This window comes from Pinus tabuliformis, chromosome 6 (genome assembly GCF_031772625.1).
Source record: "Pinus tabuliformis cultivar Carrire ecotype Pingquan chromosome 6, CPIR1, whole genome shotgun sequence".
Taxonomy (NCBI): Eukaryota; Viridiplantae; Streptophyta; class Pinopsida; order Pinales; family Pinaceae; genus Pinus; species Pinus tabuliformis.
In genome coordinates this window covers 1,566,568,201-1,566,712,379 of record NC_142292.1, presented here as the reverse complement: position 1 = coordinate 1,566,712,379, position 144,179 = coordinate 1,566,568,201, and the positions used below count along the sequence as shown (strand labels likewise).

Sequence of the window (144,179 nt, the reverse complement as noted above, 5' to 3'; positions counted from 1 at the left end):
CCGCAAGGCATTGTTGAGCATTCTCTTTTTTATCTAGTGACAAGACACCATGGTTGAGAATTCACTGTTTAGTTTCAAGTCTAGGACACATAGTTGGAAGACTCATATATTTGCATAAAATACAAAGAAGTGATCTGTTATCCAGTGATCATAGAATACTCTAGCATGCCACAGGAAGATTTACCGTTTTGGGATCCTTCGACATTGATTCGACATTGATTTGCCCTGCCCTTCTCAGAAGCAGCTTTAGGAGCTTGCCTTCGTCTTTGTGTGCCATTGCCATGTATAGCTTCGATCTCAACACCTTTGTGTTCATTACAAAGGAAGGGTGGTCTATAGCTTATGCAGTATATATGTAGTATTTGACGTATATCTCAGTAGCATGTGTCTCAGCCTTATAAGCTTATGAATGATCTCAGTACTTAGATATGTATGGCATCACAATTCTAGTGATATGTATTTTGACATGATAAGCTCAGTTACTCTCTATGACTGATCATGTCTTGACAATCAAATTCTCAATCTGTACAAATCAAGGAAATCTTGACATACGAATTTGTTCTAGCATATAAAGTTTGTAGTTTTTTATGGTATGACTCTCACCATAGAAAGTCTGTCAGGAAGTCTCTCTGTTTTGATCTTCATTTCTCAACGGACCTTGCTATTGCTTTCGGTGTATATCTCTTATAGACTGCACAATGTTTATCCATTCATCAGTGATCACGTTGACATACAGACATTGTTCCTCTGCGACCTAGTAGGATTCTCTGTACATATGTGTTTCGTTGTCTGTTGTACATATATAGATGCATCTCTGGCTCTACACAGTTTGTATGGCTCACGATGTATAAGATTTTCTTCCTCTGCATTATGTATAAGCTCAGTTACTCTCTATGACTGATCATGTCTTGACAATCAAATTCTCAATATGTAAAAATCAAGGAAATCTTGACATACGAATTTGTTCTAGCATATAAAGTTTGTAGTTTTTTATGGTATGACTCTCACCATAGAAAGTTTGTTCATGGAAATCTCATGTTACATTGATGTTGTCCTTTGTTTTGTAGTTTGCATGTCCTTCGCTGAGATCTCGTGTTACATTGATACTGTCCTTCCCCTATCATTATTGATAGTACTGGTATCCACTTTACAGGTGTTTTTGTGGGAGCTGGGTTTTTTCTGTTTGTATTTGGTTACTGTAATGGTGGCAAATCCACAAATCGTTGGGGTGTGGTATTGTCCTTGATGCTTCTTCCCTATTTGGAGTTGGTTGGGAAATGTTTGATGCTTCTTTCCTATTTGGAGTTGGTTGGGAAATGTTGAGATGCCCAAGGTGGTATTCTCTTTGCTGCTTCTTTCCTGTTTGGAGTTGGTTGGAAACGTCTGGTAGAAGAAAAGTTCCCCATTCCTCTGCTTTGAGGGTAAATGTTACCCCGTGCTCTTACCACGTATGCTGTGAAGGTCCCGGATACATTCCCTCCCTTGCTTTCGGTGTATATCTCTTATAGACTGCACAATGTTTATCCATTCATCAGTGATCACGTTGACATACAGACATTGTTCCTCTGCGACCTAGTAGGATTCTCTGTACATATGTGTTTCGTTGTCTGTTGTACATATATAGATGCATCTCTGGCTCTACACAGTTTGTATGGCTCACGATGTATAAGATTTTCTTCCTCTGCATTATGTATAACATTAACACAGGTCGACTGACATGTTCCTCTACAACCATGTCAGTTACCATGAAAATAAATCCTAATGAAGACTGTAATGTTACAGAGACCAGCATAAATAAACTTGTCGAATTTAAGATCCGCAAGGCATTGTTGAGCATTCTCTTTTTTATCTAGTGACAAGACACCATGGTTGAGAATTCACTGTTTAGTTTCAAGTCTAGGACACATAGTTGGTGTAGTAAAACTTTTTGTTCAGGTTTATTTCCTTTGAACTTTTTTGTAAAAGACTTTGGTCGAGGTTGCAGAGAATTATTCTCTTTATTAGCTTGATAATCTGTACAAATCAAGGAAATCTTGGCATACGAATTTGTTCTAGCATATAAAGTTTGTAGTTTTTTATGGTAAGAAGACCATATAACTCTGTTTAAGATGCAGAAATATGGTGTGCTTGCAGTTTTTGCTTAGAGATACCAAGATTCAGTTCAGAGAATAACACCAAACTGGAATGACCAAAATAATTGCATAACAGTTTCTGATTATGTCACTGCAAGCATTACAGCTCTTGACCATTGTCTAAGATTGTATGGTGATATTCACATCCCCAATGGCAAGCATCTTACCAATGGTGTAACATTGTATGTAATTCTAGTGTTCTTCTATATCATTTAATATAAAGTTTGTTTGAGGCAAATACCCAGCTTCTTTCATCTGCCCATCTAACTTTTGCAACATGGCATAGATCTCTTGTATTTGTGGGTGTGATCTATCTCCTACAAGGAAAACGTGTACCCTGCTCTTTACCTCAATCCAACTGCATCCAAGTTCCTTCTTTATACCTCTGTCTTTCATTGCTTTCCTCAACTTTAACATGTCCCCCCACTTACCAGCTGTAGCATAAATATTTGACAACATGACATAATTTCCAGCATTTTGTGGATCTAACTCAAAAAGGTGTTCTGCTGCAACTTTTCCTAGCTCCATATTGCCATGGGCTTGGCAGGCACCAAGTAAGGCTCCCCAAACAGTAACATTAGGTTTAAATGGCATTTTTTTTATAAAATCATATGCCTCATCCAAACAACCAGCACGGCCAAGGAGATCAACCATACAGGCGTAATGCCCTGCTCTTGGTGGGATACACTGATCTCGAGTCATGGTATTGAAATAATGCCAACCTTCATTCACTAGACCTGAATGGCTGCAAGCAGTCAGAACAACCAAGAAGGTGACATCGTCAGGCTTCAAGCCCGATTGCTTCATTTCTTCAAAGAGTTGGAGAAACCACATCCGTTTCGCTCATTATCTTGTATACAAGGAGCGCATTGTCGAGGCTTCCACACTTAGAATACATGTCAGTGAGGCCATTCCCTAAAACTAAATGCAACTTAAACCCATTTATAACCATATGGGCATGGATCTGCTTGCCTTGCTCTATGTCCCCTACGCCAGCACATGCCTTTAAGGCAGTACGAAATGTGACCTTGTTGGGCTTGATGCCAAACCAAGGCATTCTACAAAAGAGTTCCATGGCTTTCTTACAATTCCCTTGCTCCACATAACCTGCAATAATGGCAGTCCAGGACACTAAATCTCTAAGAGACATTTCATCAAATACTCGACGTGCATCCTTGATACATTTGCATTTTGCATACATGTCAACAAGAGCAGTCATGAGAACAACATTAAACCCAAACCCACTTCTGATAGTATAGGCATGGACTTGCTTCCCAAGTTCTAGTGCTACTAAGCTAGCACACACCTTGAGGACACTTCCAAGAGAAAACTCATCCGGTGTCATGTTTGTCTCTCCCATTTGCCCAAAAAGACTTATAACCTCCTCATCCATGCCATGACGAGAGTATTCTGCAAGCAGAACATTCCATGAGACGAAATTTCGTTTGGGCATTTTGTCAAACACTTGGCGTGCATCCTCCAGATTGCCAGACTTCGCATAAAAAATGATAAGTTTTGTGCTCAGAAAAACGTCTGGTTCAAATGCATCTTGGATCATGCGAGCATGCAATCCCTTTCCCTATGCAACCTTTTTCTCATAAATGCAGTCCTGCAATAGGCAACAATAGTTATAGGAATCTATCCAAATCCCTCTTTGATTACCAGTAGACAAAACATTCAAAGTTTCATTCATTGGCAGTTCTTCAAGTAGTGTGTTATCATATTCCTGAATGCCACTTTCATCATGGCCACCTCCCAGTTCTTTGCTAAAAAATTTCAATGTCTTGGGTTGTAATTTAAAGCCATTATTGTCAGTTGTGCTTGCAGAGGGATTACTTTGCTGATGCAGTAGCTTAGCGAAATAAGTCATTTTCTTTTGTCTTAAATGCCAGCATAAGAAAGAGAAACAATATACCTGTAACAATTTGGTGTGGCTTGCTCCATTGCATCAAAAGCTTCCAACCAGTGTCAAATTTGATGGTACTACTGACATTACATTGCTTTTAGTTTGTTTGATTTGCCTTTCCAAGTTATGTGACATTGCATTTACTTGCATAATTAGCAAAAACAAGGTCATTGGGTAACAATTGAACTGAGGATCTGTTCTCATTCTGATTATAAACATTTTTTATAAGAAACTGATTATGCAATATTTATAAGAAGCTTAAATTGATTGCAAAAATTTTGATCCTGCAACAATGTATACATTCAGGTTCATGGAATTTAGTCAACATTACTCATCATTAATTTGTGAGGACAGAGCCTGAGATTTCTCTCCAAGCCTGAGATTTCTTTGGCTTGTTATTCTTATAACGACATAAACATAATTAATAGAGGGATCCAGGGCAGAAGAGGTAGGATCTAGCACTTAGTCTCCATTACTCAAATGATTTCGTGAGAGAAGACAGAGACTGATTGCTCTGCGTGACTTCGCTTTCTTTGGCTCGTTATTCTAATCACAACCAAAAAACAATTGAACTGAGGATCTGTTCTCATTCTGATTATAAACATTTTTTATAAGAAACTGATTATGCAATATTTATAACGATCTAAAGCCATATTTTATGGGCAGCTTCATACTGCTTCATTTAGGGAAGCTCGTTCATAATTTTTCCTTGTATTGGAAGGTTCCTTCGTTTCTAAAGTAATCTTTAGTAGATCTGTTCTCCATGTTTATCACATCAACAATGATGAGTTGTCTCATTTCCGTGACTAACCACTATGGTACCATTAAGATTCTATGAATCCAAGGTAATGAAGCTAACTAAGCTTAACCTATGTAATCAGCTAAGCTTATGTAATTTATATCTATGCCTATTACAGTAAGTGTGTTTAGTCATTTACACCTGTTTAAGGCACCGATTTACCTTTATATGCACCACTTTCACAGGCAACAGTTTGGGCACACACTTGATTTTACCTCTTTGGGCTTATGTTTTATACCACAAGTTGAGGCCCATGTTAATGAAAATGTTGAGTCTGATCTTTCAACAAGTTGGTAAAACTTCTGCTTGCGTATAATAATGGTTAAACAATTTAATGACATGTCTCCTTCACCCCCCGCTTAGACAGGAAGAATTTAAGTGGTTTTCAAGCAGTTGTTACAACAGGCAGCAAATTTACAACAATTATAAGCTCTGAATTACAGCAGATTTACAGGAGATTTCACTCGGATAGATTTTTTTTTGCTGACAATGGCCTTCTATATGTATGAGGCCTTCTGTAAGTAGATGTATGAGGCCTTTATGTATTATTAGTTTTTTTCTGAGAATAGCTTTATATAAAACCTAAGATCAATAAATAGATGTACGAGGCAGTCAAGAAATCATTTACGTGACCAGATAAATCTATTGAAATTAATTTTGAATCAAATCTACGGCAGAAACTATTTGCAATGTAACTAGTGTACAATTGTGCCTTTGTCAGACTTGTATGACAAAATTGACTAGTGCACATTGTAACTCAAATATACCCCATAGTCATTGTGCAAAAGCATATGCAGAATAAGGAAAAGAATTGAACCCAGTTTAGGCTCAAGAATGGCCTCAGGATAGGCTTAAGAAACTTTCAACCTTCTTCTATAGATATTCTTAACGACTACCATATATATACACATTTGTAGGGGGCCGTAATATTGGTCAAGCCGAGCAAAAAAAACTTCTGCTTGCCTATTTGAGTTTGAAGAAAAATCCTGGCTAAAGGATCTTATATGACTCTTTGATTCTGACAGAGGAGGATCTGATGTAACTACATCTTGTAATAACCCTGGACAGTGTTATGACCTTCTAAGCTTAAGTCTGAAACTCTTTTACTAATGATTTGAATTGGCCATGATAAATGGCTGGAACTCTTCCCAAGTGCTAGCTTTTGAGTTTGAAGAAAAATCCTGGCTAAAGGATCTTATATGACTCTTTGATTCTGACAGAGGAGGATTTGATGTAACTACATCTTGTAATAACCCTGGACAGTGTTATGACCTTCTAAGCTTAAGTCTGAAACTCTTTTACTAATGATTTGAATTGGCCATGATAAAAAAAACTTGTTTGAAACCTCCTGTATGTACATATATCATTAGTTTTTCTTGCTTTTTTTTCTAATAATGAGGGGGCACCCATGCTTACGGCCCTGCACATTTGCAGTTATGTACAATTGTGCCTTTGTCAGACTTGTATGACAAAATTGACTAGTGCACATACTACTACAGGAGTAGTTTCCAAAGCTTCATCTAACATAGAAAGCAAGTTGCCTTGTAGAGTCTCACAACAAGTGCTGCAAGATGATTCATATTGACCCTCTGTTGCAGTGACCGTGGACTTTGAGGGTTCATCTTGTTTGCCTCTTGACTGCAACTCTTCCCAAGTGCTAGCTTTTGAGTTTGAAGAAAAATTCTGACTAAAGGATCTTATATGACTATTGGCCATGATAAAAAAACTTGTTTGAAACCTCCTGTATCTACATTAGTGCTCTTTTACTAATGATTTGAATTGGCCATGATAAAAAAAACTTGTTTGAAACCTCCTGTATGTACATATATCATTAGTTTTTCTTTCTTTTTTTTCTGATAATGAGGGGGCACCCATGCTTACGGCCCTGCACATTTGCAGTTATGTACAATTGTGCCTTTGTCAGACTTGTATGACAAAATTGACTAGTGCACATACCACTACAGGAGTAGTTTCCAAAGCTTCATCTAACATAGAAAGCAAGTTGCCTTGTAGAGTCTCACAACAAGTGCTAGCTTTTGAGTTTGAAGAAAAATCCTGACTAAAGGATCTTATATGACTCTTGGCCATGATAAAAAAACTTGTTTGAAACCTCCTGTATCTACATTAGTGCTCCATCTCAAAATCAAGTCTCAAGATATATGTGTAGTGATTCCAGTTCTGATACTGATGCTTTTATATATAGATATACCATCTTCTGGCAGATTTTTCGCTTGCACTTCCTTCTCTAACCTTTCCACTTTGTGTCAGCAATTATACAAGAAAATCATGACCCAACATTGCGTTTAGGCTTATGTTTCTGAGTCTAAAAGATATCCGTGAGCAGCCCATAGCTTCTTCGGTAAAAGCAGGTTGTTATGGGAACAAGTTTAATATCTACCCGTGGGCAGTAGGTAAAATAGCAGATGGTGAAACTTTGGTAACTCGTGAACATGTTTATTCGATAACTGAGTCCATTTGGGAAGTAAATAGGCTTGACCTTCTGTATACAAGCCAATGTGATAGCACATGTTAGTGCTCTTACTCACGCTTATGTGGAGCACATATCAATCTGTCTCTTAGCTTGCCACTGCTCAGACAGCTACCTGCATAAGTAAGTAGTCCAGTCATCTGTCTCTTTAGCCAATTATTTATTAGAATAGCTTGGCCCCAACCTACCACCAAGATTTCATTTGAGATCTGCCCCTGATGTCAGATACATCACCTAATTTTGCATTTACTTCTGCCGTCACATACATCATTTCATATGCCATTTGTCCCCATGTCAAATCGATCACTTAATTGCACCGATTGCTCACTTAACGTAAGCTTTCTGCTTTATGCCGACCATTAAATACTGGCCTGCTCCAATAAATGCTCCTCATATTGGATTATATCCCCTCCAATCTGATTTTCAAGTATTCCAGCTCCATTCCAAATCAATCCGCATATGTACTTACTTCTGCACATGTCAGGAATCTACCCCGCATTCAACTCTCGCGATCTAGCACGCCTATCCTTATTTGGTTGTACAGTAAAATATTATCAAAAACCCGGTTCCATTCACACTTAAAACCAGCTTGCAAACACGTTGAACTCTTTTATAAATTCGCAAAAGCAATGCCTAATTTCTCGCTTACAAAACAAAACCACCTTCTGCACCTAGATATTGACATACATCTCCCTGCTTCACATAACATGGAATCCATTAGCATAAGCCAACTTACTCAACTCGCGGCATTGTTTCTCTTAGCACTTGTTCTCATGGCTCTTCTGATTATTGACATCGTAAAAGTCGAAACACAAAGAAAAAAGAAACCGAAAAAACAATAACATCTCGAACGAAGACCTATTTTTGCATTATTTTACGCGTTGTCTTAATTCCCCGCTTCCTTCTCTGTTACAGGTCTACGACGGATGCCTCCAATATGCATTTGGATCTGCCATGGTGGTGCAACTCACATTTTTTATGCTTCTATCGTTTCTCCTGGGATGCCGCTCTAATGTCCTAATTGTTAGCATTCGTGCTTGTCTTGTATTCTTCACATGTTACCGTCTGTCAGAAGAAATGCTTATTTTCAAGGTTAAATGTAAGCTTCAAGGCAGTTTTCATGTTACTAGTGTCTTGAATTGATAATATGCTAGCATTAAGCATCGATTACGCTTTATGTAAACACAAATTATTTGCCCCAATATAGTCATCAGTTCTCTGGTGTACCATTTATGCCTACCTACCTGAAGCATGGACTACAGGGGTACTTCTTAAATTTTCCATGGTCTCGTGGATTCCTTTCATCAGTGTGATCATGCAATAATGGGCATTTGGAGAAGCTGCATCCTTCTTTTACTAAGAAACACATAAGTGATGGGTGCTTGAAGCTGGCTTATTGAAGTTGTAATATGTGCATTGTACTTCTTAAATTTTCCATGGTCTCATGCATTCCTTTCATCAGTGTTAGAATAACGAGCCAAAGAAAGCGAAGTCACGCACAGCAATCAGTCTCTGTCTTCTCTCACAAAATCATTTGAGTAATGGAGACTAAGTGCTAGATCCTACCTCTTCTGCCCTGGATCCCTCTATTAATTATGTTTATGTCGTTATAAGAATAATGTTCACTAAAGCTAGCTAGTACTGTAGATGACAAGCCAAAGAAATCTCACGCTTGGAGAGAAATCTCAGGCTCTGTCCTCACAAATTAATGATGAGTAATGTTGACTAAATGCTATCGCGGCTGTGGCAAGCAGTTGAAATTGCTCAGGGAAATTAGTCTGGCCAAGATGTACCATTTGTCAATATTTATTTTCTCATGTATGAAAGTTGCAAATTACTAGATGTTCACTAATCTATTTACTGAAATTCATTTAAATGCAAACTTGGTATTAGCTGTGTTCTCTGTTTTGCAAATATGACAGGAATATGCTGTCATTTAGTCATAAAGTTTCTAAGCTCATATTTTCAGGAGATGACATCATGTATCGCAAAGATATTTCTCTCTTTATTGAGCAGGGTCTATTTATCTTTATGGTACTGTTGATCGATCTGCCATGCACCATAACAAAACTGCCTTTCCTCCACCGGCAGGGGATTTGAATGGCAACGACTGTCTAAGTTTACTGGACTTGTTCCTATCTCTGGAAATCTCTTGGCCTAGGTTTGCTTACTAAGCACGGCAGGGACTTGTTGCTTGCAACTCCCCTTGTTTAATATTGCAATAAATTTTACAAGGCAATTCCCAAACGCAAAGGTGCATGGGATTAGTTTTAGATGTGATTTTGTTTTAATGCGATAAGTGTTTTTCCTCAAAATTGTAATTTTTGTTGTATGTGCTTTGAAATTATAATGTGTATTTAAATTGAAAAATGTGTAAATCTACGTACACAAGAAATGTAATTCCCTTTTATTAAGGGTCACTGTAAAGTATTTATTTTAAATAATTTTAATGTAATTTTAAAACATTTAGATTAATCTAAAATTTAAAAGAAAAAAAATAATGAATAAATACAAATTTCCCTAATAATAAAACTCATAGGATTTTTCTACTAACTCCTCTTCAAAGAAAAACACCATATGAAATATGTGGTATTGATAACCGTTAAGTAAGGTTGAACATTGACACGGGTTGTTCCTCTCGCAGACCATGCCCTGCCATGAGATGAAATAGAAAACTGGGGAATGACTACTAAGTTGCAAAAGGCACTATGACAAAAGTGTGCAAAGGGTCGGAGGTCGCTCCTCATCTTAGAGCACAATGAAACTCAAAGCCCTTACCATTCTCTTCTTAGAGCATGATGACACATGACATTTTCTCTCGGTTTCATCTTTACTTTGTTCTATGAATCCCTTGCTGCCTGGACTTCATGAGCAACTCATGCCAGGATTATGATTATTTGTTTCGTGAGCAACTCATGCCAAGGATTATGATTACTTGTTTCGTGAGCAACTCATGCCATACTTATGGTTGTTTGTTCATACTTTTCAAATGATTGAAGATATTATAGGCATAATAAGGCCTATAGACTGCTTTACATCATATAGAAATTAAAAATTGAAACTAGGACAACTTTATGAGACTATTGATATTATCAAACGAAAGAAACATAAGCCACATGAAAACTTTTCATTTTTTTAGACTTTGCTATCTGGCAATGGTATTCTTTTATAGTAATTGATTGGCGATGCTAAATTGATTAATTTGTGTGTTTGTTAGTCTTCCCAATCACATATATGTACAGTTTTTAGATACATATGGTTTGACCATCTTATTTGGCCTCTTCCCGAGGTGGGGAGGCAAAACTATATATTATATTTAGTCATTTACTTCGTATTTAAAACATTTTGAAACGGTTTGAAACTAATGTTAGCATTAAAGAAAGCAATAAATGTTAATCTCTTCCCGAGGCGGGGAGGCAAAACTAAACTATATATTATATTTAGTCATTTACTTTCATATTTGAAACAGTTTGAAACTAATATTAGCATTAAATAAACCAATAAATGTTAATTTCAAGAAGGGTAAATGTTTTCATTTGATAACAAAACTTATGCTTTATTTCAAAAATCACCTCAGCCTGCCAGCTATATAGCCATGCATAAGCCATGCTTGACAGCTTGCCACCTATTTCAAAAGTCACCTACCCACTATACAATCTTCGGTTTCGACATCCCTAATCCCACCGGCGGTGAGTGCTATCTAATCTCCTGCGGCTGCCCTTGCTCCTGAGTGCTATCTAATCTCCTGCAGCTGCCCCTGCTCCTGTATTTATCTGTATTGCCCTTGCTCCTGAGTGCTATCTAATCTCCTGCAGCTGCCCCTGCTCCTGTATTTATCTGTATTTATCAGATATCAGGGGTTATTATCAGCGGATGAGCTTCTCAAACATCGGCAGGGGTGTCGAGCTATCTGGAAGTAAAGAATTTTTTTGTTACATATCCTGCATATCCTCCGGAAAACAGCCAAAGAAGTCATTACAGAGAACAGAGGCGGGTATATAGAGGAGTCATCACAGAGAACAGAGGCGGGTATATAGAGGAGTCATCACAGAGAACAGAGGCGGGTATATAGAGGCAGATATTAAAAGGGAACTCAAACACTCAACCTTTCAGCAAAAGAAAAAGTAAGGTGTTTTAAGCATCCTTCAACTCTACCTAACGTATCAATGTTCAAATGGTATCAATTTTGAATCTGAAGTATATAATTAGATTCACTGTAAAAAAGCATACCTGTGCAAACAAAAGAATGTAGGGTGACCCTCGAACCAAGCCTATTTTATGGCTCTACCCTTCTGTCTGAATAAACAAGCAATTTATCACTATTAAATAAGGTAAAAAAGCATTCATTCAATGATTAACGCAATGCTTTTGGAAGTTCTTACATGCAGAATATTACCAGATTATTAATGATTATGGTTTTGGAAGTTCTTACATGCAGAATATTACCAGATTATTACCTTTCAGCAATGGTAATGAGCATTGGCGATGATTGACTATCAACTGCCCTTCCGGCACTAACCAGCCCGAGCTGGGCTAGAAGTTGCAAGTTTGACTGCCCCTATATTGAAGTTAAGTTATTCTCAAGCACCATCCCTCAATCGCCCAGCTTGACCAAGAATAGTTTTTCAGGTCTATGTATGTCTTATAAAAAGCAGCAAGTGGGTTCCCTACCGGGTTGGCATTCTGTTCTTTCAACATAATAAGTTCGCCATTGTCTACATTATGTATGCCGCACCTCATGCCAAGCCATTGCCACTATCTTGGCCAGCCACCTTACTTACGAGCATGCTAGGCTCAGTCAAATAGCCATCGAGCTATGAGAGTTGAATAGGCTTGCTTGTATGATGCATTCTCGCCACTCTAAACCAAGTGAAATGATCTTTAGCCATTGTTGTTTCAGTCACAAACCAAGAGCATCCAATATCATGTTCGACGATGACCAAAAAACCCCATTGCCATTCCAACATCCCACTGTTAGGACTCCACTATGTACCATTTTTGCTATATATTTTGACATCACTTTACTCTTAAAACCATGAACCTCAATGTCTTTTTCATTCACTTTATTCCAAGGTATATAGAAACCTCTTCTTTATTATATGGTTAATCTGTCTTACATTTAATTCCACAATACTCTTATATTTTATCATTTATTGAAGTGCATTGTTGCTAACACAAGTCAAAGATCGCAGATAAGTTATATGCCTTGTTGGGAACGAGCGGCCGTTGCTGAAACAGCTGACTCCGTTGCTGAAACAGCCGACTCCGTTGCTGAAACAGCTGGTCCCGTTGCTGAAACAGCTAACTCAGTTGCTGAAACAGCCGTCAAGCACGCAAATCCCGTTATGCGTAATTTGCGATTCTGGAAGAACTTTTTGTGGATAATAGCAGCAGCCCGAAGATACGGTTACCTGGATTATCTTGAAGATAGCACTTCTGTTGTCTCGGTTGTAACAGTATCTCTTTTTAAAAGAACAGAATAGTCTTGTTTTGAACAGAATCGAGATATTTTCTCTCATGTAAATTGTAAATGATGTCTCCTCTTTAAAAAGAGGAGACATCATCATTAGAGGGGGATCGAACTGTAATTCACAGAACATCATTGTGTGAGACAGGAGCTAGTCTCCTTTTTGTAATGTATCAGTTTCTTGACAGATGAATAAAGACTTGTTTTGAGCGTTCCAGTTTAATTCTTTCTCCTGGGGAATCTTGTGAGAAGGAAAGGGCCCGCCTTCCTCACAAGATTCACCCCTTTTGTTCCTGTAGTTGTTTATTTCTTTATGTGTTTGCACTTTCTTTAATTCTGTTGCTGAAACACTAGTTACATGGTTTGTGATACTCTGTTTCTTAGTGCTACACGTATTGAATGCACAAGTGGATGATGTTGAGAGCATGTGCTGAAGATCCCTGCATAAAGTGATAGGGTCTTGCTCCCATTGATTGCTTTCTTTTGCCTGCAGTGTGATTAGAAACAAGAGGACAAGTGCTGAAGGTTCCTGTTCCTGGGAATAGGGTCTTGATCTCTTGAAGTTACTTTTCCTACAGTGTGATTAGTGCCAGGCAGCAGGTGCTGAAGTTCCTCACCAAGGAATAGGGTCTTGTTCCTGCTATGGTTGAATGATTTCTCTTCTTGTAGATTGATTTTCCTTTGCTGTAACAGAGAATTCGTTTCTGCTATAATTTAATTAACTTCGGCTTTAATTAAGTAGAGTGTGAATTGATAGATTGATGAATTTAACAGATGTGTGTCTTTCTTTTACTACAACATTGATCTTGCTTTTGAAATTGAGCATATCCAGTGCGCTATTACCTTTGGAATAAAAAGACCTTCTCGGGTTGACAATTTATGTGGAGCTCGAATTGTGAAAACAATTAGAGCGGCCAACATTTTGGCGCCGTTGCCGGGGAAGGTAATTATAGATTTCAAAAAGCATTCATTTGTTTTCTTTTAATGTGCATATTGCATGAGAGGACGAGGAAACCAGAAGAAAAATAACCGCGTAGGTGGCAAAGGCTGGGGAGGACGAAAAACGTTTATTGACGAGATTGTATCAAAGGTTGAATCATCACAAAGGTTAAGTTCTCGGAAATCAAAATTTCAGCGCTCCCCTCAGTCAGATTACAGAACAGAGGAAGTTGTGGGTCCTGAAAATACAGAGGAACCAGCAGTCAGCGCTGAAGAGTCAGAAGGAAGTATTAGCAGATCAGTAGAACACATTGAGGAAATAGTAGAAAGTGCTGGACGACCGGTAGAAAACATTGAAGAACCAATAGCGGATTCTGACGATCGAGAAAGTGCAGTAGGAGGGCCAACAATGGAAGATAATAATGATGCATTCCTCTTTGGAGGAGGACGTGTAGGTCCTGAAGAAGAAAGAAGGGATGAAAATTCCCTTTCTACCTTGGGATTTCCCATCAGTGATCTTCCTGCAGGAACAATGAAAAATATCCCATTGTCTGCCCTACCTAACTTTCACGGTTTATCTACTGAGGATCCTGACGAATTTCTTTTTGAATTTGATATTTTATGCAGAAGTTATGATTATGTTACTAATGCTCAAAAGTTGAAACTGTTTCCAGCCACCTTAAAAGGGAATGCCTTGAGATGGTTCATGAGCCTTGGAAGTCAGGTAATCACAACTTGGGAGCAAATGAAACAAAAATTTCTGCTTAAATATCAAGACTACTGCCGGACGAGAGAGAAGAAGGATGAACTATTCAATATGGCACAAAAATCGGATGAAAGTCTGGAGGATTACATAGAAAGGCTGCAATACAACATACAGAGATCCGATCACCCGGATATAAGTAAGGAAATTCGTAAAACAATATTACTTAGAGGGTTAAGGGATGATTGTTTAAATATGTTAAATATGCTTGCTAAGGGAGATATATCTAAAGAATCATATGATGAGATTTGTGAACTTGCTAAAAGGTGCTCTAGGGGAGCTGCAAGAAACAGAGTAAGAGATTCCACCTATTCAAGGGTACAGAAATCAGCCAATGGAGGAGCAACAAGAGCAGAAATAGGTAATTTACTTGAAGAATTTAAAACCGAAATGCTAAGTTCCTTTGCTTCGCAGACTGACACTTTGCAGGTTAAGAAGAAGCAGGCTGAAGCAGAAGCAACTCTGGCTGTCTATTGCCCGAAATGTAGAGACAAACATCCACTAAGGGAGTGTCCAAGAGATAAAGTACCAGTTTGCACCCTTTGTGAGAAAGATCATGAGACAGAACAGTGTCCATCTCTACCAGGAATAAAAGCAGCGATGCAGCCAACGGAGGAAGAAGCTGAAGCAGTCTACCTGCTAACTCAAAGAAGACAATGGCAACCTAAAGGGCAAGGTACGAACTCTGGTATGCCATTTAATCGTTGGAACAATTATTCTACTTTTGGCCAAACAAGCTACCCCCCCTTCAACCAAATGCAATATCGACTTTTCAATCAAATGAATTTCCCACCCATGCAAATGCAAAACCCTCCCTTTGTTGACCCTTCAATGTGGACTCCTTGGCCTCCACAGCAACCACCTCCTTTCAATCCTTGGAACCCAAGTTGGAATAGTCAATCACTCCCGTACCCAAATCAAATGCCTCAATTCCAACAATCACTCTCTCTGCCATCAAATGCTCCACCAAACAACCAAATGAGACCCCAACTACCTGCGCAACCAAATCCTAACCCCAATAATAAAGCTGTGCAAGTCATTGATATTCAGAATCAGTCTATATTTCCTACTATACAATGTAATGATATTCATCTGAGATCTGGAAGAGTAGTAGAGCCTATTATAGATGACATAACTGATTCAGATAAAAATGAAACTGAGAAACAAAAAGAAGCTCAACCACCTCCTAACAAAAATGTTGAATTAACAGAACCTCCATTCCCCGAGCGTTTGGTTTTAACCAAAACAGCTGAAACACCTGCTTTTAATTTTATGGGGGAATTGCAAAATTTGTATATTAAAATTCCACTTTTACAAGCATTAAGAGATGTACCAATTTATGCCAAAACATTAAGGGATATCTGTGTTAAGAAACCTGGTAGGAAAACCAAGGATCCCCTTACAGTACATGTGATGGGAGACTTGTCTGCATTAATGTCCGGAAAAGCACCTCCTGTAAAATATGGTGATCCTGGCCATCCTACTGTCACAGTTCAGATTGGTAAAGCAATGATTCCCCGAGTTTTGGTAGACTTAGGTGCAGCAATTAATATAATGACTCTGGAAACTTCACAACTGTTACAGCTGAATAACACAATCAGAGATACACCCACCATTTTAGAGTTAGCTGACCGTTCCACAATTAAACCAGAAGGGGTTGTTGAAGACCTGCTCATTTCAGTTGAATCCTGGAAATATCCAGCTGATTTTGTTGTATTGCAAACTAAAACAAAGCTGGGGGGACACCCCTTAATTCTAGGAAGGCCATGGTTGGCCACAGCTGATGCATTTATTAGTTGCAGATCTGGTTCAATGACAATTTCTAATGGTTATGAAACAAAACAATTAACTCTTTATCCTCACGCTACGCCAGTAGTTAATAATGAAGATTCTATATGGACGGATTATGATGATAATGCTATTCAGCCGATTCTAACTATAGGACAAGCTTTAACTCTTAAAGACAATACAGAGGATGAGATAATCAATAATTTTATTTGTGAACCTTCTTCTGTCATTGCTAAAACACATAATCAATTAACTGCAATTTTTGAAACTGATGTGCAAGAAAAGATTGAACCTGAAGATTCATCTCAAACTTTAACCACGACCTCATCTAAAAGCATAACAGTTGAAATTGAACCCGGTAAGACATTAAACATAAATCCTGATCTAACAGATGCTGAAACACAGCAGCTAATGAAGTTATTACACGAATATAAGGAGGCATTTGCCTGGGATTACACGGACATGAAAGGTATTTCTTCTGAATTATGTACTCACAGAATTTACATTAAAGAGGGATGCCGACCTGTTTGTCAACCCCAAAGACGAATGAATCCTAATTTACGAGAAATTGTTAAAGAAGAACTTCAAAAATTGCTTAACGCAGGATTTATATACCCCATATCTGATAGTGAATGGGTTTCCCCGTTAGTAATTGTTCCTAAGAAAAACGGGAAATGGAGGGTATGTGTTGACTATAGAGCTTTAAACAAAGCTACTCAAAAGGATCACTTCCCCTTACCTTTCATTGATCAGGTGTTGGACAGTCTTGCAGGGAAGAAATTCTTTTCTTTTCTAGATGGATTTAGTGGGTATAATCAGATAAAAATTGCACCCCAGGATCAAGACAAGACCACTTTCACCAGCCCCTGGGGAACTTTCGCCTATAGAGTTCTTCCATTTGGATTGTGCAATGCACCAGCAACTTTTCAAAGAGCTGTTATAGGAATATTTTCCGATATGCTGAATGATTGTATGGAAATATTTATGGATGATTTTACCCCCTATGGTGTGTCTTTTGAAGAGGCATTACAAAACCTTGAGAAAGTACTTAAAAGATGTATTCAAGCTCACCTCTCCTTAAGTACCGAAAAATGCCATATCATGATGAGTGAGGGAATAGTGCTTGGACATTTCATTTCATCTCAAGGTATTCAGGTAGATCCATCTAAAATATTAGTCATTCAGAATCTTTCTGTTCCTAAAACTCAAACTGATGTGAGAAGTTTTCTAGGACTTGCTGGTTATTATAGGAGATTTATTAAAGATTTCTCTAAAATAGCTTCTCCATTATTTGTATTGCTTATGAAAAATGCTGAATTCAAGTGGACTAATTCTTGTCAGAAATCTTTTGAAGAGCTGAAGCATCAGCTGTCTACTGCTCCTATTTTGAGGGGGCCTGACTGGAATCTTCCGTTTCACATATCTTCTGATGCTTCAGACATTGCTATTGGAGCAGTTTTGGGACAAGAGGAAAATCATCTTCCTTATGCTATATACTTTATCAGTAAGAATATGACCTCTGCTGAGCTTAACTATACAGTTACCGAGAAAGAGTTCCTTGCAGTAATCTATGCCATTAATAAATTCCGACACTATATTACTGGTTATCCTACTTTTGTGCACACTGACCATTCAGCTATTAAATACTTAATGAACAAATCTGTCACAAATGCTAGAGTTACCAGATGGCTATTACTATTGCAGGAATTTGATATTACAATTGTAGATCGGCCTGGTAAAGAAAATGTGGTGGCTGATTTTCTTTCACGGTTAAAAACTGACAATGATATTCCAGTAGATGATAGTTTTCCTGACGAATATTTGTTTGCAGTCTCTGCTCATTCTCCATGGTATGCAGATATTGCTAATTACTTGGTTGCAGGAAAACTACCAGCACACCTGTCATATAGAGAAAAGAGAAGAATTGTTCAACAAAGTGCCAGGTACAGCTGGATAAGCGGGTGTCTCTTCTATACTGGGCTTGATCAGGAGATCCGAAGATGCATTAGAGAAGATGAAGTGTATGACATATTGAAAGCTTGTCATGATGGCCCTTGTGGAGGCCATTTTGCTGATAAAAGAATAGCACATAAAATTATGAGGATGGGTTACTATTGGCCCTCATTATTTAAGGATGCAAAGAAGTATGTAAGGGCTTGTGACAGCTGCCAGAGAATGGGTCATCCCAATCATAGACACCAAATGCCATTAAACCCCCAGGTAGTTTCTGAACCATTTGAAAGATGGGCCTTGGATTTCATAGGACCCATTAACCCTCCATCCAATCAAAGAACCTATATATTAGTCTGTACAAACTATATGACTAAGTGGGTGGAGGCCAAAGCACTTATTAGAGCCAATGAAGAGGCTGTTCTAGCCTTCTTGTTTGAAGACATTTTCACTAGATTTGGAATTCCCAGAGAGCTAGTTACTGATGGAGGACCTCCATTCAATTCTCATGGTTTTAAATCTACCCTTCACAAATATCATATTCAACATAGAATGACTACACCATACCACCCCCAGGCCAATGGGCAGGTGGAAAGCACAAACAAAGTTTTAGAGGCCATTCTAACTAAAACAGTGAAGGACAACCGAAAGGATTGGTCCCAAAGGCTCCCTGAGGCATTATGGGCTTACAGGACTACTTGGAGAAACACTACAGGTTTTTCTCCCTATGAATTGGTTTATGGTAAAAATGCTATTTTTCCTGTGGAATTTGAAATTAAAACTTTAAAGACTGCTTTAGCTGTTAATCTTGATTTGAATGATGTGCAGACAGCTAGATTGCAGCAGCTTTTGGAGTTGGATGAAAAGAGATTAGATGCCATTCATCAAACAAACATGATTCAGCAACAAAGGATGAAGTGGCATGACAAAATTATCAAACACAAGCAGTTCCAAAAAGGTAATTGGGCCTTGTTGTATGACTCTCGGTTTGAAAATTTTCAGGGAAAGCTACGTACACGTTGGCTTGGACCATATGAAGTAGATGATGTCTTTCCAAACGGAACGGTAAGGCTTGTAACAATTGATGATGCTAAAACACCTCTACTAGTCAATGGCCATAGGCTCCGTTTATATAAGCGCCATGTTTCTAAAGAGGATTTTAAGACTGCTTGCATGACTGATATTCATTATCTTTTTCTAGGGGAGTCTTCTGCTCCTCACAGCACTTAATTTTCTGCACTATATTTTTAGTACTAGATTAGATTTAGCACTAATAATCCCTGTCAAGGATTGGCATATTACAATTGAATTTTGCAGATTCTGGAAAAGCAATAAGGAGGACAGATTCATCATGAGAAGATCTGAAGCTTTAAATCAAGAAGCTTCTTCCCATCATTTTACCCTCTTTCCTAAAGCAATATCCCTCCATACCCACATTACTTCTATCATTCCCACCACTCCTGAAATATCCTCCTTCAGTCAGTATTTCCCACCCCTTACTACTGAAATAATCCCTTATCATTCACGGACCTAACTCACTTATCCCATTTCTCTGATTTTTCCCGTTGCTGAAACACCTGTTTCAGCAACGTATCATTAACTTTTCCCGTTGCTGAAACACCTGTTTCAGCAACGTATCATTGATTTCTCCCGTTGCTGAAACACCTGTTTCAGCAACGTATCGTTCATTTTTCAGTTGCTTAAACACCAGTCTCAGCAACTGGTTATCATCAAAACAGTATCCCTCTTTGCTCTCACATAAGCTTTCTGGTTCTTCACGATATTACTTCAGATCCTTTTGGTGAAAACTATTCAGCATGTACCAGATTCAATTACACTCTGTTCTAAAAATCAACAAATTCTTCCATGTATATTAGAGCTATTTTGAAGCAACCGACACTTCGAATTATTAAATCAAAGGTAAAATGTAAGGTATAAGGTTTTAATGTAATTCGGTTAAATCATATTAAAGAGAGGATTTCATTTCATAATGATTGCATATCTTTACACGTCCAATCATTATTACACCATACGTAGGGGGGGGAATTCCGAAAATGGAATAATTATTTCGCATGAACCAACCTGCCGCCTGTTATCATATCCATTTCTGCCGTCATTGAGACTACGCAGCCTTTGTTGCAACAACTAGTCCGATCAGGGTCTGAGAATACTGTATTGGTGCCTCTGCGGAAAACTCAAAGCTTCAGCCATGGGAGGGACGGCCATTAGAAATGAGCCTGGCTCCATAAGTCTTCTTCAGTTGTTCCCTGAAGTGTATCAGATCTTCCAACAAGCGGGATGGACAGCATATTTTGAAAGGTTGGGAGAATTTAACGCAGAAGAAGTATTAGAGTTTGCACAAAACCTTGAAGACAATTTCGCAGTGGTCCGAGGGGTTCGCATTTCAGTGACAGAGGATGACATAGTTCAGGTATCAGGGTTGCCAGCTGAGGGCATTCGCTGGTTTAGCAGGAAGCAGGTCGTTCTTAACGCGCAGCAAGAATTCCTGCGCCCGGACGAGCAAGTGGAACCCAGAGGCCGCGGGGTCAGTCTGCACTCACTTCCTCAACCATGGCCATCAGTGGCAGAATTCATCAAACACTACCTAACATGTGAGGGGCGTTATCAGGTAGTGTACAATCATGATTTTGTTTTGCTGAATCACTTGAGGAATGGACGACTGATTAATATCCCTTATTATCTGCTTGGTTGTATTAAAAACATGTCTTATTATTGTAAACGAGCCAAATCTCCAATGTCATCCCTTACCCATCACCGTTTATGCCAGTTGCTGATACAGAGGGGTTTTGCGCAGCAAAATCCCCCTCTGCAAGCCCCACCAGAAATTCCCCAACTACCCGAAGTCCCTCTGCAAGCCCCACCAGAAATTCCCCAATCACCGGAAATCCCTCTGCAAACACCGGAAATTCCCCAGCCGGCCGAAATTCCTCTACAACCACCCGAAAATCCCCAGGATATTCCGGAAATTCCTCAGCAGGACCAAACGCCCCAACCATCTGAAAGTCCTCATGACATTCTAGAGATTCCTCATGAAGAACAACAGGAGGAAACCCCGCATTCCCCAGTCAACCCAACCCCGAGCTCGCCTCGGTTAGCAGAGCCATTGGCCTCTACTATTCCTGTCCCTAGTGACGATTCTCTAACACCCCCTTCTTCACCCGTTAAGAAAAAGAGGAAAACCTCAGCAGTCACAGGCTCCAGACCACGGACAAGGTCCACATCCCAAATTCTTACCCCTCCGGAAAACCCTGTCCCCAGGAAAAAGCCCTCCCTTTTAAAGAAAAGGAAGGGCAGCGATTTTGCTGCCTTCCTATCAAAAAGAAAGAGGACAAAGACTGTTGAGACAAAATCCACTTCCATTTTCCCTAACCCTGCCACTATTCTACTAAAATCTTTATTCCCATCCCAAACTTCCCAACCTGTCTCGTCCGAAGGCACTGTCACACAAGAACCAGTGCCTCGGGATAATATGACATTGTTTATGGGTCAAGAAGTGACTGCTCCACAAGAACCAGTCACTTGCCCAGTGACTGAAACACAAGAACCAGTCACTGAGGCACAGGAATACACCAAGCAGGATGATAGTGGGAAATGCCCAGTGACTGAAATACCAGAACTGGAGACTGAGACACAGGAATCCGTTCCTAACCCGGTGGATGAAACACAAGAACCACCCACTGTGGTACCAGAACCGGAGACTGAGACACAGGAATCCATTCCTAACCCGGTGGATGAAACACAAGAACCACCCACTGTGGTACCAGAACTAGTCACTGAGGCACAAGAGTCCATGTCTGGCCCGGTGGATGAAACACAAGGACCACCCGCTGTGGTATCAGAACTAGTTACTGAGGAACAAGAATTCATTCCTGATGAAACACAAGGACCACTCACTATGGTATCAGAACTAGTCACTGGAGAACAAGAATCCATTCCTGGCCCGGTGGATGAAACACAAGAACCACCCATTGTGGTGCAACAACTAGCTACCACTGTGCATCAACAAAATATTCCAACAGAAACAATCAGCATACAAGGTCCACATACGATGACATCTCTACTGCAGGAAAATGAGTTCCTGAAGTCTCAATTAGAAGCTTACAGAGCTGAATTAGCCATGGCCCGAGAGGCTTTTGAAAAAGAACTCAATCTCCATACATTAGCACATGTAGCCTCAATGCAAAACAGGGAGCCATGTATGGAATATATGTGCAAGGAGTGTGGCACCATTTATCAAAATGCAGGCTATAAAGTAGTTGAAATTCCACTCCCTGAAACAATTATGACAGATGGAACACAAGAGGAATGCCCTACTGCTCCACAAGAACCAGTAGGACCCCCTATGATGCAAGAAGAAGAAGAAATCAAACCAGAGATATATCATCCTTTGTGGACTGATGCAGCTATCCTGACAGAAGAAACACTGCCCCAGCACACTACTACTAATGCAGCTATTCCAACAGAAGAAACACTGCCCCAGCACACTACTACTGATGCAGCTATTCCGACAGAAGAAACACTGCCCCAGCACACTACTACTGATGCAGCTATCCCGACAGAAGAAACAATGCCCCAACGCATTACCTCTGAGGCAGCCATACAGACAGAGGAAATAGTGTCCCAACCCACTACTTCTGTTAAAAAGACACAGACTCCGCCATGGGACCCATTGGAACAACTGAACAGATGGAAGAAGCAATATGCTGAAGAACAGGATATAGTATTACGACAGCATAAGTTGCAATGGCAGAGCTATGTATATACTAACTGGGATAGCTGGGAACATATACTGCAAGAGCACAGGGAATATAAGAAGGAAGCCAGACAGTCTAAGGAACGGATAGCCTTGATGTTTTCATTGGTGCGGAAGTTGATGGTTACACGTAAACCCTCTGTAAATTACTCTCTCTTTCTTACTGAACGACTAGTTTATTTTCAAATAAAATCAATAGCACATGGCAGACCACATGAATTACTGACTTCAGAGAAATTTGTTGAGACCTTTAAGGAGGCCCCTGAAAGTGACCAGCATCTGCTGTGCGAACTCTACCTTCATAATGAGGCCATTCCTGAAGAAAGGAGAGTTAATCTTATTCCAATTGCAGGCGATATACAAATTAGGGCATTTGCTTCATTTTTGTCTAATCAGCTCACTTGGCAGACTGCGTTCAATGCAAGCAGTCATAATGAGGAGAATAAACTCCTGTGGATTAGACCAGAGCCTGTAGGTCCAGCCATGTTTATAGCACAGTATTATGAATTCTTGCAGAAGCCAGGAATGAACGAGCACATACAGCAATTACAGGATTCAATCCTTTTTAAGTGTCAAGAGCACATTAGAATGAAGGGTCCTGCTGCATTGAAGGCCAATGATATCTTTTGGCAGCAGTCATGTAAGGAAAGACAGGATTATCATCCTTTTAACCCTCTCAATCTTCAAGCTGCATTATCCAGGGTTCCTAAGTATATTGATTGCATTCAACATTGTGGAGTAAACTGGATTGGGTATCATTTCCGTTTTCCAATCTTATGGCTGCCTTCAGAAAAATATCAATGTCATTATCAGTTGACTGACAGAGAGGAAGCCTCGGCATGGCAACAGTTGCAGACCAACAGCGGATTCCGAGCTCCTACAGACGCCACCTTCTCCAGCTACTGCTTGAGTAATTTGCATTGCCAGTCCCAGTACTCAGACTCTGATTCGGACGAAGGGGTTGCCTAAGGACATGCAACATTTTTAGCTGGGGGGGATGTTAGGACTCCACTATGTACCATTTTTGCTATATATTTTGACATCACTTTACTCTTAAAACCATGAACCTCAATGTCTTTTTCATTCACTTTATTCCAAGGTATATAGAAACCTCTTCTTTATTATATGGTTAATCTGTCTTACATTTAATTCCACAATACTCTTATATTTTATCATTTATTGAAGTGCATTGTTGCTAACACAAGTCAAAGATCGCAGATAAGTTATATGCCTTGTTGGGAACGAGCGGCCGTTGCTGAAACAGCTGACTCCGTTGCTGAAACAGCCGACTCCGTTGCTGAAACAGCCGACTCCGTTGCTGAAACAGCTGGTCCCGTTGCTGAAACAGCCGTCAAGCACGCAAATCCCGTTATGCGTAATTTGCGATTCTGGAAGAACTTTTTGTGGATAATAGCAGCAGCCCGAAGATACGGTTACCTGGATTATCTTGAAGATAGCACTTCTGTTGTCTCGGTTGTAACAGTATCTCTTTTTAAAAGAACAGAATAGTCTTGTTTTGAACAGAATCGAGATATTCGCTCTCATGTAAATTGTAAATGATGTCTCCTCTTTAAAAAGAGGAGACATCATCATTAGAGGGGGATCGAACTGTAATTCACAGAACAGCATTGTGTGAGACAGGAGCTAGTCTCCTTTTTGTAATGTATCAGTTTCTTGACAGATGAATAAAGACTTGTTTTGAGCATTCCAGTTTAATTCTTTCTCCTGGGGAATCTTGTGAGAAGGAAAGGGCCCGCCTTCCTCACAAGATTCACCCCTTTTGTTCCTGTAGTTGTTTATTTCTTTATGTGTTTGCACTTTCTTTAATTCTGTTGCTGAAACACTAGTTACATGGTTTGTGATACTCTGTTTCTTAGCGCTACACGTATTGAATGCACGAGTGGATGATGTTGAGAGCATGTGCTGAAGATCCCTGCATAAAGGGATAGGGTCTTGCTCCCATTGATTGCTTTCTTTTGCCTGCAGTGTGATTAGAAACAAGAGGACAAGTGCTGAAGGTTCCTGTTCCTGGGAATAGGGTCTTGATCTCTTGAAGTTACTTTTCCTACAGTGTGATTAGTGCCAGGCAGCAGGTGCTGAAGTTCCTCACCAAGGAATAGGGTCCTGTTCCTGCTATGGTTGAATGATTTCTCTTCTTGTAGATTGATTTTCCTTTGCTGTAACAGAGAATTCGTTTCTGCTATAATTTAATTAACTGCAGCTTTAATTAAGTAGAGTGTGAATTGATGAATTTAACAGATGTGTGTCTTTCTTTTACTACAACATTGATCTTGCTTTTGAAATTGAGCATATCCAGTGCGCTATTACCTTTGGAATAAAAAGACCTTCTCGGGTTGACAATTTATGTGGAGCTCGAATTGTGAAAACAATTAGAGCGGCCAACACCCACTATCCATGCTGAGAAAACCTTCTCTAAATCCCTCTGTCTAGGAAATCAATTCACTCAGAATAAGAAATAAAAATCAATTTCAACGTCATCTCATTGTCGGTAATTTCTTGAATTGTGAAATCTTCAAATTTGAGAGCCAGATTGTTTACACCTTGGAAGTGCCAGCTTCAAATGTTGGAAAAGTTTGATCTTTAGACTCTATTGTAGAAGATAAGGCTATAGTCCCCGCAAAGATGATTGCTCGCTGAATCTGAAATAGGCACCAGGGATGGAGTGGTCAATGCCAAAAAATTTCTTAAACACAATTTGAACTATATAAAACCTGTAAAACCTGGAAGGGATGTTGCTAATTCATCCACGTATTGCATGCTATTCATACATGTATTGCATGTTGTTTTCTGGAAATAGGGTCATGAGGCAAGTGGCCCTTGTGTTTTGGAAAATAAGGTCGTGCCCTCGTGAGGAGCCCACATGGTTCTCAACATGTTTCATTATTTAAATATTTGGTTACACATGGCTCAATCCTGGGAATGAGACATTGAAACCTGCCAAGCTAGAGGGACAAGCATCATCAACATATTTATATTGATATTTATTACGATGCATGCCAAAAAAATGCTCATTATTATGGTTTGTTCCGGCCTCTTTTGTATCTGTATAAAGAAAAACCAACGTTTTATTCCCGCCTACCATGTTTCCGCTGCAGGTTCTAGATTCACGGTTTTTACCAAACATCTGCCACATTTAGAGGTGAATTTTATGGAAAAATCAAACCAGGCCCACTCGCATCACTGCTAACCATTTCCAGATCGAGGAAGCATTACCAACTTCATTATATTACGAGTTGCTGTCGGAGCGGAACTTCTTTTGGAAAACCAACTTTAAGAACTCTGTTTTGCCATCATTTTTTACCCAATTATTCGTAGTCCCTAGGTTCCAATCTTGATCCGTTGTTCTTATTTCTATCATCTATTCCTCCATCACTTTGTAGCTTTTTAGCTTTCCCTATGAAGGCAAGGACTAGCTGCTTGCAGCCCATCTTGTTTAATAGAGAAGAGGGGCATATCTATTGCGAATATATATTGAATTGATGGGGAAGAGAAAATGTTAGTTATGTGTTATTTAATTGTTAAATATTTTACATTATTAAGTTGGTTGGAGTGTATGTTGGTGGAGGAGAAGCCATGAGTAAGAGTAGGCATGCCTTCTTAAAGAGTTTCGATGCCCTCCCCTCTATGTTAGACACGTTTTTTTCTCATTAAAGATGAGGCCAATCTCCCATAAAATAATACCTATCTTAGATCAAAGACCTTTGTTAATAAACATTCAACCAACTTAGTTCATAAACATTCAAAGTAATTTAAAACCATTTAAAAGCTAATTAAGATGTTGAACCGATTTATTTATCGTTAATATTGTGGTCATTAAACTATGGATGGTTAATTTTTATTTTTTTTTAAATGTATAAGGCAACGTCATTATATATATATAGATATTGGAATAATTTCAACTTATTATTGTTGGAGTGGGTTAACAATGAAAAGTCATCTAAGGTTATCGAATATATCACCATTCCACAATTTTGTTGTGATCCAAAGTTCATTTATAAAATCTTTGGATATGGATTTTTTGTTAGAAAGGAAAAGAAGACAAAGCATAAATAATTTAAACATAAAGCACGAGTTGTGGCTCTTTTTTTGATCACACAAAATATGATTTTTACAATGAACCCGGTGAAGGGTATTTATCCTTTTCCAACTAGCTACTTGCCTAAAATATCTTGACATGCAATCACACACTCAAAGTTGTTTATCACTTAACTTGACTTGACTCAAACACTCAAACACTCAATCACTCAGTTAACTGACTCTCTATGTTTAGCTAACTCCACATGCGGGAGTAATTACAATTTCTAACACTCCTCCTTAATTACAACATTATGAATCAACATAACTTAACTTGACTCGATTATCACTCAAACATGTCTGCTGGTCTATGTCTCAGCGAAGCTTACAATGACTCAAGACTTTCACAATTTTGCATTTTATTTTTCTCTTCTTACAAATTCTATATCCTCGAAATTGCTTCATTCTCTGTTGAACTTTCTTGCTCTACAGTTTTTTTTTTTTTTTTTATCTGAATCAGACTACTTCTATTATTGATACAAAAATTTTACAAAGAGGCGGCAGCCTCTTGAGGTCTAGCCAGGATATTGGCTGTCTCGCATGAAGGATTTGAAAAACTAAAAACCAGACTGCCTGAGACTAAACCCGAACTGTCATAACAAAACGCATACTGATTGAGGTTCCAAAACTGCTGAACATAAGTAAAACTATTGACGCGAACTGTTGACATAGACAGTAAACCATTAAACAAAGACAGAAAACCACTGAGCATATTCTTTGACCAGACACTATGATTCCAAAAGATGACGACATCCAGATCAGGTATCGTGAGCATAGGAGGGCGATTCTTCCACAATTCGGCAACCATAACTGGAGAGGTCATCCTCGTCAGAGGAAAGGCCCTTATCATATGGCTGACGCCCATCATCCGGAGGATTTGAGTGCGCCATAGCCGGCTGAGCCAGGAGAGAAGAATTTTTAGGTACCTGAGACTGCTGGCGATGATTCTGAGATGTGCTTGGCAGATCATTCGTCTTCTGCTCTGAAGTATCATGCAGAGTTGCAGCAGCCACATCTGCGACGCCTTCACTGAGCTGAATCGTGACAGTAGCGACGAAGGAGTGGTTGCTTAGCCTGCAAGGGATTTGAAAGCGGGCCGAGTGCTCATGAGAATGATGAGGATTCGAAATTGCAGCCCGTTGTCCCCTGCCACAGCCACGACCACGACCACGACCACGAACAGGCTGACTTTTAGTTGTGGTGTCCTCGGAGGAGGAAGAGGCATGGCGCAGGGGCCGACCACGAACTCCTCCTCTGCGGCAACCCATTCTCTGTCTCAGGATGGTCATTATGCCCAGAGAATGGAGAATAGTGCAGACAGCAGAACTAGGCTGAACAGGATCAACGAGAAGGGGGAGAATTGACTTGATTATCAGAGAATTAGGAGAGCTGGAGAGCTTACAGGGGAGGAGAATGCTGAATGGGCAGAGGCGTTCCAGTAAAATCTTAACAGAAGGAGCATCACGAGCCTGAATACCTTGGATACCTGAAACCTCCACCGGACACCCACATCCGGGAGGGATAGATCTTGTTGCACCAGTAGAGTGCATTCTTGTTTGAGTTGCTCATCATTAGATCGATTGAGAGGCCCAGAGAAGAATGGGAGCTGCTGATCAGCCCCCTGGTTAGCCAGTCTGTCAGCTACTTTGTTGGCAGATCTCCGGACATGCTGGAAGGTGACACTGCGGGGAGACCTGAGCCAATCTTCAATTTGCTCTAGTCTGCTTAGGAGACGCCAACTAGAGGCGATTTTTCCAGCAGAGGTGCCTAATTGGATCCGAGAAACCATTTCAATTAGGATCTGTGAATCCCCTTCTATCACCAGCGGGAAGAAATTTTTAGTTGCAGCTATGCAGATACCCTTCCATAATCCTTCCAACTCAGCTGCATTGTTGGTATCTCTACCTATCGAACCATGATAGATGTGGAGAGCCGAGCCCTCAGCTATTCTGAAGATGCCTCCATATCCAGCCGGCCCTGGATTACCCTTGGCAGCACCATCGAAATTTAATTTTATTGTCTGGGAGACAGGAGGAGACCAGTGATGGGGGGATTCAGCATGAATGGAGGGAGTACGGGTGGAATGAGCAGAGAAGGTGAGATTCAGATTCCAATTATCCCAAACTTGGCATTCCTGAGGAGTGGATGGCATGTCCGAGTTATGCCAGAGTTTCAGCGCCAGAGTTTCTTGAATGTTCTGTTTAAGAAGAAGCCAAAGGGAGTCCAGGGGAGAATAGAGATTTTTAAAGATCCTATTGTTCCGCTCCTTCCAAAGGATCCAATAGACAAAGCCTGGGATGAGGATCCATAGGGAGTTGAGGACCGGGCTCTGGAAGGGTTGCTGAGGCCAATTTCTGATAGTATTAGTAATGTTGCCTACTTGTCTTCCTGATCTTCTGTTGCATAGGGCGATCCTCTCCCAAAGATCAGCAGCTAGCAGACAGGTATCCAAAAGATGCACAATGGTTTCTGGATGGAGGTTACAATTGGGGCATCTGGAAGGCCCAATGAAACCTCGCTTTTGAAGATTATCCCAGGTGAGGACTCGCTGTTTGCTCAAAAGCCATAGAAATATGGAGACTTTTGGCCATATACTTGGATGCCAGATCCTGTCCCAAAGCTGATCTTTTGCTAGCTGTGCTGGATGATAGAGAATTTGGTATGCCTCCTTGGTGGTGAAAGTTCCTTTTGTTGTGTATCCCCAATAGATTTTGTCCCTTTGATTCGAGAGTTTGATTTTCCTTAGTGCAAGCTCTTGATCAATCTCTTCATAGGTTTCCTGTTGCCAGTTGGCTTGCCATGTATCTGCTGATCTCCATTGTTGATAGCCTTGAAGGGAGTGCTGCTGCCAGAATTGATACACCTGGTTTTGGTCACTGTGTTGCATGGTAGCTTGCCAATTGGGTTTGTGGAAGAGAGCTGCAAGTTTGGGGAGCTGCTGCCAGGAGTCCTCCCAAAATCTTGCTGTGGTACCAGAGTGTATTTCCCAAAAGCTGTGCGCCTGAATGAAACCACTATGTTTTCTAGCAGCGTTCCAGATTAACGAGCCCGGGTTGGTGATGCTTATACGAATTAGCTCTTCCAGGGGCCTTCCTGGAGTATACTTGGCATGCCAGATGCGAGCCCAGGGAGAGTGCGGATTGGAAACCCATTTCCACCAGATTCTGGCGCCCATGGTGTTGTTGCTGTGGAGGGGGTCCCTTAGACCAATTCCGCCAGCTGACTTTGGTAAGCAAGCCTCCGTCCATTTGACAAGCGCCCATTTTCTATTGAGACCTGTGGAACCCCATAAAAAATTCCTCTGAAGATTGCGGATTTTCTTCAGAACCCATTTGGGAGCTGCCAATGTGGAGAATAAATACAAGGGCATGGCTTGAAGAACTGATTTGACAAGAATAAGCCTGCTGACGATGTTGAGAGAGTGAAAGGTACAGGAGGAAAGTCTGGATTCTATCTTGTCAAGGAGAGTTCTCCAGGAGGCATGTTTGTTAGTTGAGATTATAAGGGGAGCACCAAGGTATTTCGAGGGGAGCGTGGCTAGAGGGAATCCCAAGATTCTAGAGATATTATTTTGAGTGAGACTGGGAGTATTGAAGAAGAAGAGCTGAGATTTGGTAGCATTGATGGAGGTGCCTGAGGCTTCAGAGAAAAGATTAAGCAGGTCAAGGAGAGCAGAAGCTCCCTGAACAGATGGATGGCCAAAGAGCATGGTGTCATCAACGAACTGTTGGTGCGAGAGGGGGGAAAGTCCATGGATAGAAATGCCCTTGAGAGAGTGATTAGAAATAGCAGAGTGGAGGAGACGGCTGAGACCTTCTGCCATGAGCACGAAGAGGAATGGAGAAAGAGGATCGCCTTGGCGAATGCCCCTAGAAGGCCGGAAAGGCGAGGAGGGGGAGCCATTCAAAAGGATGGAATAACTGGGGGAGGTGATCAGATTCATGAGCCAACGCGTCCAGGTAGCGCTGAAGCCAAAAGCTAAAAGCATTTGATTAATGTAGGCCCAACTAAGTTTATCGAATGCTTTGGAAAGATCTAACTTGAGAATCATACCTGGCTTTTTTAGCACCTTGAGCGAGTGAATAACTTCATGGGAAAGAATGATGCCGTCCAGTATCTGGCGCCCTTCAACATACCCTGTCTGCTCAGGAGAGATGAGAAGAGGGAGGAGAGGTTTGAGCCTGTTTGCCAATATTTTGGAGATAAGTTTGTAGATTACGTTACAGAGAGCGATGGGCCTGAATTTATCAGGAGTGTTGGAATCTTCCCCCTTAGGCACAAGCACTATGAATGTGGAGTTGAGAGAGGGGAGGATCCAGTGCATCACTCTTGCTTCTTCCACAAGTTCCCATACCTCTGTTTTGATGTGCTCCCAAAAAGCGTGGAAAAAATTTGCTGTAAAGCCATCTGGTCCTGGCGCTTTGCCGTCTTTTAATTGAGATAATGCCTCCTCCATTTCCTGCATTGATATTGGCAGGAGCAGCGTTTGGTTGTGGTCCTCCGTGATGATCTTGGGTATGTGCTGCATAATGGCTTGTATTGCCTGTGTTCTGCTTCCTGGGGGTTCTTTCAAAATGTCCTGAAAGTGCTCTTTGAATGCCTGTTCTATTTCTTCATGCTTTTCCAGATGTTCTCCGTGTTTGTTATTGATAAAGGCAATGTGGTTATGCATTCTCCTTTGAACTGTGGATCTATGAAAGAACTTGGTGTTTTTCTCTCCATCCTTGAGCCATCTGACCCTTGATTTTTGGCGCCATAGCGTCTCTTCTTGCTTCCTACAAGTTTCAATCTTGTTAAGGAGCGATTTCTCCTGTTGCGCATTGTCTTCAGTTCTTCCCTCATAGATGATGCGCTGTTGCAGGGTGTTCATTTTCTCCTCCAGCATCTTCTGATGATTAAAAATATTTCCAAACTGGGTACGATTCCAGGATTTGATCACCTGTTTGAGAAATTTGAGCTTTTGCTGGAACTGGTACATTTTGGCTCCTTCTGGGGGATTGTAAGATTTCCAGGCATCGATTACCACATCTTTGAAGTTGGGATGTGAAAACCAAAATTCTTCGAAGCGAAAGGGTCTATTGCTCCTGACACCCGGACGCAGCCATTGTAACATTATGGGCCAGTGATCGGAACCGGCTTGAGGCAAGATGGAGGCGTGAAAGTCTCCCCCCATGTGAATGGCATTATCCGTCATGAGAAATCGGTCCAATCTGGAAGCGATTTGCTGTGAACCTCTTCTTTTATTGGACCATGTGAAAGTGCCATTGGATGTCTGAAGATCCATCAATTGATTCCGGTGAATGAAGTCTTTGAGGCTATAGCTGTCTTCATCCAGCCTCTGACATCCCCCTGTCTTTTCCTCCAGAGAGGTAATGATATTAAAATCACCCCCGCATATCTAGAAGGGAAAGCATCTGTTTGCATTGAGTTCCGAAAGAGTTTCAAGCAGATCCATTTTTCTCTGAAGATCTTGCGGAAAATACACGTTGGAAAGATGACCATGGCTATTAGTTCCAATAAGGTGGAAGGTGGATTGTATGAAGAAATGGGAGGCATGAAAGTCCTGAAGGTATAGTTCTTGAGGATTCCATAAAATTTCGATCCCTCCAGAAGCACCAGAGGTGTCCACTGAGACTGACCTGCACCCTGGCCATGCTTTATTGAGAATTTTTTCTATAACTGTACTGCTACATTTTGTTTCTTGAAGGAAAATTATAGATGGTCTATCCTGCTGAATCATTTTTTTGATCATCCTGTGTTTTGCAGGGCTGTTGAGCCCTCGCACATTCCATGAGACGAGCTTCATGGGGAACAGTGGGGAAGAGTTTTGTAGAACTTGGTCAGCTTGGGGAATCTACCAGAGTCCACCAGCATTTCTCCGAGGATGATAGTCCGCTGCAAATCTGTTTTTCGCCCACGTTTCTTTGTCTCCTTCAAGATTTTCCTTCCATCCCAAGGACTGCCTGCTTGAATGCCTAAATATTTGTGATGTTGAGCTCTGGTTAACACTTCTTCTAATCTTTCTATCTCCCGAGTATGTATTTTACTGTATTCCTTCTGTCTACATGCTGCTTCCAGCTTCAGTATGTCCAGACCTGCCAGGTCCACACTCTCTGGTTCCTCCTCCATATGGCTCGGTGTACTTTGATCTTCCTCTTTTGAAGGCTGTTGCATGCTCAGTGCCAGAGCTATGTCTAACTCCATGTTGGATGAAGGTGGAGCTGAGTCTTTGTCTGGAGAAGCATAGGATGTGGAGGCGGGGGCGATGGTGGCTTTGGAGGACTGAGGTATATCTGAAGATTTGGGCGAATGAGATGGCGATGAGGGAGAAGGATCTGAGAGGGGAAGCGAGGGGTTGTCATCTATGTTATCCGTTGTATTCAAGATTTCAAAACTGTTTCTGGTTATGGGTTTCTTAAGATTCTCAGGATCCATTGGGGTTTTCTTAGCATGCCTTCTTCTATTTGGGACTTTTGTGAAACCCTCAACATCTTTGCTTGCTTCCGTAATAGGAGTTTTGGACTGCAGATTCAGAGGACAGTCTCTGAAGAGATGGCCATGTTCATGGCACTTCCTACAACGAAAGGGAATATGCTCGTAATCTATGGTTTGAACCCATTCATAATCATCATGAAATAAGCTTACCGAGTCAGTCAGAGCTTTGGCTAGATGCATGTGGACGCAGATCCTGGCGTATGAGGTGTACTTCCGGCTTTTTGTTTCCTCTGCGACTTTGATGAAGGCCCCCAGGCTATTACCTATGTTCTTCAGGATTTCCTCCTTCCAGTATTCCAATGGGAGAGAGTACATTCTGATCCATACTGGAGCCCAGTTAAAGTCTTCTTTGTCTGGATTGAACCTCTCAACCCAATCACGCAGGTACAAGCCAGCAACATTGAAGAAGTATGGGCCACCCTCGAAGATGCGCGTTTTGTCCTCCAGGCAGTTGAAGGTAGCGGTGAAGAAGCCCTTTGGTCCAAGGTGCAAGGTAACTTGACCTTTTGGCTTCCATTTGGAGGCAATCCAGCCTTGCAGTGCTTTTTCAGTAGGCCAGAAACCTAGAAACTTGCCTATGAGGGTGTGATCCCTCATGTATTGAATCTCACTGTTGATGAGCTGACTGGGGAGATCTATTTTGATTCTTTCTGCCATTTTGGGGATGCATGTTGTAGAGGATGCTTTGGGTCTTGCCGCGAAGTTGTTCTGGTCAGTACCTTTGTCATTAGCTGTCGATGGGTTGGTTACGAAGTCGCCTTCAGCATTGGTACCTGGATCAGTGTCTTGCTCTGTCAAAGGATCAGAACCGGATCTATCGTTTTGCTCTACGTTGTTGGACTTGTCAGGATTTTTATTGGGGGGGGAGAGGGGGACGAGCCCAACCCTCCGGAATGCGGCTTCATGGTGGCGTCAGTGGTAGCGACAACGTCTGTGAATCAAGGGCAGCTTGGGGAGAGGCTAGGCGGCATAAAACCCTAGCAGTGCCTATCCGCCATGAACCAGCATCACCGTGAATTTTAATGTCTCTTGCTGTACGGTTTATTCACTTGATGCTACTGCAATTTTTCTTTGACTTGTTTTGAACTTGTTCTGAAAAATAGTTGTATCTTGTCTTCTACACCTTCCTCTTCAAACATTCGTTCAACCATGAACTGCTGCCAAAACGTTGCATCTTCAAAATTATTCTATTGGTTTATGAGTCCATTCTTCAATGAACTTCAAATTTGCATCAAAATTATTAACAAACTTGCTTTCAACTTCTTTTCCCATGCTATTCTGAACACCTGCATATTAAAAAACAATGTTAAGAACATCTTTATTATGATTCTCTTCAGTGAGAGCTTCCTCCTCTACATCTGGCTTCTTTTCAATTGCATGGAGTTTGTCTTCCACTGTTACGTTGTTAGTGGATATTCTCATCAAAAACTCTTCAATCACTTTATCCCGTTCTTGATCATCAACTGCTGCTAGATGACATACTACTTCATCAACAATTCCAACTGCTTCATATCTTGCTGCTATAGTGGCAGCTTCATCCTTCAACGTTTCATCAAACATTGCAGTTACCATATTTCCACAATCAATTCCTGTTTCAAAAAAGAAACCACACATATCAACATGATGTTCATCCACACTATGGTGAGATATCCGAGCATGCATGTGATCATTGTCAATTTCATTAACAATTTCAACTTCAATAAATACATCAGTTGCGGCTGGATTCACCAATTCACATACAACTTTGCAGTCATCATCCACATGTGTCTCATCACAGTGGGATTCACCATCATCTGTGTCATCCACATTACAGTGGATTTCTTGAGCATTTATATGCTCTTGCTCTGTTTCACATACAGAAGCTCCTGCTTCTCTCTCTGCAACCTTTGTTGCATATTCTTTATCCATATGCATGCTTGCATAATGTGTTTCAATTTTATGGTCTTGACAACCATCATCCACTTTTGAGTGGGGTTCTCCAAGCTCTGTTTTCCTCTTAGAGTCTTGCTTATCTACTCTCAGGTCTGCAGCTGACTTCTTTGCTTGTGACATAACCTTATGTTGCATGTCACTCTCCCTTGCACCAAACTCTACTTCCAGGAATTTCCATGCTTCCTTGGAAGTTGTAGCTTTTGCTACCCTGCACAAACACTTCTCATCCAATGCTTGTTTTATAAAATTCAATGCTAAAACATCACATACTGCATCATATGGGTTATTAGATTTGTACTCAATTAACTCTCTAGCTTGAAGAAAATTTAACATCTTGATAACCCAATGATCAAAATATTCACCTGTAAACATAAGAGGTGGTAGCAAATCAAAACTACACTAATCACCCTGGATTTCTTATTTGTCTTCTTCCTGACTTCCTAATTCCTCAGCCATGGCCTGAATCTCTCTAACCATGGCAATGATCATTGCCTCTTCTTTTCGATTTATTTTATTAATATTCTTCAGTCGCTCTTTGTGACCCATGACTGCAATCTTCCCTCTGTCTTAGAGTTTCTTTCCTGATTGCATGACACTGTCTTCCATATCACCCCCGGAAAAAATTATAATTTTCAATATGCAACCCCCTAAGACACAATCTTCACCCAAAAACTATTATGCTTGACAAAAAACAAAATAATTTTGTAGACAAAAAGACTTTACAAAACCCTAAATTCTCTTGCCAAAAAACCCTTAAAAAAAAATCTTTATACCATATATCTTTGTTTTTTTTATATAAATAAAAAATATTAAAAAAATTATCTTTTTCCACACAAAACCCTCTTGCTACAATTAACTCTTTCCGATAATTCAAACCTTCAAACAAGCAAAAAACTTTTAACGACCAGCCATTTCATTTCAAGGCAAATTTTAAATCATCCCTTTCGAATCAACCAATCTCCATAACACCCTTTTTAATTGTCAAGTATTAAAAATAAATTTAATGAAACAAAATTCAGCATGACTTTCAGGCAAAAAAAATTAACCTTTAAATTTAATCGCTGAGTTGACTTTAACACGTGTTCTCATGCTCCTTTTTAAAATTTTTAAACCTTCGGCCATGTCATACCAGGAAATCTTTTGAATTTTTGTGGGCTATCTGCAACAGCGTTGGCTGTGGCTTATGGCGACTCTCCCTTCGCATGCTCTCTTCGGCGGTGTAAACAGTTTGTAGACTGCGATCCAACTGTGGCTCATGGTGGTGGCTACAACACCTTGTCAGTTCACGGGCGATTCTGCATAGTGATCATTCACTTACGCAACACAGAAAATAAAAACTTCGATTATCTTCCTTATTTATCGCTCACCCGATATGACTGTACATGCTGCGGCCGCGGGTTTTCTATATGTGGCTTTTAGATTTTTTTAGCTCAGCTCTGTAACTTTAGCTCTGGCTTTTAGATTTTTTTTTAGCTCAGTTCTCTAACTTTAGTTCTGGTATTAATTTGTTGGGAAGGTTGAGGAGACAAAGCATAAATAATTCACACATAAAATATGAGCTGTGATTCTTATTTTGATCACACAAAACATGATTCTTACAATGAACCCGGTGAAAGGTATTTATCTTTTTATAACTAACTACTTACCTAAAATATCTTAACTCAATCACACATTCAAAATCATCTATCAATTAACTCGACTTAACTCAACACTCAACAACTCAATTAACTAACTCTTTATGTTTAAATAACTCCATATACTAAAGTAATTACAATTTCTAACATTTTCAATAGCGACAAAACAACCTTAAACAACCTTAAACGTTTATAAATTATATTTGCAGGTGTTATTTCCCTGAACAACAGAAATAACGAATGGCCCTTTCCACAGAAAATCAAATTTGGCCTGTTTGCCCTTGTCTTCTCTTCGTGAATCCCACCTTAGAACTTTGTCTCCAATGTAGAAATCCTCAGCCTTAACTCTCTTATCAAACATCTTTTTGAGCTTCTCTTGCAGAATTTGAGCTCTGTCATAAACTTGCTCTCTGGTTTGCTGAAGATGAATGGTCTGATTAATCCTTCTTTGAATGTCATTTGGTTCAACCTGAATTTCCTGTAACAGTCTGATAGTAGGGATGCCCAAGGATGAAGGAAATATGGCCTCCATGCCATATACTAGCTCATAAGGGCTCATCCCAATGGATCTCTTTGTTGAAAGTCTGTCTGCCCATAGGGATGAAATGAAGGATGAAATGAAGCAATGTTTAAGGTTTAAAGGATGAAATGAATGCTAAGGAATGAGAGGCAATTAAGAATCTCTCGTTCAGCTTAACAGAGGGAGGTGAAAGAGCTCTATCTAGGGGCAGTAAAGAATCCCTAGATAACTGTCAAACACAGGTGAATTAGGGTAAATATGAGCCACAGGGAATTCATATTCATTTCCAATTCAGTTCAGATGAAAACATAAAGAAACAGCAGAAATTGAGCATAGAGTGCAGTTAAACAAGTTCTAAGCTAATCTTCCTTTCTGCTATTTAGATGGTGATACATGTATAATATGAGCACATAACAATGAAAACAGAGGTAAGAGGCACTTATTGATTCATGTTGCAGCACAAGAATTCCATCATTCAGTCTCCAGAAACCATTAACAACACATCAAACAGTCCATTCTCCAAGCTTTCAGCAGTCTTTGATTAAAGAAAATATGTCAGGTATACAGTGCGAGTCTCTAATGAAAATTATCAACCAACCAACCCTTAAAACAATACAGAGGGTGGTATAAATAGGAAAAATTATCCAAAACTGTCTATTACAGCTAACCTAAACAGGTCTGAGAGAAAATGAGATGTTTAAAACCTAATCTTATCCTGAAATAAATGCATAAATGATTTTATTTGGTGCCCTTGGTGGCTCGATGCAGTGCTTCTGCAATAAATGTGCTTTGGGCTTTGATCCATTGCTGTTCGGCGGCATTAAAAGCCTTAACTGAGATTTGAGAGCTTTAAATGGCCGGCACCGCTTTCTTTGACTTTGCTAGGCGGCTCATCAATGTTCACCTGCTTTGAGCCGCTGAGAAGATCTTCACTGATACACTTTGCTGCATCCTGATACTCTTTGACATGACATTCAGTCTTTTCCTGATTCTCTGGTACTCAAAACTGTAAATCGCTCCTTTTCAGCTTTTCTCGGGCAAAAGGCTTCTGCAAATGCTTTCTATGTTCATCTAAAATGATATTTACGCTAACCGTTTCTGAATATAAGTAAAAATGAAGAAAAACATGCGCCAACTACGAATTTTCGAGCATCAAAAACTGCCTCCGAAACTGATTACGGGCTTCCTAAGTCGCGATTTTCGCCTTTCGCGCCAAAATTTGGCGATGACGTCAGCATGACGTTAGCGGGTGGGACCCAGTACGGCGGATTACGTCAGCATGATGACGTCAGCAGGGTGACATCAGCATGTACGGCGGGTGATGTGGCAGTGACACGGTCGCAGTGACGTGGCAGGTTGAGTTGGCAAGAGGCCGACGCAGGCAGATGACGCAGCAGGATGACGTCACTGGGCGGAGGCGGTTTTCGGTTTCAGGCGCACCGCCTATGTGCAGAAGGCGATTTGGGAGGAGGGGGCTCCGTCACAGCCGAGAGGGCGACGCGTGGCGGGAGTACGACGGGAAAACCGCCAATCTCCCAGACGCTAACCATCTGCGGCTTGGGATATGAGGAGGCCCGCCCACCGTAGATCTTGGGCGCGAACGATCGGATGGCCGGCGGCATGGATGAGGCGGCGGAGGGATAAGGGACGGGGCCTGCGGAATATTCAGATCTTTATACCATGCGGCGGGGGGGTTAAACTTTAGGAAAATGGGTTTTTGTGGGTTAGTTTAAGCGGGGGAAAAGACAACTTAATGTTTAATGAAACAATTTAAACATTAACTTTGGGATAATGACTGCGGAGGGGTGAGAAAATGAGGTTTTAAGGGTAAAGGGGTGGGTAAAGGCTATTAACTTAACCAGATGTCGAGTTAATCCCAGGGTTAGGACACGGGAGGCTAATGCTAAGCTCCAAATGAACTCAGCATTTCCCAAACTTTGATATTATATGGCTATAGTGCCAAGGGATGGGGAATATGTACATAGGGGAATCTTATACATAGTTTTAGTAGGGGAAGGGGAAACAAATAGGGAGCTACATAGTAAATTTAGCAGTTAATATGACAAGTGATAAGAAAGCGCTAAGGTAAGGGACCTTAGGCTATTTGAAGGGGAGAATGATTTGTTTAGAGAATATGAGAATATTCCTTAAGTAAAGCAGATTTTTACCAAGGCAAATGATATGGAAAATGATGAAACTAAGAGGTAACAAGCAGATCTTGACCTCTTCAGGGAAGTTAGTAAGTGATTTGGGGAATAAAAAGAAGGGGGAGTTAGTGATGTCCAGCTTGAGCTCCACCAAATGGAAAACTGCCTCCAACCTGTGATCTGAATAAATATGACACTTAACAACATGAAATGGATCACAAGCCATGACTCTACAACCACACAGCTACCTACCCAGCCTATTTACCTAACATTTTTTCTTCTTTTTTGCCTGGGTGCACTTGGACTTGCAGACCCTGATTATCCTTTTTTCCTTTTCATTGTGCTCCTATCTAATTCTACACTTATTTCTGCCAAGGGCCCAGATTAAGTAGTTGGGCTCCTTTGATTCTCTACCTATCTACAAATCTGCCAAGGTTAAGCTGTTTGGACAGATATCATTCTCTATATTCTAAAACAAGAAATTGAAACCTAGGGAGGCCAAGATTAAGCTGTTTGGCCTTCCCTTAACAGAAAACTTTTCAAAAATGGAACGACTCATCAAAATTGGAATACAGCAGTGGCATTTGGACTAGCACACTTTCATGGCCTCTTCTTTGGCCTCTTCTGGAAATATGGAACATTGCAACATGCAAAGTATGACATATTTGGCATGTAAAAATGTCAATCATGAAATATGAACACCTGTTGCAACAGGAGGCTAACAGTGGCTCCACTTGGGGATGGATTTTCCTTGTGAAAAGCCAAGAACAGGAGGTCAGACTGCCTTGATCTTTTATTGTTGCTGTAGACTGAAACTTCTCTGTTGGCTGCCTAAAAGTGTGAAACTGTGAAATATGAACAACTCTCTCTTCAACTGGATTACTGTGAACTGTATAGGATCGCCTGCTTTCTTCTGCGTTCTTGATAATTTTGTACAATGTTGCTTGAGCATTGCTTTTGAAACAGTCTCAGAATATGGATCAAAACTAATGTGTTTCCTCTAGCTCTAGCCTAGAAAAAGGGTGCTGATGTAAACTGAAAATCCTCCTTTCTTTTGATACTGTTTGACTGAAGACTGCAAGCTGCAGCCTTTTGCTGAGATTAATGCAATGACAGAGATCTGAAATGGAGGGCTTGCTTTGTCTATATCTTCAAAATTTTGCTGCTGCTCCTCTAATATTCGGACTGCTTATACAAAAATAAAAACAAAGTGCTGATATATACAAATATCACTGTACAAAAAGATATATACAGTACTGCATTGTATCCCTTAAAAGGGATCATGGTAATGTTTCAGCATACGACCATTAACAAGGCCTTCTTCAGCAGTGCTGCCCTCTATAGATTTGAGAAAATATGTGTTATTTCCCTGAACAGCAGAAATAACGAATGGCCCTTTCCACAGAAAATCAAATTTGGCATGTTTGCCCTTGTCTTCTCTTCGTGAATCCCACCTTAGAACTTTGTCGCCAATGTAGAAATCCCCAGCCTTAACTCTCTTATCAAACATCTTTTTTAGCTTCTGTTGTAGAATTTGAGCTCTGTCATAAACTTTCTCTCTAGTTTGCTGAAGATGAATGGTCTGATTAATCCTTCTTTGAATGTCATTTGGTTCAGCCTGAATTTCCTGTAACAGACTGATAGTAGGGATGCCCAAGGATGAAGGAAATCTGGCCTCCATGCCATATACTAGCTCATAAGGGCTCATCCCAATGGATCTCTTTGTTGAATGTCTGTCTGCCCATAGGGCATTTACCAGCTTTTTGTGCCAGTTCTTCTTGTTTTCCTCTAGCACTTTCTTTATGATGTTGATAAGGCTTTTGTTGGATGATTCGGCCAAGCCATTACCCTGAGGGTAATAGGCTGTAGAATGGCCCAAGGTAATATGAAATTGGTGGCAAAAATTGATCATCTTTTTGTATTTGAAAGCAGCGGCGTTGTCAGTAATGATTTTCTCAGGGCAGCCAAATCTAGAAAGGATATTGCACTGAAGGAATTGGATAATGATGGTGTCATTGGCTTGCCTACAGGGGATGGCTTCAACCCACTTGGTGAAATAGTCGATGGCTGTTAGAATCCACTTGTGCTGGCCTGAGGAAGAGGGATGGATTTCTCCAATGAAGTCAAGACCCCATTGTTGAAAAGGTTTTTCGGTTGAGATGGGTTTAAGTGGCAGGGGAAACAGCTTTCTTTTGCCCTCAAAGATTTGGCATTTGTGACATGACATGGCAAACTTCTTTACATCTGCAAAAAGAGAGGGCCAATAGAAACCAGCCCTTAAAATTTTATCAGCAGTGGACTTCCAATATAGATGTCCTCCACAGTCACCTGCATGGAATTCTTTCATGACATTGTTAGTTTCATTCATGGTTAAACAGTTAAGCAATATGCCTTCATGATTTCTCCAAAATAATGCACCATCTATAACACAAAACTTTAAAGCCTTCATTTTCAAAAATCTTTTCTTGGTTCTGGACAATCCTGGGGGAGCAAACAGGTTTAACAATACAAAACATATATCAGCATACCATGGAGATTGCAAAACGGTTTCACTAATCTGTGGAGTCGCTTTCAACAAAGAGATCCATTGGGATGAGCCCTTATGAGCTAGTATATGGCATGGAGGCCAGATTTCCTTCATCCTTGGGCATCCCTACTATCAGACTGTTACAGGAAATTCAGGCTGAACCAAATGACATTCAAAGAAGGATTAATCAAACCATTCATCTTCAGCGAACCAGAGAGCAAGTTTATGACAGAGCTCAAATTCTGCAAGAGAAGCTCAAAAAGATGTTTGATAAGAGAGTTAAGGCTGAGGATTTCTACATTGGCAACAAAGTTCTAAGGTGGGATTCACGAAGAGAAGACAAGGGAAAACATGCCAAATTTGATTTTCTGTGGAAAGGGCCATTCGTTATTTCTGTTGTTCAGGGAAATAACACATATTTTCTCAAATCTATAGAGGGCAGCACTGCTGAAGAAGGCCCTGTTAATGGCCGTATGCTGAAACATTACCATGATCCCTTTTAAGGGATACAATGCAGTTCTGTATATATCTTTTTGTACAGTGATATTTGTATATATCAGCACTTTGTTTTTATTTTTGTATAAGTAGTCCGAATATTAGAGGAGCAGCAGCAAAATTTTGAAGATACAGAAAAAGCAAGCCCTCCATTTCAGATCTCTGTCATTGCATTAATCTCAGCAAAAGGCTGCAGCTTGCAGTCTTCAGTCAAACAATATCAAAAGAAAGGAGGATTTTCAGTTTACATCAGCACCCTTTTTCTAGGCTAGAGCTAGAGGAAACACATCAGTTTTGATCCATATTCTGAGACTGTTTCAAAAGCAATGCTCAAGCAACATTGTACAAAATTATCAAGCACGCAGAAGAAAGCAGGCGATCCTATACAGTTCACAGTAATCCAGTTGAGGGGAGAGTTGTTCATATTTCACAGTTTCACACTTTTAGGCAGCCAACAGAGAAGTTTCAGTCTACAGCAACAATAAAAGATCAAGGCAGTCTGACCTGTTGTTCTTGGCTTTTCACAAGGAAAAGCCATCCCCAAGTGGAGCCACTGTTAGCCTCCTGTTGCAACAGGTGTTCATATTTCATGATTGACATTTTTACATGCCAAATATGTCATACTTTGCATGCTGCAGTGTTCCATATTTCCAGAAGAGGCCAAAGAAGAGGCCATGAAAGTGTGCTAGTCCAAATGCCACTGCTGTATTCCAATTTTGATGAGTCATTCCATTTTTGAAAAGTTTTCTGTTAAGGGAAGGCCAAACAGCTTAATCTTGGCCTCCCTAGGTTTCAATTTCTTATTTTAGAATATAGAGAATGATATCTGTCCAAACAGCTTAATCTTGGCAGATTTGTAGATAGGTAGAGAATCAAAGGAGCCCAACTGCTTAATCTGGGCCCTTGGCAGAAATAAGTGTAGAATTATATAGGAGCACATCAAAAAGGAAAAAAGGATAATCAGGGTCTGCAAGTCCAAGTGCACCCAGGCAAAAAAGAAGAAAAAAGGTTAGGTAAATAGGCTGGGTAGGTAGCTGTGTGGTTGTAGAGTCATGGCTTGTGATCCATTTCATGTTGTCAAGTGTCATATTTATTCAGATCACAGGTTGGAGGCAGTTTTCCATTTGGAGGAGCTCAAGCTGGACATCACTAACTCCCCCTTCTTTTTATTCCCCAAATCACTTACTAACTTCCCTGAAGAGGTCAAGATCTGCTTGTTACCTCTTAGTTTCATCATTTTCCATATCATTTGCCTTGGTAAAGATCTGCTTTACTTAAGGAATATTCTCATATTCTCTAAACAGATCATTCTCCCCTTCAAATAGCCTAAGGTCCCTTACCTTAGCGCTTTCTTATCACTTGTCATATTAACTGCTAAATTTACTATGTAGCTCCCTATCCGTTTCCCCTTCCCCTACTAAAACTGTGTATAAGATTCCCCTATGTACATATTCCCCATCCCTTGGCATTATAGCCATATAATATCAAAGTTTGGGAAATGCTGAGTTCATTTGGAGCTTAGCATTAGCCTCCCGTGTCCTAACCCTGGGATTAACTCGAAATCTGGTTAAGTTAATAGCCTTTACCCACCCCTTTACCCTTAAAACCTCATTTTCTCACCCCTCCGCAGTCATTATCCCAAAGTTAATGTTTAAATTGTTTAATTAAACATTAAGCTGTCTTTTCCCCCGCTTAAACTAACCCACAAAAACCCATTTTCCTAAAGTTTAACCCCCCCGCCGCATGGTATAAAGATCCGAATATTCCGTGGGCCCCGTCCCTTATCCCTCCGCCGCCTCATCCATGCCGCCAGTCGTCCGATCGTTCGCGCCCAAGATCTACGGTGGGCGGGCCTCCTCATATCCCAAGCCGCAGATGGTTAGCATCCGAGAGATCAGAGGTTTTCCCGTCGTACTCCCGCCACGCGTCGCCCTCTCGGCTATGGCAAAGCCCCCTCCTCCCAAACCGCCTTCTGCACATAGGCGGTGCACCTAAAACCGAAAACTGCCTCCGCCCAGTGACGTCATCCTGCTGTGTCATCTGCCTGCGTCGGCCTCCTGCCAACTCACCCTGCCACATCACTGCCACCGTGTCACTGCCACGTCACTCGCCGTACATGCTGACGTCATCATGCTGACGTAATCCGCCGTACTGGGTCCCACCCGCTAACGTCATGCTGACGTCATCGCCAAATTTTGGCGTCAAAGGCGAAAATCGCGACTTAGGAAGCCCGGAATCAGTTTCTGAGGCAGTTTTTGATGCCCGAAAATTCGTAGTTGGCACAGGTTTTTCTTCATTTTTACTTATATTCAGAAACGGTTAGCGTAAATATCATTTCAGATGAACACAGAAAGCATTTGCAGAAGCCTTTTGCCCGAGAAAAGCCGGAAAGGAGCGATTTACAGTTTTGAGTACCAGAGAATCAGGAAAAGGCCGAATGTCATGTCAAAGAGTATCAGGATGCGGCAAAGTGTATCAGTGAAGATCTTCTCAGCGGCTCGAAGCAGGTGAACATTGATGAGCCGCCCAGCAAAGTCAAAGAAAGCGGTGCCGGCCATTTAAAGCTCTCAAATCTCAGTTAAGGCTTTTAATGCCGCCGAACAGCAATGGATCAAAACCTAAAGCACATTTATTGCAGAAGCACTGCATCGAGCCACCAAGGGCACCAAATTAAATCATTTTTGAAGACAGCTGCCCTCAGCGCAGCTCTTAGATATTTTTATGCATTTATTTCAGGATAAGATTAGGTTTTAAACATCTCATTTTCTCTCAGACCTGTTTAGGTCAGCTGTAATAGACAGTTTTGGATAATTTTCCCTATTTATACCACCCTCTGTATTGTTTTAAGGGTTGGTTGGTTGATAATTTTCATTAGAGACTCGCACTGTATACCTGACATATTTTCTTTAATCAAAGACTGCTGAAAGCTTGGAAAATGGATTGCTTGATGTGTTGTTAATGGTTTCTGGAGACTGAATGATGGAATTCTTGTGCTTCAACATGAATCAATAAGTGCCTCTTACCTCTGTTTTCATTGTTATGTGCTCATATTATACATGTATCACCATCTAAATAGCAGAAAGGAAGATTAGTTTAGAACTTGTTCAACTACACTCTATGCTCAATTTCTGTTGTTTCTTTATGTTTTCATCTGAACTGAATTGGAAATGAATATGAATTCCCTGTGGCTCATGTTTACCCTAATTCACCTGTGTTTGGTAGTTATCTAGGGATTCTTTACTGCCCCTGGATAGAGCTCTTTCACCTCCCTCTGTTAAGCTGAACGAAAGATTCTTAATTGCCTCTCATTCCTTAGCAATCATTTCATCCTTTTAACCTGAAACATTGCTTCATGTGCAGCTAGCTTGCTCCATATTTGTCTATTGTGACCAAGAAAATGCACCAGCAGTCCAACTCCTTGACTCCATGCCCAATGGTTTGAAACTCTCATACTATACCTGCCTCTTTACTTGAAAACATCAATCATCCCACCAAAATCAAAACAAAAACCCCCTGAACTCAAAAACTAGCCTAAAATCATCTTCAACAAAGCTAAATCAGAAAGAGAGAGCCCTCTCTGATTGCAGGTGGGCTAGAACCTGCAGTCCAAAGATTGGTCTGTGGTTACCTCGGCCGTATCCTTTTTGAGCTAACCAAAAGGACAACCTGAGTGATAACAGCAGGTTTAACTACGTCATGAATGCTTTTATGCTTTTACCTATAAGCAAGGGTTATTATGACCTCATGTTAAATCCAATTTTGTGAGCCATAGATCACACCGAAGCATGTCAACAGGTCCCACCGGAGCAGGTCGGGGTCGGCCCAGACTAGAAGTCGGCAATTCGTCATCGACGCTGGCTCTTCCGAACCCAACTATGCTGCTAGAGGTCGGCCCCAACTCGTTGATTCAAACATTGGATGACAGTGTCCATTCTGGATCGGGTCGGGTTTCATATTGAAATTATTTAGTTTTGCTGAAGTATCACTAAGACTTAAGCCGATAGCCGATAGGATCTAATATTTTTATGAGTCGATATTATTTAAATATTTTGTATTATTTAGTTGATATGAAGAACATTTTAGCTTTAATGATAATGACATCATTACATTACGCTATAAAAGGAGCCTCAAGGCTTAATAAAATCTAAATCATTTAAATTTACTAAATTTTATTGTTCACTGTTTTGGGTTGTCGTCAATCTCATAACGAATTTCATTAGAACAATATAACGAATTTCATTAGAACAATGTTCTCAGTAGGTTTTAATTTCTTTTCTTTTTATTTCTTATTTTGCTATGTTCTTTGCGTTCACTATTGAAATGCGTAATTCGCTCATGTACATAACTAATGAAAAGGACCGACGTGTGGGTAGAAGTTAATAATCTAGTGTGGTCATGTAAGACATATTGGAGTGTTTAGGCAAATATCGAAAGAAAATTACCTACGTGGTGGTAGGCAGTAATATTTTAGTGTGGTTGACTCACGTTAAAATGAATAGGAACTGGATAGACGTTAATGTTTTAATATAATAGAATGTAATACATTATTAATTCTATTATTTGTTTACAATTTTCATGGTTTGTTATATGCAATTGTTTTATATACATTTTGTTACTATTGCTTTGTATGATTTTATGATGTTATTACATATTTTTACAATTACTAAAATTACAATTTATTTATTAAAGTAATATATTACATTACTAATATATAACATTTATTATGTGCTAAATAAATTTTAATATATATATATATATATATATATATATATATATATATATTTTAACAGAAACGGTTAGAGAGATGTATTACTTTCTCGTCGAAATGCCATAATTCTGGTTACAATATGCATAGCAATATTCAGAGAGCTCTTTGTTCAGGTTTGAGGTCTCTTTTCCTATGCTACACCAGAAACTTTTACAATATGGTTTCCGGGCAACTGCCTCTATTTTTCCCAAATTAAAGATGCAAGCAAACTGCTTCAGCAAGAGACAGTAAAACATAATCTCCAGGAGTTTGAGGGATGGGGTCCTGGCTTTCTTCTCCATCTCTGAGGATGATTCCGAGGGGGAGAAGGGCTGCTTTATTAGCTTCAACGTCGGCCTCTTTGTTATTTTCTCTCTTGACATGGTAGAATTTCAAACTCTGAAAGGAGTTTGATAGGATTCTTGCTCTGGTGATCAACCTGGACAATCTTAGATCTGATGGGGTAGAGCTGTCTATGAAAATTTTTATAATAGTCTGCGAGTCTCCCATCACTATTGCATCACTGATTCCGAGGGATATAAGTTGCTTCAGTCCTTGGTAGAGGGCCAGAGCTTCAGCTTGCATGCTGGTGTTTAAGCCCACTCCCCAGGCAAATCTGAGAGCAATTTTGCCATCCGCTCTCTTGACAACTCCACCTGCACCGGATCTGCCCGGGTTGCCTTTGGCAGCCCCATCAAAGAAGAGGGTAGCATGAGCCTGCTTTGAACAAAAAACCAAGAAATCAGAGGCATTAAGACGGATTTTCCAGTCTTTAGGGAGAACAGAGGGCCTGGCAATTTCGTTGAAACGGAGGTCCAGGGAGTCACTCCAAACTATATCGAGGTCGCTCAGACCTGCCCCATCCAACTGCTCCCCAACGCATTCCTTGAGCTGAGTTTTAATTTTAATCCAGACAGTATTGTGGTCTCTCTTCCTATCCCTGAAGATCCTCTGGTTTCTTTCTAACCAGGTGAACCAACAGATTAATTTGGGGAGGATACACCAGGCGGTTTTGAGATGACCATTTTGGGGAGAGCCTCCAGGGTACGACGTCCTCTAGTTCGAGAACAACTCTGGAATGTTGTTTGGGAGAGTGATGCCCGCCTGCCAAGAGCCTAAGGCCACGTTCCAAAGTTTGGCCACGAAATTGCAGTGCAGCATCAAATGCACGACGGATTCTGACTGTTCACAACACAAGGAACAGCGAGAGGGGCCATGGTAGCCTCTTTTGAGGAGTCTATCATCCGTCAAAATGCGCTGGTGGCAGAGAAGCCAACAAAAATAATCAATTTTTGGAAGCGAGCTTTGTTGCCAGACTCCTTTCCATGGATTCGGGTCTGAGGGAACATGAGGATGCGATAGCAGCTGCCTGTATCCCTGGGACACCGAATAGCACCCAGTCGACGATCCCCAACCACGGGTGTCTTGCTTTCTGCTGCACGTAGGGGCCTTACCATTGAGGAAGTCTAAGAAAATAGGCAGATCTTTGGTTAGGGACTGAGGAGTCTCAAAATTTATCCAGCTGAGCCAGCATCCATTTTCCCATTTAGATATGTCCCACAGAGTATTGAACCCCGAATTATGCATCCAGTCTTTCAGCGCAGACAGGGATCTATTATCAGCCAGAGGGTCGCAGCCCATAATACAATCCTCCAAAATTCTGATTTGCTTGCCATTGCCAGGGATCCAGTGAGCGTGATCATTGATTAGGGAGAAGGATTTTGCACAAAGCTTTTGGATAGGCGAGCCAGTGTTTGCTCTTGGTTGATCAAGACACCTTTTCCTCTGCCCATGGAAGTACTTTTTCCACAAGGCGATCTGAGCCCACCCCGGCTTTGGGGCTATAATCCTCCAGATCAATTTTGCACCCAACGCCAAGTTTTGCATTCTAATGTTCTTAAAGTTCAGTCCGCCTTCCAATCTGGGCATGGAGATTTTAATCCAGCTTAATAGAGGGATTTTCTTTTCATTGGCTTTCCCGCCTTTCCAAAAGAATTTTCTGATATGGTCCTCCATTTTCTTCATAATACTAGCAGGGGCCAGCATCACTGCAAATTGATATATGGGGAGGCTGTTGAGGACAAATTTTATTAGAACTGACTTACCTGCCAGATTAAGCCAGTTAAAGCCCCAGGAATGTATCTTAGATTCGAACTTTTCAAGCAGGGGCAACCAATCTCTGTTGACAGCGCGATGTAAAAAGATAGGGAGACCTAGATACTTGAAGGAGGACCAAGACGAGGAAGCCGCAAAACCAAAGCAACTGGAAATGGCCTGCAATGTGGAGGCAGGGGTATTCCAGCAGTAGATATGGCATTTGCCTTTGTTCAGCTTACTTCCTGATTCTTCGCAGTAATCTTCGACCACTTCTTTGAAACTTTTAGCTGAGGACACAGAAGCAGCGCCCAGCAAGAGGGAGTCATCCGCGAATAACGTGTGATTTATGTTGTTGACACCTCTCGCAATGTTCAGTCCCATTAGTTCTTGATCCTGTTGCTTTTTGTTCAGAAGAAAGCTGAGGATGGAAGCTTGAAGGACAAAGAGAAGGGGGGATAATGGGCACCCTTGCCTCAAACCACGGGAGGCTTTGAAGAAATCTGAGGCCCTCCCATTCACCAGAGGGGCTATCCAGGGCTCACTGATACAGGCCTTAACCCAATTGACGAATTTGGAACCAAACCCGAATTTGTGCAGGACCTCGAAAAGAAAGCTGTGTCTCACTCTGTCAAAGGCACTTTCTAGATCTAGCTTGACAGCCATGCCTTTCTCTTTACGGACCATACTGGAGTGGATCGCCTCTTGGACCAGGACAAAGTTGTCCACAATCTGTCTTCCCTTGATAAATCCTCCTTGATTCGCAGGTATGATATTCGGCAGAATGGTTTTTAATCTGTTGGCAATAACTTTCGTGATCAGCTTGTAACCTATATTGCATAGAGATATAGGGCGGAACCGGCTGAATGAGTTGGCTCCTTTCTCCTTGGGAATGAGGGCCAGGAAGGCCGAATTGGTGCTTCCCCCAATTTTCTGGCACTCTTTGGATTTCCTTATCATTCTGCAAAGATCTTTCTCCACTATCTGCCAACAGGTTTGGATGAAGCCAGCAGTGAAACCATCAGGGCCCAGGGCCTTGTCCGGTTCCATAGCGAAGAGAGAGGTCTGAATTTCATTATTAGTGATCTCAGCATCCAAGAACTGATTATTTCTTTCGGTTATCAAGGAGGGCACCTCATTCACAATGGAAGGAGGGAGATCGGCAACTTCTTCTTCACTGTAGAGATTTTTGAAATGGGTGAGGGCAGCGTTTTTTATGCTTCTGATGTCTCTATGTATGGTGGTCTCCACTTTGATTTCTAAGATAGAGTTGAAACATTTTTGGGCCTGAGCTTGCTTATGGAAGAAAGAAGAGTTTCTATCTCCCGCCTTGAGCCAAAGACTGCGAGATTTTTGTCTCCAAAACTCTTCCTCTGCCAAGCTGGCCTTAAAAAACATGTGCTAAAGATTAGCCTCCCTATCGATCAGTTCTTTAGAGATCTCAGCGTTTTCCGATGCCAAGTGATGCGAATCAAGGCACTCCTGGATCATTTTCCTTTCCACAGCAGGGTTTGGTAAAGATTTTACCCAGGACTTTAGATTAGTTTTAACTCTCCTGAGTTTCTCTTTCCAGACAAAGAATGCAGAGCCTTTGACAGGGAGTTTCCAGAGTTCTTTTATCAGAGGCAAGAAGGACGGCTCCTTGACCCAGTGAATGTTGAATTTGAAAGGAATGGGACCTTGGTCCAGATGAGCCAACAGTGCGAGTTTAATGGGGCGGTGATCCGGAAACACTGCAAGGGAGTATATGCATTCTAGATTCTAGACCAAGAAGAAGAAAAGAGCTTTGGACGAGAAATCGATCTAACCTTGCAGCGATGTGGCCAGGTCCGATTCTTTTGTTAGTCCATGTGTACTTCCCAGCCGAAGGCTTGATGTCGATCATATCCCAGTCGAGCAGCAAGTCCTCAACCCATTCCCGCGCCGGGTCCCTGACGATGCTTCCTCCGCGTTTTTCAGCTGCTGATAGTGTTAGATTAAGGTCGCCTGCGATGATAATATTGGCTAAGTCTTCAGAATCTGCCAGATTCCTAATGGAATCCCAACAATGCTTTTTCTCTGCTGAGCTGACGGGAGCATACACATTGAAGAGGGAGTATGTCATATCTGAATCTATATGATGGATTTTTGTGAACAACCAATGGATATTTTTAACTTCTCTGAGCTTTGTGAATTTATTTGCATTCCAGATAGAACCTAGTCCACCGGAAGCACCTCGAGCTGATACTGCTAGACCTTCGCTTTGTTTCCACAGCTTCTTGTCGATCTGAAGGAAGGAGCAGTCCTCCATTTTAGTCTCCTAGATGAGGAGTAGGTCGGGAAGTTCTGTTCTTATTAGACTTCTTATAGCTTCTTCTTTTTTCCTGCTCCCCATACCCCTACAGTTCCAGGAGATGATCTTCATCACTTGCATTTTGAAGGATGAGCTCCCCTAGACCTCGAAGGCTGATTTCTATTCTTCTTCAGAGTATTTACCAAAAGCTTCTCAAGGGTTGGTTGACCGCCCTGGAGCTTGTATTTGTAGGTCTCTTGTTCTCTTTTTTCCCGCGCAGTTTTTCATCCTCTCAATGATCTTCTGGCTGAGGTTTGCGAAGTTTCTATTTCGCCTTCTTCTTCTTATTCCTCCGAGCTTTGCACCTCCTCTGTCTCTAGAATGGGAGTCTCTTTTGGTCTATCTTCATTACTTTCCACCTGTATTGATTCCATGGGGGGTTCTTTGGGGATCGATCCTTCTTTCTGCAGCTCTGGTTCTAGGGGACCTTCCATAGCTGGGCTTAACAGAATATATTTGTTTCGTTGTTCTTCGATGGCAGGGGTTTGGTTGCTTCATGTTGCCTAGTCGATTGGCTTTGTGGGCATTTTTGGATCTTTTAACCTGGGTCCAGCCTTCATCCTTGCCTTTCTCCATTTCAGTATTCTTTGGATAGTTCCGAGCGAAGTGGCCATAGACCTGACATTTCCTGCACTTGAACGGGAGCTGCTCATAGTCCAGCTTCTGGACATGGGACCAGCTTCCAACCCTGATCTTTACTGCCTCGGGCAAGCCAACCTCCAGGTCAACTTCAACGCAGATTCTTGCACAGTCGAATTGATCTTTGTGATTTGCACGATCGATGAATTTGCCCAAGGTGTTGCCAATGTGCTTTAGGGATTCCCAGTTCCAGCAATGCACAGGCAGGTTGGGCAGCCTAACCCACACAGGAACGGCTGTGGGAACGTCAACTGAAGGGTCAAAATCAGGCGTCCACTTGTTGAGATACAACCCTTGAGGACCCATGAAGTAAGGCCCGTTGCGGAATATCAGATCCTTGTCCTCTTTGTCAGTAAATTCAAACATGAAGAATCCCTTCCCCAGGAAATACGAGGTGACACCATTCTTAATCAGGGGAGCCCAGTTTCTAGCAATCCAGTTCTCCGTGGATTTGGGGGAGGGCCAGAGGCCCGTGAACTGGCCAACTAGAGCTCTCTCAGCCAGCGAAAGGGCGACCTTGATCGGACCCTCAGGGGGGAGCGAGATCTCTGGAATGTCATCCAAGCGTTTAACGAATTTTGCGGCCTCTAAAGCTTTCTTCTTTGGCAGGGATTCCAGGAGCTTAAGGAAGGCTTCTGCATCGGAAGAGGGAGGCAGAGGGGGCGGATCCATTGAGGCGGCAACCCAGCAACCTTGGTCAAACCCCACAAGCCATCTCTGTTACAACAAGCCTCCAAAAGAACCTCAGCGCGCAGGACACCGTAAAGGGGAGTGCCTCGCAAATGGAAGGGCCTGCAGGGGATCAGCGGTGCAAGCAGCCCGAGGGCCGAGCCAGGCAGGGGCGCAGAAGAGAAGCGACTAGGTCACAGAGCAGCCGGGTCTGCAGTTCATATGTTATTATCTATACATAATGTAATTATTTACACACACACACACACACACACACACACACACATATATATATATTAAATATTTTTATTTACAATATGGTTAATTAATGATCTATCGTTCAGGTGTGAATTTAAGTATAAATAAATAATCGATCCAACCAAAAGAGTAAGGGGAGGTGATGTGGCAATTCACTTTCTTGTGACTATTAAGAAGTGTGGTCATAAATGTAAGAGGCAAGAAAAATAACAATCACGACGGCCATAACATGATCAAAGTTCCAAAGCCAAGTGCTAAAGGCTAAAGGGATCGTAACTCACCCAAAAGTTGATAAAGAAGGGAGTTATCCAAAAGATGGGGTAAAAGGACAACAAAAAATAAAAAAACCTAATGCAAAGAAGGAGTAACATCAACCAAAATCAATAAAGGCCTCCATATATTTTTCAAAAATCTATGGGGGGAGTTGTGGCCACAATATGTTGAACCCTAGGTTAACACCGTAAAAATTTTCTGCCAGCAATGGACAATCCCTTGAATAGTGGAAGGCATGACACGAGGGATACCAGGCAACCTAGACTAAAGAACACCGGAAAGAGTAAGATGGAAGGATGCAGAGACATCGTGGTATCAAGGAAAAACTCACAAGATGGTAGGGCTCAAAGAGAAGTTGAGATATGAAAAAGGGTGAATATGTTGGACGACTGCCATGTTTAAGGGATATATAGTATATGGCTGCCATAAAATTTCAAACTCATATAGATAACAATGTCTATTCTTTTTTCCAATATTTTTCCCATTCCATTTAAGTTTTACAAGTCCAGAAAGGGTAAAATTGGTGGTCTTTTCACTTATAGAGAGTCTAAAAAGAGCTTAAAGAAGATTCCAGGAGGGATTTTTATCATGGTTGATGACTGGGTGTGACGAAGATATAATAGTATGCCTAGCATAATTCATTTTCTATAGTTAGTCCATTGAGCCTGGATACATAGATAAACCTATGATCAACAGATGGTATCCTCATTTTGTTACGACCATGAAAAATGACAAAGTAAACTCGAAATTCATCGTAAAATTTTGTATGATTCAGATGAAGAAAAATCAGGGCATCTTTTTCAAATTGGAGAGTGAGAAAAAGATAGAAAAATAATTTCTCGACCTTCTATGTGGGAGTTTTACAAGCTTGAAGAAGTAAGCTTAAGGTTTTTTAAGTTTTACGACTGAGAAAAATACCATAAAAAGAATGTTTGTTTTGGGCACAAAGCGGTCAAATCTGTTTAGAAAAGCACTCAATGATCACATCAGCAGATTAAAACATGTTGCAAATCACTTATCTGAAATGGAGGGTGAGAAAAAATTTAAAGACTGCATTAAAATGACAAAGCCAGGTGCTTAGGCATACCTCTAAAGCTACAAATAGGAGTCTAAGCTCCTCATTTGCACCATTTGTGGTCGGAGAGCTATTTGGAGGTGAAAATGTAGTAAAATTTTGAGCCAATCTACTGACGATCTAGGCGGCCATTTCCGGTTTTGTCAGTCCCAAGTAAGAGACATGACCCTACACTCTTCATTATTTCCATTTATTTCAGTTTCCACTATAAATTTTGGATTTTTAGGCATCCCCTAGATGTTTGGGCTAAGTAATGCAATCACCTAGGGAAAAGAGTATGTTATAATGCATTTCCTAAAAGGGGAACCCACGTTATAAAGCATTGATAGTCGATATGAACCCACGTTACCATGATAGACATGGTAAAAAACATGTTTTACATATTTTTAAGCTTACTTGATGGCATGGAAACTGATTCAAAGAGGTTTTAAAGTAGGTTAACTCTAGTAAAATGATGGCATAGAGGGAAAGAGTCAATGAACAAGAATAAATGAAAATGCTTAATGATCCAGCATGCTTGACAACATTGAGAAGATGTGGGATTTTGAAATATGTATAAAAGATATGTGGGATTTTGAAATATGAGGGTGTAAGAGGATATTTTGGAAACAATAATCCAGATGTGGGATGAACACCAGAGAATCTATTTTGTAGATTCCGACTTGGAATGTCTAGCTAGCTTGTCCCAGCAGAGTTTGACTTGGGAGTAACTTGGAGATATTATCAACTATGATCTTAATTAACCTAGTCTATTTTTTTAAGGATGATTAAGATAAAGATGATGTATTTTGAATTAAATGCAATGAAAATAGCATTGCAGGATTGGCCTCCAAACACAAAGAGGAAAAGAGAAGTGATATATTCCAAAAAAAAATTCCTTAAGTCCCTAGCAGAGCCCTTTCTTGAAAATTTTCTTTGCCAACCAAACCCACCTTAGGATTCGAGACTGTTGCTGGTCCAAATAAATTAACAATTTTTTTTACAAATGCTCTTATCTTCAAAACCACAAACACACATCATTCATTGCTTCTGCCGCAAGAGAAAGGGCGAGGAAGGAAAGTTAGACATACCTGAACACCGTGATATTAACCCAAATCTGGAGAAGCCTTTACTAAGAGAAATGCTTACTTCTTCCCTAATTGTTGAAGTGCTTGTATTTTTCTTTATTATTGTATGAAACTTTGTACCAGGGATATTGTAAAATTCCCAAAGCTTTTAGGTAATTTCAAGGGACAAGTGATAGAGAATTGAGAATGGTAGACGCGACTCTCAAACCCACTTTTCTTGCAATAGTCATTTTCCTGCCTTCTCTGTGAGCTTTGATGTAATTTCTGAGTCGAAGAACTTCCTCTAGTATCTATAAACTTTTGTTCAATACCATAATCAGAAATCAATATTTTGTTCAATTGATTCAAAGCAAAAGGTTTTGGTTTCTCTGAGCTACACCCAAAGTGAGATAGAATAATAGAATCACCTCACATCAAATCTGATAGACATCAAATAGCAGAAGTCCAGAGATGGAGTGCGCCAGCTTGAAGTAAATAAAGATATAAATAAAATATGTATATATAATTGAAACTTCTGATTTTCTTAGTTGCCAGTGATTTTGACACTTTTATAAATAATTAGCCAGTTAATAATGACGAGTTTATTTTGCAATAAACTATATTTTACAGTTAAAATAGCCTAAAACGGGTAAACTAGCGTCAATTTTAACCCCTGGTGGGGTCCATGGTTACGAAATTTAATTATTCTACTCATCGTTGACTGATTATTGGGATTATAAAAGACACCACCATTGTTGATGTATGAGAGTGGGGTTCATGGTTACGGAATGTGGTGATAAAATTTTCAGTGAGATTGTGAATTTTTTAGGTTCAAAATGTGTTGTTAATGTATAATTAATTTTTGTGTTTTTTGAAAATTTCTTGGACATTCCAATTATGTAAATTAAAACTGCGTTGTGGCCACAATTTTGACACTACTCTCATTATAAAACAAATGCAAATTAAAACTACGTTGTGGCCAAAATTTTGACACTACTATCATTATAAAACACAAACTTAACCTTACTACTGCATCCGAACAAAAATTGACCGAGAAAAAAGATTAAAATACATAATAGAAATTGTGTTATATTGGTTTGCGTTCAAAGGAAAAATTATGTGGCTCACATCATACATAAGAAAGCAGCGGGAGCTAGAAGGGCCCTCATTATTAATTACTGCACAAGCTATGACAAATATCAGATGGTTACAGAATGTAATTATGTTGTTTTTTTATTTTTATTGATTGTTGGGATTATATAAGATGTCATATTGATGGTTGTTACTTGGTATTATATAAGATGTTATTTTGTTGGAAACTAATATTGACTGTGTTATTGATTCATTAATGTTTGGGGTTGTATATGTTATTGTTAGATTTAAGCAAGTATATGCTATTGTTAGATTTAAGAAAGTACATTATTTAACATGGACATATACAACCCCGCACATTAATGACTCAATATCACCGTAAATTTAGATTTTTGTTGCTAACTTCATTGACGTATGAGTTGAGTAGCGAAAGCATAACCTGCAAATAAATTGAAGTTTGCAGAAAATAATGGAAAATAAACAAGATAACAGAATAATCAAACACAAATATTGACATAGTGTTTTACGTGGTAAAACCCTCCTTGTGAGGGAAACATCCACGAGAAAATGATAATCGGTATTCTTATTATTCAAGGGAGATTTGGATAGGGATATATGTGGAACAACCAGAAGGGTTTGTTCAAAATCACAACAAGAGGTTTGTTTGCAAACTCAAGAATTCATTGTATGGCATGAAGCAGTCTCCCAGGAAATGGTACAAGAAGTTTGATTCCTTCATGATGAGCTACAATTTTACCAGAAGTGAGTATGATCATTGTGTTTACTTTCAAAAGTTGGAAAATGGCATATTCATTATTTTGGTGTTATATGTTGATGATATGCTTGTAGAAAACAAAAGCATGGTTGAGATCAACAAGTTAAAGGCTCAGTTGGCTAGGACTTTCGAAATGAAGGATCTTGGAGTAGCAAAACAAATCTTGGGCATGGAGATACACAGAGACAAGAAAAATGGTAAGTTGTGGTTATCACAACAGAAGTATGTGGAGAAAATACTTAGATTTGGTATGAATAATGTGAAACCTGTTCAAATCCCTTTAGCTTCTCGTTTCAAGTTTTCTTCAAGTTTGTTTCATAGTAATGACAAAGAAAATGAGTATATGTCTCGTGTACCATATGCTAATATAGTAGTATGCTTAATGTATGCGATGGTTAGTACAAGGCTAGATATTTCACGTGCAATTGGTGTTGTCAATAGATACATGGAAAATCTAGGTAAAGAGCATTGGGCAACAGTGAAATGGGTCCTTCGATATCTTAGGGGCATGAGTAATTCTTGTATCGCCTATAATGGTACTAGTGATTCAGTATGTGGTTATGTTGATTCAAATTTTGCAGGTGACTTGGACAAGAGGAGATCCACTTCTGGATATGTTTTTACTCTTGCAGGTGGAGCTGTTAGTTGGATGTCAAAGCTTCATAACGTAGTTGTATCGCATGCTTGCAAAGAGGCAATTTGGTTAAAAGGTTTGCTAGGTGAGTTTGGAAGGGTGCAGGACAAGGTGAAAGTATTTTGTGATAGACAAAGTGTTATACACTTGGCGAGGAATCTAACTTATCATAGTAAGACAAAACATATACATGTTAAATATCATTTTGTAAGACAAGTTATTGATGAAAGTGGAGTGGTGGCTCTAGAAAAGGTCCATACAAAACAAAATTGTGCTGACATGTTCACAAAGCCAGTCTTGTCAGAGAAGCTAAAATGGTGCCTCACTTCTCTCGGCTTGCAAAGAAGGTGATGAATGTTTTTGGGCATGATATATTAGGTAAATTGTTGTCAAGGTGGAGATTGTTAAAAGTTGCCAACTATTTCGCTATATTTTTGGGATAATAGCTAAGATTGGCTCCTTTGGCTTAGTTTGTTTTTCCTAATCTAAATTTTTGGAAAAAACATATAAAAGGAACTTATTTTTTTTTATGTAAAAAATTTCTTATGTAATAGGATGGATTTTGAAAAAATCTGACGGGTTTCTATTTATCCATGTAAGCCTATAGAGGCAATATGAAAAACATAAAAAAAAATGGAGAGTGGGTTGAATGGTTGTTTAAAGTATGCATGTGATTTGGTTGTTGTAATTCTTCCTTGAATAATAAGAATACTAATTATCATTGCCTCGTGGATGTTTCCCTGACAAGGAGGGTTTTACCACGTAAAACACTGTGTCAATACTTGTGTTTGATAATTCTATTATCTTGTTTAGTTACCATTATTTTCTGCAACTTCAATTTATTTATAGATTATGCTTTCACTGCTCAACTCAACAATGCTTCTCTTATTTCATTGATTGTTGGGATTATAAACGATCCCATCGTTGTTGATGTATGAGAGTGGGGTTGATGGTTATAAAATTTAGTTCTGGCATGCCATCGCCATTGATGTATGAGACTGCGTAGTCTAACGAGGTGAAGGAGTTTCCCGGAAAGTTATGGAAATTCCGGTCATATTTAGAGAAAATTTGGCCAAGATTTTTGTAAATCCAAGTTATAGTTGTTAAACTTTAAACTTTTAGGTATCCTAGAAGTTTTTGATGGTGCTGAATCCATTTCCACCATCAAAAACACGATTCAAAGACTACCTCTACAAGATTTTTTGAATTTTTTTTGCACGGATTCCGGCCACTTTTAGCCGTCCAGGCAATTCCTCCACCTCGTTAGACGACTCCGTATGAGATTGGGGTCAATGGTTACATAATGTAATTATGCTGCTCTTTGTGGATTGATTATTGGGATTATAAAATATGCTATCGTTGTTGATGTATGAGAGTGGGGTCCACAATTACAAAATTTATTTATGGCGCTGGTTCTTGACTGATTGTTGGGATTATGAAAGATGCCATCGTCGTTGATTTATGAGAGTGGGTCCATGGTTACAGAATTTAATGATGCTGCTCTGATTTAACTGATTATTGGGATTATAAACGATTCCATCGTCGTTGATGTATGAGAGTGGGGTCGATGGTTATGGAATTTAATAATGGGATGCCATCATCATTGATGTATGAGACTGGGTCCATGGTTACAGAATGTAATTACGCTGCTCTTCATGCACTGATTGTTGGGATTATAAAAGATGCCATCATCATTGATGTACGAGAGTGGGGTCCACAGTTACGGAATTTATTTATGCCGTTGGTCCTTGACTGATTGTTCGGATTATAAAAGATGTCATCGTCATTGATGTATGAGAGTGGTTCCATGGTTATGAAATTTAATTGTGTTGTTGGTCTTTCATTGATGGTTGGTATTGGTCGGTATAAAAGGAGTAGTTTTTAAGTGTGATATTTTGGATTTTATGGTTGGGATTGTAAAAGGGAGTAGTCTTTAAATGTGATATTTTGGATTTTTCAGTGGATTTGTAATTGAATATGGTGAAAAAATTTGTGGTCAAATCTTGATTTGTGTTGTTTAAATTGGTTTTTTGATTACATATATAAATTCAACATCTTAAAAAATCTTTAGGGCACTTCTATTGTGAAGAGTTTACTTATCAATTTTGTGATTCCAATAAATCCTTGTCAAATATTAGAAAAATTAAATGAAAAAATGAATAGGAAAACTTTTCAAAAAAATATCACATACAAATAAATTCATTGCGCTAAAAAATCTTTAAGGCACTTCTATTGTGAAGAGTTTATTGATAATTTTGTGATTTCAATAAATCATTGTCAAATTTTAGACAAATTAAATGAAAAAATAATAGGAAAACTTTTCAAAAAAATCTCACATACAAACAATTGCTTATAAGAAATGTCGTAGTCTAACCAGACTGCTTTTTTGCCTTGAAAATCATAGAAATTTCGGTCATATTTTGATAAAATCTGGTAGGAATTTTCTAAATCCTAGTTATAGTTGTCAATCTTCAATATTTTGGGTGCCCTAGAGGTTTTTGATGGCGCTGAATCCATTTCCACCATCAAAAACATGATTCAAACACTGCTACTACATGATTTTTTGAAATATTTTTGCCCAGATTCCAACCACTTTTGACCGTTGAGCCTCTACTTCTGCAACGCCCACCCAACCTGATGCTTCAAGAGGTTTCTTCATCAACGAACCCCTCATCGTGGGGCAACACAATTCTTTTGCAGCGTTAGAGAAGTCGGTGATGGAGGTAGAGGCAGAGGGTGAGTCTTCCTTTTCGTGCATTAGCATGCTTGGCAAGGGTGGTTTTGGTAAAACCCTCCTCCTAAAGTCCATCTTCAATAGCGAAAAGGTGAGGGATTTATTTTCCAATGGATTATTGCTTTGGCTGACTATTTTGCAGTCTCCAACTTTCACAAATCTTAGGAATCAACTCTCTTCCCAAATAGGCATGCAAGCAAACATAAATCCAGATCAAAATATGAATGAAGAAGCTATAAAAATATGGTTGCATGAGAGTATGCAGGGGAAAAGGTTTGCATTGTTCCTGGATGATGTATGGGAGGAGGGTCGCAGATTGCCAGAGGAATTGGGTCTACTCCACCTAACAGAGCATTCCACCTCCAAAATTATTGTGAGTTCAAGGAACCAGAAAACGTTGTTGGAGATGGGAGTTAATGTAGATAAGTCCACATTGATTAAATTAGGTAATTTGATGGAGGATGATAGTTGGCGGCTATTTGTTTATCATGCTTTTCCACATAATAGTGGAAATTTGATAGGAAACATCGACGAAGGAAAGGTGAGGTTTGTGTGTACAAAGTGTGGAGGGCTTCCCTTGGCAATCAAAGCTCAGACCTGCAAACCAGAGCTCAGACCTGCAATAGAACAGCACGAAGACCGGCAACTGGATCAGCCGAACACACTTCTCTGTCAACGTTTTGGCTTGGATCTGAATCAGGAAATGACTCCTATGAGGCGGATCGACACATACACAGACCAGGGGTGCGTCCTTTCTTCTTGTCTCAGGGCGGTTCATACTGGGAGGAGCAGGGATCTACACTACCAGGACAAGGAATGATAGTTACACCCCAGCAACGACCAGACCCTACCATCGATCGAGTTGTCATTCACAAGCAAAACGAAGAAGGAGAGGCCGTCAGACAAGATAGGGTAGCGCGTATAGGGTTGAGGACTGCGCGGCTTGCTGAACCCCCATCCTCCTTTGGACTGGCGTGTGTTAACCGATCTGCTATTCTCAGGCAAAACAACAAAGGAGAGGCTGACAGGCAAGTCAGGAATGTGCATGATGGGTCGAGGGTCGTGAGACTTGATGCGCCCCTGTTCTCCTTTGGACAAGCATGGGTTAATGACAACAAAGGGAAGGTGAGGTTCATGGCCAGGACTCTCCTTGCCAAAACCGTCATGAAAATCAATCTCGGCCAGCCTGAACAGGAGAAAACAGGGTATAGACTTCCCAAACTTTGCGGTGCTCTTAGGTAGACAAAGAAGGCATATCCAATAGATCGAGGCCTAGACAATGTGGATCCACCAGGTATGGAGGAAGATCTAATGCAAATTTTTATCAGATCGATAGGAGGCAGACATTATTACATACAAATCAACAAGAGGTTGAGCATAAAGGATTTAAAAAAAGAGATCCAAATAAATCTGGGAATCCCAACAACATACCAAAATCTGATATATTCAGGCTACAGTCTGTAGGATAATCACACACTTCATGACTATGGAGTTACCAAAGATTCAACCATCATACTAAATCTGAGACTGAGAGGTAGATGCAAGGGAGCCAGCTCCAAAACTTTAGGCTCTTTCCATGATGCAGTCAAAGGAAAGGAACACATGAATAACAAACCAGCACCAACATCCAATCTACCAGGCCCCTACATTATGGAACAGAAGCTGGAATCTCCAATGCTTACAATATCTCTGCCGAAGGTAACTGATCTATACATAGATTTAGCCCAAAAGTCTGTTATTTATAGATTTAATGGTTTCTGGCCAAAGTCTGATGCATTGCATCAATGGATCTTCTCCACATGGTCAACAAACTGTGAAATTTATTTATGCCCAAAAGGGTTCTTCATAGTCAGATTCAACACCAAACAAGATTGAGATAACATCATCAATCAGGGGCCTTGGTTTTGGGGCAATGCTGGTCTCTTCATCACCCCCTGGTTTCCGAGATTTTGATGCTAATACCATGGTAGTTTCAACAATGCCAGTTTGGGTAAGACTTCATAACCTCCCTCTACATTTTTAGCATCACAAAGTTCTAATAGCCATTGGGAACTCCTTGGGGAAGTTCCTAATATCAGATGATGATAGGATTACCCGGGGAATCTTCACATATGCCAGAATATGTGTAGAAGTGGACCTGAGTCAAGGACTACCAGATCACATCACATTGAATTTTAATAATTCACTGTGGACACAACCGCTTGATTATGAGAACACAACATTCAGATGCCGCGGATGTTTCCAAACAGGGCACCTCCACTACGCTTGTCCACTAGCTAGGAAGGAGCCTAAAGGAAATAAAAAACATCAGAAAAAACCCAAAGGTTGGCAGCATACTGAACCGCTAGAAGAAGAGGAATTGAAGACAGAACCTACAGGCGAGAAAATGGGATAGGAAAACTTACAGGAAGAAAAGACCCAGGAGACTGACTTGGGGCATGAACAACAACAAGAATCTCAACTGGAAATAAGTGGAATCAAACAAGCTCATGGCTCAAAAGGATCGGAATCAGATAAAGAACAACCAACGAATACAATGGAAAACCAGCTTGCCATTATTGATACCACTCCCAACACTGGAGGTTGGCGAAGAGTGGAGAAGAAGAAGGGAAGGAAAGCATAGGCCATCTGGATCATTTTTTTCTTTTCTTGTTGTTTTCCTGATTTCAGGAACAACTCTTTTCACGTTTTCTTTGATAGGATAGTATATCCTACATCCCGTGGGCTCTATGATCTGCGCATCATATAGCAAAATGAATGCTTAATGCATATACTATGTAACTTTTTATTTCAGTTAATAAAAAGTTCAATTTTTTCTTTGGATTTTTTTTTTTAAAGTACCATATATTATAATACCAAATTTTAATGATTGTATAAATGTTAAAGTATGATATAATGGTATTATTATTTAGATTTAGAAAAAAAATCAATAAATAATTAAAAAATATTAATATAATGAATTTATTTCATGTATTTTAATTATACATTATATTTATTTTAATTAGAATTTTTATTTTTCTTTTATAAAAATAAAATATTTATATTTAGATTAATTATATAATATTTTTAATATATATAAAAGAATAGAAGAAAATGACTTGAGTAATGTTGTTTTTTTGGTATTTTTCAAAAAGAAAAGTGAAATACAAATAAATTTTGATAATTGAAATTTGAATTTCCCAAAAAGAATCTTGAGACATGCTATATAAGTAAAATTATTGTTTTATGCCAGTGATATTGCTTTTTAATTAAAATTTTGGATTTTTAAAAATGAGATTAATAGTATAAGTTATGAGAGCATGGAAATGAAGGTAAAAAAGCTAGGACTACCTGCATTGATACATATCTTGCTTTCTTTGTTTCTCATAATGGTGATTATGTTTATGTACACTTTTCAATAAGATAATGCAAAATTTTCACTATTTAATTAAAAAAAATTAATTGAAAATGGGTTATGAAAATGTTGCACAACCATAAATTTGAAGTTGTTTAGTTATATGGAGGTGTAATGCTCACAAATTTGGGTTGATTTTAGTTACGAATATTTTGGTTATTCGCTTTTGTCAGGTGAAGAGGTAACTCATCAAATAAAATTGCGTCTTTGCATTAAGATGGATCATAGATATATACATGGAGAGACTCTTTGTTTCATCTCCCAGTGTCTCTTTGTCTTCTAATTCTCTTTATTTTCTATTTACAATATTTACATGGATTTACCTAATCCCAAAGATTAGGTGTCAACATTCACCCACTTAATATGAAGGGATGTTGGTGAGTCCAAGCATCATTCTGAATCTTTCAAACTTTTCTCTTCCAAGTGCTTTGGTGAAGATGTCTGCAATATGCTCGTTTGTGGAAAAATGGCATAGGTGGACTGTCTTGGCCTCAACATGATGTCAAATCAAATGGTATTTTGTATTGATGCGCTTCGTTTGATCATGGAACTTTGGGTTCTTGGCCAACTTTATTGCAGAAGTGTTGTCAATCATGAGAGGAGTTGAATGCACTTGTTTTTCCTGCAAATCTTCTAGAATTTTCCTTAGCCACACAATTTCCTTTGTTGCTTCAGTTGTTGCCATATATTTTTCCTCATTTGTGAAATTTGGTGGAACTGATTGTTTGTGTGATCTCTGAGAGACGACTCTTGATCAAAGACTCATAACATAACCTAATGTAGATACACTAGTTTCTTTATCTCCATCAAATTCTGAATCAAAGTATCTAATCAAGTTGAAGTCTCCCACTTGTGTATACTTAAGTTCAAAGTCTTGAGTTCCCTTCAAATACCTTAGAACTCTTTTTGCAGTAGACCAATGACCCTCACAAGGATTTTGTATAAACCTGGAGAGGATTCCAACAAAAAATGAAATATCTGGTTTGGTAGTAGTTAGGTAGTTGAGACTTCCTATGAGTTGTCTATACTTCATTGCATCCTCAAATTATTTTCCTTCAATAGATGTGAGATTTAAGTTTTGTTCCATTGGAGTAGTCAAATGATTGCACTCAACCATGTCAAACCTATTCAACATATCTCTAATGTACTTTTTCTGAGAGAGGAATATCAACTTTGGATATTGAGTTACTTCAATTCCAAGATAGTAGTGAACATAGCCCAAGTATTTCATTTCATAACCTTTCCTCAATTCGTTCTTTATGGATGAAATGTAGCTCTCATTGTTCCTTGTCATCAAAATATCACCTACATACAACAAAAGATATACAACTTTCTTGACAAACAAAGTTGCATCATCAAGATCATTATGTTTGAAGTTGAGTTTCAAAAGATGCTCAATTAACTTCTCGTACCAAGCTTAGGGAGCTTGCTTGAGGCCATACAAGGATTTTACAAGATTGCATATTTTATGCTCCTGACCCTTCACAACAAATCCTTCTAGTTGGGACATAAAAACATTCTCTTTCAGATATCCATTTAAGAAAGTAGTTTTTACATCCATTTGATGCACTTCCAATCACTATGTGTTGCCAAGGAAAAGAGTGTCTGGATGGTAGCCCATTTTTTTGTGGGGGGGGAATTATCCTCATAGTCGACCCCTTCCTTCTGTGCAAAACCTTTTTCCACAAACCTGACTTTATGCTTGTCAAGTGAGCCATCTTCTTTATACTTGTTTTTGAAGACCCACTTGCAGCCAATTGATTTGGTTCCTAATGGAAGATCAAATAGCTTCCAGGTGCCATTATTTATCAAAGCATCATATTCTTTCTGCATCGCTTCTTTCCATTCATCATGAGAAGCAACTTCTTTGAAGGAATTTGGTTCGAAATCTGTAGACAAGTTCAGTTCACAATCATAAGAAACATCCATATCAACAAGTGAATCGGAATCATCTACATCAACTCCATTTTTTCTAGTTGAGCTTCTTGTTCTTGTATTTTTGACCTCATCAGGATGAACACTTTCAAGTGTCTTTGTCAACCATTTAGGAGGACCTTTCTGAGATGGCCTAGGTTGCTCAGTTGATTGAGATGGGGCTAAATTAAGATTTAGTCTCCCAATTCTGTCACTCACATAACTCAAAGTGTCATTAGTGGTTGAAGCTTCATATGGGGGAGAGAGTGTTTCAGAAGAAGATTCCACATATTTATCCAGTATAGGAATCCCCCTTATCAGATTATCAAACCCTTGAAAATATTTTACATGTCTGAATGTATCCAAGCGATCAAGTTGTCACTCAACAATATTGTTAGCCTTGGAAGATTCAAGAAATATCACATCTCTAGATATTATAAACTTCTTATTGGCTTCATCATAGAGACAGTATGATTTGGATGTATTTGAGTACCCTAATAAGATACACTTATGACTCCTTGCACTGAGTTTGTTTCTCTATTCCAAAGTTATTAAGGCATAATAGGTGGAACCAAAAACCCTGAGATGCCTCACCAAAGGAATGTGGCCATACCACATTTCATAGGGAGGCTTGTTTTTTATAGCATTAGATGGACACATATTCTTTATATACACATCACATAAAACTGCATCAACCCAAAAGATCAATTTAACATTCTTGAAAAACATCACGGAATGTACCATATTTAAGATTTCCCTATTCATTCTTTCAACTACTCCGTTCTGTTGGGGATTATAAGGCATAATTGTTTGATGTTTGATCCCATGCTAGCGAAGATATTTTTCAAATTAATTTGAAGTGTATTCTTTTCCATTATCAATGAGAATAGAGCCAATATGAGATTGTGTATCATTTTCAATCCATGCATGAAAGTTATTGAATGTTTCAAAAGCTTAAGTTTTGTTCTCAATAAATAAATGCAACACATTCTGGTATAGCCATCAATAAATGTCATCATATATTTATTTACCATTTGCAGAAGGAATAGGCATTGTGCCACATAAATTTGAATGAATGGGTTCAAGTTTTCTATGTGCTCTGGAATGAGAATCATGAAAATACTGTTTGTTGTGCTTTCCTAAGATACAAGCATCACATTGCTTAAGTTTCCAAGGAATTATAGGCAAACCAGTAACACCATTTTTCTTCAACAAATGAAGGTTGTCATAGTTCAAGTGTCCTAATATAGCATGCCATAAAAGACTTGATGGAAATTTACCTTCATTATAGTGAGAATTGTATGAGAAGTTTTGTCAATGAACAAAGGTTCCTTGCAACTTTAGAAGTCTTTCTTCTTCTATCCCCATAATGACAAGTGAGTGCTATGATGCTTTTCTAACCTCAACCTTGCCATCAAATATATGAATGGATTGTCCTTTTTGGAGGATGTGGACCAAAGATAGTAAGTTTCTCCTCGACTCCAAGAGGTATAAAACATCATGCAGAAGAAACTGGAATACCAGGCAATTTGAGCCTGATGGCTTGAGTTTTGACTTGTGTGCAAAGTATATTACTCCATCAAAATTGTGAGTGAATTCTTCAAAGAAATCTCTCCTGAAATTCATGTGGAAATTTTCTCCTAAATCAAGAAACCAATCATCTTTCCATGAAGCAAGTGAAGCATTGAACAAGTCTTTAGTTACTCCATTGTTACATTGTGCCACAACATATTAAGAGGATTTAGGTACTTTACTTTTCCCTTTGTCATTAGTTTTACCTTTCCCTTCATTCCTTTCCTGCTCAATTTTATCCTATGGAAACTTACACGTGGATGCATCATTCCCATCTCTAGTGCATCATATTCAATGAAGATCAGACTTTTCTCCTTGGTTATGTCTGCCCCCTGCCTCTAAAATTCCTCCTTCCTCTTCCTGTTTGTCCACCTCTTCCTATAGAAGAATCTTGTGCATGATTCTTCTCCTTTTGTGCAAGGCATACAACTTCGTAAGTAGACTGAGGAGTTGAATTCTTCCCAAAAGCCTTCTCTCTCTCAACAAAATGATTTTCAATGGAGTCAAAGGTAATCTCAAGGTTTCCACTTGCTTGCAATACTCAAGATAATGTGAATAGGTAGGATATCATGCCCTAACATAAGCTATGAGAGGAATATCTACCTCAACACTAGTTCCCTTTATATCATGCATAATGGATCTTACTTCTGATGCTAAGGCAATAGGGTCATCATTTTTCAACTCAAGAATGAACAACTTAATCATCAATTTAATAAATTCAAGTTCAGAGTGTGGGTCATACAATTCCTTCAATTTCATTAAAGATCCAAAGGCATTTGAAAATGGTGAAATATGGTGACTCACTTCTTCATTTACTGACGCTGCAATCAAGGCATAGGCCTCGTTGTTCTTGTTTTCCCAAATGGGCAAGTCCTTATCTGAAGTGGGATTTGTAGGTGCATTGTCTCCTTCTCCTTCACAAATCCATTTCCACAACTGATTGAAAATGAGGGTGTGTTTTATCTTTCGAGACCACTCAGGATAGTTCTCTTTGTGAGTGAGAACTACTCCCACTATGGAGATGAGTGAATGCATCATAAAATTTGATGTGGCCTCAAAATAATTGCAAAAAAAAATGGATATGGCTTCAAAAGCCTTCAATTAAAAATATAATCTCTCAATATACCTTCATGACATATTACATAATGCTCACATATCTCATTACATACCACATATGGTCCACATAACATATATTATAATAATGTTCCACATAACATATATTATAATACACCCCTCAAAATAGGATCTCGAGGTATTTTCCATCCATATGCTCCATTTAATATATGTGCCATGTAAAGGATTATGGTATTAAAAAATAACTCCAAATACGGTCTTCAAAAAGGCTAACACGTATAAAAAATTGATACACACACCATTCAAATAATGATTCACCCACCATTCAAATGTATATAGATAATTCCAATGCACCATTCAACACTTCATTCACTACACGGTCATTCATCTGGATATAATGTATCGTTTCCTATTTATAATAGCTTGAACACAAAATAATGCATCATATACAGCTTGAGACACAATATTATAACCAGAGATATGACATTCATATAAAACTTCAATGCACTCCAACAAATGGACTTCAAGAGTTACACATTTAATTAACGAATTGCTCAAATGTCAAGAATGGATTAAGACGTAGAGAACGATTGCAAAAGAAGGTCTCTCGGTTTTGAACTTCATATATGGTAAGTCAGCCTAGCGATCTACATCTTCTAGAGAGAATAGGTCGCATTCAACATCTGCAGGAACAAAGAGGATCTATGTTACTTGGAGCAGAACTTTAAGGAATCAAGCCCAAAATGCAAGGTAGTTACTGAGTAGGAAAATACTAGAATGGGACCTATGCTCCAACAATTTCACACTACTCGAACTCAAAGCTTCTATGAGAGTTATCCATTCAATAACAATCCATGGGATTATGCAGGGATTTGACAGAAATGTTAGTATGCAAAATATGTAGAATAGAAGCAGTGGGAGTTACAAGGGCAGAAAGGAAGCTAAAAATGGGACTGCCTCTAATACCATGTCAGGCCAGGAGGTAACTCCTCAAATCAAATTGTGTCTTTGCATTAAGATGGATTATCGATATATACATTGAGAGACAGACTCTTGGGTTTCATCTCCCAGTGTCTCTTTGTCTTTGAATTATCCTTATTTTCTTTTCACAATATTTACATTGATTTACCTAATCCCAAAGATTAGGTGTCAACAAATTTAAGGCATTAACAATTTGAGAGAAATGAACCAATTAAACCTTGGAGACTATGATGACTTGCAATGTATACTTCATACCATGTCATTGTTCATTCTCACACTGCTCTATGTTGTTTCAATTACTTTTAGCCCAATTCAATTCTTCAATTAGAAATATTTTCAATAATAATTCATCTTTCCAATCATCAACAGTAATTGAAGATAGAACAGTAAATGCAATGACAAAGGAGACAATCAACAAGAGACACCAGATTTGGTCAAAGACCAGGGAAAAACCCCACAAGGGGGAAATCCCTTTGAAAATTCTTCTTCTATTAGATTGTCATAAAATGTTTAGCAGAGAGTACAATGAGCCTAATACAAAATCATCCAGCAAAATTAAACCAACAACATTCAAAAATATGTTCATATCATCAATATATATCAAAGAAAACTTTTCCTATCTGTGGTCAACTACGGTCAGATGTCAAAATTTAGCCCTAGAGCCCAACTACACGGAGCAAGAGTTGTGCATGTGGTTGAGACCTTCCAACTGCACCCTTGAGCCTAATAGCCTACAATTATGGCCAAATATTTCCTTTGACGAGCCTGTGGTCGGAAACCAAAAACCTTGAATATGTGCGAGCTTCAAAACCTGCATTTTTGAACCTGTGTTAACCTCTTTCCTCAACCCAGCCTCAAACTTGTGCGAAAAAATCAATGAATAAGAGAAGAAGGTGATGCTTGGTGATGTCCAAATAGGCTTCCAAGGGTGACCATTTCTTGTTAGAGCCAACTTGTCCAAATGTGCATATGTGGGCTTTTGTTCATAAGTACACTTTCGCTTGTCCAAATTGAGCACTGCAATATTCCGAATTGGTTCTTTCGAAAAGAGGAATCTAATCCCATGGTTTGAATTTGTCATTCAGCTACCAAATTAACACTCCCTCTCAGCTATGGAGAAATTACAATTACATCATGTCATGTGTATCCTATCGTCATGTCATGTCCCATCTCTGCTTAACTCTATCTGCTGAAACATTCTCGAATCTGAAGAAGAAGAATTGGGGAGCATTAACTACCACCCTCTATAATGTCGAAGAGCACATCTCAATCTAAAGATAATATCAGGGAGCACATCCCAACATGAATCTACATCGAGGATCACATCTCAACCTAGAATCACATGGGGGAGCAAAACATCTTCAACCCCATATCGAGCAATAGGTGATATAGGGGATCACATCTCAACCCATCCTATTGCCCACTGATCTTCCCAACACTGAACCTCTAGAGTCATGTAGTAGAAAAATTGCATCATAATCAACTTGGGTTGTACACCCCTAAGTACACTCTCAACCCGTTGGCCAAACAAGGAGCGGCAATCCCAACAATCCAAGCTCATGGGTATGATTCCAACTGAGGTATACTCTACAAATATCAAAATAGGGGAGTAACATCTCCAACCCTATGGGTAAAATATAGAGGAGCAACATCTACGATCCTATTAACATAGTTACCGATCAAACGGGAATTATTACCTCAAAATGGGTACCCGAGCCCAAAAATCCCAAAAAAACATGAAAAAACAACCCAAAAATAAAAGGTATTGATTCTGCATCACCATTTTTTTTTCAGACTATATCTTCAATATTTTTTAAAACAGTAAAAAACAACAAAAACCATTTTGTTTGGTGCAAAAGACACCTTGAATTCGAAAAGTGTTGATGTCGGAATAACGCATTTTTTTCAAGGTACATTTTCAACATTTTTTAATAATGACGTTAAAAACAAAATATTGTGACTCTGAAAAACTTTAAATTTTCAATGATTTTCAACTGTGACATTAATGATAAAATATCACGTCTTTGAAAAGCCTTAAAATTCCAACGATTTTTAAGCGTGACATTAAATTTAAAATATCACTTCTTTGAAAAACCTTAAAATTCCAACAATTTTCAAGCATAGTGCTAAGAAAAAATATTTATAATCGTATTCAACCATAACATTAAAGATAAAATATTACAACTTAGAAAAACATTAAAATCTTGACAATTTTTCAACCATGGAATTAAAAACGAAAGATTATGACTACAAAACAATCTTGAATTTTCAAAAATATTTCAAGCATGACATTATGGAAAAATTTTATGACCTAAAAAACTTTAAAAATGAACACCTTAATGAAAGAGTTATTATACCAAGAGAAATTTTTTGAAATGCTAAATGTATTGCAATTTTGAAATCTTAGCCTAAGACAACTTGATACATTGCAAAAAAAAATTAAAAATCAACTATCAAATTGCACATAATGGGATCGGGTTGCTAGACAAGCATCAACACGAACCCTACAAAAAGTAATATATATATATATATATATATATATATATATATATATATATATATATATATAAGAAAACAAAAATTCAAATATTGAAAAAAAAAAATTAAAAAATAATAACAAGTAATAAAACATAAAAAACATGACAAAAAAATCAAATATAAAAAATATATAGTAATGACATAAAAAAACTATAAAATGTAAAAAAAATTAACCATACCATCTAAAATTTAAAAAAAACAAATAAATAAATAAAAATTTAGTAAAATAAAATAAAAACCAAATAAAAAATTAAAAAGTTAAAAAAAAAAAAAAAGGTTACAAAAATAAAATACAACGTTAAAAAATATTAAAAAATAAAAAAAAACCAGAATTTCCCCGGCGACCGTGAGGCCCAACCGGCTACGAGTGGCAAGGGGACAATTCATGACAAAAAACAGATTAAATTTCATAAAATATAAAAAAAAAAATTTTAAAAAACAAAATAAAAAGCATAAAAATGTAAAAAAAAAATCAGAATTAACTTGAAAAAATGAAAAATGAAAAATAAATAAACAAATAAAACAAAAAAAAAAAAAAATTATATATATAGTAAAAAAAAAAAAAAAAAAACCATTTTTTAAGTTAAAAATAAAAAATAAAAACTAAAAACATCATTTAAAAAAATGTTAAATAATTACCAAAAAATAAAATACAATAGATAAAAATTAAAATTAAAAGAAAAAAAATGAAAACAATTAAAAATAATAACTTAAAAATTAAAATTCAAAAAAATAAAAATATTTAAATTAGAAAAAATTAATTTAAAAAAAATTATATTATAAAATTTAAATTATAAGAAAAGAAATTAAAATAAAAAGTATTTAAATTTAAAAATTATAAATAAATTAAATTATAAGAATAAATTAATTAATTAATTAATTAAAATTAAATTAAAATTAAAAAAAATTAAATTAAAATTAAAAAAAAATAAATTTAAAAACTAAAAAAACAATTAAAAAAATAAAAAATAAAAAACAATTTGAAAATAAATAAAAAAAAAAAAACAATTAAAAAAAGCAGTTTAAAATAAAAAACAATTAAAAAAAGAAGAAGTAACAATAAACCCTACTACGTCTGCCACTCTCCCTCACCCACCTCCCCTCCCTAGCCTCAGCCTCCTCTCTCCCCTCCCCCACCCGACCCCAATGCCCCTCTCCCCCGTCCCTCGCGCACCCCTCTCCCCTCCCCACCCGAGCTCCCAGCTAGCAGCCAAGAGGCCGCAAACTGATTCCAGAAATCAGCCTGCGATCTCTTGACCGCTGGCTGGGGGCCCAGGTGGGTAGGGGAGGGGGGTCCACGGGGGTCGAGGAAGGGGGAGGAGAGAGGGGAGGGCTGAAGGTAGGGAGGGGAAGGGAGGGTTGAGGGTGGAGAGGGGAGAGGTTGGGAGGGGAGGCGGGAAGGAAGAAGGGAGGCCCGAGGGGAGGAGGAGGGGACAGGAGGGGAGAAGAGAGGGCCGAGGGTAGGGGGCTGAGGGAGGGGTTGGGGGTAGGGCCGGAAGGGGAGAGGTCGGGGTGGAGGGAGGTGAAGGGGAGAGGGGGGGGGCTGAGGGTGAGGAGGGAAGGATGGGGTGCCGGTTAATTTTTTTTAATTTTTTTTTTTTTTTTAATATGTTTTGAATTTTTTTTTTTTTATTTTATAATTATTATTATTATTATTATTATTATTTAATTTTTTTTTAATTGTTTTGTTTTTTTTTAATGTTTTTTTTTCTTAAATTTTGTTTTTAAATTTTTATAATTTTATTTTTATTTTTTATTTATTTTTTTATGTTATTTCTTTATTTTTATAATTTTAATTTAAAAAAATCATTCTCAAATTTATATTTTATTTTATTTTATTTTGTTTATTAAATTATTAAATTTAAATATTTTTTTATTTTTTATTTTCATTAATTTTTTTTTTTTACTTTTTTTTTGTAATTATTTTAATTTTTTTTATTTTTTTTTTTGTAATGACGTTTTTCTTTTTTAATTGTTTTTTTAACTTTAAAAAAATGTTTTTAGATTTTTTTTGTGGTTCAATTTGGTTTTCTTTAAATTATATATATAGAAAAAAAATCAATCTATATATATATATATATATATATATATATATATATATATATATATATATATATATATATATATATATATATATATATATATATATATACATTCTCGTTAATTTTTTATTCATCTTTATTTTTTATTTTTTTTACGAGTTAATTTTGGTTTTTTTTTTACATTTTTACAATTTTTTTGCTTTTTTCCCCCTTTTTTTTATATTTTTTTGTATTTGATTTTTTTTTTTTTTTTACTAACATGTTTTATGTTTTTTTATTTTTTTTGTCATGTTTTTTTATTTTTATTTTTATGTTTTATGTTTTTGTTATGTTTTTTATTTTTATTTTTTTATATATTTATATGTTTTATTACTAACATGTTTTTATTATTTTGTTTCTGTCATGTTTTATGTTTTCTTTTACATTTTTATAGGTTTTTTTTATTTTTGTTTTTGTTTTTTTCTATATATTTTTTGTATTTCAATTTTTTTGTCATGTTTTTATTTTTATTTTTATTTTTTATTACTAACATGACAATCACCAACATTTAAAAAAAAATTATCCACACTTAATTGATTAGAAAATTTAAAGTGTAAAAGCCAAGCCCTTTAAACAAAAAGGGTTGATGCTCATCAACACTTTTCAAAATCAAGATGAAAATCACTAACGAAAAAAAAAATGTTCACACTTGATACATTAAAAAAAATTAAAGTGTCAAAAATAAGCCCTCTAAAAAAATGTGTTGATGCTGCATCAACACTTTTCAAAATCAACATGAAAATCACTAACATTTAAAAAAAATGTTCATACTTGATACATAAAAAAATTTAAAGTGGCAAAAATATGCTAAAAAAAAAGGTGTATTCTAAATCACCATTTTTCAAAATCAAGTGATTTTTTGCTACCTCAAAAAAATGGGTACTAGGTCATTTTCTCGTTTGATCGGTAACTATGTTTATTTTCTAGAGATCCCTCAACCCTAGGAGCCATCCATCTCAATTCGTCATTGTGGGAGCTCAAACAGGGGGGAAGAGTTGACTCAATGTTATTGATTAGTGATGCCCCTTATTAGAAGGGCTTACATCCATTAGTCCAAGCTGCTCTCATAAGACTAAGAAGATTCATTTTGGAAAATCCTTGGTGAGAATATCTACAATCTACTCATCTATCGAAATATGATGGATTATAACAGCTCCTCTCTGCACGATGTCTTGAATGTAGTGATATCAAATCTCTATGTGCTTGGAATTGTCATGAAGTACAAGATTCTATGCTAGATAGATCCCACTCTTGTTGTCACAATATATCGATGTAGTTTCTAGGACTTGCTCAAATAGCCCTCCAAAGAGCTTTCTCAACCAAAATGCATCGTAGCTAGCCATGCTAACAGTAATGTACTCTTCCTTAACGGTACTCAATGCTATGGACTTCTGCTTCCTGCTCATCCAAGATATAACAGTAGATCCAATACAAAAAAACATCCATACATACTCTTATCCTATCGACAAAATTCCCTGCCCACTCAACATTCGTATATCCATGAAGTCGAACATCTCTGGCAGTATGTCTCAGACCAAGGATGATCATCCCATGCAAATATCTCAAAAAGTGTTTAGTAGCAATCTAATGAGCATGGATAGGCTTGGTCATGAATTGAATCAACATGTTCACCACATAACATATGTTTGGATGGGTGTTCACTAAGAACACCAAAGCCCCAATCATAACTCTCTATACTCAGATGGATTCGCTAATTTGGGTCATGCAGCTTCTCGACATAACTTCTTGAAATCCATTTCCATCAGTGTGGGAATGTACTTGCATTCTGTCATTCCAAATTTATCAAATAGCTTCATGACATATTTTCCCTGTGAAAGGAAAATCTCACTGGGCCTTCGCCACACCTCAAGGCCTAGAAAGTACTTCATGAGTCCAAGATCCTTCATCTCGAATTTAGAGGCTAACTCCCTCTTACACTTGATCATCAGGGGCTCACTACCTATCAAGAATAGATCGTCAACATATAAAACCAAAATCAATGGCATACCTTGGACTAACTTCAAGTAGAGGCTAGGATCAACATTGCTTCTTGTGAATCCTAGCTTCACCAAATAACTATCTATGCGGGCGTACCATGCTCTCGATCTTGCTTCAAACCATACAATGCCTTCTTTAACCTACAAACATGTGATTTTTTATCCTTTACTTCAAAACCCTATAAATGCTCAATGTACACTTCTTCCTGTAACATGCAATGGAGGAATGTTGTCTTTACATCCATATGATGCAGTCCATCCATTACTTGTGGCAAGGGAAACTATCGAGCGAATGGTTGTATATTGAGCCATAGGTCAAAATATGTCATCATAATCTTCTCCCTCTTTTTTCGAGAATCCTCGAGCCATGAACCTTCCTTTATATTTCTCAATACTACCGCCAACTCAATGTTTCATCTTGAATAACCAATTTGAAGTCAGCACATACTTCCCCTTCGGTCTCGACACAACATCCCATACATCATTTTTCATAATAGACTCATATTCTTAAGCCATAACATCCTTCTAAACTTGTTCTTTCACAGCTTGTTCAAAGGTGGGAGGATTGGCTTGAATCATAGTGTTCATGGGTACAACATATCCTTAGTAACTGCATGACTTATTGCTATATATAAATGATATTTGAACGAGAAATCATCTCTCATCATCTTGTAATGTGTCACAAAGCCAAAGTGGTCTCTTCCTGGCCGGATGGTCACATGGATGAGGGTCTAAGGGATCCATGGGCTCCATGCGATCATCAACAATGTATGTATCAGATCCAAGCATGGAAGGACCATCTAAAATATTCATATCATCATTCTTCTTCTCAAGAGGAGGAGGTAGAGAAAGGTCCCTTGATTTCTCAAGGGAAACATCTTCATAGAACATTACATCCATGTTAATTTCAACCTTCCTTTGACTAGGAATTATACTCTAAAAGCTTTAGAATTTTCACAATATCCAACAAACGTACCTTTTCTTCCAGTGGCTTCCAATTTGTTTCTTTTGTCCTTCGGCACATGGAAATATACAGGACAACCAAAGATACAGAGATGGCCAACATCAGGCTTAGAACCTGTGAACAATTCTTCGGAGGTCTTGTTGTCCAATGCTTGATGAGGCACCTTGTTTTGAACATATACGACAACATTTGTTGTTCTCCCAAAAGGAACTTCGACAACTTTTGATCATGGAGCATGGCACAAGAAACTTCTACAATAGACCTATTCTTTCTTTCAGCTACTCCATTTTTCTTGGCAGTATAGGGCCCAATCATCTCTTTCTTCATACCTTCATTCTTGTAAAAATCAATGAACTCTTTTGAAATGTACTCGCCACCATTGTCGGACCTAAAGATTTAATTTTCTTCCTTGTTTGATTTTTGACCAAAGGTTTGAACTCCTTGAACGTTTTGAAAGCTTCATGCTTGTGCTTCAAATAATATATGCATGTATTTTTTGAAAAGTAATCAATTAAGGTGATGTAGTAGAGATGGCCACCAATAGAATGTACAGGCATCAAACCACATAAGTCAAAATGAATGAGATGGATGATGTCATTTGTCTTGTTCTCGCTAGAGGGGAATAGTCCCCTTATCTTCTTTCCACTAGCACAACCTGAACATGCTCCATCATGTTGGGCTTAAACATCAAGAATACTAGACTCCTAATTTCTTCAATTTTGGAAGAGTGTCATAATGTAAAAGGACCAATATTTAGTGCCATAGCTTGCTTAGTTTATTAGTATTATGGACGAATGCTAGAAGAGGTATTTCGTAACCCTGTGGAGACTTTCGAATCTCGATCCCAATGTGAATGCATCTCTCATGGGTGATCCAACAGGGCAAGTATAAAATTTTCCCTTGCTGAAGGAAACCCTCATCCCTTTGTCTTCAAAATCATATATTGATACCAGATTCATCTTCAATCCCGACACATGCATCACATCATGCAACAAAAATGATTCCCAAACTCCAAATGGAATTTTACATACTCAAATCCTTTAACAGGATGAGTGGAGTTGTCTCCAAGAATAATTTTCAAATTTGACTCCCTCTCCACCAAATTACAAAGAAATTCCTTATACCTAGAGAAATGATGAGTGGCCCCACTATCAACCAACCAACTATCCCACTAATTCGGAGGAGAGAAACTAGTAGGGGCAAAAATAGGAATTTATTTAAAATGATTGCCAACATTACTTTCATACCTGGAGTACCTTGACTTCTTTTTAGGACGACGATATTATTCATCGTCACTTGGAGCATCTCTTCTTCTTCTTTCATCTCTTCCATTGTGATCATTCCTTTGGTTATCTCCTCTTCTTTAATAATAAAACATATTGTTGTTGCTTCTAGTGTTGTGGAGTGGACCATTGTTCTTCTTGGGGCAATATCGAACATAATAACCCTTCTTGTAACAATTGTAGCATTCAATGTGAGATGATGTTCTATCATGCCTTTTGTTTTGTGTTTCGAGGTGAAGGTTTTCTTGAATTTAATGGAATTCCTTTCCCTTTATTCTTCCTATTTTGAGTGATGAATGCAACAGGCTCTCCTTCTTCATGCTTTTGAATCCCTCATCTTGATATCATCCATGATTCTTCATGAGTGATATTTCCAACAATCTCATCAAATGACGAGAAGGTATTGTTGTTGCTTATAGTAGTAATAAATGTTTCCCAAATGGGAGGGAGACCTCTAAGGGTTACAATCACCAATTCCCTGTTAGGAACAATTTATCCAACTATTTCCAATTGATATCTAAGATGAGATATCCTCATAATTTAGGATTGCACAAACTCCCCTTTGTTCATCTTCATGTCTTTGAGTTGATCTTTCAAGGAGATGATTTCATTGAAATTTTTGACTTCATACATGATAACTATATTATCATACATGTTCATAAACTTTCTCAAATTTCCAACATATGCAAGTAGACTATCTTGTAAACTGTCAACTATAATTTTCTCTGCTTTTAACTCACCTCTTGTTTGCTTTTTCTTGGCAGAAACATAAGCATTCTCTGGAGGCTCAGGTACTTTTCCTTGAATGTATTCCAAAACATCATTGTTATCAACTATGATCTGCAACCCGATCTTCCATGTAGCAAATTTATATGAGTCACCCAAATTCTCATGTTCCTTGAAGAAAAAGGAAGACATATTGACTTGATTAAATATGCTCCTTCAACTTTCCAAAGATGATTGCTTCAATGCTTGTCTCCTTTTAGGATTTTCCTTCACCTTAGCTCTGATACCATGTTTATTTTCACACTGCTTTATGTTGTTTCAATTACTTTTAGCCCAATTCAATTCTTCAATCAACAATATTTCAAATAAAAATTAAACTTTCCAACCATCAATAGTAATTAAACATAGACCAATAAATGCAATGACAAAGGAGACAATCAGAAAGAGACATTAGATTTTGTCAAAGACCAAAGAAAAACCCCACAAGGGGGAAAACCCTTTGAAAATTCTCCTTCTACTGGATTGTCATAAAATGTTTAGAAGAGAATACAATGAGCCCAATACAAAATTATCTAGAAAAACTAACCCAAAAACATTTAGAAATATGTTCTCAACATCAATATATATTAGAGACAACTTTTTTGGTTTGTGGTCAACTGCGTTCATATGTAAAAATTTATCCATAGAGCCAAACTGCACAGAGGAAGAGTTGTGCATGCGGTTGAGACCTTCCAATTGTACCCTTGATCTTGCTAGCTTGCGGTTATAGACGAAATTTTCCTTTGACGATCATGCGGCCATAAAACAAAACCCTAGAACACGTGCGAGAATCAGACCCTATATTTTTGGAAATGTGTGAAACTCTTTCCTCGACCTAGCCTCAAACTTGTGCAAACCAATCAATGAAGAAGAGAAGAAGATGATGCTTGGTGATGTCCAAATGAGGTTGAGGTTGAGGTCGCTTGTATTTATAAGCTTCCAATGGTGACCAACTTCCTATTAAGGCTGACCTGTCCAGATGTGTATATGTGGTATTTTCTTCATAAATACACTTTCTCTTGTCTAAATTGACCCTTTCAATAGTCAAAATTGGTCCCCTCGAAAAGAGGAATCTAGTCCCATGGTTGGAATTTGTCATTGAGTTGCCAAATTAATAGGCATATCTAGCTTATTTTAAATACATGATGTTATTAGTCCCTGCCTTGGCAAGGACTATAACAATTCCCTCACAATCAAATCGCATTGATTGTGCATTATTTTGATTTTTTTGCAATTTTAACTAAAGTTTCGGGAAAATGTTGAATTTTTCTATTTTTCCATGAATTCAAAAATATTTTTCTAATTTCTGATTGACCTATCAACTTCTGATGGGACCTAATTCCCCTGGTGGAGAACATTTTACTTTTATTATTTGTCAGTGCATGAAATTTGATTTTAAAATTAAAAAAGACTAATTTTCAGAGTGGCCATTTCGTCACTTGAGTTCTCTGACATCTACACTAACACTAACAATATTATGGTACTTCTCTTCCCCATGACGACAAAACTGGCACGGTTGCAGGTCCTTTGCGTAGGCGGGGGCCGGGGGGGGGCTACACAAGTCGTTTTGTGAAGTTACTTTTACAATTTTCTGGATCATTTATTGTATGAATGTTTATGGAGGATGGGGTATGTGAAGGAAAAATGAGAATGTTATTATGTTTGGTTATGCAAACCTTTTACTATGAAATGTACGAAGTATGTGCGGGGGAGAAATTACGTAGAGATTTTATTTTAGAACTATGAATCTTTAAGGAGGACAAGATATGTGCAAGAGAACATAATGATTAAAATTGTTAATTTTCAATGTGCGAGGTTTTTATTGTGGGTTTATGTGAGAGAACGAGTGCTACATACGGAAATTAATGTTAAACTATTAATGTTAGTAAGTGATATTTTTGCGCAGAATGGATTTGCTGTGAAATGCGACACATATACATTTGTGTTATATTGGAAGCATATGTGTTTTCTATTGGTGATAAAAAAAAATTATGAAAAACGAGTTATGTGCGGGAGAATGGGGGTTTTTGTGGGTGCTCTAACAATGTGTTATTTCTCTGAATATGGTATGTGTGGTACATTTCATTTTATGGAGCTTTTAGTGTGTTGAGCTTTTATATTGGAAACTTTATTCGACAGGAACAAAATTAGGACAACGTATTTTAAGGAGAACAGGGGTTGCATAGAGAAATTAATGTTAATCTATTATTATTATTATTATTATTATTATTTTCATTGTGTGGAGCTTTGAGTGTGTGCAATATGGGATATCTATGTCAATTTATAGAAATATAGATAAATGTGATGCATGGAAATTAATTTTTATTTTCAAATCCTTTCACAATTCCTTGTTCTATTGTTCAAAACTTCGAACAAAGATTGACTTGAGGCTATTGTAAACCGATTTTCTTTATTAACGAAAATATATATATATATATATATATATATATACATGTAAATTACTACATATCCTCAATATCAAAAGTGGCATGGGCTTCATTAACTTATGGCTCAAGCTAAAAAAGTGGGGAACCATGGTCAATGGCCATAATATCATCATTTCTTTCATTAGCATCTTCTTCAACGTCCCAGGACAAATTATCCAAGTGAAAACTCAACGCTTCGCTTGCTAATTGTATTCGCTCCATCTTCCATAACAGTATTTCCATTATATGATTTAAAAGTTCAAAATGGACTTGAGTTTCAGATTTAATAATTTTGGTATGCTTTAAAAAATCAATGATAAAAACTATAGCACAAACTATTCTAGATAAAGAAGCACTGAGCTCTTGCTCAACAACTCTAGAATCATGTTCCATAATCTATGTTACAGTTGGCAATAAACTTGTCGAATTGCGGTTCTAATCCCTGACTCTATGTTTGCAAAGTCAAACTAATAATTTAATTATACCATCGATGTAATTTTTTTAATATTTTTAGCCTCTATCTTTTCCATTAATTCCGACTTTGAGTCCATATAGTGTAAATGTTTAATGTTTGAAGGACGTGTGGAAAATGGTGTATGGGCAATAAAACAACGATGCATAAGGAAATTTATGCATTCGACACATAATTAATTTAACTATGAAAAAAATTAGAATTGGTATTATTATTTTTCCTCTTGTGAAGCTTTCCTTGTGCGAAACTTTCGCTGTGTGGAGTGTTGTAGCTTTTTCTATCACTTATCACACAAGTGCTTCAGGAGATATAGAATCCTCCTAGAGACAGCCTCTGGGTTGATTGGAGACCAGTTCCTAGGACATCTTAATAGAGGAGGGCTTTTGAATATTATCTGAGGGATTTCTGCTGCACTCCACATGTCACGTAATTGGAAAAGAGATGATTCAAGGGGCTTCTTTCAATAGTCCTTCATCAAGGTAAACTCAAGCAGATACATAGATCTAAATACTCAGGGGGTAAATATGGCTAATATTAAAGATAAATGTCTTGGTTCTGGAGGCCGACACACAACAATAGGCAGCTTAATATTGGCATTGTAGTAAAAATGAAAAGGAGGAAAGAAAGGAGCGAATTAGATGCAAAGGGCTAGATACAACATAGAATCCTAGGCAACAAGTTCCAGCAGAAGTATGGAAGAGTGAGGACGTGAGAACAAAAAAGTAGTGGAGTGTTAATTAAGGTCCCAAGCTCTATGCATCATGAATACATTTGTCACCAAATAACATTAAGTAGATATGTGCACATTACAGGTACTGTAGGCTATTCAATAACATAATTAAATCTGTAGTTAACACAGTAACTGTTACTACTTAGCAGCAAATATACAACCATTATTTTGTTAATTCTTTTTGGCCCTCCCTGGTGGTTTTTAACGTTATTAGAACTTTTATGATATTGCACCTTTTAAAAGGTTCTCCCCTATTCAGAAGTTTCAATCCTCCGATCGCCAACCTTCCGATGTGTCGATATTTCAACGTGCAATCTCTGATATGCAATCTTCGATATATCAGACCTATGATATGTGATGCGATGATATGCCATGATGACCTGATGTGCGATCACCGATATTTGATGTCGTTGGACCTCCGATATGCAATATCCGATATCGAACCTCTGATATTTCTTCTTTCCTAAGGCTTGAACCTTTGAAACTTCAGAAGACCATATCTTTTGATCCAGGAGTCCATTTTTGGACTTCTACATATCATTGAAAAGCTCATTAATCATAGCAATTTCCAATGGATAGGGACTGATGTAGGCTTTGAGTCATTCTATGGCTTCGAAGATGACTGGAAACGTTTATGCTCTTTTTCACTCTTTTGACAGCTGAAAACACATTTTGCAATAGGTGACAACATTGGCTCCAACTGGGGATAGTTCCTTGCTGGCAAGGGGCTGAGAACCTGTTGACTAGTAGCCTTCACCATTGGGCATAGAGTCAAAAATATATTGAACCTATGAAACCAAAAAATCTCCATGGAACTTTATCTACTGGGAGTCCTTTCCTCATGATACTAAAATGAAAAAGTACAAAAACTAAAAACTGGAAATTAAAACTCACATAGTGAGCTCATTTATATACAACTCCTATTTAGGCATAGGGCTCAATTCACCCAAGTGAGGTCAATCTTCCAATGATACCAGCCTAGCATCAGATTACTAGACCTTATGCCATCATTCTTTAGAAATTCAACAATTAAAATAGGCATGTACCACATAAAATATTTGGACAACGATTTTGATATGTTCCCCCAACCTGATAGTTGATTCTCATCTTTGTTAATCTCCTCCATGAACCTTCTAATTGGGATGTGTTCTTGAAAATCAATTACTAAAATAGGCATGCACCATTTGAAATATTGAGGGAAAACATTTAATACATACCCCATGATTGAGATCGGTTGCTGACCAAAGAAGGATGCCATATAGTCAGCCACTAGATCATGGAACCGATGAGAAAAATTTATGGTTTTCTCCCTTTCTTAAACAGTTTCCAAGGAGGAATATTTTTGTGATAGGCAGCCACTAACATTGCTGAGATCTTCAAATTTGGGCTCCTCTTGAGGGAGTTGTTGTTGGTAATCTTATCCCCACTCGTTTGCAAGTATATCCCTTTGACAGTCTGCAACAATATCATCCTACTCTGAATCATAGATTGGAGAATATTTATCAGCTTTAATATCATCTTATTGAACTTGTTCTCCATTTGAAGGATGTGGATTCTAAACTTGAGCCACTTTATTAACCTCCTGGTGGGCCTCCTCTTTTTGTGCAGCTTCCCATGATTGGGATTATTTTATTTATACATTTCTCAACATCCCATCAGATTTATATGAATCACAAGAAGGAGAATCATCAAATTTGGCAAAATGAGATTTTTAAGTGTCTATTTGCAGTTTGATAATGTCTCCTTCTTCCCTTTCTTGATCATTGGGTGATGCTTCTTGATGAAAGTATATTTTTTCTTGGAGTTGAGACCCACAAACATATCCAATAGGATCATTAACCTCAAAAATATTTTCAACATTAAAATGTGCACAAAAATATTCAAACAGAGTATCCGATAGATAAAATATTTGCAATGATGATTAAATGCTATGTGAAAGATCTTTAAAGAAGATATGTTTCCATGAGGTATTTTTCTATACCAAATTCTAAAATATTCTTCTAAAGAATACATGTACAATTTAATTTTCGCATCTTCAAAAACAATGCCCTGTTGTTCCATGCATTCATGAAAATCCTTGAGGCACTGCTTTGGCCTTCTATCTGTGTTTCCACTGAATATAGGAAAATAGGTATTCCATTCATGAAATGGAGGGACATGATTTGGATAACCAGTAATAGAAGAAAAATCCAGTGGGGAAAATATGTTGGCCAAGAATGCAGGAAGGGCCATTTTCAAAATCCCTTTAGGTGAGTGATCTCAAGTTCAAAGGTAGGGAAATTTTTAGTTGTTTTAGCATCAAAGCGAGTATGAGGCTGCTTGAAATCTAGAATGAACAAATAAATATACAAACAGTGAAATCTCCAGGGTGTTTAGAATAATATTGAAATAGTGGAGTCACAAAGGTGAGAGATTTTCAACCCACACTTACCTTTGTCACCCAACATAGGGAATGTAAAAATTTTCGTATCGAGGGAAAAGTGTTTCAAATTCGTTCCCCGACAACGACGCTAGAAATAATTTGTAGATTTTTGTATCACGTGTCGCACAAGTGCTTCAGGAGATATATAAGCCTCCTAGAGACAGCCTCTGGGTTGACTGGAGATCGATTCCTAGGACATCATAAGAGATGAGTGCTTTTGAGAATTATCTGAGGGATTTCTGCTACAATCCATATGTCACATAATTGGAAAAGAGATGATTTAGGGGGCTTCGTTCAATATTCCTTCATCAAGGAAAACTCAAGCAGATACATATATCTAAATACCCAGGGGGTAAATATGGCTAATATTAAAGAGAAATGTCTTGGTTCTGGTGGCCGACACAAAACAATAGGAACCTTAATATTGGTGTTGTAGCAAAAATGAAAAGGAGGAAAGAAAGGAGGGAATTAGATGTAGAGGGATGGATACAACACAGAATCCTATTCAACAAGTTCCAGTAGAAGTATGGAAGAGTGAGGAGGTGAAAAAATAGAAGTAATGGAGCACTAATTAAGGTCCCAAGCTCTATGCATCATGAATACATTTGTCACCAAATAACATTAAGTAAATTTGTGCAAATTATAGGTAATGTAGGTTATTCAATAACATAAGTATATATGTAGTTAACGTTATTACTACTTAGCAGTAAATATACAACCATGAATGAGAGCGATACCAACAACTTCATTACACTATTTCAGAGGAAGAAATACATACATGAAGTGATAAATAAAGGGGAAACATACTCTACATTTATTTGATTTGAATCACCAAAAAGTTTCATTAATCTTTCAAGATAGAGTCTAAATCACGAGTCTATTACATTTAGCAATATATAGCTCAATCCCCTCATGAACAAGAAAATAGAACCAATGTGGAACCACTTTCTCTGCAAACAGAGGGCCTCTATAATGTAGAATTTGGGAACCTTAGTTGAGCATTTCTTCCCTCTATTTATAAGGAGAGGGGATGCTTTGAAAAACAGTCACAAAATATCTTAGCCGAGCTCCAGCTGTCCGATCGACTAGTTGTCTCGATGTGCGATGGTTTTGCTACCCAAAATCATTACAATCAAATTTGATTCCATTCTTGAAAATGTAAAAGTTACAAAATAATAGACAAAAATGAAATTTGAATGATGGTTGAGGAAAGTATCCCCACGCCATTCCTAAGATTGTCTCTGATCAGGCCATGTCTTTTCCATGATGTTCCTCTGTTGCTACTTGGTCAATTCACCTGTCACTTTCACCTTAATTTCCCGACTTCCCCACTCTCTGGAGCCAGGAGTGATCAATTGTGGTTGCTTGTTACAGAGAGGAAGTAGGAATTGACCTAGAATTCGTTCATTGTATCACTGTGGGGGAGCTCCATGTTGAGAAATTAAGGCTTCTTGAGTCCCATGCCTCCATTTACTCACTAAAGACAGGTGCAGGAAACAGTTGAATTCATCTATGCTGCCCATGTAGTCCTTAGCTTCTTGTTACATAGTCTTCCCAAGGATGGGCCCTTTTCAATTTCCAACTGTTCCGTGCCTTCATTCAATACCTTAGCTGCTAACCCATACGCCTTCAAAGCTCTATATTTCACTATCTAAGCTTTTACTCATCGGGACTTTTACTCTTAAAAACATTACGAAAACAAAGTTTCAATGTTCCTTGGCCACTTTTGTTTAGCTCTTCCTACATTTCTCACCATAGGACCGTGGGTCGTGACTGGAGGCTTAACCTTAAGGCACTAGGGAATTTTGTTCCTTCTCGGGGGCCATTTTCCCTTTGTAAAGTTCTTTGCACCCCTGGTTCTTTAATTTCCTCTTGATCATGTGCTAGGAAAACATCGGAACCCCTCTCATTGACAATTTCAAATCAGGGTTTTAACTTGGGAGTTGGGATATTTCAATTCCCTGAACATCAACAGCCCTTGGTGCTCAACCCTCATCCTTCATGCCTTGGTTCTTTGAATTCTTCTTGCAACTGTGTGCCATCCCTATATCAGAGCCCCCTTATCGACACTTTTTCAATTGTCCACTATTATAAAGTGTCGATAATCCTCAACCTCTAATATGCGACCTCCGATATGATGTCATCATTTCATGTGGCACCTCCTGAGTGGTGACATGTGTCACCTAGATATGCCCCCATAAGCCCCCTCAAATGCCAAAATTTCTTGCCGCATGTCCTTTGGTACCGCCACATCAGATGCCATTGTAGCTTTATCAAAACCAATCATATGCCGCCATGTGTCCTGCTAGAGGAGAGAGAAAAGGGCCCATCCACCTTTGGTTTTGCATTGAAATCCTTTGTTAGTTATTTTCGGAACTCCCTAATGGTTTTTAACATTATTGAAACTTTTACGATATCGACAATTTTAAAATGTTATCACTTGTTTAGAAATTCTAATCCTCTAATCACTGACCTTCCGATGTGTCGATATTCCGACGTGTGATATCCGATTTGTTATCTCTGGTATATCGTACCTCTGATATGCAATGTGTTGATATGCCATGATACTTTGATGTGCGATTTCGGATCTCCGATATTGTTGGACCTCCGATATGCGATCTCTAATATCGAACCTCCGATATTCCTTCTTTCCTAATTCCTGAATCCTTGAGAATTCAGAAGACCATATCTTTTGATCCATGAGTCCATTTTTGGACTTCTACATATTGTTGGAAATATTTTTCAGAGAAATTTCCAATGGAGAGGGTCTAATGTAGGCTTTGAGTAATTATGTGGATTAGAAGATGAATTCAAAATTTTTAGTTCTTTTGCACTCTTTTGACAACTGAAAACACATTTGCAGTAGGTGACAACATGGAGGATGGGTAATGTATGCGAGAATGGGGGCATAGAGGGAAAATTATTTTTAAACTATTTTTCATTTAAAAAAAAAATGATTTAGCTATGCAGAATCAATGGTGTGCGAAGAATGAGATATGTGCGAGAGAATGCAGGTGAAGAGCAAAATTTATAACTTTAATTTGTAATGTATTGTTATTTCACATTTTCTTATTACATATATACAAATTTTCTTAAGTATGGATTTTCCAGTTTGTGTTTTCTGTGATAAAAGATTCAAACATATTTCATTTTGCAGAGATTTTTCCCATATCTGGTATAATGGTTAGTAAATTATTTAGCAATGTTTAGAATTAAAATATTACCAATAATAATAATAATAATTCCAAATAATTGTGCAAAAAGAAATAATTTACATAAGTGGAGAGAATTGATTATGATAACACAACCTCTAATCAGTTAATTAGAAAATTCTTTAGCACAAAAGAAGTCAATTATGCGTGGGTGTTGGCATGAACAAAAACATAAGTATTTTTTGTAATTTTTGTGATTAAAAAACTTGTTTATGAGTGCAAGTGTCCATGAATTATGCGGAAGGTTTTTTGACTTCGGGCACCTTCGTATAACTACTTCTGTAGTTGTGAAAAAAGTTCCTAAATAATAATTAAAAAATACAAAGCCTTCCAGACATTTGTTTTACCACACAACACTTTTTCTTCACACGAATTGAAAACACAATGTATTTAGCACCCTAGTCTATGCAAAAGACCCTGGTTCTCCTGCACATACTCTATCCTCTATACAAGGAAACAAAATAATATTAATTCAACATTTGTTCAGCTCCCCACCCCTCCACTCCAATAAAATCAACTTCTTCTGCATTAAAGGTTGTGCTCTGCGCAAAATGAAAGCTTTGTTAATGGTATCTTTGTGTAAATAGGAATATCTACAAAACTACAAAGGAATTCCATTCTGCGGAGGAAACCTTCAAACTTTCACTCCTCGTAGTCACAGACCTTACACATAATTCGTGCACACTTGTCCTCATAAACAAGTGTTTTAATCACAAAATTTACAATAAATACCTTTGTTTTTTTTCATTCCGACACGTATAAACAATATCTTTGTGTAAATAGGCATATCTATGGAGTTGTAGAGGAAATCCATTGTGCGAAGAGGTCTAATTTGGGATACATAAAGTATAATAAACATTAAATAAGAAACATTACTATTTTCTTTTAAATAACCAACATTAACTTATTGCAATAAGGACTTTTATAATAAACATTAAATAAGAAACATTATTATGTTATTCTAAATAACATATAAACTATTCATCATTAACAACGTTCGGTTTTGTAAAGGTTACTTTCATTCAATCAATGTGATGGATCACTAGCCAAAATTTTCATTTTTCTAGTGGATCATTGATCACATTGTTCATTTTTTCGATTATATGTTATGTGTTGAGGATATGGGAATATGATATCAGCATTAATAAGAAGTGGATCAAAGTGTTCATTTTTTTTCCAACAAGATTTTTGGTGCATTGACAGTGCATCATTTCGCATATTTCTAGCACTGAATACTATGATTGAGTAGGGAATTCTGGTAATCATAGTGCTTCTCTTCATGGCATGTTGGTGCGATGGGACAACATAAGCTCTTCTTAGTTGTAACCATTCCTTTAAATTTTCTGTGAAATAATAGTGTGGCTTTATCTATTCTTGGTGTGAATGTTGCACTACTTTCCTTGTTTCAATTATGGACTATTTTATTCTACTGATCTATTGATTCTTTTGCAGAGTCACATGATTTTCCATTTTTTGATAGACAATTATTACATTAGATTTATGAGTAGTATTTGTAGATCCATATCGCTACACTTATGTGTGGGAAGTGCGTAAGGTATTTTTTAATCCAGCTCAAAAATGATAACATACATGTGGCACCTTTGGAATTTATAACAATTCTTGCCAGCAATTATAATTATTCTTTCGTACTCAGATACAAGTTGCATCATATTGCTCAGTGTCACTTTTGGTGGTTGTATGCCATCAATATTTCATCGAAGGCATTGGGACGATTAAAAATCTATAATAGATAACATTGTATCTAGATAGCGATGACGATGATTAAACTGTGATTCGGGAATAACATTCATTGTATTGACATTATTATAGAAATTATGGTAATATCTTTGTATTCAGAGGTATATTGCGTAAAATTTATTTCTATCACTTCCCATGGATGTACACCATCAATATTGAATCGAAGACATTCAAATGATTAAAAATCTAGATATCAATCTATCTAAATAAAAATCACGTCGATTAAAAATGTAGTTGTAAATCTATCATTTTGTTGCTTTTCCTACTAATGTATCAGTTTGTCATTTTGCATTTTCGACACTCTGCTTATCCTTTTTTTTCTTATGCTAGACTGTGCAAATGAAAAAATGCACACTTCCATTTTTTTCTGGACATACTCCATGTTTGGCATGTTCTTCATTGTGGATATTAAAAAAAAAATCGTCAGCTTCAACAATTGTTCTTGGATATAGATATATATTCAAATGTTCTAAATGAGAAAGAGCTAAAAATTTATCCAAAGAAATACCTTTTCCTAGTGTGTAAAGGAGTTGCATTTCGATACAACTATTGGAAAATTCTTGTGCGGACAAGTTTCTATTTGCAAGGAGAAAAATTCATGGTCAATCAAACGTTGGTTGTTTTCTAGATTTATGATATATTACAAAATACATTTTCGATTTCCAATTGGCCCTGAACAACATCTCCAATCTATGTTTTTGTGCAAGAGAACTATGTGGGGGTGAAAGTGAATGTGGAAGTACGAAACTTTGCCATAGAAAAATTGTGTTTCTTAAATTCCACATACTCATTCCTTGGTGTAAATCATAAATTGAAGGGTCTAAATTTTATGAAGTTTTTGTGACATAATTTTAATAGTAATAATAATACTAATAATAGCAAGAAGTAATATGTCACTTCATTTTTCTCATTATCCTAAGAATCATAAATCAAATTTTCTAAGTTTTATAAAGCTCTTGTGGCATATTTTTGACATGTAACATTGTGGTAGTTGCATTGGCAAGGTGTTGATCATGCATTCCTTTTTTTTTGGGATGCATGTTGCCAACACATATTGGTATATTTCATAGTTCTAGATGAATGGGGGCTCGTTGCGATTTGTTTTACTCTAGTTGTCATAATTTATACTCTATTTTGAGAATTGTGTGTTTTACTTATTAGCCTAAGAATTGTACACAATATCTGTTTTCGAAAATAGATACAGATTTTACGATATTCGTATTAGCTACATTGTGATTCATTTATTTTGTGACTCTATATCTCGTTCATAAACAATAGTTGTATGCAAATTGGTTTTATCTATATTGTTTTACTTCTTTTCCTCTACATTGTTTATTTTTGTGCTTGTCATTGAGCAATAGTTAATAGTGATCTTTTTTTAATGTAATTGTTAAAGCATCAATGAACATATATGTTTGAAGTGTGATTGATAAAGCATCAAGGGAGACGATTTTTTTTACTATAAAAAGTAATGGTATGGATGAAATATTAACGCATCATAATCTATTTCGTTTGGACAATTTTGAATATGGTTTGGGAGATTCCCTATTTGGTAGTATGTGAACTCTATTTCATTTTAGATACATGTCAACAAAATTTCATGAAGGAACAATAGAACATTTCAGTAATTGTTTATATGACAGAAAGACCAAAGCCATACTATCTTACAAACGTGAATTGAATATAGATGCATTAATACATATGCATGGTGTAGATAGGTTGGATGTTTACTCGGAAAGGATGACAAAATCAGCTTCACATACTATCCCTGGAGAGGAACGAGGACTGAGGACTTTTGGGGGACATATTTTGTATAGAATAGTTATCAAACTGGCTAAAAATTCCATAAGACCTTGATTAAAGATAATAATGAAAAAGTATTTGCATTTTAATTCAGATTTGTGTGAAGAAACTTATGACATATTGTTCCATGGCAAGAATTCAAATGTCAGGCATTTCGAACCACTCCTATGCAAGAAGGAAAATTCAATAGGAATTTATCATGAACCTATAATAAATATAAAAACATACGAAGAAAAAAAACGTGGATGGATGCAGATAGAGAAAAGCGTGGGTAGACATATGGTTTAAAAAAAATTGAATTTTGGAGTATTTACAGTGAAAGTTGTTTTGAAACAATATTCCAATTAATGGAGAACCAATATGATGTTCCTTTTTTACAGCACATAATTACATACATTTTCTGTAGCATAATGATGCATAATGATTAATTTCCATTAAAATGTATGAAAAAAATACATGAACAAATATGCAATTAAGAAATTTCCTAGAATACAAAATTGGAAAGGATACATTATACAGTTAGCAATTCATATGAAAAAGGGAAGATGGAAGGTAGTCTTTTTATTTATTACTAGATACAGTATATCTTGAACATAATTGTATGTATATAGTTTGCCGACAGTCTAGCTATTGTGTCTGAATTCTGTGCATTAAATAAAGATGGAAGGATATTCCATATTATGCAATTTGGTATGACTACATGCCATTTTCATTACGAACCTCTCAAAGAAATATTACAAAAAACAAACATTTCACGTCCTATTGAAAAAATTAACGAAAATAAATTTATAGAATAATTCAATAAAAAGCATAGTGGCATTAATACGTTTGACTTCGAAAACATGAACGTGAATGAAAATGCAATAGAAATTGATACAAAAATTTTCAATGCAAACAACAGATCACGATTATCAATACATCAAGTAAAAAAAGATATAAGAAACAAGGAATTTTTCAAAACAAATGTTCTTAGAAAACTATGCAAGCCATTAAATTCTAGCTCTAAGAACATGGACATTTATGAAAATATTATGGAACTTAATACAAAGTCTCTCAATGTAAGAAAAATACCACATTCTTCATTGCATGAACACAAAAAATACATAAGGAATAATAATGTCATTGAAAAAGGTTATATTACAAGATGATTGAAATGGCGAAAGTCAATACAAGATAACATATTTGGTAATGAACATAAATAATCATTATTGATGTTGATGTTCTTGTTCTTGTTTATGACTGTGCAATTTGCAATCAAACTTGGCTTAAAATAGATGTCATAGAAAAACAAATTATCAACGTGCCAAAAATTAAGTGCCTATGAAAAAATGCAGAAAGACACTAGACAATGACAAAGTAATCAAATTTGTAGTTCCAAAACAAAGTAGCCATAATAGACAAATTTCCATAGTAAAAGAACTTTATGAATTGAAGGAATGATTGATATCATTAGGATTTCCATTTTTGAAAATACGAGAACTTCGAAAACATTTTAGATAACCGCAACAGGCATTGATTGGTGGACTAATCAAAGTACCTATTAACATATATTGAATTCAAATTCCACTCCCTCTTGTCATAAATGAATCTAGTACTATGGTCATGGAAATTAAAAGACATTTAGTGTTTAAAAACAAAGTTATTTTTGGACGAATACTTGTTCATAAAGTCATGAGGACATTCAGATGATTGTTGAAAACTCCACTCTATAGACTAGAGAATTTCAGAATAAAGGAAAAATGGAAATAGGTATTTGATCAAAACAAAGATGGATAGGCATGTGAGACAGATGCAGATACAAGAAGTAGTGATGATAATGATTACTATGATCAATAGCCTGTGACAAAGACATTGTTACATGGATTTAAAGATTCATATAGTATTTATGATATTCGTAATAATTAAATAAACATTGCTTTGGGTGAAGGCTATCAGCCTTTGGGCATATTCAGAGATATTATTTAGAGGAAATGAGCTTTCCCATATTGTTTTACAGAAAAAATGATTATATTTTGTTACAAAAACTTTACATATCACAATATTACTGAGTGGGAAGTTTTGCATCAAGATCATGATTTTGTGTATCATATAACAAATTTATTTTATAAAACAATGTGAATTTTTATCCTCAATCAAGTATTTATTTGTATTTGGATTTGTATAAGAAAAGGGCAGTTAAAAGAAAAAAAACTAATAGCTAAATATGTTAAAACAAGGGAAAATTTCAAACAAGTTCTTGCATCGACCATTACCTATATGGATCTTAGATGAATACAGACATCGCCAGACTATTTTTCACATTTGCACAAGAACTTATATGCAATGGTCTAACAATTAGGTACACCCACTATATTTTTTTTTGTTTAGCAATGTTGAATATGTCTAGGAGCCTTTAGTAGAGGCTTTGAAACAAATACATAGAAAAAAGAAATCTTGTACTAAAAATGAAGTAGATGAAGATGATATTGTTACCTTGAAAAGAAATGACTTTGTTACTTGTGTATGATATTACATAAGAAGAATTAATGCGTTACGTTAGTTAATTTCTCTCTAATTTAATTTTTTATCAGATTAGAACTGCAAATTAGGTACAAAATTTTTTTTTTTTTATTTTTTCCTACACGATGCGTTTGACAAGTTCGAATTGAACTGATATTGGTGCACCCTATAAATTTACAAGGTGCACCACCATTCGGTGCATGAATTAAACACACTACTGTTTTACTGGTGCATTTCGTACTTTACAACACATCAGGAAAATATATAAATTGTACGTCAGTGCGTACACTTTTAGGTTACTCCCAGTGTGTTTATATTTACTCAATGCATTACAAACATAATATTAAAAAAATTATAGCTCAGTGTGTTTGATAACTTGAACGTTTCGTACTGGTGCGATAATGTTATATTTATGCATCAGTGTGTAATTTTGTTAGACACACTAGGTTGAAACTTTATGTGTTCGAATCAAAATCGGTGTCTCATATGTATGTATGCATTGTTCTTGGTTCTTTTATGTTATATAACACACTGGATCTAGCGCACTATTGTTTTTGGGCGCATTGGAGATGATTTTTTTTTAATTGAATGTTATATGTTCATATTTATAAATACATTTTTCATTTAATAAAAAAAATCATGTTTTATGTATGAGGGTTGATGTATTGTATATGTTAATCATGTAGTAGAGACGTCAACTAAGGGGGTAGCAGAAGGAGTAGAAGGAAATGGTAGACCAATACAATATGGTCTAAACATGGAAGGCATGAGAGAGAGAGAGAGAGAGATTTATAACGTCACTATATTAGCGAAATGACCCAAGTTCTCTTGAGTAATGTAGGCCTCCTTAAGTACTATGAGGAGGATACATCCCTAAAGGCACACTCTAGCTTGCTAACACAACTGATCTGTGAGTGGGATGTCCACCATAAGTTTTTCCGTGTTGGTCTTGACACATGGTATAGGCCCAATGAGGAGGACATATATTTTATCATTGGTCTATCCAGGAGAGGGGAGGATTTTCCCAAGTTCCCTAATGTCACCCATCGTGTTGTAGCTTAGAGTCAACTTGTCTACTCTCAGAGCTATGTTGGGGCTCATATAGTCCATCTAGTACATTTTCAGGTGCGTGCTGGAAAACTACAAATTTCTTCTTTTGCTACACAGGAGGTTAGGTGCCTCTCATTATTAGTGAGTACCATTGCACACTATAATAATGTGGGAAACACGTTATTTTCCCTCTTTTATTTTATGTTGATTCTTTGATGCAGGTGCCACGATGTATCAGATTGTTTGCCCTTTTTTTGCGGCAGTTTTGTAGGGATTTAGATAGATGTTGTGTAATCATTCATGGGAGGGTGAAATTCCCTTTCGCTTCAAATATTTTATTTTTTATTTTTTGAGAGGCTTCTAGAGATGAGGCCTACTTTTTACTATCACCCTCCTAGGTTGGTGACTGAGGTGTAGATGTGCATGTGGGGCAAGATGATGCCGAAGCCAGAGTATCCATCCATAATTTCCACCCAGGAACTAGTGCTACTGGCCAGTGAGGCTGACCACATTTTTATCTTGGTGTTGTGTTTGTACGTAGGGATGGATTGGAGATAGTGTCCAAAGATCGTCTTCACACTGGATCAGACTACATATGATAGAGGTAATATTAGTGTTTTATTTAAATAAATCTAGTTTCATTTTATTATCTTAATTAATTAGAATAAAATTTATTCTAGCGTGTTCTTTAACTTGTTTTATTAAATTGTTTAATGAAAATTTCTACTTATTGTTGTGTACTATATATTTTGTAGATATCAACTCATTCGTTGGAGACATGCCTCCTTCCCCACAAGAGGGAGATGTGGAGATGGGCGAGGCCCTGGAGGGCGAGGGACATCCTAATGAGATGTAGAGGGGTGTGTGGGCGTGCGGGCCTATAGGGCTAGTTTCAAATTTAGGATGGACTACTATGACTGATTGTATAGGGTTTTGGTTGAGGAGGGAGTATGCCCAGTGAGGGCTCGAGACACAAATGCAAATCCTTGGTTTGTGGATCCCTTGAAGGAATTTCCATGTGATATTATGAGTCTTATGTGTCATATCACCAGAGCTAGCAAGCTACTAGCAACGAGGAGGGATGTAAGGCATGCAATGGCAGATACATCACACGAGTCTTCACGCAGTGCTACGTAATTAGATCATGATGATGAGGGTGTTGATTGTCATCGCTTTCTACTTTCCTAATTGTGGAGGGAACTCACTGAGGTAACCTTTAAACCAAACTTTTAGATTGAAATTTGGCCCTTCCAATCTAGAGAAGGATCTCCATTTGACTTTTCTACTCTAGGTCACAACAATAACAAGTGTTAAATATGCTCGGTGGCTAGATCAAGTATGATTAATAACAAATTGGTTGGAGAATGGGAAATTGGACCATTGGTCATGGATTCATATAATTAAATAAGCTTAATTATATAACCCTCTTAATATCCAATCTAATAAAATTTAAAAATTAACTTTAAAACAAAAACAAAAAAACAAAAAAAAACTCACATTATAGATTAATCTTTAAACCCACTTCTTAATTAATTACATAGTAAATATTAAAATAATATAGGAAACATATAATTAATAGAAACCCAATGTTTAAGAATATATATATATATATAAACCCTAATAAATTACATTAAGAATTAAAAATTAAATTTTATCAGCCGACTCTAGATTATTCACCCACTTCGTGCACTATATATATCTTTCCAATCCTTGCCCTAATCCACACCAATCTTCTCAAGATTTTAGGCATACCCCCGATGATGAACTCACATAGAAGTCTGACTTCTTGTGCACTCATCTATTGTTTGTGTTTGGGTTTAAACAAAAAACTATGAATAGGTTATTCCATAAAATTCTTTATATTTTGAAGTAGAATTTGGTAGGGAAATTATTTCAGAGAAGGAACTATTGAATGTTAGCAATTAATTGAAATTAATTCAAGAGAACATGAAAAGAGGAACAACAAATGAAAATATTACAAAATGAAGAATGTTATAGTTGATGTTGATAAGATAATATTAATATTGGAGATTATTGCAAGATAAAATGAAGACATTGAAGAGAAGGTACATTTGAGAGTTATGAAAGATGATGATGGACTTGAAAACATTGTCATTGGAAATTTGAGTTGTGAAGATGAGGATTCCAACATTATTGAGGAGTATGAGAAAATAGTCCCTACATATGATCCACATGATAAAAACAATAATGATACAACCATAGTAATGGTAGGGATGATGGAGGAAGCAAAGCTTGAAGTCCTTAACAAAGATTTAAAGTTGGAAGAGAGGAAATGGAGAAGGATATTGTAGATATCCATATTATATCTAATGGATTGATAGTTAATGAATATGTAGATGTATAAAGACACGATGAGGAGGTGCCACAGATTCCTTGAATGAGCATAAGAAATAGATAAGGAAGAAAATACAAAGATGACAAGGGAAACTACTAAATTTAAGAAAAAAAGGACAAAATTTTCTTTGATAAATAAATAATTTAAAGTACTAATAAAATTTCTAAGTATCTAGCTAGAGAAAATGATGATAAAAATGAGGATGATTTGGAGATAACTGTAACAACAAACCTACAAGGGGATGAGGAAAAGCTTGTATCTAGTATGCTAATAGATGTAGCTATGTAGGTGTTATAATTCACAATTAAAGAGAACAAAGAAATGGATAAAGAAGCTAGAGGAATAGAAGTGGAAACATGTTGAATATTTCTAAATGTTATAATAGAAGAAGAATTTAAGGGATTTAAAGATGAAAAATATATTGGTGATTAAACAACCAAAAAAGAGTATTAATAAAACTACATAGGTTGCAAAATCAAAATAATATAACAATCTAAATAAATTATTAAAGGAGCTAGAAACTAATGGATCGAGAGTAGCATATGATGAAAAAGAACTAACAAGAAGATGAATTAGATTGAAGGGGAATATGAGACCAAAGCTATAATATTTTATTTAGAAAAAAGAAAGTGCTTATATGTGTATGGAGTAAGAAGAATTAAAACAATCATTCTAGAGTTACAAGTGAAGAAGAAGCTAAAGATTGGAAATTTTGGCCATAAATTTTGTGAAGAAAGAATATTTGCTACATAGACTATGTGCAAGAAGAAGATTAGGATTGGGATAGTAAAAGAAATTTCCCTAATAAATAAATGGAAAAATCCAAGGTATTATGAGGAACCTATCCAAAAATGATTGGCACAAAATGAGGAGGAAGTAGGGGAGAAGATTGTTGGTCTAACAATTATAATGAGGGAATAAATATTGAGGTTAAAATCCATAGCTAAAATAGAGGAAAAGATAGAAATCTTATTGATGGAACCTAAAAGTTTAGTTGATTTATTTACCAACAATTTTCTAATATAAAATGCATGTTTAAAGAAAGTTACAAGTGTGAAGTGAGGAGAAGGTGATATATCCACTGGTTCCATGTGAAAGGAAAGAATGTAAGTAAAGTGTACATGAGGAGAAATGATTTGTAAAATATGCTATTAGAGATATAATTTAATTGAAATCGACAAGTAGTGGCTATGGCGATATGTATAAGGTTGTCCTTCACAAATATAATGATGATTATTGTTACATGTAACAGAGGCAAGCTTACGAAAATCATTGCACTTGAGATAGTGAAATGGATTGGTGAAGACAAAGAAATGAGAAGCACAATGATAATAATATCATGCATATGTATACTTGAAGAATTTTCAAATAAGTGTGTTCACTAGAGGACACATTACCCACGTTTCATAGGATAATAGTACAAGTGACTATAGTGTAGAAGATGGTGGAAGATTGGTATGCAAGAAATTATAAAAAGGAATAAAATGGTTGAATAGGGCATTACCCATGTTTATTGGTTGTATAATATTTAGGAGAATATGGCCATTTAAATATCAATTTATATTGATATAAAGGGAAATTAATTAATAGGTTATGATGAGAACCAGGAGAGAATAATGATGGCAGTGGTAGAAAGAGAAAGAACATAGTTGGAGTAGCTGGAAGAATCCATGTGGAACCTTATTGTTTATGAAAATATGTGGATTTGATGATAGATAAAGACATGTGGTAGAAATATATATATTAACTTGAGAAAAAGTGTGAAGTATTGACACAAGTGAAGATGAAGAAAGGGTACTATATTTAGTTCAAAATTTGGAGTCAAAGGAAAATGAAAGACAAGAATAATTTTACTTGTAAAAATTTTGACTTAACTAGGAATTGCATGTTGATCGAGCAATAGTGGGGTTATTATCATAGGTTTTGGAGTTACCATGAGACCATGACTTTATTGTTATATAAATAATATTCTATAGAATCTTAATGATCCACACCACCACTTATTTACTTTGTCATCAAGAAACCCTTGCATAACCTTTGATGAAAACAATAGGTGCAAATACTTATTAGATCAATAGAGAACTAATCCAACCAACAATAAGCCATCACGGGAATCCTACATATGTTGTGTTCCAAAATTATTTTAGTCATCAATATGTATGTTCCAAATGACCCAAATTGCATTGTGTTTCTTGAGTTTGATGCCAAAAATCATCAGGGAAAATATCAATATGAAACTTCACACATATAATTTGGCTCTAAATTAGATGGTTAAAAATGTTTCTTATGGGTCATGCATTGAATACCTTAAAATATGATTAATCACCCATGTGAAATTTTATGGTGATTTTAGCGAGTGTACCTATCATTTTGTTTATTTTCTTTAATGATTTTTAACATTGGTAGGTAGGAATGGAGGACTGTATATTTTACATGACATGTGAAATGTAAGACAAAATATCATTAAATGTTTGAAGGGGGAGATATGATGGGCTGAGCTATGTGAAGGTAAAGTGGAGAAGGGAATAAAGGGGTAGAATAAGAGTCTCATAGAAGAAGAGGGAGGAGAATAATAAAGAAAAACATAAACACAAAGAAAGAGACGGATTAAATGGAAAGAAATGTAGGGAAGATGAAGTAGAAAATAAATTGAAATGAAAAAGGATAAGAATGAAAAATATAAAATAGAAGAAATAACCTAATAATCAAGTTAGATGACAGGGTAAAATTACCATTTTTTTTTGGAAATTTTTGAGAGGATTTAATGCCAAGCTAAGACTAAGACCAATAGGGCTATAGTGCCTTTAATGGTAATTTTTCTTTCATAGATGATACAATTGAGGCTATAAATTAAAATTTCCCAATATTTTGAGGTTTATTGAAAGGTTAGCTAAGCTAGTTTAATGAATAAATCTCCTTATGTCCATGCTTTAATTAATTTGTGATCACATGTTTTATTTACTTCTCATTTGAGAATTTTCTTCTATGAGTTTCAAAGTATATTGTGCTATTTCTTGTATTATTTGTTAGTATAATATATAATATCCAAGGGACTCCTTTGCATTAGTTTGAAGTTGATGATCAAGTTATGGTGCATCAAAAGGAAATTACACATATGGCAGGTGGGATGAAAATATGAAACAATATACTATGATGTGATTTACTACTTTTTTTAACCATTTTACTTAGGATGGAAGGAAGTACTCCACTTTAATTTAACATCCATTAAAACTCACAATGATTTCCCAAAGTAGTTGAGAAATCTATCACCACAATTATAAATCATCAATAATATTAAACCAAAGTGTATCAACATTTAGCCAAAGTGAATAATTCCATGCCAAATTAAGAAGAAATATGGAGAGAATTCAAATGTAGTCAACTTTAATTAAGAAGTCAATATTTTTTTTCAATGTATCAAATCTATATGAAAATGAATAATTAGAAAAAAAGGATGTAATAGAGGAAGAAATATCCAAATCTCCAAGAAGGATAATTATATTGAGAAAGTGTTAGATAAGAAGGAATTTATGATCCAAAGGGAAACATAAAATAAATACTTATTAAAATGGAAAGATAAATCCACGTTTGATTTTTGAAGATGAGTATTAAGGCTCCATACAAGAAGGTGAGGGTAGATGAACATAACTATGGAGGAGTTACATGACAATCCATAAATTTTAATTCACGAAGAGAATTGATATAATATTATTATGCATAAAATCTAAAGGATTTGCATAGTTAGGATGAAAATGAGAGGATGTATAGACATGTAAAACAATTAAAGTATATGGAAAAGTAGTAATGTAGGAATGTGTGTAGATGGATAAGTGGTATAGGTGAAGCACTACATAATATCTAGATAGGATACATGGAGAGGATTCAGAAGAAATGAAGATAAAGAACACATAATCAAAGGTGGATTGAGATATATAGGATCGTGCATAGGGAAAATTACTAGTAAGATGCACATGGATTCACAAAAGAACAGTTGATTGATTAATATGTGAAAGACAAGGAAGAAAAACTATTAGGACATAAACCTTTAAGAATGAATTTGTTGTAGTCACCTTGCATACATGTTGCTTGCACATCAGTGGAAAATACATCTATAAATGTGGAAAACATGAAGGAAAATTACTTGAAGGAGAATGAATTTTATCCCAATACTCGTTGTTGTATATGTTGGGTGCAGGAATTACACTTAAGCAAACTCCTCAACACTTAATTGCCAACTTGGGGGATTCGTAAACTTAGGGACGAAGCACAGGCAATGCCAGAGATGGTATGAATTTTCCTGATAGAAATTCCTACTTTAAAGAAAAGCTTGCAGAATAGAAAGATTAAAAGATAACTGAATCATCAAAGTAATCTAGTGTTGGAACAAGAAAGAATGCATTTGCAAAGGAATCAAAATAAAAAGGAAATCAGTCCAGCTGATTAATTTTTAATTACTAAGTATGTGTTATGTTTTTCTTTAGCAGAGACACTTGGCAGTCTCGTAGAATGGGCCCTTAAACCTACTTCTTTAGAGATTTCCTTCTTGCACTAATCTGTCCTACACTATCGCAGTCTGCTTGCACTAGTGCAGGAACAGAGGTTTATGCAAGAGGTATAAATTGTGTCCTTACGAAAGGCGTTTTACTTCATGCAAGGGCTCGAACTTCTAGGGTTCAGAGCACTCAGATCTTATGACAAGAAACTAGTTCTTGCACTTGATCAGAGCTTCTTGCACTTAGCATTTAATTCTTGAAATCAGTGCTTAGTTACTGTAAGTGTTATTATGCTATGAAATCAAAGTGATCGCATAAAAATCAATGTTTCTGATTTTAACAGAGTGCAAAAATAAAGAAACAATCCATATCATTTATCCTGTCATAAAGTGTTTAATGAAAGCAAGAAAATTGCGAGAAGTAAACTAGAAAGGCTTGCTGAAATGAATAGCACACCAACGTGCACTGGTGCAGGTTTATTTCTCTTGCTTGGACCAGGCGGGGAAACCAAATCAAACAGAACTACAAAAAGTGAATAGCACACCAACGTGCACTGGTGCAGGGTGATTTCTCCTGCTTGGACCAGGTGGGGAAAACCAAATCAATCAAAATTGCAGGAAATGAATAGCACACCAACGTGCACTAGTGTAGGGTGATTTCTCCTACTTGGACCAGGCGGGGAAAACCAATCCAAAATCAGATGCAGGAAAATAAATTCTAACTACTTCACACTGTGGATCTACCTTCACTCGAACAAGAATTCATGTGTTGTACATTAAATCACACTTAGCAGTATAAAAATAAATTACAAGAACATAAAATAGGGTAAACGTGCTAGGTTGGCTGGGCCCTAGCCAACTAGCACATTTCCCTTTTAAAGAAAAACGCTGCTCAGTAACTTAGATCAGACTCATTTGTTTAAAGGAACAAATAAGATTTGAAAAGCATGAGGTGGAGCTCCTTCTTCCTATTAATTCACAAAGGCAAAGTACATCATGAAATACAGAGTCTAACCCAGATTTGGGAAATACTAGCAAAACAAAGTTACAACAACACTGTTCTAGCGTCGCTCCTCCACCGTCCCCCTTTCTACGTGCATCATTCTTCCTTTTATAATCTTTCATAATGATTAAAACAAGTTGTTCATTTGCAAGGAATAAGGGGATTGGATCCTAAGAAATTCTAATTACATAGTATAACAGTACAACCATTCCCCTATTAAAAGAATAAAGATTTAATATGAATTTTCCAATTCTGGGATTTTTCTAGAATTCTGGAAAATTTGGTAATTTTAACAAACTGCTTCCAGAGCGCCCTTCGTATCTCCTCAACCATTACATATTTTGGAAAATAGTCCACATAATATTCAATTTCCTATATTTGGGAAAAAAAAACCCATGTTCCAGAATTTTGAGATTCGCAATGATCGACATGGAAATCGAGGAGTAAATCGACTGTCGGGAAACTGCTGCGAATTCAGGTGGAAGTTGTAAAATCTAAACTACTGTAGGAATGTGTTCTGCATGAATCCTATCGGTACTAGTGCAAGAATGTGTGGTGCAGGAACTTCGCCTCTATCATAATAGGAATATAACCAACTTTGTAAACCTGCAAACACACAAACTATTATTAAATATGCCTTTAATGTTTAAATCTCATTAAAAAGAAGGAATAGCAAATACTTACTTATTATCTCCGGGAATGCACAAAAATATGACAATGACTATTCAAGCTCAACAAAATCATGAGTGATTTCGAGTAAAAGGTGATATAAAGCAGGGAAAAACAAAGGCCCAACAGTATAATCATATAGGATGAAGGGAATTGAGTAAAGAACAAGATATAAGGAGGAGGAAAATTATTTATTTGAGTTTGAATCTTGAAGGTTAAGCTATAGAGTCCAATATTTGATAGACCTATAGAGGCTGAAGATACAAAACTTGGTACTAGGACAGGAAGTCCATATATATTTATAAATAATCTTGTAATTAATAATCTTTGTCTATGAATGTTTTGGTTGAATATTTTCTACATTCCATGATATTCATAAGTACATATGAAGGAAAATGACTTGAAGGAGAATGAATTTAATGCCAATACTAGCGGTTGTATATTGATATAGGATGAAGCGATCGAGTAAAGAAAAAGATAAAAGGAAGAGGAAAATGAATCATGTGACTTTGAAACTTGAAGGTTAAGCTATAGAGTGCAAGATTTGATAGGCGAGTAGAGGAAAAAGACTGAGAACTTGGTACTAAGGCATGAAGTACATATATATTTGTAAATTATATTGCAACTAATAATATTTGGCAATAAATGTTATGGTTGAATATTTTCTACATTCCATGATATTCATTAGCCTTAATTAGTATATTTTGATACATAATACTTAGTGTTTATATAAATCTCAGAATTGATACCATGAGAGTTTACAAAAAGTGGTCATCCTGCATCCATTATGATAACTTCTAATTCTGAGAAGATCATGGGAATTAATTTAAATGGAAATTTTATGAGAATTTTGGATCACAAGTAGCGGTTGTGGCCATTTGATGGTAGTCATGGATAGCTTCAACAAAATGGTTGAGACAATACCTTATGAAAAATATTTTAGTGTAGTAAGTCGAGTATATTCTCCTTAATAAAGTATAGGTGGATTTTGATTTACCATTATTGATGATGTCTAATAATAATAATAAATTAATGTGAGAATTAATAAATAATAATAGAAATAATATCTTATATAAAAAAAAATTAATATAATAAATTAAGTATATTCTTTTTAATAAAATAAAATTCCATTTACCATTATATAATAGTAAAAATAAATTGATATAAAAATGGATAAATGTTAACTTAAAGAAGAATATCATCTAAAAATAAATAGAAAATGGTTAGACAAAGCAATATACTAGCAATTCCACCAAATGTTGCAAAGGAAACGACGTAAGGCAGTGGCGTAGGAAAGAGTAGCATTAGCAATGAATGTGTGACCTACACACATTTGGAGAAAAAATCTTGTATGCAGTTAACACTCAAAACCAATTCAACAATTTGAAAACATACAAAAGATTAAGAACTATGTTTCTTTGTTGTATAAGTGAAATACAAAACAAAAGGGAAAAATACAAAAACTCAGTTAATTGAAACCAGAATGTGCACCATGTCATCATACAGTTGGAATCCAATTCAACAATTTGAAAGCATACAAAAGATTAAGAACTATGTCTCTTTGTTGTATAAGTCAAATACAAAACAAAAGGGAAAAATACGAAAAATCAGTTAATTGAAACCAGAATGCACACCATGTCATCATACAGTTGGAATCTGAGTTTTGCAGGATTTCGTTTTCTACTTACAGAAAAGGAGCAAACAATATAAAAAAACATGTTGAAGACCATACATGTTATTTAAACAAACGTGAAGTAATCAAAATTTCCACACCTACTCGAATAGAGAGATTCTTCATATGAATCGGATCATTAATCGTGTCCAGGAGAAATGAGAGCATATGGAGTCATAGTGTCAATCTGAGGGTATTGTTTGCTACTTTTTAACATTTGAGCTACAAATGTTGATAATGTTCATTCACATATATGTTACACATTATAATAGAGTTAGACATTATAATATAGTTGTGACATGTGAAGCCCGGTAGTACAGGATATTGACAATATTTCCAGGTGATAGTATGATCATAATGTGCATTCCATCATCACCCGCAGTACAACTTTTTTCTTTTGTTCTGATATCTATACAAAGGAATCTAGACTGAGGTAACATCATGAATTGAATTCATGTCTGAATCTTTTGGATTATTTGGAGAGGACACAATTTTTTCATTTTGTTTCAGATTTTCTTCCCAACCCAATTGTGTGGGACTTTTGGAAACTGGCATCTTCTCTAGTCTCAGTCTGCCAAAAAGGTACATTTATATTTTGTAATGTTCTCAATGTTTTCTTGCCAGCGTTCTTCATATTCCGATCTAAATTCTTTTTAGAACTCTCATTTGATGTCAAATAGCTCTCCATTGAATAATCTGTGATTTGAGATTATTAATTAAGGCTATTCATAGCCTGTACCATATGTTGTTTCTTCTTATATACCAATTCATGTATTCTCTAAAATATACAGATTTGACACCACATCAAAATTTCATTCTCATTCCTCACTGAATATAAGCATTCTACTCCATACTTTCAAAACAATACAAATTCTCTAATCCACTGGATTACGATAGGTTGTGCTTAGCCTATAGTGTATGAAAAACATAAACACAAAGCTTCACTGGAGTAACAATATAAGCTCCCCGAATTTCATATCTAGGTAGTGGTATTATAAATACATATGCTGAATAAGCTCCCAGTGGTCTGTATAAATATTTTAGCAGTTCAACTTCTAGATAATATATCAAGAACCATAAAATCACACTCTTGATTCTGATTCATGAACCTAGGATTCAATGAGTGATGAAGGTTTTTGTCAAAGATGGAAGGTACAAATTTCTTAAATGACTTGCTAACATTCATTGTCATATGATCCATCCAAAACCATTCAAATTGAACTCCCTACAATTGGATTCTATACTAGTGTCATTCATTAGTAGTCAAGTCTGATTATTTAGTGAGCTTGGAAAGCTTGTTGTTTCTAACTTAAGGAATTTCAACTTCATCCCTATGAAGCCCTGCCAATTCACCCTTGTGGAAAAATTCATACAAAGAGAAGCTCCTAGGCACTTCTCGTTTAATTACTTGTTGTCCTACAAATGATCCATTTACTTCCATCTATTTTTCCCTTGCATCAGACATGCCATAGCGATTTTCTTTTGTTTGTACCCTAAAAATTGTGGTCCTCTCTCCTAAATTTCCTTTGGTTGGAATTGAATTCTTGTCTGAATATTTTGGATTAGTTGGAGAGGACACAAATTTTTCATCTTGTTTTAGGTTTTCTTCCCAACCCAATTATGTGGCACTCAATTCTCGGAAAATGACATCTTCTCTGGTCTCAGTCTGCCAAAAAGGTACATTTCTATTATTTGATGTTCTCAATATTTTCTTTCCAGCGTTCTGCATATTCCGATCTAGATTCTTTTTAGAACTCTGATTCGATGTCAAACAACTCTCCATTGAATAATTTGTGACCTAATATTGTTGATTAAGGCTATGCATATCATGTACCATATGTTGTTGTTTCCTGTATAATGATGGAATTTCAGGTAAACAAGAAAAAACATTGTTGAGGCATTTAGTGGACATTTTTGAAGCCAATTCCAAGATTTCTGTATAGGCAGATTCCAGACCAATAGAACCTAATTTGTGGCCAACAAGAGTTTCCCTAGCCTTTTCTAGCACAAACTTCAAGTACTTACCCTAAGTTTCAATTCAGAGCTGTAAATGTTGTTGTACCTATTTCAACCACGTTAGATTAAGAAAAAGAGAGCCAATATTGAACTCCTTTCCTGTTTTTTCTCTTTTCACCCCAAATTAATAGAGCTATCTAGACAGAAGCAATGGAAACACAACTTAATCTCAGCTCTCATATCAAGTTCAAAAATTGTTTCTTTTCATTTTAACATAAAATTAACACTAGAACAGAAGGTGATTACATGAAGTAACTATCTTAAATAAAATTCACAATGCCTGGTAATTTATATCTCTATTCACCCTTAATGACCCTAAAAGGAGAGAACGCACTATGCCTACCTACTTTGATGTTTTCAGACCCAGGACTTTATAAGACCTTACTTTCACGTGCCTTATGTGAGTAACATGTGCCTTTCCATACCGTGTGTAACGAAGCCTTGGCATGGTCCAATGCCTTTGCTTTGGCAAAAAAAGGACTTTGCCCAGTACATAACTCTGTAGATTGATTACTTCCCATACATGAAGTATTTACCTACCATAATGTCCAATTACTTCCTGATGTTTCCTTAAATAAAAAAAAAGGAACCTCCACTTACGATCAAAAGAAGAAAGAAGAAATACTTCTTGCATTGGAAGTTACATATGACTTAGAGGTGGAGCAAATGGACGTCAAGACTACATCGTTGGAGCTTAACACATGGACTGTATTCTGAAATAGTTCCAAGAATAAGAATGGTGCTAAACTTCATGTCTTTCTTTTGATCCTAAGTATCAAATACTCTTACGCTACTAGAAATAAGAATTGCAAAATGGGTATGACATGAGGAACAAAAATTCTCAGGGTTTGTACAAGTAACTTTTCTGGTTTTTTAATATTTTCAAAATTATTAATGTGAAAATAATAATTCCAGAGAAAGTAACCAATTTCATGCTCTTTTCTACTTGACATGGTATACATTATGAGAGTGATTATAGTGCATAAATTGGAATATAGAAGAATAATTCCATGTCCAATTTGATGTACTGAATTAGATTAAATATGAAGCACAGAAACAAATAATGTATCATATGTTTCAAGTAGCCAAAAAAAAAAGGAAAAATTAAAGGAAGACATTTCCTAGAAGAGAAAATGAGTGGAATCCTCACTTGGATCAAAAAATGTGCCCAGACCAGTGCCTTTGAAATCACAATTCCAACAGTTTTTGTCGTGAATCTGATCGTAACTATTCATTTCCTTTGAAGAATTGGCATGGATGGTATTTGGATTATAGCAAGGTCCACCCTGATGAATTGAAGCACAATCGGCACCACCCAACCCATAAGAAAAATCCAAAGACTCTTGAAGAACAAATGGATCAGAACTTTGTTTGGCAATGCAATAAACAACATTGCCAAGGCCTCCCCTTGAACCTTTTGGTGGTCTTGAGAATAAAGAAATTGGGCTAGGTGGTGGGCTTGCAGGAGGCGAATATGGTGGAGGAGGAGATGCACACTAACCACAACTCAAATCTACATCATATCCATCTAGGTTTAGCAGCCTAATGTTTCTCTTAGTGGTTGGCCCTAGCTTATGGTTCTCATTAAAAATTGCAAAAATAATAAAATTCTCTATGACTGCATTGGAAGTAACATGTTTGATAAATTTAGTGTTATAGTTTCTAGCATTCTCAGGATTCACTCCTATATCATCTGTGTCTCCTTTGGAAGGCCAACTAGTCTCAAAGACGGTTACATGGATAGTGTCATTGTGACCCAAAGAAGCCATAACAGAGTAAATGGAATCAATTTGAGCATATAATATATTGTTATAGGTGAGACCTTTTGGATCTGAAACCCTTGGAAACTGCCCAAAAAACACATAGTCCGATGAAACTTCTTTGGGATTGTCTCTGTATGAAAAATAAGGATATTGATTCACCATGAACGAAGCACCTGTATCATCGAAGAATTTGAGGAGAGGATTCATAATTCGTACCTAACCAATAGCAATTGTGGATGCCTGAGGAAAAGAACCTGAAAGGATAGGCATACTATGTGGAGTAGATACCTTAATCTTTTCATCCAAGCCTAAAGAAACCAAACCAGAATGAATGTTCTGTATTGCAGGCACTACAATAGATTCTAACGACACATCACTATTTGTAAGGACCTAATTCCCTACGGTGATCAGAATTATTAAGGTTGAAGGGTAGTAAGGAGCAATACTTTGAGACACCCAAGCTTGGCCTACAGTTGAGCTTTCACTTACCCTCTGGACTTTCTCATTCTCAAGACCCACAAAAATTGTAGTGCCTTTGTTGGAAAATGCTTAAAATTAACACTAGAATAGAAGGTGATTACATGAAGTAACTATTTGAAAAAAATCACAATTTCTGGTAATTTATATCTCTATTCACTCTTAAAGGCCCTAAAATGAGAGAATGCGTTATGCCTACATGCTTGGATCTTTTCGGACCCAAGACCTTATAAGACCTTACTTTCACGTGCATTATGTGAGTAATGTGTGCCTTGCCATACCTTGTGTAATGAAGCCTTGGCCTGGTCCAATGCCTCTGCTTTGGCAAAGAAAGGACTTTTCCCAGTACATAACTCCATAGATTGATTACTTCACATACATGAAGTATTTACCTACCATAATGTCCAATTACATCCTGATGTTTCCTTAAATAAATAAATAAAGGAACCTTCACTTATGATAAAAAGAAGAATGAAGAAATACTTCTTGCATTGGCAATTTCATATGACATAGAGGTGGAACAGGTGGATGTCAAGACTACATTGGTGGAACTTAACACATGGACTGTATTCTTGAATAATTTCAAGAAGAAGAATGGTGCTAGAGTTCATGTCTTTCTTTTGATCCTAAGTATCAAATACTCCTACATTACCAAAAACAAGAATTGCAAAATGGGTATGACATGAGAAACAAAAATTATTAGGGTTTGTACAAGTAACTTTTTTGGTTTTTTAGTATTTTTTAAAATTAGTAATGTGAAAATAATAATTCTAGAGAAAGTAACCAATTTCATGCTCTTTTCGACTTGACATGGTATACATTATCAGAGGGATTATATTGCATAAACTAGAATATAAAAGAATAATTTCATGTCCAATGCCCAATCTATGGAAATTTGATGTATTGAATCAGATTAAATATGAAGCACATAAATAGGGAAAATTTTAAGAACCCCCCCCCTAAATTTATATGTATAATAAATGGGCGAATCTCCATGGTATATAGGAAAAATGGAAGGCGATTTTATCAATAATATAATATGTATATATAATTTTTTGGCGAATCTCTCACCAGGCATGGCGAATATTTTACTCAATTATAAAATATTGTAAGATCTTGGTGAGTCTTTCACTAAATAATAAAACTTTGTAAGGTCCTAGTGAATCTTAGCATTGTGAACTCTTAGAGAATTTTTTGAAAAAGTATAAAACCATATATGACAAGAGCCACATGGTGGCAATATCACTATTTTTTTCACATTTCCACGAAATGGAACTTGTTTATAAAATTATAAAAAAGCCAACCAAGTCCCTTATAATATGCAAGTAAGCTTATAACAGAGTCTGATACATCTACTATACTTGTCTTCATTCAAGTGTCATAGCTGCTATACTTAACACTGTGAATCACAACTCTCTCAGAACTCAACTCTATAGTGTAATTAAAACCTTTGGAAATTGAATCTGACAACTCTATAAAAAGGATTAGTGAAATAGAAACTTTTTTGAATGAGCCCCCTAATTATCACTGCTAAACAATCAATCCAGACTATGAAGTACTCCATCTTGATCACAATCGTGCTCACGATCAAGGGAGTGCGACCACCTAGCCTAACATAATGGCCATCATAGCTTCCAATAATCAACAACCACCTTGCAAGGACATCCTAGCTCATGTCTCATGAATTTTATTCATCAATAATCTTATAAAGATAATATTATAATCCTCTCCGGATTCACTGTTAATACAAGGGTAAAGGAAATTTTCTAGCTCAAGGCACTAGCCAATACCAACTTTGGTATTTGTGACCCCTTTGTGGGGATGCACCTACCTTGCCCCGTTGGGTTTCTGCCTTGTAACATAGTTCAAGGATCACAAGACTTTCCAATCTTCATACTCCATTAGACACACTTTATATGCTATACATAGTGAATGGAAAAGAAGCATTATAGAACACACAATTTCACAGAAGGAAGAAAACTCTTAGCCAGTTCAATATCAAAATCTTAACCACTGATTAATAAAGAATAACAAGTAGTGTAATGAATTGTTCCAAGTTATTTATTTACAAGCTGTAAAGAATGTAGTGGAATGGAAAATATTACTTAGGCAACCCTTCAATATTTTCTACTAATATGTCTGTGCATGTACATATGAAATTAAGAGTATTGTTGAATACAAAGTTTCCTTTTCTCTTGCCTCCATTTTGACAAATCAGTGTGAAATCAGTGTCACTTTGAATCTCCTTTCTTGTGTGGATGTTTTGACAAATCAATGTGAAATCAAAGTCACTTTGAATTTCCTTTCCTGCGAGGGATCACATCCACAGTTGATTAGTAAAATATAATCTACTGTATATTATGTTCAAGAAACTGACTGTAATCTACAGTGGAAACGAGACCTCAATTCTTATTCTGAATTTGAATATCTCAGGACAACATAAGAGATAAAAATGCATATGGCCTTAGTAGCTAGAAAACAATCACTCCATCATTACAAGACCACCTAGATTTTGGCACTTAATCTAAATAATGGCACTAGTTGTAGTGCTTATTTACATTAACACCATGGAAAAGCAACAACAATGTTTCAAAGTACACTTACTAGAAAAGTTGTAACGTTCTGAGAATATTTAATGATAGCATCTAAACCTCATAGCTATGGTGGGGAAACTAGGGAACCCAAATATTGGAAGATATCTCATACCAAATCTAAGAAAAAAATAAAAAAAGGGAAAAAATCAAAATCTATAAATCAAGCAATGAATTGTTTACAAATCAAATACAATTCCTTTAACTAACAGTAAAATTGTGGTGATATATTTAAATATTTAGTAAGAGGGTAACTTCAAACAATGGAATATTACCTTTGTCATTACTGTCATCCCTCAGTGACTGAGATTACAAATCAATACTTATGGAAAGATTGTAAGAAATTCTATGAAATAGTAAAGCGTAACCTCTATTTTCAAGCAACAAAATCAAGACATTGTTACATCAAGAGCCATAATTGATACATAATCAATGAATCAAGTCCTTGTATGGCACAAGCTTGTTTCACAACCTCTATTTTCTCAATAACAAAATCAAGACATTGTATGTGGTTATTGCCAAAAGGAAACTGCGTTCTAATTTGGAAGAGGATCTTATCAAAAGACATGGATTTATTCAAAGCTACAAAGCCTAATGGGTTACTGAAAAATAAGTTGGAATATGGGATCATGATACTTAAATTGAAAAAATATGCTTTCCTTTTAGAAACATTACAATTATACAATGTTTTTTGAAAGCATTAGAATTTGAAATTGGGCCTTTCTATCAAGACAAATTTTCATTAACAGAATGTACTTTCCTACCTAAAACGTTGTAGATATCCAAGAAAAACTTGAAAAGCATAAGAGAACTTAGCATAATGTACTTTCTCTCCTTCCTTAACATTCTTAAAGAGTTGAGGTTCCCCAAGTCATGAGGTAACTTTCGAAGGAAATGACAGTTAGTAATAGTCCAATTCACAACTGAAGATGTGTCACAAATACGAGGGGGCATCTCCTCCAAATCACAAAAGTGCTCCAGGTTAAAATCTAGCATTATTGGAAGCTTAATGCTCGACTGGTTGTTATTGAACCCAGACATTTTTCCATTCTTCACTAAAAGCTTAAAGATAGCTTCTCTAAGTTCTACATGACTTTACTATGCTCTTGAAGTGGGGGCACATGTAGGCTCTCCAAGTGAATAGTCTTAAACTAAGTGAAGATAAGGCCGATAGATCATTCAATGTGGATCTCTTTAACCCATAATTGAATACTATGTCTCTCTTGAACCCATAATTGAATACTATTAGGACTTTCAAATTTTTCATGGAACTCAAAAATGTTGGAAGAAAGTATTTGCTTCCAAAAAGAGTAAAACTAAAGCCTTTGCTTGAGGACAATTGATGTCACACCACTAACACTTATCCATGGAATCTATATAGGTAAACCACAAATGCATAATTCCATTAGAATATTGTGTTTATTAAATACACAAATGAAATCATTTCATTTCTTTAAAATATCTTTTGAAATCAAAATTACTGAAATTACATATCGATAACCTAGTGGGTGTAGGATAAAATTCACCCGTGTCATTCACAGAAAGCATGAGAAAAAACCTAATACTATATATAAAACCAAGAAAAATTCAAATTCATCACTTCTAGGGACCTTGTAACCACCCTGCCAATACACAAGTATGTTCCTGTTTGCAGTTAGAAAAATTACCCAAATTACAATCTGTTTACTCTAGCATATGTTGGAAATTTATAGAAGGATGACTAGTGCAATCAATCCATTCCTTTTAGCCTTGGATTTGTTTCAGTTTAAAACAGAAGTATACAAATATACTTGTCCAATGTCTATGCTTTAACCATTCACCTTAAGATGTTTTTACAATATAATTTCCTAAGTCTATTTAATATCTTCATTATCATAAAAACCAACCTATATCCATCTTAACTCCACATCTACCACTCTTAGGGGGATGAAATCTATTTATCCCTCCGAGCACTTGGTAGACCCAGAATTAAGATGGATCTAAGATGATAGAATTTCCCCTTTAAATAGTTTATGCTCACATGAATACCATGGTATTACCATGGGTCAATACCATGGGTTATCATAAACCTGGAGCTTAAAAATTACTATTAGTAATTTATAAAAATTAATAAAATTAATAGTTGAATTTTATTTTATTTTTTATTTTAACCAAGCTAAAATGTTTAACATACATTAAATTAAAACATCCATTTTTACTCTTGATCCACCAAGCCCCGAGAGGGATCAAATATTTTTTCACTCTATGCTAGTTTGCATATCATAATATTTGATACCTCTTGGGGGTTAGTAGATCCAGAGTAAAGATGGATCTATGCTGGTTTAATTCCCCCATTTAAATAGGCTACATTCCAAGTGAATACCATGGGTCAATACGATGTGCCATTTTGGTGAATACCATGGGTCAATACCATGTGCCATTTTTGTTTTTATTAATACTAATATTAGGGTTAATAATGTTTTTTTGCATGGTATTAATAACAATCTAGTCCATGGTATTTGTCCCATAATATTTTTCCCATAGGTTTCACCTAAATATAACGCATTTTTTGAGTGTTCATAAATATAAGGTGACTTATGGAGTAAATATATAAAAATGTTATATTTGTTTACCATACCTCTCATTTATTTATATTTTTATTAATTTACCATACCTCTTTTACAAATATGGTATTTGGCCCATAGGATTCACTTAAATAAAACCTCTTTCTTGAGCCTTCATAAATAGAATGAGGGTTATGGACTAAATATAAAAAGAGGTTTTATTTATTTACCATACGTCTAGTTTATTTATATTTTTATTTATTTACCATACCTTTTGAATAAGTATAAAAAGACGTTTTATTTATTTACCATACCTCCACTTTACTTATATTTTTATTTGTTTACACCCTTGCATGTATATAAGGTGACTTATGGAGTAAATATAAAAAATGTTTTATTTATTTACCATACCTCTAATTTATTTATATTTTTATTAATTTACCATACCTCTTTTATAAATATGGTATTTGGCCCATAGGATTCACTTAAATAAAACCTATTCTTGAAAATGGGCGAATGGAAGGTTGTAACTCCTAATTTCAAGGGCTAAATTTACCTTTTTTACCCTCTCCCTTAAAATAAAGTGGGCTATTTGAGGTGATTTGTAAAAATGTGCTATGATACAAAATATTCGCCCACTAAAAATTTAAAACCCCTTAATTTCGCCAAAGGACGAACATTCGCCCCTAAAATTTTCTATGCACATAAACAAATAATGCAAATCTACATCATATCCACCCATGTTTAGCAGCCCAAAGTTCCTCTCAGTGGTTGGCCCTAGCTTATGGTTCTCATTAAAAATTGCAAAAATAATAAAGTTTTCTATGACTCTATTAAGCCTCATTGGAGTTCCTGCAAAGGAAGTAAAATGTTTGATGACTCTGGTGTTATAGTTTCTAGCATTGTCAGGATTCACTCTTATATCATCAGTGTCTCCTTTAGGCCAACCGGTCTCAAAGAAAGTTACATGGCTAGTGTCATTGTGACCTAAAGAATCCATAACAGAGTAAATGGAATCAATTTGAGCATCTAACATATTGTTATAGGTGAACCCTTCTGGATCTGAAACCCATGGAGACCGCCCAAACATCACATAGTCCAATGAAACTTATTTGGGAATGTCTCTGTATGCAAAATAAGGATATTCATTCGCCGTGAATGGAGCAGTTGTATCAACCAATAATTTGAGGAGAGGCTTCATAATTCATACCAAACTATTAGAAATTGTGGAGGATGAAGGAAAATAACTTGAAAGGATAGGAATACTATGTGGAGTAGATACCTTAATCTTGTTGTAAAATCCTAAAGAAACCAAACAAAAATGAATGTTTTGTATTGTAGGCACTGCAGCAGAGTCTAACGACCCATCACTATTTGTATGGACCTCATTCCCTACAGTGATCTAAATTATTAAGGTTGAAGGATTGTAAGGAGCAATCCTTTGAGCCACCCAAGCTTGGCCTACAGTTGGGCATTCACTTATCCTCTGAACTTTCTCATTCTCAAGACCCAAAACAACTGTAATGCCTTTGTTGGCAAATTCTTGGAATATAAAGGGATCTAAGTTGTAGATCTTGACTGAGCCACTTGTAACAAGCCGAATCATCCATTGCAGGAGGCTGATTTTGAAAGTCGTATTCCTCATTTGATGGTTGTCTTACATAACATTGATTTCATCTCCTGAAGGTTATATTAGTTAGAAGCCAAACATCAAAGAGTTGAGTTGCTGAGGATAGATAAATTATTTAGAAAACCCCTATCAAGTTTGTGATTGATCTAAGGAAGGTTGAGTCATTCTCTGCTAAATTCAGATTGAGGCTGAGTTATTCCAGAGGGTTACACCCATATTCTAGATCACTGTGTACAACTTGATATTTGGGATCGAATATCAGAAAATTTTGTGGCTTATTGGAAGGTTGAAATATTTGGATTGGAAGTTGCACTTGTCATCACTTCCAAAACTATTTTGAGGGAAAATTTATCTGTTGAAGGACCGAATTCATCAAAGTTGGTAGTCATATTTCTTAAGGGGCTGAGTTTCCATTCTTGGAGATCGAATCCCTAGTTTGAGTTATTTTTATTTGTACTTAGGGAACCACCAATAACAAACATCATACACATAGTTCTATATTTACCCTTTTACATTTTTAGTCTCAGAACTAATTGTGACGAGTGACCCACTCATTACAACGAACTGTTTGTGTTTAAAAGGAAATATCAATGTGTTTGCAATGAATGTCAACTATTCTCGACTAACTGGGATAGAATAGGATATGATAAAAATGACAAGATCTTATATAGTTGTGTCATAGCTCTCTCCTTCACATTTTTCAAGCTTTGGACCAGCAATGTAAACTAACTTTAAACTGCTCATAAACCATGAAAAACAACAAAATAATATAGAAACCCATGTATCATTAACATATCATCATCAAGGGCATCAATTGACCATATAAAACTGCACATTTGTCATCCATATAGTAACTAATAAACCATTCATGTCATGCATATAACCCTTTGCCACATAGATCTCATTCAGGTAGCTCAAATCAACCAATGCATGGTGAGCAAGACAAGCTCACTCACATGCTGAAATGTATCCATGCACACAACTAGGCCGTCTAATCAAGTCATAATTTATGTCAATATGTTCTTTACAAACCATAATAATGCTCATAGGGCTAGAAGACAACCATTAATATGAATACTTTGCAAAACTCAAGTTGTTAATATTATCCAAAACTCCTGCGTTGCCTCAGATCAACTACAGGTACCATGTTAATGTTAAAATTTTGCTCCAGAATTTTATGCAAATAGGTTTTGTAATTAAGAGAATTTTCCCTCAAGTTCTAGGGTTACTGACAACCATTAAAAAAGCATCCTCCATTTCTTCAGAAATTGTAGAATGAAAAACTCGAACAGATATTTCTCCACATTTGTAAATGACAACATCATCCAATTTATCATGACGTATAAAAATAGGCATCATTTGTCCATGCTTTACAACCTCCTAAGACTCTCACAACTTGTTCTGTAAGTTCTTGGCAGAAGGAAGTTTCCCACTTAAGCCAATAACTACACTAATATTAACTGGAGATGGATCATGATTAGAGTACACAACAAGTTGTTGAATACAAGAAAATTGTTGCACCACAGTTAGCAATAAAGACAACACCCTCCCACCATCGATGCATAGCATAGTAGAGTCTAACGACCCATCACTATTTGTAAGGACCTCATTCCCTACAATGATCAGAATTATTAAGTTTTAACGGTAGTAAGGAGTAATCCTTTGAGTTACCCATGCTTAGCCTGCAATTGGGCTTTCACTTATCCTCCGAAATTTCTCATTCTCAAGACCCACAACCACTGCAATGACTTTGTTGCCAAATTCTTGCAATATAGAGTGATCTGAGTTGTAGATCTTGATTGGGCCACTTGTAACAAGTCAAATCATCCATTTTAGGACGTTGATTTCTGAAGTGGTACTCCTCATCTAGTGGTCGTCTTACTTAATATTGATATCATATCCTCAAGGTTATATTAGTTAGAAGCCAAACATCAGAGACTCGAGTTTCCTAAGGATAGATAAATTATTTAGAAAATCCCTATTGAGTTTGTGATTCATCTAAGGAGGGATGAATCATTCTCTACTAAATTCAGATTGAGGCTGAGTTATTTGAGAGGGTTACACCCATATTCTAGATCACTGTGTACAACCTGATATTTGGGATTGAATAGCAGAAATTCTTGTGGCTTATTGGAAGGTCGAAATATTTGGATTGGAAGATGATTTTTTCATCACTTCCAAAACTATTTTGAGGACCAAATTCATCAAAGCTGGTAGCCATTTTCTGAAGGGGCCGAGTTTGCATTCTTGGAGATCAAATTCTTGGTTTGAGTTATTTGTCTCTATACTTGGGCAACCACCAATAAAAACATCATACACATAGTTCTATATTTACCCTTTTACATTTTTAGTCTCAGAACTAATTGTGACGAGTGACCCACTCATTACAACAAATTGTTTGTGTTTGAAAGGAAATTGTTTGTGTTTGCAAGGTGTAGTGGCATGCTCCCTTGTCGTTTGTAAGGGAAAAAACATACAAACAAGGGTGGATTTGTGTAAGGGAAAAAACATACAAACAAGGGCAGATTTTTTAAAATCTTGAGGCAGTGTGAACCTTGCCTGTTCAGTCACAAACAACAAAAATACAAAGTTGGCATAGTTTCCTTTCAAGAGAGAAACCTCCACCCTTTGCAAATCCCCTTGCTGGACGACAGAGAAGAAGGAATTTTCATTAGAGACATTACAGCTCGGAGCCTAACCCATTTATTACCAAATCTTGCATGTTGAATCCCCAATGCCCTGAGCCCCTTATCAACACCTCTCAGGCATTTGAATCCTAAAAAATCTAACTCGGGAGTCTGAAATAACTTACTAGACAACCCTCATAAAAGTTTTGTTTCACCTTGCTGGTAGAATCTCGTTCTGTGGAATACCATGGTGAAGGTGTAGAATCTCGGTCCGTGGAATACCATGGTGGAGGTGTCGAAAGAGACATTTCCTACACACCAAGCCCTCTCATGTTACGATAAGCAACCGAAAAAGATTAAGTTTCGATGGTTATTGTTTCAATTATAAAGAGATTTTTTATTAACAGTGACAAACACTTTAATTGTCTAACATCAAATCAAACGGATCATAATAAAACACGTAAGACAAAAAAAATAAAAAATTCAGAAAGAAATACCTTAGGACGTAAATATATCGCATCATGCTTCCATTATTATAAATTTTCAACCATAAACCTTCAAATATATTTATTACCAACCTCTTATATATAGAATAATCTTATAATGATATAGTATATAACGGGAAAGACACTTTACACTTTGAAACATGCGTGGGATTTTTGTTAAAGAACTTATGACCTTTAAAACATATACGTTTTGTAATTGACATTTGCAATTTTATGGTTCTAACACTCACAGAGAATGAATCGTAATGAATAATATATAGTTGAATTAACTCCAATTTATATTATATTTGTACTTCGAAGTAATGAAATTCTAAAAAGTTGTATTTATGTTTTAATGAATTTTGATATTGTGTACGAAATAATTTATAATTTTTTTTAATAAATTAAATTTTAATATTAAATATTTTTATGTATATGTGCTCTTGAGTTTGTAATGTGTTTGAGTTTGTAATTTGTTTTATTTAATTATTTAAAATCTATATATAAATTTTTAATAATATTATTTATATTTAAGTTTTTTGAAGATTTTTCGGCGAAAATTACATAGAGATACTTTTGTCGACGCGTTTCAAACCAACCAGTGTGGTTCATCGTCAGGACAAGTTGAATGAGCAAATCTCGCTTTGCACATTAAATAGACAGGGCAGAATATCCCATGACCCAATTTTCCAGACAAGGTAACGGCTAAAATGACAACAGCTAGATTTGACCGGGAAACGGCTAGTTTGACTTTGATAAGGGGTAAAAACTTTATTTATTTAAATAAGTTAATACGGTTATAAATGTAAGTGGACCATTATAAATATATATTAAAATTAATATATTATCATAAATTAGATTATTTTCAAAAATATTAAAATAGAGTGATCTATAAATAGTTAATTAAATTTTAATATAAGTTAAAGGGACATATATAAATATATATTAAAATAAATTAACTTGAATAAGTAAAAATACATTAATTTAAAATTGTTAGATATCCAAGTTCTTATATAAATATTAGTTAGTTATAAAAATATAGTAATAGTTAATTATATTTTAACTAAAATATAAGTTAGAGGAATTAAAATAAAATTAATTATATATTCATAGTCAAAGAGTTTTTAGAATTATAAGTGTTAGAAAATTATTAGAAATTAATTAATAATCTATTTAAATAGTATATTAGTTTTAAATAATTATAAAATAGATTAATTTAAATTAATTTCATAAATTCATTATAAAATAAATTACGTTCAAATTAATCATCAAAGAGTTTTTTAAATGTTAGAAAAAAATAATTTAATAACTTTTTATAAATTAAAATACAATTAATTTTATATTCATAGTCAAAGATTTTTTTTTTATTTTTTATTTTTTATTTTTTTAAATATTACAATATTAGAAATGAATTAATAATGAATTCAAATAGTATATTAATTAATTATAAAATAGATTAATTTTAATTTAATTTTATCAATTAATTATAAAATAAATTAAGTTTAAATTAATCGTCAAAGAGTTTTTAAATGAATAAAATACTAGAGAATTCAAGTGTTAGAAAAATATTACCATATTAAAAATTAATTAAAAGCTTATTGAAGGGAGGGGGAGAAAAGGAAGAGAACTACTAGGAGGAGAGGGCTGGGACCCAGCAACTACTGATCTTCCAGCCATCCTCTCTATTGAGATTGTTCGGCCTTTTTTCAATCTCAAGGGCTTCCCTAAACTTCCGATGATGGAATTGTGACACTCTAGCAATCACACTAGCTTCCTCAATGCAGACATGATGATTGGTTTTCTCCACATGCTCTGCTAAAGCGGAAGACTTGGTTCTCATATGCTTAAGGTCAGTTGTGTGCTCACTAATCCTTTGATTAATGGAGCGACCAGTCTCACCAATATAGGGGGTCCCACATGAATAGGGAATAATATAAACCCCGTTCATGTCCTTGGGGTCAATAGGATCCTTCACAGACCTGAGGGACTTACAAATGGTGTTAAGAGGTCTAAATGTTTTGGGGACATTATGCTTCTTAAGAATCCTCACAATCTTGTCCGTGGTCCCTTGAACAAACAAAAGATGTACACCAGGAATCCATTCTTTAGGTCCTCTTTTGGTTAACAAATTCTTAGCATCTTTGAGGAAAGCCTTTTGTCCCAAGTGTCTGCTGTAACCGTTCTCCACAAAGACATTAAGGAGATGGGATTTCTCCTCCTCGAAGCTCTTTTCATCAGAGATCCTTAAGGCCCGAGTCACAAGGGTGTTGAGAACCCCCAACTTCTAGGTTGGGAAATGGTGGGAACTAGCTTGAAGATACTGCTCCATATGAGTTTTCTTACGAAATACTCGGTGGGAGAGGGAACCATCCTTATTCTTAGAGATAAGAATATCAAGGAAAGGGAGGCAACCATTGAATTCTTGTTCCTTAATGAACTTAATGGCCGAGGATTAACTATTGAGATGGTCGAAGAAGAGATCCAACTCCTCTTGGTCGTGAGACCAGATGACATTAGTGTCATCTACGTATCTTTTCCAAAGCTTGGGCAGAAGGCGGGCTGAGTTTAGAGCTTTAGATTCAAAATCTTCCATAAAAAGATTTGCAACTACAGGGGATGGAAATATGCAACTTTGGAATATTTTATGCCATATGTTTGAGTGCCTTTCAAATACTTGTCACTTTGTTGCATTCCAATGACCTTCACATGGATGATGCATAAACCTGGAAAGTATCCCTATAACAAAAGCTACGTCACGTCAAGTAGTAGTTAGAAAATTCAAACTTCCAACAAGTTGCATGTACTTTTTTGGATCTTCAAACATATTTCCTTTAGTGGAAGTAAGCTTCAAATTCTACTCCATAGGAGTAGCAACAAGATTACAATCCTGCATCCCAAATTTGTCCAATATACGTTTTTTCATAAATGAAAATATATTTGGGTTTCTGATCAACTTTAATCCCTAAATAATAATGTAATAAACCCAAATCTGTGATGTCAAAAACTTTCAATAATTCTCTTTAACAGACGCTATATAGTCATCATTATTTCATGTGATCATCAAATCATCTACATACACAACCAAATAGACAATGGTCTTTCCAATTTTCTTAACAAAAAGAGTTGCATCATCCACATCAAATAACTTATAATTCAACTTGAGAAGGTGTTCACTTAGTTTTTCATACCATGCATGAGATGCTTGTTTCAGTCCATACAAAGCCTTAACCAACATTCATAGCTTTTGCTCTTTGCCTTTAACAACAGAACCTTCAGGTTGAAACATATAAACATCCTCCTTCAAATCACCATTCAAAAAATTAGTTTTAACATCCATATGGTGTATCTTCCAGCTATTCTAAGTTGCAAGAGAAAACAAAGTTCTAATTGTGCCCCATTTTGCTATAGGAGAAAATGTGTCTTTGTAGACAACACCTTCCTTCTGAGTGTAGCCTTTTTCTACAAGACTTGCCTTGTATTTATCAAGCGAACCATATACTTTGTATTTGATCTTATACACCCATTTGCAACCAACAACTGTAGGAGGATCCACTAACCTCCAAGGTCCATTCTTAATAAGTGCATCATATTTCTTTTTCATTGCATCATTCCATTCATCACAATTAGCAGCTTCTTCAAAACAACTAGGTTCGCTAATTGTACAATGATTGAATCTGCAATCATGAGAAATGTTACCTAAACTCGAAGTAACATCACCTTTAGAAGAACTTCTTATTTAAAATCATCATACTTGCTTGGAAATCGCTGAGCACATGTGGATCTTTGTAAATGTTGTTGAAGTGGTTGTGATGGTTGCTCATCTTGAAAAATAGGCTCAAGAACATGCTCTTCAAGAGAAATTTCTGGTCATGCAGAAACATTACTATCATCCAAATTTTCTACAGCAATAATATTCTCATGAATCAAATATGGAAGAACAAAAGACTGATCCGGAATGGGAACCCCCCCTTCTGTGTGTGGAACATCATTATCAGATTCAAAATAGAACTTCTTATATGCAAATTTCTCCAAATGAGCTAGTTGTCTATCAATGGTGGAATTATCTATGTGAAATTCAAGAAAATTAACATATCTAGAAAGAATAAATTTCTTTTTCTCCTCATCATACAACCTATAAGCTTTGGAAGTAGTAGAATATCCCAAGAAAATATATTTGCGGCTCCTAACGCCCAACTTGTTGTGCTGATGTTTAGGAATTAGTGAATAACATAGAGAACCAAAGAATCTAAAATGTTGAACATAAGGCAGATGATTATACCAAATTTCATAAGGAGATTCATTATTGATGACATAAGAAGGACAATGATTGCAAATATAAGCTACACGAAGCACTGCTTCTACCCAAAACATCAACTTAACATTCTTAAAGAACATCATAGATCTAACCATATTAAACAAAATTCTATTTATACGTTCTGCAATGTCATTTTGTTGTGGATTATAAGGTATGGTAGTATGATGCTTGATTCCGTTGTCCTTTAAATAATGTTCAAAAGAATTAGAAGTATACTCGCCACCATTATCAGTTCTGAGAATTCCTATATTCTGTTGAGTTTCATTTTTAATCATCAAATGAAAAGTTTTAAAATCTTAAAACACTTGTGACTTATCTTTCAACAAATACACCCAACACATTCTCGAGTAATCATCAATAAATGTCAACACATATTTATTTCCATTTGTAGTTGCAACAGGCATCGGTCTACATAAATCTAAATGTATAAGAACTAATTTTCGTGAAGATTTGAAAGAAGAACTATGAAAAGGTTGTTTACAATGTTCTCCCAAAATACAAGCATCACAAGGTGTAATATTTCTTGGAACTGTAGGAAGACCTTTAATACATTTTTTTTTTCATAATTCTGAAGCTGCCATAATTTATGTGACCAAATCGAGCATGCCACAACAAGCTAGGAGAGAGGATATCACTATGATGTGCCAAAAGAGCAGAATATTCAAGAGAATTAGTAGATTAAGTACCATTTAATTCTAAAAGTGTACCTTCTTCCACATCAGTCATAATAACTACATGATCAGATGCTCTTCTTATCTTCATGATTCCATCAAATACATGAATAGAATGCGCTAGTTTTCAAATATGGATAAGAGACATCAAATTTCACTAAAACTGTGGAATATAAAGTACATCCTATAGAACATAATCTCCAAGATTCAGTATCTTCAAATGAATAGACCCAATTCCAGATGGTTTAATTTGAGACTTGTCAACAAAGTAAATAACACCATCAATATCATCACTGAAAGTTTCAAAAATATCTCGCCTAAATGTCATATGAAAAGTGGCTCCTGAATCCAAAATCCAACTATCTCGCCATGAAGAAAATGTAGTGTTGAAAACATCATTAATATTAAAATTACAGTGAGAAACAATGTAATGTGCAGACTTTGATAATTTTCCCTTATTTGGTGGTGGTTGATCTTTCTTTTCATTTAACTGTTCTCTCCTTTCACTGACTTTCTCCCAAGGGATTTTACAGTTAGCAGTCATATGACCAATTTTACCACATCTAAAACATTTGATAGTTATTTTATCATTAAAATTTCTTTATTGTCTATATTTTTTTGTCTATCTCCCTAATTGATTACCCCCCCTGCCTCTATAATTTCTTCTACCATGACCTCTACTACTTTTATCACCTCTAGAAGTTTCAACATGAGACTTTTGATCCTTTTGTGCAAGGCACAAAATTTCTACATTTGAGTTAGATGGGGCTTCTTTCTTCCCAAAGGCCTTTTCTCTCTCGGCTATTTTGTTTACAAGTTTATCAAATGTAATGTCTTTTGACTACCCACTAGCTTGGAGAGATTTCAAATAGTGTGAATAGACAGTGTGAAGGAATTTTATAAAAGTTGTAAGTTGTAAATCTACTTCAATTACAGTGGCTTTTATATCATGAAAAATGGATTTTATTTCAGAAGCACTCTTCAATGGATCATTATCTTTCATCTACAAATTGAACAACTTCAAAAACAACTGAATAATTTCGAGTTCTGAGTGTGAATCATACAATTCTTTTAACTTCTTTAAAGCTTCGAATGCAGTATCACATGAAATTATATACCGACTTACCTCTTCTATCACTAATGGAGTTATTAATGCATATGCCTTGCTGTGATTAGCCTACCAAATTGCACACTATTTCTCGTTATCAGGAAGCTCCAATGTAATTTCTTTTCCATCACTATCCTTCTTGCCTTGAAAAACTTCCCACAAATATTTAAAAACAAGGGCACTATTAAGCTTTCTAAACCACTCTCGATAATTTTCGTTTCCATTAAGAACAACTCCAACTATGGAAACTATTGAAGTCGTAATTGTTATGCAACCAAATATTCTTCAAATCCTTTCAAATTCAAAATAGATGCATTACCTCTGAAAAGATATAAATTTGTTTCTCCTCTTGTTTCAAACAAATTTGGCTTTGTGGTTTAATGGTAAGTCTCAAAACTAGCCTAGTAAATAGTTAGGTTCAAATTTTATTAGCCTCCAAATACTTTATTTTACCAATGGCCTCTTAAAAAAATAAGTATTTCAAATCACTAGAAAATTGACCACTCTTCAATTAAAAATTTAATTCAAACCACCAAAAATATATACCCTTCATTTTAAGCATCCTTCAAAAATTTATTTTATTGTAATTAAATGTTGTTTTTCTCCTGTAAATGTAAATACTATCCTTAAAAAATTTTACTGTCATTAAACTCCTATAAATAAGAATACTATCGTTCAAAAATTTTACTGTCATTAAACTCATAATTACTATGGTAAATGCAAATAAAGCTTCACAAAATTAAAACAAAAAACAGCCCTTGGATGCATGGAACTACGACATTTAGCAACTAGTCCAGTGATTGGCATTCGACACAGTCTTGGAAATTTTTATTGAGAACAGCAAGTACTCAAAACTCCAACATGTATTTTAACTTCCAAGAATATGTAAAAGAAAACTTTATACCACTGAATTTCTCCAATCATCTTTCATTATGACACAAATATATAAAACTTACAAAGAGTCAATATTTTGAGCAACCCACTGGGCTAACCTTCTATTGCACTCATCTGTCCTCACAGACTTCATGCTTTGTGTCATCATTACGCCACTGACTTCAAATACATGGAGTTTAGAAACAACTCAATTAGGCTCTGATACCACTGTACAAGCCTGAATACACTCCACAATGAAATAGAATCATATTAGTCATAAAATTACTTGTTTATGCATATGAAACCTAGGTATGAGACAATTGTGTCTCGGTAACTTATTAACTATAAAAATGGAATGTAAAAATAATTACATATTATAGAATAACAATCCTGAAGGATTAGTTAACAACATTAACATGTCTCTCCGTTCCAAGAAAGAATTGGCCAATCTGAAGCACCTGGTAATGGAAATTGAGCCGAAATTAAACGAGATCCATCACTACCACCTGGAATTAAATAGGAAGAAAATTCACATTCCCCAAAGCAACAATAAGATGAGACCTGCGGTTGTTAATATATGGCTTAAGGAGTCGGATGGGATTCTTTGACCATCATCAACAATAGCGCATCAATGCAGTACGATACCAAAGTGTCACATGGTTTCTCATTATAAAATGAGTAGAAGGATTACTCGTTTGATTTCAGAAATCAAAAAGCATATCCAATCAGTTCCTTTAATTAGCATGGTATAAACTGAGGAGACTTTCAAGAATCGACAAGTTTTGCACCTTTCTAGTTTCATCCTCTACTTCTACCACACCCACCCACCTTGATGCTTCAAGATGTTTCTTTATCAACGAACCCCTTATCGTGGGGAAACACAATGTTTTGCAGCACTAGAGAAGTCAGTGATCGAGGCAGAGGCTCGGTCTTCCTTTTAGTGCATTGGCATGCTTGGCAATGATGGTTATGGTAGAACACTCCTCCTAAAGACCGTCTTCAATAGCAAAAAGGCGAGGGATTTATTTTCCAATTGATTATTTCTTTGGCTGACTATTTCACAGTCTCCATCTTTCACAAATCTTAGGAATCAACTCTCTTCCCAAATAGCCTTGCAGGTAAACATAAATCCAAATCAAAATATGAATGAAGAAGCCATAAAAATATGGTTGCATGAGAGTATGCAGGGGAAAAAGATTTTGTTGTTCTTGGATGATGTATGGTAGGATGGTGGTAGATTACTAGAGGAATTGGGTCTACTTCGGCTAACCGACCATTCCACCTCCAAAATTTTGTGAGTTCAAGGAACCAGAAAACACTGCTAGAGATGGGAGTAAATGTAGATAAATCCACATTGATTATATTAGGTGATTTGATTGAGAATGATAGTTGGCAGTTGTTTGTTTATCATGATTTTCCACATAAAAATAGAAATCTGCCAGCAAACATAGACGAAGGAAAGGGGAGGGTTGTTTTTACAAAATGTGGAGGGCTTCCCTTGGCAATCAAAGCAATAGGGAGGGCAATGGCAGACATCAACGATGCACAAGAATGGAACTTGGCAATCCATAGGTTGTCAAACACCAAAAACAAATACCTTCAAGGTATTTATGATTGCCTCAAGTTGAGTTACAATGCATTGGCCAACTACAACATTAATCTTGAATTATGCTTTATGTACTTGACTGTTGCATTCCCACAAGACGAAATTACTTTTGTAGACAACATTATTTTCTTCGGTTTGGGAGAAGGGTTGCTACAAGATCAGGATGGCCATGACCAAATCGAAATTGGAAGAATCGACCTCAATAATTTAGTCGACAATTTCTTGATTGAACCAACACTGAGATATATTGATTGGTGTGTGCGATGCACGATATCGTGCATAGTTGGGGAATACAAATTGCTGAGAAGAAAGAGAACTTCTATTGTGGCATAGGTAAGGGTTTGCCATCGTTGGATGCAAATGAATGTGTAAAATGCACTTGGATTTTTTTGACTGGAAACTGGTTGAATTTTATTCCATAGTCTTTCAAAGCTCCAGAAATTTGCACATTATTGTTGGATGGAAACAACAATTTAAGAAAAATTCCAAGAAGGGTGATTGGGAGCATGATCCCTCTCAAGGTTTTTTATTTGAGTCGCACGTCCATCCAACCATTGCACGAGATTATCGAGTGTTTGAAACAACTTTCATGCCTAGGATTAGAGTGTGTGCCAATAAAAAGGTCACCAGCATCTGTCTCCAAACTTGTAAATCTCCAAGTTCTTGATCTTTGTGGGTATGGAATTACAAAATTACCATTGGGCATTCATAAGTTGAGAGCATTGAAGTATTAATACCTTGCATAGTGTGATGATTTGTAATGTCTACCGCATGGAATATCGCATGTCATATCACAAATCACTTCTTTACAATCCCTCTCGGTTTCTACTAGTGCGTGGAGCTGTTGAGATTTAAAAAGATGTCAAAAAGATGCTTCTATTAATGACTTGGGGAATTTAATACAACTAAAATATTTAGACTTAGAGAACAATGGAGAAGCATTTTTGGAGGGCATTTTAGGGAGGATGCTTCAGATGGAAACATTGGAAGTGAAGATCACGTTCACAACTTTTTTACCAGAAGATATTACTAATATGTCAATGTTGAAGAAGTTATCATTAGAGAGCTCTCACATAGTTAAAATGGAAAATAAATTTTATCAATTTCAAAATTTAAATCCTCTTCAATTATGGGAGTGTTATATGTTGGAAGAACTTCCACATTTACAAAATATTAGAGGGTTAATGAAATTAGATAGGGTATGATGTCCCAAGTTAAAAAGAATTCCTGAGTTTGGCGAGATCGGGGCATTTCCTATGTTGAAGACATTTTAAATGGTTGAATTAGAATAATTAGAAGAGTTTCCCATGATACAAGAAGGTGAAATGCCCAAACTTGAAAAGTTTACATTGATGCTTTGTGAAGCATTAATGATCTTGCCAAAAACTTATTGGAATCTCAAAAAAATTTGTAGTATAAGATTATATGGATGTTCAAAAATTTTAGAAAACCTTGAAACAATCAAAAGAGTAAATGCAAATGTAGGAGTAGTAACAATGTCCACTACGAGCACAAAAATACTTTTAAAAGAGTTACAACAAGAAAAAGATGATGTTCCTAGATATGGTGAATTTTGGAAAAGAGAGTTTTACCATTTGCTCCAAGAAATTTATAGATGTTTCCAAAATTCTATGCATTATAATCGATGATCAATAAATGTAATCTACTTTTTCATCAACATTTGTATGTGACTTATTATTCATGTTTTTGTCTTCAATTGTTTCATAATTATATATCATATGTGAAGTGAAAAAATACATATTTTTAATTGATTAATAATGTTATAAATTTAGAAAATTAATTAATTATCAATATCTTTAATAAAACTTAATTTATTGATTGTATAAATTTTAAAATATGATATATTATAATGGTATTATTATTTAGGTTTAGAAAAAATAATAAATAATTAAGAAATATTAATAAACATATTTGTTCTATATATTTTAATTATACATTATATTTATTTTAATTAAATTTTTTCTTTTTATTTTAATATGTTTTTGATTTTATTTAGATTAAATAAATAAAAATAGTAATATATACAAAATAATAGAAGAAAATGATATAGGAAAGTTATTTTTTATATTATTTCCAAAAAAAAGTGAGAAACACAAATAAATTTTGTAGTATATAAAAGTGGTAACAATGTCGACTACCAACACATATATATATTTTTCAATTTATTAAAAAGAAAAAAAAATAGTATTTTTCAATTCATTAATAATATTATAAATGTTATAAATTTAGAAAATTAATTAAGTTATCTGTCACGCCCCTACACCTGCGGTGATCTTCCAACCGCTTGTAGTGAGGTGCGACACCACCGAACGCTTTCTTTTCACCAATACTAACATTCGTGGACTACGCCTACTTTCACATTAACATACTTAGTTTGTGTTTCACAACCAAGTAAAAGCATTTATCCTTTATACTTAATGAAGCCCATACTCATTCATTATCATCATGCAATTAAACCGAGGACGTCAACAATTGCAAACAAGTATAAAGGGGAGGGGCAACTCCCCGTAATGTGAGTCTGCCCGACAATTTTATTGAGAATATCAGTTTACAATACAACAGTGTGTCTTGGCCGAACCAAATCTCACACTTAACCGAATTTTACAATAGAAGCAACCTACTTTACAACCATGTGCACCCTTGCACAAGAAGAAGTGCTCACCCGAGCCACTCGACCTTCTTACCAAGTCCTACACATATAACCCGAACCTCGGCACGCTTGCCTGCACTTCAACCAGCATAAAGACTCCAAATCCGCACTCCAGATAACCTGCGCATGAGATGTGCGTAGTCCTTTTACCCTTGCGCAGTTCTCCTCTTCTTATGCGTAGAAGTGAATGTGTTCGATAGTTTGAAATGAATCGCAGTCCATTCAATATATATGCTAGTGAGGTCACAAATCCATCCTCGGCCGACCTTCCAATTATTAACACGAACGCCCACGTTTATCTTGCCTCCAACGTCGGCTCGCCCAAGTGCGGGTGCGTTCTCATATGCGGTCGCCCATCGTATATATATTCCACAAGCTCACCAATACTCGCGCGCACACATGATGAACCTTCGCATACTTAGTTGATTTTTCAGGACAGAGGGAGCGCGCGCCCGTGCCCAAGAATGCAGGGCGTTACATTCTCCCCCACTGGAAATCGTTGTCGTCCTCGACAACATACCATCTCGGTAGCTCTCCACCAAGATCATCATTCATCCACGATGTCGACCTTTTTATACAAGGCAAACATCCCTTCAACATATGTAGAGACTCTTTCTCCACTATGTCTCGGCCTAGTGACCACTGCCACCAAGCTCACCATACCAAAGTATGTATCTCCATAATCCATGCTCAGGTCCATGGAAACTCCATCCATCTCATCTGCAACATGTTGTCCATGTGTGTGTCTCCTCCATATGAAGAGATCATCTCATCAAATCAACTCTCGATGTGCCCCATTCAGGTCCATGAAGCGCTTTCCATCATCTGCAATGTGCCATCCTCAAGTCTCCATAGAAACAAGTATGCACTTGTCTCATCTATCCATGTGCTGCCCATGGTCCTCGATCAAATCATCTCCCATGTGTAGAAAGTAGTTGAGTCTCGACTCAACCCATGCTCAAGTGTATCACCAAAGCATCATCATCATCATCGTTGTAACTCCATCACCTCAAAGTGCCTCATATCGATCCTCCACATCAAGTCACCCTTCCAAGCCATGCCCATACATGTACTTTGGAAGTATGCATCCCATACTGCATCAAAGTCTCCTGACCTCGGCTCCTCAATGCATTAGATCCTCCAAGTTCACCATATGAAGTCCTTAAAAGTCACAACAATCTCATGTCATCATGAGCTCCATAAACCATTCCCAACCAACACCTCAGCAAGCATACAAGATGCCTCAGCTGCCCATGTAGTAGGAATGCTCCATAGCTGCTCACAACTCCATCCAAGTCCATGGCCTTGTTGTACAAGAGTGTACAACCTCTCCATCGGCTCATAAGCAAAACATCTCCATGTCACATTAGCAAATCCATCTGCACAACATTCTTGCCTTGGCACTCCTCCTTGGATGTCCATAATGACACCTCTACAAGTGCTTCCACACAATGTCCCTGCATAGGTCTGCCATGCTTCATGTCTTCATGCCTCCAACCTGATGTCCATGACTAAGTTGCCCATGTAGTCCAACTAAGTAGACTCATCACAACAATTGGTCACCTTCATCCAAGTCTTCAATCTTCGGTTTAGTGAACTCGGTCACTCAACCATCTCATCATCATCATGTCATGAGTCTCTTCATCATAGCTCCTCCACCAAAGTGTCCATCAAGACTTGCTCTTGGTCTCGGCCATGAGAAGTCCACCCAAAACATCACAAGTGTGTGCCCTCCTCAATTTGTCCATGAGTCATGCCGGGCACTTAGCCAATTCTCCATGTGGCTAAAGCATGACCCAATCCTCCACAACGATCATCAAGTTCCACCCTTGTCCCGGGTCCTTGCACCTTCCATCACAAGGTCACAAGTAACCCCAACAAGCTTTCCAACAACTGACAATCCCTGTTCATCATCATGAGGCTCCCCCTCATTCAACCATGTTGGCAAACTGCACGATCCTGGTTCAACCTGATCATCCTCAAGTTCATCCTCCATCATGTTCATGTTTGCAACATCTTCAACTATCACAGCTTCCTCTTCCTTGTTGGCACAATAGGCAGCTTCATCTTGCTTCATTGCCCAACCGAGTTGAAGAAGCTCTTCCTCAACATTCCTTTCCAAGGATTCAAGCTCTTCACGGATTCGGGGTCTCTCTTCCTTCAACCTCTTCAACCTGTCCAAGGTAAGCAAGAGTTTCCTTTCACCTTCACCCAAACTTGCCATGCCTTGTTGTCCACTGTCATGAGCAACCCAGCTTATCAGCTTCAAACCTGTCACCAGCTCCGACCGAGCTCTGATACCAACTGTCATGCCCCTACACCTGCGGTGATCTTCCAACCGCTTGTAGCGAGGTGTGGCACCACCGAACGCTTTCTTTTCACCAATACTAACATTCGTGGACTACGCCTACTTTCACATTAACATACTTAGTTTGTGTTTCGCAACCAAGTAAAAGAATTTATCCTTTATACTTAATGAAGCCCATACTCATTCATTACAATCATGCAATTAAACCGAGGACGTCAACAATTGCAAACAAGTATAAAGGGGAGGGGCAACTCCCCGTAATGTGAGTCTGCCCGACAATTTTATTGAGAATATCAGTTTACAATACAACAGTGTGTCTTGGCCGAACCAAATCTCACACTTAACCGAATTTTACAATAGAAGCAACCTGCTTTACAACCATGTGCACCCTTGCACAAGAAGAAGTGCTCACCCGAGCCACTCGACCTTCTTACCAAGTCCTGCACATATAACCCGAACCTCGGCACGCTTGCCTACACTTCAACCGGCATAAAGACTCCAAATCCGCACTCCAGATAACCTGCGCATGAGATGTGCGTAGTCCTTTTACCCCTTGCGCAGTTCTCCTCTTCTTATGCGTAGAAGTGAATGTGTTCGATAGTTTGAAATGAATCGCAGTCCATTCAATATATATGCTAGTGAGGTCGCAAATCCATCCTCGGCCGACCTTCCAATTATTAACACGAACGCCCACGTTTAGCTTGCCTCCAACGTCGGCTTGCCCAAGTGCGGGTGCGTTCTCATATGCGGTCGCCCATCGTATATATATTCCACAAGCTCACCAATACTCGCGCGCACACACGATGAACCTTCGCATACTTAGTTGATTTTTCAGGACGGAGGGAGCGTGCGCCCGTGCCCAAGAACGTAGGGCGTTACATTATCAATATTCTTATTATAATTTAATTTCAATGATGGTATAAATTTTAAAATATCATATATTAAAATAATATTATTATTTAGATTTGGAAAAAAATCAATAAATAATTAAGAAATATTGGATAAAATGAATTTATTTTATGTATTTTAATTATACATTATATTTATTTTAATTAGATGTTGTATTTTAATTTTATAAAAATAAAATATTTTTATTAAAATTAATTTTATATATAGAAACGGATTTAGACTTGACTAATGTTATTTTTTTGTTTTATTTTTAAAAAAAGCTAAATACATATAAATTTTGATAATTGAAATTTGAATTTCCCAAAAAAAAAAATGAGCCATTCTGTACAAGCAAATATATTGTTTTATGCAAGTGATATTGTTTTTTAATTAAAATTTTGGATTTTTAAAATTGCGATTAATAGTATAATGTATGAAAGTATAGAGATTAAGGCAAAAAAAACTAGGAAGACCTTCATTGCTAGCTTATCACAGAGCTTGCTTTCTTCATTTCTCATAATGGTGATTATGCTTATGTACACTTTTCAATATGATAATGGAAAAAATTTTGCTATTTAAATTTAAAAATTAATTGAAAATGGGTTATGACAATGTTGCACAAACATAAATTTGTAGTTGTTTAGTTATATGGAGGTGTAATGCTCACAAATTTGGGTTTATTTTAGTTCTTCACATTAAAGCATTAACAAGTTGAGAGAAATGAACCAATTAAACCAATTTGGAGAGTGTGATGACTTGCAATATATACTTCATAACATGTCATTGCTAACTTTTGCATTGTTCTATGTTGTTTTAATTGCTTTAGCCTAACTCAATTCTTCAATTAGCAATCTTTCAATAAAAATTAATATTTGCAATCATCAATAGTAACTGAAGATAGAACAATAAATGCAATGACAAAGGAGACAATCAACAAGAGACACCAAATTTGGTCAAAGGCCAAGGGAAAACCCCACAAGCGGGAAAACCCTTTGAAAAATATTCTTCTATTAGATTGTCATAAAATGTTCAATAGAGAGTACAATGATCCCAATAAAAAATCATCCAACAACATTAACCCAACAACATTCAGAAATATGTTTATAGCATCAATATATATCGGAGAAAATTTTTCTTACCTGTAGTCAACTTCGGTCATATGTCAAAATTTAGCCCTAGAGCCCAACCGCGAAGAGGAAGAGTTGTGCATGAAGTTGAGACCTTCCAACCACACCATTGAGCATGCTAGCCTGTAGTTAGAGTAAAAAATTTCCTTTGATGAGCTTGTGATCAAAAACCAAAACCTTAGAACACATGCGAGCTCTAGACCCTATATTTTCAGACCTGTGCGAACCTCTTTCCTCAACCTAGCCTTATACCTGTGTGAACGAATCAATGAAGAATATAATAAGATGATTCTTGGTGGGGGGAAAATGAGCTTGAGGTCACTTGTATTTATAGGCTTCCAAGGGTGACCATTTCGTGTTAGGGATGATCTGTCCAAATGTCCATATGTGGGCTTTTCTTCATAAGTAGATTTTCCCTTGTCCAAATTGAGCACTTCAATATTCAAAATTAGTCCTCTCGAAAAGAGGAATTGATCCCCATGGTTGGAATTTGTCACTAAGCTACCAAATTAACACTCCCTCTCATCTAGGGATAAATTCGAACTACATTATGTCTTGTGGATCTTGTCGTCATATCATGTCCCATCTCTGCTCAACTCTATCTGTTGTAACATTCTCGAACCTAAATAAGAAGTATTTGGGAGCATTAAATACCACCCTCTATAACGTCGGAGAGCACATCTTAATTTGAAAATAATATTAGGAAGCACATATAAGCCTGAATCAACATCAGGGAGCACATCTCAATGCAGAATCTCATGGGGGAGCAAAACATCTTCAACCCCAAATCAAGCAATAGGTGATATAGGGGAGAACATATCAACCCATCCTATTTCCCACTAATCTTACCAACAATGACCCTCAAGAGTCATGTGGTAAAACACCTCCATCATAATCAAATTGGTTTGTACACCCCCAAGTACACTCTCAAATTGTTGGCTACACAGGGAGTGGTAATCCCGATAATCCCAACTTATGGGTATGATGAAAAATGGGGTATACTCTACGAAGACCAAGATAGGGGAGAAACATCTCCAACCCTATGGGTACTGGATAAAGGAGAAATATCTACGACCCTATTGTCTAGAGATATCATAACCCTACGAGCCCTCCATCTCAATTCCTCACCTTGGGATCTTAGACAGGGGGGAAGAGTCGGCTCAGTGTTCTTGATCAATGAATACCCTTATCGTAAAGGGTCACATCCAATAGTCCAAGCTTCTATTTGAAGACCAAGAAATTCCCTTTCAGAAAAGCCTTGGTGAGCATATCTGCAATCTGCTCATTTGTCGACATATAATGGAGTCTAACGACTCCTCTATGTACCATGTCTTGAATGTAATGATATCGAATCTCTATGTGCTTGGGCTTGTCATGAAATACAAGATTATCTACCAGACATATCCCACTCTTGTTGTTGCAATATATTGTTTTAGTGTCTAGGATTTGCTCAAATAGCTCTCTAAAGAGCTTCCTCAACCAAACTGCTTCACAACTAGCCATGATAGTGGAAATGTACTATGCCTTGACAATACTCAATGCTACAGACTTCTGCTTCCTGCTCACTCAAGATATCATGGCAGATCCATGACTAAAACAACATCTAGAGGTACTCTCAATCTTTTCGACAACATTTCCTGCCCAGTCAACATTAGTATATCCATGAAGTCAAACATCTTTGGTAGTGTATCTCATACCAAGGGTGATCATCCCATGCAAATATCTCAAAATGTGTTTAGAAACAATCCAATGTGCATGGAGAGGCTCAGTCATGAATTGAATCAACATGTTCACGACAGAGCATATGTATGCACGAGTGTTCATTAAGAACATCATAGCCCCAATCAACTATCTATACTCGAGTGGCTTCGCTACGTCAGATCCTGCAAATTCTCCACATAACTTCTTGAAATTCATTTCTATCAGTGTTGGCAAGGACTTGCATCTGTCATTCCGAATTTCTCCATTAACTTCACGACATATTTTCCTTATGAAAGGAAAATCTCACCGGGCCTTTGCCACACCTCAAGGCCTAGAAAGTAGTTCATGAAACCAAGGTCTTTTATCTCAAATTTAGAGGCTAACTCCCTCTTACACTCAATCATTAAGGGCTCACTACTTGTCAAGAATAGATGGTCAACATATAAAACCAAAATCAACGACATACCTTGGACTATCTCGAAATAGAGGTTGGAATCAACATTGCTTCTTGCAAATCCCAACTTCACCAAATAACTATCTTTGTGGGCATACCATGCTCAAGGGGATTGCTTCAAGCCATACAATGCCTTCTTCAAGCTATAGACATGTGATTTTTGATCCTCTACTTCAAATCTCTATGGCTTCGCAACGTACACTTCTTCGTATAACATGCCATGGAGGAATGTTGTCTTTATGTCCATCTGATGTAGGCTCCATCCTTGAATTATGGCAAGAGAAACTATTGAACGAATGGTTGTATATTGAGCCATAGGTGCAAATATGTCATCATAATATTATCCCTCTTTTTGAGTGAATCCTTGGGCCATGAACCTTGCTTTATATTTTTCAATGCTACCATCAACTCCATGATTGATCTTGAATAAAGTCACCACATATTTCCCCTTCAGTCTTGACATAACATCGCATACATCATTTTTCATAATAAACTCATATTCTTCAACCATAGCTTCCTTCCAAACTTGTTCTTTCACGACTTCTTCAAAGGTGGTAGGTTCGTATTGAAGCATAGTGCTCATGGATGCAACATATCCCAAGTACCTGCATGGCTTCTTGCTTTCTCTAAATGATCTTCGAATGAGAACTCATCTCTCATCATCATGTAATGTGTCACGAAGCCAAAGTGGCCTCTTCTTGGTAGGAGGATCACATGGAGGAGGGTCTAAGGGATCCATTGGCTCTATGGGATCATCAACAATGTCTCTCTCAGATTCAAGCATGGAAGGACCATCTAAAATATCCATATCATCATTCTTCTTCTCAAGAGGAGGAGGCAGAGGAAGGTCCCTTTCTTTCCCAAGGGAAACATCTTCATAAAACGTTACATCCATGCTAATTTCAACCTTCCTTTGACTAGGAATATATATTCTAAAAGCTTTAGAATATTCACAATATCGAACAAATGTACCTTTTCTTCTCGTGGCTTCGAGTTTGTTTCTTTTTTCCTCCAATGCCTGGAAATATACAAGACAACCAAAGATACAAAGATGACCAACATCAGGCTTGATGCCTGTGAACACTTCTTCAAGGGTCTTGTTGTCCAATTCTTGATGAGGCACCCTATTTTGAACATATACGACAACATTCATTGCTTCTCCCCAAAATAACTTTCGAAACTTTTGATCGTGGAGCATGCCATGAGAAACTTCTACAATTGACTTGTTCTTTCTTTCAACTACTCCATTTTGCTCAAGAATATAGGGCACAATCGTGTCTTTCTTGATACCTTCATTCTTCCAAAAATATATGAACTCATTTGAAATGTACTCACCATCATTATCGGACCTAAAGATTTAATTTTCTTCCATGTTTCAACCAAAGCTTTGAACTCCTTGAACATTTTGAAAGCTTCATCCTTGTGCTTCAAATAATATATCCATGTATTTCTTAAAATGTCATCAATGAAGGTGATGTAGTAGAGATGGACACCAATAGAATGTATGGGCATCATACCACATAAGTTGGAATGAATGAGATGGATGACATCATTTGTCTTGTTCTTTCTAGAGGGGAATGGTACCCTTGTCTTCTTTCCACTGGCACAACCTAGAAATACTCCATCATGTTGGACTTGAACATCAGGAATTCCAAACTCCCAATTTAATCAATTTCGGAAGAGCATCATAATGTAAATGGGCCAATCTTTGGTGCCAAAACTCACTTAGATGATTAGTATCATGGACCAATTCTAGAAGAGGTCTTCCAATAACCTTGTAGAGTCTTGATGAAGCCAACCCTCATCCCTTTGTCCTCCAAAGTAGGTATTGATACCAAATTCTTCTTCAATCCTGACACATACATCACATTATGGAGAAAAATAGATTCCCTAAACTCCAAATGGAATTTGAAGGACTCAAATCCTTTAATGGGATTAGTGGAGTTGTCTCCAAGAAAAATTTTCAAATTTGACTCTCTCTCTACCAAATTAGAGAGAACTTCCTTATACCCAGAGAAATGATGAGTAGTGCCACTATCAACCAACCAACCATCCCATGAATCTAGAGGAGAGGAAATAGTAGGGGCTTAAATAAGGATATATTCAGATTGATTTCCAACATTACTTCCATAACTGGAGTATCTTGACTTCTTTTGAGGATGACGATCTTCTTCATGGTCACTTGGAGCATCTCTTATTCTTCTTTCATCTCTTGCATTGCGATCATTCCTTCGGTCATCTTCTCTTCTTCGATAATCAAACATGTTGTTGTTGCTTCTAGTGTTGTGGTGTGTGTTGGCTTGTTGGGGCCTGACCAAGGTTTGAAGTTAATTAGCCAAACAAATCCTCGTACTACTAGCACTTTCGGCAATAGTCCGTGGAGCGTGGACTGAGGTCTCACCCGAAGTAGTATGGGACTCACTAATTACGATATTTTTGGCACCTGAAGAAGATCTCAATGCCGCCAATCTCAACGCAGGTTCTTGCCCTAAAATTTTCTCCTCTTCTTCATCAATCAGAACCCTAGATTTCCCGCCAATTCCTTCGTTTTCTCTAACGTCCCCAACCAAATCTGGATCCTTCTCTAGATCATTTAAACAAGGTTTTCCAAGGTTTAGGGGTGGGGTGAAAATGTTATATGGGTTATAAAGTAGAGGGCGCATAAAGTACCTGGCCCTGTTATGCAAAAACTCTGATCAGATTGCCACTGGGGGAAATCTTAGGCAGATCCTATTTCCAGAACTGGGTTGTCCAATTTTGTTCTGCCGCAGGACAACGTTGCAGCTTTTGAAGTCGACATTCTTCTTTATGTGTGCGAGCATGAAGCCTCCCGGGCGAAAGGCGGCCGAAGAAGGCCAGAAAAAGGGTCACTATCATATTCCATTATATATAATGCTTTGAGAACCGGATCTTCCATTGATGTTTACTTGTGTAAGAAACCCAAACCCTTAAGCCCTTTTAGATTGTACAAAATGGCTTGTGTTTGTTAATGCAATAATAGTCCATTTGGTGGATTGTTTACAGTCTCCTTATACTTTTTCACTTAATGTTGAATTTGCTACCACACCCCAATCCAATTTTTAAAAATATTTACAAACTATTTCAGCACTGAAAAATACCTTTCATGAATGAAACTTTACTCCCAGCCATTGATATTTACCTACTTTTGCATTCTAAATATATCCTTGGAGTCCAGTCAAACAGAATAGTATTTGGGGCTTTCGTTATTAGTACACTGGATATGCCCATCTCAGAACAATTGTCCTTGGGCCATTTACCTTCTTTTTCTTAATATTTTAACTTATCCATGTTGATTATAGTCTACAGATAGAACTCTGGATGCACCAGACCTTGTGGATGATTATTACTTGAACCTACTGGACTGGAGTTTGAACAATGTGTTGTCCATAGCCCTTGGCAATACTGTATACCTGTGGGATGCTTCAAATAGTTCTATATTGGAGCTTCTGATTGCAGACGATGAAGAAGGCCCTGTTACTAGTGTTAGCTGGGCACCTGATGGGAGGCACATTGCCATTGGGTTGAATAATTCTGTTATACAGCTATGGGACTCTTCATCTGATAAACAGGTAAATAAAATCTCCTTATCTCTTCAAGGTTTTTTCATTCCAATGTAATGGCAATCTCCAAATTTTGACATGGATAAAATTGCAGTTAAGAGCATTGAAAGGTCATCATGCACGTGTTGGTGCCCTTGCTTGGAATGGTCCTATTCTTACGACAGGAGGACGGGATGGGATCATAATCAATCATGATGTTCGTATGCGAGAGCACATTGTTCAAACATACAGAGGGCATGACCAGGAGGTTTGTGGATTGAAATGGTCTCTTTCTGGCCAACAACTTGCAAGTGGGGGGAATGACAATCTATTGTACATTTGGGATCAGAGCATGGCATCCCATAATTCTACCTCTCAATATCTCCACCGCTTAGATGAACACTGTGCAGCAGTCAAGGCCTTGGCATGGTGCCCCTTCCAAAGAAATCTTTTAGCATCTGGTGGAGGGAGTGTAGACAGGTCTATAAAGTTTTGGAATACTCACACAGGTGCCTGCTTAAATACTCTAGACACTCATTCCCAAGTTTGTTCATTACTCTGGAATAGGCATGAACGTGAGTTACTGAGTTCACATGGATTTAGTCAGAACCAGTTAACCTTATGGAAGTACCCATCTATGGTGAATATTACTGAACTTATAGGTCATACTTCTCGAGTTCTTCATCTGGCACAGGTATGGAAATTGATTTATTTTTATGAGTACTTATGCATTCATCTTTCGTTTTATGACTGTATTTGTCCTCATGATCCTTCTTATGCCTTACCTCTTCAGAGCCCTGATGGGTACACAGTTACATCAGCTGCAGCAGATGAAACACTCAGGTTTTGGCAAGTATTTGGAGTTCCTGATACCTCAAAAAGGGTGAAGAGTAAAGATGAAAATGGGGCTTTCAGCAAGTGTCATACTTACATCCGCTAATAAGCATCTTTCTATATTTATGAAATGAGGATGTTTAACTCAAGGTAGTAATTAAATGTTCTGTTTTCTATTTCACATAGCTCTTCTGCAGGCTGTTGGATTGCCATGGAGCATGTTCCACTTTCTTCAATGTAATATGCTACAGTTTCTTCTTTCTTTCTTCTCGTATACCACGAACTTTGAATTTATCTTTTGTGAAACCTGATGGAACAATGTTGCAATAGCTTTCTGAGACAAGAACCACTCCTTCAGCTGCATCATAAAATTTAAAATGGTTTTGGCAAGTCTTTGGAGTCCCATATTCTTCAATGAAGGTTCTAAAAATGATACATTATGAGTGTCAGCAAGTATGTCATTCACATCAACAAAGAAACCTCCACGCCTCCTCCACTCATGGAATGATTCACATTCTACAAAAAGCCTTCACGCCTCTACTCAATCTTATAGGTAATTCTTGAATGATTTATCTTCTTCATTTTGCTATGATGCACTTATTATGTAATTTCTTACCTGAGATAAATTCTATATCTATATTGCTATATAATTTTAGTTCTGTATCTATATTGCTATCTCATTTGTATAATTTTTTTGTAATATTTTACATTGTACCATAGTTCAGTTCCTTAGGCTTGCAAAATTCATCTCTCACATATATTCATTCAAGAGATCAGTAAAGCATTTTTTAATAGACATTAATTAGAAAAATAGTCACATACATAGGTGCTTGAAACTTGAAAGAACTCCATGAATTACCCTGACTTGTGGCTACAACTCTCAACCTTACAAAAATATTGACTGTGACAAAAGAACTGAAAACTGACTAAAGACCTCCATGCATACCAGCTATTGATGATATAGCCATGAATGAGTAGACACTAAATTGAGAGCTTCTAATGTGCTGCTAGGACAAGTGATATTCATCATCATTTGTTGTGCCCGTGTTGCAAGATCCTGTCTCATGGAACTGTTGGTCTGATCAGTTATCTTTGTCCTCTGACACCTTACATATTTTGAATGTTTGTTAAAGTTGTTCATGCTCATTGGTTCTATGATCTATCATATCATTCCTCCCATTTGCTAATATATGTTATTGGTCTGTTGGACTGATAAACCATATTTATCTTTTTTTATTAAAACAACCATATTTATTCTATATTCATCTGCTTCCCAAATTAGTTTAAGTTGTGGCTTTTTTGTTTTGTCTGATTTCCATCCGGTGCCTGTGCTTTGATTTGAAACTTCGTTGTTTGTGTTAATTGTTGTGACTGCTTTCTCTGGGACCCTTGTCAGATTTTGGCCTCTCATACTGTCTTCCCCGCTAATTGATATTTTTGCTGGTACTAAAATTTAACATACCCACATGTGTTTTCCAATACCTTTCTTTATGCCAAATAGTGTGGGTTTCAGTGCCAATAAAGTAGATTAAGTTCCATCATGGTTTCATCTATTTATTGCTACTTTCTAGTAAATTTTGGTAAT

General features: G+C 36.8%; 2 protein-coding genes and 1 pseudogene across 2 annotated transcripts; 1 reads left to right on the top strand and 2 right to left on the bottom strand.

Annotated features, from left to right (window-relative positions):
• Positions 1 to 2,324: 2,324 nt before the first annotated feature.
• LOC149264744 (pentatricopeptide repeat-containing protein At2g13600 pseudogene) lies at positions 2,325 to 4,002 on the bottom strand (annotated as a pseudogene).
• Positions 4,003 to 28,473: 24,471 nt separating this feature from the next.
• LOC149264743 (uncharacterized) lies at positions 28,474 to 32,385 on the bottom strand. Its single transcript, XM_089400626.1, has one exon. It carries the CDS (start codon positions 32,383 to 32,385, stop codon positions 28,474 to 28,476), a length of 3,912 nt encoding a protein of 1,303 aa, XP_089256752.1.
• Positions 32,386 to 62,035: 29,650 nt separating this feature from the next.
• On the top strand, positions 62,036 to 142,706 carry LOC149264742 (cell division cycle 20.2, cofactor of APC complex-like). Its single transcript, XM_089400620.1, has 5 exons — positions 62,036 to 62,424; positions 140,972 to 141,041; positions 141,521 to 141,790; positions 141,876 to 142,454; positions 142,554 to 142,706. Exons 1-5 carry the CDS (start codon positions 62,036 to 62,038, stop codon positions 142,698 to 142,700), a joined length of 1,455 nt encoding a protein of 484 aa, XP_089256746.1. The 3' UTR covers positions 142,701 to 142,706.
• The last annotated feature ends 1,473 nt before the right edge of the window (positions 142,707 to 144,179 follow it).

Excerpts from the sequence above, each read along its gene's own strand:
- LOC149264743 (XM_089400626.1), bottom strand. The coding sequence starts at position 32,385 with ATGGATCTTCAGACATCCAATGGCACTTTCACATGGTCCAATAAAAGA.
- LOC149264742 (XM_089400620.1), top strand. The coding sequence starts at position 62,036 with ATGATAGTTACACCCCAGCAACGACCAGACCCTACCATCGATCGAGTT. Across the intron at positions 141,042-141,520 it reads TGAAGCCTCCCGGGCGAAAG|TCTACAGATAGAACTCTGGA; the intron begins GCGGCCGAAGAA and ends TGTTGATTATAG. Across the intron at positions 141,791-141,875 it reads ACTCTTCATCTGATAAACAG|TTAAGAGCATTGAAAGGTCA; the intron begins GTAAATAAAATC and ends ATAAAATTGCAG.